The sequence below is a fragment of the Erithacus rubecula genome (genome assembly GCF_903797595.1).
Source record: "Erithacus rubecula genome assembly, chromosome: 4".
Taxonomy (NCBI): domain Eukaryota; kingdom Metazoa; phylum Chordata; class Aves; order Passeriformes; family Muscicapidae; genus Erithacus; species Erithacus rubecula.
The window spans coordinates 10,494,653-10,638,831 of record NC_136686.1 but is presented as its reverse complement, the minus strand read 5'-3'; the positions used below and the strand labels follow the sequence as shown (position 1 = coordinate 10,638,831).

The 144,179-nt window shown below is 40.2% G+C and overlaps 1 protein-coding gene and 2 long non-coding RNA genes across 6 annotated transcripts; all 3 read left to right on the top strand.

Moving 5' to 3' along the window:
* Positions 1 to 23,776: 23,776 nt before the first annotated feature.
* LOC306801394 lies at positions 23,777 to 24,644 on the top strand. Its single transcript, XR_013774080.1, has 2 exons — positions 23,777 to 23,949; positions 24,224 to 24,644. It is a non-coding gene; the product is annotated as an uncharacterized lncRNA (long non-coding RNA).
* Positions 24,645 to 26,918: 2,274 nt separating this feature from the next.
* Positions 26,919 to 29,339, top strand: LOC306801734. The gene is made up of 3 exons (XR_013774174.1): positions 26,919 to 27,474; positions 27,561 to 27,595; positions 29,194 to 29,339. It is a non-coding gene; the product is annotated as an uncharacterized lncRNA (long non-coding RNA).
* Positions 29,340 to 45,907: 16,568 nt separating this feature from the next.
* LOC306801729 (uncharacterized protein) lies at positions 45,908 to 141,644 on the top strand. Of its 4 annotated transcripts, XR_013774165.1 has the most exons (11): positions 45,908 to 46,568; positions 47,504 to 47,693; positions 62,345 to 62,523; positions 67,320 to 67,499; positions 86,416 to 86,513; positions 87,852 to 88,003; positions 93,992 to 94,166; positions 103,166 to 103,277; positions 123,135 to 123,209; positions 125,186 to 125,327; positions 139,488 to 141,644. XR_013774165.1 is itself a non-coding variant. In XM_079305060.1 (4 exons), exons 1-3 carry the CDS (start codon positions 46,551 to 46,553, stop codon positions 62,488 to 62,490), a joined length of 354 nt encoding a protein of 117 aa, XP_079161186.1. In that variant the 5' UTR covers positions 45,908 to 46,550; the 3' UTR covers positions 62,491 to 62,523; positions 63,403 to 63,430. The 4 variants fall into 4 exon arrangements, 1 of the variants encoding a protein (XP_079161186.1); XR_013774167.1 differs by lacking the exon at positions 45,908 to 46,568 and having other exon boundaries at positions 47,381 to 47,693; positions 125,215 to 125,327; XR_013774166.1 differs by lacking the exons at positions 45,908 to 46,568; positions 93,992 to 94,166 and having other exon boundaries at positions 47,381 to 47,693.
* Positions 141,645 to 144,179: the final 2,535 nt, after the last annotated feature.

Below are 144,179 nucleotides of genomic sequence, written 5' to 3'. Positions count from 1 at the left end.
TAGGACAACACACTATTGCTCAAAATCCATTAGCTTTTTCAGTATAAACCATTTTAGTATCTGCTCTCCCACAGTCATGGCATTCATGTAGGAACTGGTGACACTAGTGTAGTATGAATAGGTAAAGATATTTTGGTACCTTACTGTAATGGGTCTGGGGCTTGTGCAGCACTCACAAGTCTGCATGGCAGCACCTTTCCCAAAACTGACCTTTGGGTTGACTAATGAAGGTTACTTATGTTATATTTGGCACAGAAGAAAGTTCAGTCTGGAGGAAGATGCTTTAGATCACCTGTGACCTGATGGAAACAGTGCAGGATTTCTGTGCTGTCACCTGTGCTGTTGTGTTGGAGGTAAGAATGAGCTGTACCATTGTCCTGGGGTGATACATCAATTCATTTTTTTCCAAAGATTTGTATTGTCCCCTTTGCCTTACAAAATAAGAACAAACTGTCCAAGAGAAATGCTGTGTATAATACTATAAAGAACAAATATGTTCTTAGAAAAAATATTAGCAAATGTAACTGAGAAAATACTTTCCTGAAAATCAGTGCCCTAAATTAAGCTAAAAAATTAACCAATCTAGCTTTTCTTCAAAGAAAACACTGTCTGTGACACAGCAAAAGCCACAAAGGTTTCATCAAATGCAAAACAAAAAGAGGTCAAAGCCAAGATTTTTACTACAACATGTTAGAACTATCAAAGGTATAAATTTTGATTATCTGATCAGAAGTGCAAAAATCTTTCCCCCCCCCCCCTAATTTGAGTCAAGGGCAGGAATTGAATTAAGGTCTTAGGGCTGTTCTATTGTGTATAACCAAGACATGGTGGCAGTGTTGTAGCTGTGAGTTAGTAAAAGAGGTGTCCATAGGTATGTGGTTTTGATTTGTTGGTCTGATAACCATTTGATTTATTAGCCCAAATCAACTTTGACTTGCCTTGCCAACAGCAAATGTAATTCTCCAGAAATGTTTTTTTCAAGCCTCCGTCCTTTAGCATTTCTAGAATGAAGTGCTGCTGAGGAAAGCAGTCACTTCTGCTGGTCTTGTGATTATGGGCCCAGTTTCAGCCTTGAGAACGCTGTGGTAGGGAGTGACAGAAGGAAACCCTGGTCCATCTTCATACAGTGATGGGTGGAAAATCTGTGCTGCTTCTGGGATTCAAAAACAGCAACAACCTGCTAGAAATAGAAAACCACTAGGAATAGAAAGCCAAGAGTTTCAGGACAGTGGAGCTCAAAGGTGATTTTCTGAGTTCATTCTTGAGCTTACAGTATGTGTAAAGCTCCTCCCCATGTGAGTGTCTTTCTGCTAGTGCTGGGTTTGCATTTGTTTCATCTGTGGCATTCCTAGCTTGTTGAAGTTTTTACAGCTGTCAAAGCATTTTGATTAATATCTTTCTGTAATGCATCTAACCTCTATTTCATGATTTCCCAATCTCATATGAAGAAACTTAATCAAGAGACCCTTGGACTGAAAAGGCTGTTTAGTCTGAATTTGAAGTTCATTTTACCAAAACACCTACTCAGGTATTCTTCTTGCAGAAGAGTGAAAGGGATCACTGAAAAATTCTGCTGTTTCCAAAAAAAAAAAAAAAAAAAAAAAAAAAATGCTGTGAAGGCCATTTCCCCCCCCACTCTTTAGCTTCATGTAAGACATGACACACATGTGCAGTGCCACATAAGTTCATGCCCTTCTGGCTGGGTGTTCATTATCCCCTGTAGGCCTACAGGTTGGTCACTGGTCATCAAAGACTAAATGGCCTTGTCATGTCTGCCTTTGGCATTAGTAAGAATTTTCAGTGCTTTCCCATAAAGAACAAGGACATGAAAAATAGAATGAAGAGAACTGTGGTGTCTACCACTACTTCATTAGCTTTACTCATAATCAGTCATGGAGCTGTTCAGTGGAGCAGACCTTTGGGAAAATGTGTTCTACCCTACAGCAAACAGTCCTATGAAAGACTACATGGAGGAGGTGATGTGAACTGAGAGCCAGGAGGTGCATGGAGCAGTGCACTGACCCAGGAGAGACTGATGCAGACTTTTCTGTGTCAGATTTGATTGGTTTGAGTAAACAGAGCCTGTGCATTTCTGAAAGGCCTCTAACAAATGTGTGGTACATCCTGCAGCCCTGTACTGGAGCAGTGCCACAGCAGGGAGCTCACCTTTTAGCTGTGCTTTGCTTGCTTCCATATTTCAAAAGTTTGCAAGGATAAAATGAAATTTTTAGCTAAGTTAATTCTTTTGAAACTCATGTGACCCTTCAAGTTCTTGGAATTGTAGCAGGAAAAGACTTTTAAAAAAGAAAAAGTGTAGTTGTTTTTCACATTAAAGCAAATCCATAAAATCCATTCAGTTTAATGTACACCTCAGAGATAAACTTTTAGTCCACAGAATAAATTTGCTGCATTACATTAAATGTAAAGGAGACTTCTTACACATCTTTATGTTCTTGCAGAACTATCAGTTGTTTCTAAGCTAGAATAATGGTAATTTGGCTTCATTCTTCGTCCGTGGTTTCATCACATGGCAGAATATTGCTGACACTGCAACACTAACACCTTTAGCAAACAAGGATTGAGAAAAATCAAAGGAAGAACAGGCCTTTCATATTCTTATCTTTGTCTTTCTAAAGGCTTTAGCCCCACAATGCCTATAAATGCTGAAAATCCAGACAAATTATGATCAATACCAATGCCACTGGAAAAGTATTTAAAAACAAAATACAATTAGAGGATACAAAATTTATGCAGCAATACAAGGAAGAGATGACTATCAGTGAGTTTCAATGAAATATCTGCTTTGTTTCACCATTTTCAATTTCATCTAGTGGAAGTTAATTTGGTTTGGGCATGTGTTTTTGCTTTATAATAAAACACTATGGATTGAAAGCTTCAGCCTCTGCATGTTACATCTTGTCTTTTGAGGTAATCAGGGATATCAAGGATCCTCTTGTAATGGTTCTAGAGATGGAGAATGCCTTCTGTCCCCTCAGAAGACAACTCCTATCATCATTTCTTGTTCTTATGGCTGCACAAGCAGCTCAAAAGGCAAGTCATACTCACTTCCTAACAGAGGCAGCTGCTGCTCATGGGATACATTACAGCCTAAACACCCTGTGGGCTGCTGCAAGCCCAAATCTCCTGGATGTCCAAGAGAGTTGGGGTTATGAATCTCCTTTTGTAAGGAACATGCCAAAATGGCAGGTTTTTGAGTTCATTGCTGGAGATTCCCCACAGATGCATTACTTGTTTTGGACATCTTTTGCATCTGTCACTGTATGTAAGTCAGTGATTCTGAAGTGTTTCCACATGCAGCCAGACTTTGCTTTAAACCTCCCAGTGTGCACATACATTGACGTTTGTCAGTCCAGAAGAGACTTCCCTCTTCCTGTGCAAATTCAGTAGCCTGTTGCAAGGGTTCTGCCTTACCTTTTTTTCCCAGGTGATGGAAATGTGAGCTTCTCTTTTTGTGGTATCTTTTAAGCTATTCTGGCTGCCAGTTGCCGCTGCTTTTTTTTTTTTTTTTTTTTTTTTTTTTTTTAATGAGGCAATGGGGGAATGTTTATAAAATGGTTGTATGTCATACACGCTTTAATGGAAACTTGAGACAAATCTTCTCAGCTTTCCTTAACACTCTGTTCTTAAAAACCAGATGTTGAAAAAGTTTCAAAAATGTATCTGTCATGCTCAGAATCCAAGCATTTGCACACAATCAATTTTAGACACGCAAGTAGTTTGCTGAATGCAAAAAGACTAATGGCAGCTGCTTGTAGGACTGATGCTCTGACCTGGATTCTTTCTGTTTTAGGAAGGTGAGATCTGGGGACTAAATCTAAGTTCCAGATCAGGAATTTGCTCAACCCAGGCTTCCAGCACAGTCTGCTGGTGATCTGAGTGCTCATCATGGAGTGCCTCTTTTTCTTCACTGCTTGCATCCACAGCTTCAGGGAATTAGATGGATGAATACCTGAATTAAGAGAGGATACATTAGACAGACAAATTTATCTGATAAAGGTGCAAGTGCTCAAGCCTAATTCTAGAGCCAGACTCCATCCCTAGTGGCTCTGCCTAACAGAGCAGGAGCACTGAGGTACCACCATATTCCCCCTGCATTCCTCTGCTCTTGTTCAGCCCTTTCTATCTGCACAGGCACTTAGGCTGTGTTAACTGGCGTCTGGTGAAGGTAAACCAAGGGAAGGCTGCTTCCCATTCAGTCACTGACCTGTACTCAGTCAAATATAAGGATAGCAAGGGCATGCAAATACTTGGGGAAAAAGCCACCCACTTCCATGTTTTAGCTCCCTCATGAAGAGAAATTATTTGTTTTTCACTGAGTAAATGCCCTGCAGTGGTGCTTTTTTTCCTTCCTCTGATTGGAAAATATTTAGTTGAGTTACTGTATGGCTTGGATCTTCCTTGACTGAAGTTTTTTTTGGGCCTGTATGGAAGCTGCAGTAGTCAATACCATCAGTTATCTCCCTTCACTGAGAAAAAATACAGGAATAGTAATCATTTAAAGAGAAATATCCAGGAATGTTTGTAGTCAAGCAGACCTTTTACTCTGAATACACGTTTCCTAAAGTGTAGTGTAGTTCAGTTCTAGTATGCAATTGGTTAGCATACAACCATTTTTTAGGTTTTTAATTTACTCTAAGTTTGCTTTCAGGGGTGAAATTTGGTAGCTGAAACTGATGGGACTTCAGACAGTGCAGCCCCTGATTTTTTCAGCTGCCAATTTCCAGCCTGTTTTTAAAACTGTGTGCTCTTATTTTAATAATCAGATAATTTTACTCCATATTACTTTGTATTGTGGAAATTTAGGTGAAGTATAAAAAAAAAAAAAAAAGTATCTTTTTTTTTTTTTTTTCTGGCATAGTCTGCACTTTATGTCTCCGTCAAGTGCTTTTCTAAAGCTGTTTTTCCCAGACTGTGTGTTTTGCATGGGTGGGACAGTGGGTTATTGTTAGCCTGTTAGACACAACTCAGCTTGAATGCCCTTCAGTAGTTTGGGAGGCAAGTCAGCTCTATTTGCATTTGTTCCAGTCACAAAGGTTTATAGGTCAGCAAAGGCTGGCTGGAAAAATTCAACATGCCAATGCACTATTCTTCTATGGTTGTCAGGAATTCAAACGTGCTGGTTTTTATATTTCTTCTTGGTCATGAATATATGATCGCACAGTCTGAAGTCGCTTTGTTTCTTCGGAGCTTGGTACCAGCTGGGACTAAGATGGAGGATGTGACTTGATGCCAGCTTTCCCCCCCTCTTTTGCCCACACTAATCAGCAGCAAATCAAATGTCCGTGCGTTTGGAGGCAGTGAGAGGGCACTGCTCACCACTGCACTGGAGTGCTGCCGGGTTTTCTCTTCTGTGAAAAGGACTGCAGCTGAATAAAAGATGACATTTGTCCTTTAACAGAAAACATTGCATTAGCTTAATCTCCCTTCTGGTTTGGGTTTGGGTGCTCTTTTTTCTTTCTGTTTCTATTTAGGTATGTTTTGGTTACATCCTGAAATGTTTCCTGGTTAGATAGATGCAGAGTTGGTGTGGAGACCTTCATTCGTGTACAGACTGACAAAGAGTTGGCATCTTTTAGGATTCAGAAAATTGAAAGCCTTTTATATAGTTTTAATGTAAACTCATAAAGGTAACTCCTGAAAACTTTGGAGTATCACCAGCAGCCTGACTTTTGAGAGATTGCAATCAAAGCTTAAAAAACATACTTAAAAAGAAAGCATTTTCTTAGCTTTCTTTTTCATCCTCTAGTTTTAGAGAAGGTGTGGCCTTTTGCAGTTCTTAAGATGAAATATAGATTTATCCTCTGTAATTCGATTCCTTCCAAGCTGCATTTTGAATTTTAAATGGTGTGTCTGAACGCATTGTGCAGGATACTATTGCAGTTTTGCTGGGAGCTGACATCTCATTTCCAGGCAGGCTCACTGTAGCCCATTACCCTGAAACCCGTAAGCCCCGCTTGAGTTGGACTGATGTTAACTCAGTTACAAAAACCACTTATCTTTATAGCTGTAACTTGAGATCTGAGAATTTTCTTATGAAGGAATAAAATAATGCCAGATCTCCTTTTAATATGCTCATTGAAATTCAAACTGTGACCTTTCTTGTTCTGTTGTAGAGTCTTCCTCTCCGTTTGGGGCTGTTTGGGGGCGTCGCATGTGCAGCCTGGGGAGGCAGCAGCTCCCCCTCCTCCTGCTGCCTCCATTGGGGCAGCCAGGGAGCCCCGACCCTTTTGAATGCAGGATTCTGCCAAGTTGGCACCATCGTTCATGTTTATAGATTTAAATTCAGCACATGGCTTTAACTCTTCAGCTGCACTGGCTGCAAACAATCGCCCCAAACCAAAGGCAAAGGTATAATCAGTTCATTGTCTCTGCCTTGCCAAGTTGCATCTGACCCTTGGAAATCCAGTTGGGAACGTTATTTTAAATGCCATCTTGGGTAAGACACATGCAGAGACCAGAAGCATGCTTTACATGGAAATGTTTACAAAATATTAAGCCTTTCAGGGAAGAAGTAGCTCCTAAAAGAAACGTTTTTAAAAAATCACATAAAGTATCGAGGGGAAGATAGTCTGGAATAATTGAAAAAGACTCCACAGTTAGAATACTAGTAATCACAAAAAAAATAGTTATTTATGAACCTCCTTTTTCAGCCTACACTAATACTAATGTGGTGCAAACAGCATAAAATTGTTAGTCACTGGAAAATAGACTGAGAACAACATGTCATGATTTGGTTGGAGGGTTTTTAACTTTAAAATAAAACATTTTGGTGTGTTTTAGTAAATAAATATTTTAGTCAGTTTTGACTGTTCTATTAATCAAAATATTTTACCACTCATAAAATAATTTTTAAAATGCAACGATGATTGATTTATTAAGAATGTTTTCCACAGTTAGAGACATACTGGCCCATGGCTTTAGGATTTAGTAAAGCAGCAATGATAACCTGACTGCAAATGTAGTCATGCTCTGAAATCTAATGTGAGTCTTAGCTTCAAAATGGACAAATAAATATTTAATACAGCAATTGGGTGAGGGCCATCCACCCAGTGAAAGCGTAGGCTGAATCCCACCACCTGCAGGCACTGCTAAGGTTTGGGTATGGACAAAGATGCCAGGAAATGCAATTTCCAAGATTTTAGCTGCAGCCTTTTATCTGAATGAAATATTTTTTCTAACTTGCTCACATGCATCATACTTACAAGCATCTCATTTGTGACTCTTGGATACAAGAATAGTATGGTTTTAGCACCTGTATTCAATCATATTAGAATTACAACAGGGTTGGGGAGTGGAGGATTTACCTATTTTTTCCCAACAATTTGCAAGGCATAAAGCACTTAGCATGAGACAAAATAATTCTTTCATTCACAGATTATTTTCTTTAGTTGAGTTCTGGATGCAGGTGGGTAGTGATCTGTCTGTAAGGCATTCAGTGTTATCAAAGGGTAATTTCTTAAAGTCTCTTTCTGGGATTTTAGTATCTTCATAATCATAGATGTGATGTAGCCTATGGGAAGCTTCTTTGTAGCTAGCTCTGTAACAGATGAAAAGCAACAGAGCATCTCAGCTACATTGTAAATATGTAACTATATTCTTGTTTTGGAATAAAAACAATTTCTTTTTCTCTCAAACCCTGTGGAGTGTTTTGGTAGAGGATGCACTCAAAATAGCTTTCTTTTTGGCAATTATTTTATTCTTTAAAGTGAATAATTCTTTCATAGTGTATCAGATAAACGACATTAAGCATTTTTTGGCATTTTTCTTCTAATTGACGTGTGTGTGTGTGTGTGTGTGTGTGTGTGTGTACATTCGCATGTGCTCTTCCATTGTTTCTGGAATTTTAAGGAAGTGAGAAGCACACAAACTGAAGAGTCTCTAATGGTTTGCTTGCTGTAGAAAACAGATTTATTTTTATAAAAATACACACTGTTTTCTGACCTAGTGTGAAGATGCTGTATTTATACAAACACTAATACCAGAAATGCATCTGTTACGTTACTTTGTGCTTTTATTGGTGTGGTTTCCACCAGCTCCTAAACCCCTAGGATCACTCCTATGTGAAAGGCAAAGTTGCAGGCACAGCTTGGATGCATGCCCTTGTTAGTCCTGGACTGCACTGGATTTTTTGGTGGTTGTAGCCATGATCAATAGGTGGATTTTTGGGTTTGGTTTGGTTTTGTGAAATTGGTTTTGGATACTGAAGGAAAAATGCAGAAATTGCACATTTGATATTTCAGTGCCACAGAAGAGGAGCAAGCAGACCATTGACATATCACAGTAATTTTGGATAATGACAGAGCCTATAATTAGGTGTGTGCAGTGTGAGAAACCCCATGGATAAAGTTGTTTAGAGTTTGCAGTTTTCTAGAGAGAAAAAAGTCATAAATCAGCCTTGGAGAATTTCTTTATTTTAAGGTGAAAAAGGACATGGGATTTTCTCACCTGGTGCTTTAGTTTTCCTCTACTTGTTCTCTTTTTTTTTTTTTTCCCCAACACTGATCTTTTCCTTGTGAATCTCTCCCCTTGTATTTTTCAGCACCTGATAGCTCTGTCTCAGGGCTGGTGGCTGTGTTCAGACCCCTGCAATAACTCTGAAGAGGTAGGATACATGGCATGTTTCAGTGTCAGAACAAACGGCCCTTCTCCTCCTTGTTTCATTATGAAGCTGTAGACATCCAGAAAAGCCAGGGAACTTGACACGTATTTACATGTCCTGATACTGCCAACAGCCCACTGAGCTTCACCTTCCCAGGGAGGTTATCCCTGTGGATGGAGAGTTCCTTATCCCAAGGTAGCTTGTCCTTCCTCCTCCTCTATGTCCCAGGAGCTGACAGTGTGTCAGTGTCTGCCTCTGGGGATGTGGCAGTGGCAGCTCGCTGACATGGATGTTGGCTGATCCCAACATCGCCTTTTTGTGCTGTGTTCTTTGCCTTTCTTCCCCAGCTGAAGTCCAAAACCAAGCAGTATGCCCAAGAACTAGAGTTTGCAAAGGCTGATCACTTCCAGGAGTGTTCTGTGATGGAGGGTAGAGGAGGGAGAAAGACACTGTTGGAGTCAGTTGTTGGGAAGCCTCATCTCCGTTCAGAGTGGGAAACTGAAAAGACCAATTGACTTCACAAACAGAACTTGGATCCCCTCGAAGGACCCATGTTTTCCTCCTGTCAAATCTTTGAAAGATCAGAAAAAAAGTTTTGCTCTTATTGACTTTAATGCACCCCCTTCCATCCCCTGCTTCACAACACATATATGTAATCTTCACTCATACTGATAAAATGGTGTTGGAAAAGCCAAGCACATGCCTGATGTAATGAAGAATCCCCTTATATAATGGTGACCATTTTACATTTTGTAAAGTTCTGGTTATACTTCCTGTCCCGTGGGCCTCAGCTCAAAGATGCACGGTCCCACTAAGCATAGCTTTACTCCTCATTTTACCCCATGCTGTTATTTTATCTCAGTGTTTTTTCATTGATCCATTAAAATAGGAAATACTTCCGAACAGTTTCTCTCATTGAATTCAGATTCTCAGAAAAGTATATGCTGATTTTAGTTACTGCAATGAAAGTTTTTAAGAACATAACCAATTAAGTTTAAAATACTCTTTAGAAAGCATTTAGCAATCTAAAACCTAAACTTCTATAAAATTTTGCATAGTATTTCACTGCTTGGTGCACATCCATGTGGGCTAACTGCACAATGAAATGTCTAAGCAGATGGGTTTCTTTATACAACATTACTTGAAATTAATTTAATTATATTAAGGCCGAAGTCATGGCACTGCCTGATAATCCTTTTTTATTTCTGCTACACACAGGAGTTTAAGGATATTTCTAGTGTGAGCACAAGTAGTTCTTTGAGCAAGGGTTCTTTGGGGATTGGGGGCGAAGGACAGAACTCCTTTTTATTGCTCCATTTGTTTGTCCCTATGCTGAAGTTCAAGTCGAAGACACACACAGAACAGCTCCACCTGACAAAGGACATTTTGAATTCCTTGGCCCTTCCAGATGTAGTGGGAAGGAGTACAGGAACCCCAGGCCTGTGCCGTATGATAAATATCTCCCTTGCCAATATTGTTATGCTGTATTTCACAGCAGTAGCCCCCTGTAAGAAGGGGATGTTCTGTACACTTAATACCAAACCTAAACAGAAGTGGGTTTAATTGTGACCATGGTTCTCCTGTCCCAGTGCACTGTTCTGTGGCACTCAAGCTGGATTGTGTGCAGGAGCTGAAAGCCACTCCAGTGGAAGCTGGAAGGGTGTGATGGCATATGGGGGACTGGAGATGAACTCAGGGTAGGAAACTGGTGAGACACAGGAGAAAAATTGTTTCTTTCCTTGTATCGAGGTCGGCCTGACCCCTCCATGCCCTTCCTGCTGTCACCACATTAGCACCAGCTTTGACTCTTAGAGCTGACCTGTGAGACGGTGCAACCACAGGCTGAGAATGAGTAAATAAAAGAGTGGCATAGAAATTTATGGCAAAAGCAGTGAGGGGATTGCCAGCCATATACATTTCATATATAAATTGGTTTTCCTTAGAAGGGAAATTTGCACTTGCTGCGTTTACTGGACTTGTATTTGCCCAACGTGCAACTGAGTTAGGTGTTGTATATAGTGCCTCTGGGATTTTTTTGACATAACCAAAGGATTTTTACTTTGCAGGGAGTGTTAGCCTGGAATGTGACCAGGTCTGACCACTCTGTGTAAATTTTGGATGTCTAAAGGGGGAGATGCCATGCTTGGTTAGGCTCCTTCTGGCATGTCTTGGGAGTGTCCTCTTCCCTTGGTGAGGTCAGAGGGCTGCTGCTGGAGGGAAAGCTCTAGCTAGGCACATCTTACAGTGTGGAGGGATCACTCAAAGAATAATTGCCATGAAAGATTAATATTGCATTTCAGTTACTTTTAATGGTGATGACTCTGGTTCTGCAGTCACTCTTTCTTTCTCTGTCTGCATCTGATGCTAGAAAAATTTAAGTTGCACAAGAAATGCAAGTGAATAATTTGCTCTCAAATGCATTTTACAATGCTTCACCTAAAAATAGGTACTTGCAACAATGCAAAAATGAACCAAAACCAAGAACCAAATGTACTTGGCTTTTTTCTGATGAACGTGCTTTCTTTATACAAGCTTCCAGGTGTAAATACTGGTGTTATGTACATGCTATAGATTTATTGTTGTTTAGTCGTTTAGTGATATCAACCAGAGAAACTGCTTTTCATGCATTTTTTGCATTAATCTAGCTCTTTTATTACTTTCTCTAACTTGAAAAATTTTCTGTTTCCTCAGAAGGGCAGGAATCTAACAGAAAAGTAATTATCTACCACAAATATGTGGGGTTTTTTCTAAATAAAAAAATAACAGTAGTTGGAGTATTCAGTCCAGAATCAGTGGCACAGTTTGAGGATCAGGTAATTTGGCAGAATAGAAGAATTCTGGCAGAATAGGGAGTTCTCAGGTGGCAGTCACTTGAGTGCAGGTTACAGCTTTAAGTCTATGTAAGTGTTGAGGTACCAAACTGGAAAATTGTAGCTTTTCATTGCATAAAACATGTAAAATATTTTTAGGGAGTTTAACACTTACTAGCACTCTGATCTTTGCACAGCAAAACCTTTGGTAACCGAAGTAACTGGTGTTAAAATGTTGAGACTAAAGTGGGTTGTATCAGCATTTCTGTCAGCATTGCATAACTCAAGGTGACTCATAAATCTGGTTATGCCACCAGCACCTTGTAGTTAAATGGGTTTAAGTATCTGGAAGATCATTTCACAGGTATAATTCCCACTGGCAGTGAGTGAGGGCCAGCTGCATGCATGGTGTTCTGGTACTGGCAGTTGAAAGCTGGGGAGACTGTGTGCTCCCAATCCTGCAGGGAAGTTCTCCACCTTCCTCTACAGACAGCATGTCCATCCAAGTAGTTCCCAGCTGCAGGGGCCAGTGAAAGATGCTGTTACACTTCACTGGAGCATGACAGATGTCCAAACATTGGTCTGAGTAAGAGTGTCAAAGGTTCTATTGTTTTTGTAGTTCATTAGTTCTTAAAATAATTTTAAAACAGAAAAATTAGTTCACTTGCTAACTGCTACATTTTCTGAGCACTTCTGAATAGCTGCTGGCTGCTGTCTTTGGATATAATGATGGAGTTCAGGCAAGTTCACCAGCAAGTGTATTGGAAAACTTTATGGCTGTATAAAGAGCGTGGGCTATCCTCTGCTGATAGCCTTTGCAGCCTTATGAAAGCAGAAGATGCTTTGGTAATGTTATTTTATAGAAAATACCATAAACATCCTCTTGCACTTCAAAGTTGGTTAATCTACACCCTGAATGGAAAGCTACAAATATGCACTTTGCTTTTAGCCTCCTGCCTTAAAGCTTCTATATCTTGGCTAATTTCTGCCTTCCAGTTAGTAGTTGGCAGGGAAGACTGTGAGTGTTCTTCAGAAGCAATGCTTGATGGATCTGTCACTAGCATGCTGCTCTGCAAAAATTCCATGTGAGTTGGGCGTGCACGCCACCACCCTTCAGAACATCTGAGTTCTGCTTAGCAGAGAGCAAGTGGAAAAGGAGTTTGAAATGGCTCAGCTATAGAGATATCACCCCTGGTTGAGCCTTCCAAGAAGATAAAGAAACCAGAGGCTTAGGGAACTCCATTCTGTGGAGTTTAGGGCATCTCAGCAGGAACTCTTCAAATGTAAAATTGTGCAAATTAACTGTGAGTAAGTTGCAACCTCAGAAAGACATGATATGTGATAAGGTAATGGATTGCAGGACATAGACAGAATGACTTGCATAAAAATTGACTTTAGTTCCATAGTTTTGGGTACACCAGAGAGCAAGGAGAGTGAGCTGAGCTGACCAAAAAATGAAGTGGGAGAAAGCTTGGTTAGTAGCTAAGTAGTCACTGACAGTCTAATCCTTCTGGCTGAGGGTACTCTGGCCAAAGCCTCAAGGACGTTCATGGGCCCGAGCAGGTGGAGAAAGCTCCAAGACAGATGTTCTATGTATCATGTTTATTGGCAGAAAACAGACTTCTTTGTAGGTTCGACATCATAATTTCCTTGTCTGAAATAATGATATTTATTTACAATATCGTATTTTGGGGAGGGGATGTTTGAGGCATAATGTGTTTTTTTTCAGAGACATTCTGTCACTTGGAAAATACTGCAGTACCTTTCAAAAGCTGTTTTTGTCAATTTATAACTGGTTACATTCAGCCCTTGCTGATAAGAAAATTATCTGATATATGAAAAAAACCACATTACTGCATTTTCCTTCCTAAATAATAGATGAAAATTTATAGATGAAAGCCCCTCCCATTAGTTAAATAATAAATAAAGAGTTGCATGTTTTCTTTCAAATGAAACATTTTAATTGTTTCTGATTATCCTAAGAAAATGCAACTGATACAGTGATAACTCCAAATATCAGCCTCACACAATCAACATAAAAAGGGCATTATTTGCTCATCTGTGGTGAAAGTACCACACTTACTTAAAAAGAAGATATTAAAGCATAGAAAATAGTTTTTCAAACTGATTTTATTTCATATTGTGTTCCAGCACTAATCTTATGATTAGTTTTGACTTATATTTTAAAAATAAAATCTTCATATTTTCAGGGAGCACTCTTTGATTAGCTGCATGGTTGTTATAGCTCTGTTCTCTTTCCTCACCCATTTATATTATATTTGCCTATATTTGGATACTTTAAGGTTGAAATAACAACGGGTCCTCTCAGACCTCTTGAATTAAAGGGACTTTGGAAGTCAGAGATACTACTTTACTTCCACATTGAATTACTAAGCTTGTTTTAAAGACAGCATTTAAATTTATTTCTTAGCCTCTCCTTCTTCCCCAAAGATTCAACGCATCCCCCAAACCACTGCTCTTACTCCCAGCCTTGCCCTGTATTGTGTTTGTCCTCATTAATATCTGTACATTTTCCAAAGTGCACAGTATACCACAGCAGTGCCCTAAAATTCAGAAAAAATCTCAAGTACTCCTGTAGTACTAATGAGTGTCAGTAGTAAATTCTGGAGAGCAGGTATCAGATAACTAATGACAAATAAACCCATTTCCAAAAAAATAGTGGCTAGAAGTTGAAAATAATACACTACACTTTCATACATTTTTGCATTTCATTCAGTCTTTGATACCTTGACCACTGCCTTGGCCAGGTTTTTATTGAAGTGGAAGATGTTTACCTTAAAATTGATACACACAGCCATTTTTCCATTAAAAAGTTCCTTTCTTTTGCACAGTGTCTGTGTAAGTGTTCAAATATTCACCATGGAGCTTGGAACTAGGTATTGGCTGATGATGACTTAGAAACAAGTATGAGCTTGCAGTCCTGAGCCACATGCTCTGCTTTTCCATACCAGGTGGTTAAACTGAATGACAGCTCAAGTCTGGTCACTGTCTTCCCTCCAGCAAGATAACCAGACTGTGTCAGACTTGTCCTCAGAGGGGTATATGCCTCCAGCCTTGTCCCTGCACAGCCCAGATCCCAGGGTGATGTGAAACAGCCTGATCCTCATTGAGTTACCAGTGCTTAGACCAGCCCAGCAAAGGACCTCCTCTGAAACCTGGAAAGAGAAGGGTGGGGAAGCTTCTTCTGTAGTTTGCTTCATATGGATTCTGCTTTGTCACTTTAGTAACCTTTCCATCTGCAGTTGAAAAAGTGTTTCATTGTGTGAGAAACTCAGTCATGGTTTAACTCCAGATGGAAACTGAGTCCCATGCAGCCACTCGCTCCCTCATACCTGTAGGACACAGGAGAGAATCAGAAAAAAAAGTGAGAAAACTCATGAGATGAGATGAACACATTTAAATAGGGAAAGCAAAAGTGTGTGCACAAGCAAAGCAAAACAAAGGATTCATTCCTCATTTCCCTTGGGCAGACAGGTGCTCAGCCATCCCAGGAAAGCCAGGTTCCATCACAGGCCACAGTGACTTGGGAAAGCAGACACCATCACTCCAAATGTCACCTCCTTCCCCTTCCTCCTCCACCCAGCTTTGTATACTGGAATATGCTATATGGTCCAGTGCGTCCCTCAGGCCAGCTGGGCTCAGCTGATCTGGATGTGTACCTTCCCAACACCTTATGCCCCCAGGCCCTCACTGGTGGGGTGGGAGAGGAGCAGAAAAGTCCCTGGCTCTGTGCATGCCCTGCTTAGCAGTAACTAAAACATCCCTGTGTTATCAGCACTATTCCAGCACAAATCCAAAACACTGCCACTACCAGCTGCTGGGAGGAAATGTAATTACCAGCCAAAACCAGCACAAATCCTGAGTCTTCTCAAGTCCTGAGGAGTAAGGTCTGAGTGGGGAGATTAGACCTGTGGCCCCATGACATTCACATCCTGAAAAACGTTTTACCTGTATCCTCTTGGCAGCCCTGGGTATCCTGCTGAGCCTCAGGTGGTTGGTACAGTGTCCTCATAGTGTGGTGGACTGCTCTGGCAGGATGCTCCTGGGCAGTTGGGGCCAGCCCCTCTCTCCATCCTGCTCCTGGCATTGGAGTGGTTGGCAGAGGGGATGGAGCTGTTCCTCAGGTGCTGCTTGAGCCACTGAGGTCACTTCAGGTGAAAGAAAGCATCCTAAATGGCACACAGCCTATAGACTGGTGCAAGAGCTCAGCCAGGGGAAGGGAAAGGGAAAAGAAAGGGGAAAGAGAAGAGGAAGAGGAAGGGGAAGTCACCTGAAACTCCCAAGGGACTCTCACACTCCTCATGACATCAGGTTCTCCTGTGCCTTTTATTAGGGAGGGTGCTTGAGGGTGGAAAATATTTTAGAGACCTTTTTATTACATTTATATATGCCTGTTTACCCCCATGTATAACTTTGGGCCTTTTTGTACCAAAGCTCCCATGAAATGCTGATCAAGGGAAGAGGAGTATTATACCCTGTTGTCATGTTGAAAATACACTTATTCAGCTAAACATACTTTGAAATATTGGCAAAGCAGCAGCCTGCTCAGTTCAGGTGGAAAGCAGTTCAGGTAATGTCTGAGGCTGTATCCTCTACAGTTCAATAAATCAGCAACTCATAGTGCAATTAATATTCTTTCGCCACTAAAATACACCTCAAAAACAGAAGCTGTTGTTTCAAAGGAATGCAGACTTGCTTACCATGTAGTCTGAGGTAACTGAATAGCTGACTAATAACTGAAGTACCTTTATTAAACAAACCTTATGCACGTGGATTTTTTTAATCTACAACTTTCCTATTTACAAAACGCTGAGCTCACCATGGTGAGCTAAAGAAAATTATTTTTTTTATTATGGGGCATTACCAATGTAAGAAAAAATACTTTTAAAGAATTTTATTTTTTAAACATTTTCATTGCAGAAAAGACATACTGAGATTTTCCATTAGAAATAATCATGCAGCAACTCAGAACTTTGGGTGGAAATTCATATTGAATTGTTATATGTATGTTTTTTAAGAAAAATGTTTTATTTAATAAGGTGATGAAGTTAGTGCGGGTTTTTAAAATTAATACTTGTTAACTACTCTGCAGAGGAATAACTTTTAAATGCTATTTCTGCAGCTAAAATTTGAGATTGTATATTACAAATACATGAGATTTTTACTTAATTTGCAAACAGGGCTGTTGCTCAAAAGGCACTAGAATCAAAGTCCTTGTTTTTGCTAAGCACTCAACACAGTCAGGCCCAAGTTCAGAGTCCCTGTTCACTGCTGCCACCTCGAAGTTCAGGAATTTAGTAACTTCAAAGCACGCAGTATGCTCCAGGTTCTTTAAATGACCAAGGAAATAATTTCTAGGAGTTTTTAAGTGGGGATTTTATATGAAATGAACAGAAGGTATGGGCTATAAAAGCTTCATTGGACTTTTTTCAGTTATTTCCATGGTCTTCCCCAAATAATGGCAATTTTCTACTCATTTTCTGTTAACTGCATGTGTAGACAGATTTTTGAGCCCTCTGTGGTGGCTCCAACTCAGAGAATTTCCTGCAAAGCAGTCAAGTTCCAGAGGAATTGGTCTGTGGTTCAGGCATGTCCTGGTTTGAGCTCCCTCTCACCTTGAGATCTGGGTCTCTGTCAGCATCTCTAAAGAAGCAACAGGTTCTGTGTTCTGCATGTGGAGCAAATAATGTGTGAATGTATGAAAACTGCAAGGCTTTCTGCTGTGAGGAACATGTTGAACACAAATCAGTGTGTCTCCCATTGATTTTCCTCAGTTCAGGAAAAATACCCTTCCCATTTTATAGCTTCCCTCTTGATGCTATAAAATGTAAAGGTGGGCAAGGCATTTTTGGGTTATGCCAAGCTGTGTTTGGTGTTTGACTGTGCTGTGAAAGAGCCATAATTCTCACTAGTCTTCATTCAATGAGATTTAATCATAGAAAATTCTAAATAGGTTTAGGTAGGATGGCAGTTTTTTTATTAAAATAGTGATGCAGAAATATAAAAGCAAATCTAGAAAAGCCAATAAGGCATGAATCATTCAATAAAATAAGATCTAATGGTAGGAGTGTATAGAGTTCAAGTAATTTTTGATTATTTTTTTTTCCCATCACTTGTTAGATTTTGTGTGTAAAATTGATAACTTACAGCTCCTGGAAACATACTTTGATTTACTAGATCTCTATCTGCATGTGAGAGCTTTAGTCACAAATATATTTAGACTGGGAGAAGACCAATACAGATTTATTTTACAACACACACAGTCCTGGGAGTCCCATACAAGCTTTTGCACAAATTCCTGACAGATGTATCTGTATCAAAACAAGCAGGCAGAATGTGCTTTGCCACTTTTTCAAATGTCAGGATACCCTTAAAAGTGCAATTGAATTAACCCTGATTTCACCACTCCAGCTCATTTTTCACCCTATACTTTAAAATAATTCAAAATTTAATCTGTTGAAACTAAAAAAAAAACAAAACTAAAGGCATGGAAGGTGTCTTTGAGTGACAGCCTGCGTGGTTTATGGGGAGGAAACTAATGACATATGACAAAATGCAGAAACGTGACTTGTCCTACAGTCCTATGCTACAAGTAAATTAATCAACCAAAATCCATATTTCATTAACAATATTGGGACATAAAGAAATCAAAGCTAGGAAAGAACACTTGGCTAGGTTGGCTTGCACTTGGGTGATCAATTTTGACTTTTAAAATCCATTGAACAGAGGAATGTCTGGGGATTTATCCCACTTCTTCCATTATATTTCTACTTGGTATCAGCCTTACTTTTCTAAGAGTGTATGTCTTGTTCTGAAAGATAATAAATACTGCTGTTACAAGGTTTACATAAGAAGAGTATGACTTTTATGCAGAGGATTACCTGCAGCTGACTGTTGGAAACAACATGAAGAAGGAAGCTCCAGTAGCTCCACATCTCCTAAGCTCCTTTTTTTCCCTGTTTCATTTTCTTTCAAAATTAACAGTGTCCATTGTGAACATAGGAAGTTTAACTCTTAGTTTCCCTACATTTGCATCAATAATCACTTACCAGGTTCATTTTTCTCTTAATTATGAGGGTACATTTGGATGAGTTGTACCTTCTCCAAAGAAACAGATTTCTGTAAATTACAAATTTTATCAGAAGCAATCCATCATTCTGTAGGAAAATGAAAGAGCTGCTTTCACATTCAGCTTCTGTTTGTGGTTGTTGGTTTTTTTCATTGAAAATGCTCACACATTAGCCAACAGTTCCAGTTGATTTAGGACATTTCTTCTACCTAGGTCATTTAGGATTCCAGAATGTGATTATAGCAGTATTTTGTAAGTATATTTCTCATGAAATGGAACTCCTGAGCTGAGCCAAGAATGAAAAAATACTTTGTAAGGAGGAGCTTGAATTTTCCTTTTTCCAGATCAGAAGAATGCCTTCAAAATAATATTCGAGTCCTTTATAGATTTTGTTTGGAGTATTTAAACTGTTTTTCTCCTGAAATAATTTCTTCTGCTTTGGTCAAACTTGCCCTGAGTGAGGCTGGTTTAAGCTTATTAACAGCATGCCAAGAATATTTCACCCCAAAAGGCCACCACCATTCCATTGGGAAGATGCTGGTCTTTGTGTTTGAAATAGCAACAGACACAATTATCAGAGTTTCAGTAATTTTTGTCTAGCATATATACAGGCAACTGTTTCCTCTTCACCAAAACATAGCATGTGTCCTCCTGGAAGGTGCCATCTGACCACACTTAGTACAAGATCATTGCTGTTGGCATCATCATGATGCAATATAGAAGTTTATTGTGCCAAAGACTCGGCTGCCCTTTGGGGCTCTAAGTCTCCTGTGCAGTGCAAGAAGGAATTTATGGTAAAATCTCTTTGCAGTGAGTTCTTGCCAGACTCATTCACCTTGAAAAACTATTCTTTTTCTAAATACTCTCCCATTTAACTGTGCAAGGCGTGTTGCCTGTGATTTCTGGATTTATCCCATTCAGAGGTTTGCTTCCAGACGTGTCTGAAGGCTCCTGTAAAAGTTAGCATAAGCATTCATGTTATCACAGGTTCCTTTGAGTTATGAATTTCAGCTCTAGGCACATTCAAAACACTGAAAAATCTCAAAAAGGAAAATTCAGAAGAAAGCTCAAAAAAGTGTTACTGGAACAATAATCCAAAATAACCACAAACTCAGACAGCCAGTAAATGCACTGTGGCCTTCCCTGCTGCCCTGACCTGGATCTTCCTGCCTCAGGCAGTGTGAAAGGAATGTGCATTCCCTGCAGCCTCTCAGTATTCCTTTTGTGCCAAAGGAAAAGGAAACCTGACTTTGGTCTGTCAGGTGATTTCAGTGGTCACTTGTAGTCCTTGCCCTCAGTTCAGCATATGCAGGAGAGCCCATGTGGACCCTGAGCTGTCACTAGTTACAGGAGCTGTGGATCTCGGCTGGTGCCCGCTGTGCCTGCTTGGAAACAAACCAGCAATGCTCAGCAGCCCATTACACCCCCCAAAGCATTGCTGGATTGCCAACTGTACAAAATGTATGAGTCAAACCTTCCCCATCTTAATACTTAAAAAGAAGATATTAAAGGATAGAAAATAGTTTTTAAAACTGGTTTTATTTTATATTGTGTTCTAGCACTATAACGTTGAGAAAACCAGTTTTCTTAACCTGGGATAATGGGAAATGCTCCCTAACCTCCTAGTGCCTGGTAGTTTTTGCTGTAGAACTGTACCTTGTATGGAACAAAGGGCGTATATTTGGCAGAAACCCACAAGGGCAGGTATTTGACTTTTTGTTTTTAACACAGTGAAATTATAAGTTGATTAATGTTGGTTCCTCACGTTCCTTGGTTGTGAACTCGGACAAGGGTTTGCCCCTGCTGGTGGGATCCAGGGGAAAGGTGCTTCCAGCACACAGTGCCAGTATCTGTGGTGCTTTATCAGGAGTTTGGACTCCCAGGTTGGAGGGGATACATGTGTCAAAATATTACTCTTAAAATGAGAGTAGTGTCTCTCCTTTAGCTCATGGGATTTCCATGAATATGAATTAGAGGATCCCTGAGAAGCATCCAATGACCAGAGTTGTAAATAGTGCCACAGAAAAACCTTGTAATTCAGACTCTGATGGGTAGTTTGAGAAGCATCCAGCAAACAAGACATGGAACTGCACCTTATTAGTGAGGAGAATACAAAATAGGGTAGCTACCAATATTGGCATTGTTTTGTTTCATCCAGTTCCTGAAGCTGGGCCCCAGCAGGAAAGATGGAAGGCCCAAGTGAGAATTGTACCATACAAACAGAGGCTGTATACAATAAATTCTGCTTGCTTCACAGCAGATTTTTCCTGTTTCTCTCTCCTTGATTCCATACACTTCAATCCTCTTTGAACAAGATTAACCCTTGTTTCAGTATAGTTTTGACATGTGTATGCATGTGTCTGTGTGTCAGTGCACATGCTTGAGCAAGTTGTTTCTTGCAAGTTAGGTGGGGGGGTTAATAGCAAATGGCATGAACAGAGATTTTATCCTCTAGCAGTCTACTAAGATCCATACGAGTCATCAGGAGGAGTTGAATATTCCAAACCATCCCACAGTGGTACTTGAGCCATCTGATGGCAAAAAGAAGACAATTCTCTATTTCAAGCATCTCCATAAACAACACAGTTGGTGAATCCCTCTTTTCCTTTGACAATGCATTGCCTCGTCAGCACTCTATTCCCTACCTGCTTCCATTTGCCTCCCCAGCCAAGATAGCCAGTTTCTTTTTGCAAACAGTTTTAGCTTCCCTGTTCAGAAAGAGTCTATTCCCACCTTCTGCACACAGCTTGCCTCCCTTGCTCCACCAGTCTCTGTCACTTTACCAACGCCCTTCTCCCTTCTTTTCTTTCTATTCTGGCTTAATAGTTTTAGTTCTTCCATACTGAAATCAAGCAACTTGCACTAGGCTGTCTAGATGCCACATTAAGAGCAGAGGATGGTGGTTTTGTGGCGCCCAGGCAGACAGTTCCACCATCCCAGACAGAATGACAGAGCTCTGGTGTCCGGCAGGTGTGTCTCCATCTCCCAGGAGCATGGTTTGTGAAAGTGAGGGCTTTCAGATTTTCTCTGTCAAACCTCAGGAACCCCCTGGCCAGCATACACAGGCTGAGGCTTTCTCACCTTGGCAGCCTGGCCAGAGTGCAGCAGCAAACTCCACCTCCTTACCAAGCCATTCCCATTCTAACCCCTGCTCCAAACATGGGCAGGCAGGAGCTTCTCCAAGAAGAGGTTTCCGTTATTTGGCAGCATGTCCAAACAGTCTTCGATAGGCTCCTTCTCAGAAAGACCTGAGATGTTTGGCTGAAGATTTTCAAACAAGTCATCCCCGAGGCGCACACCTGGTTTCAGCCAAACAGTTGAAGTTAGGCAAACTCTTTAACCAACTGAAAATGTAGTCTTCCAATAGAAGGTATCTGGCAATCATTCCACCTGGCAGTTATGCCAGCCCCACCTCTCATTTCTTGGATCATTTAATAAAGCAGTGAAGAATTTTAAGGGAGTATTTTTTCCATTAGAATTTAATAATTTATAACCATGCTGCTTCCTCATACTCCTTTGAGCTACAAACCATAGAGAGAGAATTTACAAACCAGCATGTGGAGTTTGGAATCACTAGCCAATTCTCATAGGCTTCAAAATACTAGGAAGTTTGTAATTGAACATGTAGAGAAAAAATGAGAAAAAATATGCTAAAATTGTTACTTACTTTTCCATCTTGAATACCCTCAGTATACCTTTAATTATTTTAAAAGCATGTTTTTACATGTTATGAAAATTATTTTATAAACGAGAAATTAGTGTCTTACTGCTATGTTCCATCCTTGAGTTTGCATGTTTATTGTATTAGTTCTGACAATGCCTTGCTGCTTTAAACCAGAGAAAAGCAGTAAAAGACACTGAAAATTAGTAACATTTTGGTATATGCAACTTTTCTTTTTTTTTTTTTTTTTTTTTTTGTTTTTTCTCTTGTGACAACACTGAGCAAACTTTGTAAGAAAGGAGAAGGCTTTTACTCACTTACACTTGAGTATTTATTAGTATTTTTGTAGCTAAAGGATTATATCCTCCAAAGAATTCTCTAGCCTCTAAAGCCAAACATGTATCTAAAGAACTGGGGCCTGCCTTTCCAAGTCTTTATGGGCTGTGGTTTGCTTGGTCTGCACTTTGCTTTTTTGTTGGACGCCAACTCAAATGCAAAACTTTCAGGTGTAACAAGTTGCTCTTCATATTGCACAGCAGAGTATGCTTTATACTGATCTGTGAAGGGATGAAAATGTTCCTGACAGTGGTAGTCACAACATGACTTCGTTGAGTTGCCCAATGTGGTTTCACCTATTACAAGGATAAACAGATTATAGCCAGTAAAAACTTTTATAGAATGTTAGCAGTAGGAAGAAAAAACACAAAGCTTTGTCATCCCTGATCGGCCCACTGGTGTTTCAGCTCTCTCCAAATCATCAAATAGTTTAGAGGAAAGGGGAGGATTCTGATAAACACACATCTGATAATATTCAGATGGGAAAAATTCTTAATACAAGTTGTTATTATCTAGCAGGTCCTGAAAGTGGGGCTGTATAAAGGAATTTGTATCTGTTTGCAGCCTGTCATTTCTGTTGTTGTGTAGAACGTCGATGGATGTGCTGATTAGTGCCAGTGAGGTTACAGCTGCTCAGGAGGAGTTTAGTACCATGCTGCAGACTGAGCATGCTGAGGAGATGGAGCATAGCTGGCCTGATTCGTGCCTGGATAAATTCAGCTTGCTGGAGCCACCCAGCAGGTGACAGCCAGAATTCATAGTCTGCAAAAAAAGGGGGGCTTAGTAAGTCAAATGAATGTGTGCTTGGCTTCACAAATGAAGGGGCTTTAATTTAGTGCTCAGTCCATCTATTCCACACACCCCCCAGCCAAATAGAGGGCCCGTCCACAGAAAAGACTGCAAGTGATGCTAAGTAATAACCAAGGGAATTAAAGATTAAATAGGAATAAAGGGCCAAACAGTCACAGGTGAAATTTTGGAGCAAGAGGGAAGGGAAGGGAAGGGAAGGGAAGGGAAGGGAAGGGAAGGGAAGGGAAGGGAAGGGAAGGGAAGGGAAGGGAAGGGAAGGGAAGGGAAGGGAAGGGAAGGGAAGGGAAGGGAAGGGAAGGGAAGGGAAGGGAAGGAAGGGAAGGGAAGGGAAGGGAAGGGAAAGGGAAGGGAAGGGAAGGGAAGGGAAGGGAAGGGAAGGGAAGGGAAGGGAAGGGAAGGGAAGGGAAGGGAAGGGAAGGGAAGGGAAGGGAAGGGAAGGGTTTGCCGAGCAGCGGGTACCGTGCGAGCGCTTCGCAGCTTCACTTCCCAGGCAGCGCCTGCGGGAGCGCTCAGACAGCCCGGCTCTGCCCGAGACAAACCCCGGCCCTGTGACAGGAGGAGCCGGGGCACCGAGCGCTCGGGGGAGACACAACCGTCTGAAGTTGGAGCGCTCTGAAAAACGGTTGTTAAATATTCTGATTACTGTATAGAGCGTATTTATTACTCCCATTTCTGTATGAGGATCTGCGATGCCGCGTACGAGTTAATCACAGCATTGCAATGGGAAATATTTTCATGATAGGAGTACTCGGATGAGTTTAAATTGCACATTTCGTGAGATTTTAATTGTAATATCTTTTTATATAAATAACCTTGTAAATACTCTTTTAACCTCATTGCATGAGAATGCAGTAATTTACAATCACTGTAAGATTTACACACTTTTTTTTGCATAGGGTTTTTCCCCAAATGAAGAGCTGATGATGAGCGGATCGCAGGAAATTAGTCGGCGGCTCTGGAGAGCCTGTGCCAGAAGCCTCACGTGGTTGTCTAACGACACGCAAACAGCAGAATTAATTAATATTCCCAGCGAGTTCCCGGGCGCGAAGGAGTTAACGCGGCCGGGCCCGCGCGGGCCTCCGTCACTCGCCCCTTTCTTTTTTCCCTCCTTAATTAATCATGCACTGCTCCGCGATTTCAATATGGAGATGGCCAGCAATTATTAATGAGCCCGCGGGCTGTCCCGCGGCGCCTCGGGACGAGTCGCGGCCGCTGCGCCCCGGTGGGTGTGAAACCTGCGCGCACAAAGGCTCCTCCTCACCGGGAACACGCCCCAAAGCCATAAATAAATAACGAGGGAAGGGCTTTTGTTCGTCGGGCCGATGGCACATGACCTTGCCGCTGAGCCGCGCTGCGCTGTGCCCGGAGAGGGAAAAGCAGGGGGCTCGGGCAAAGCCTGCCAGCCGGCGTTCCCTGGCAGGAGTGGGGCGGGGGGGGACGGATTTAACGGGAAATAGTACAAATAACCCCCAGACCAGCTCTGCCGGGCGGGAATATGCAGGGGGCGGGGGTGGAGGATTTGAGGGCAATAACACAAGTCGCCCGGAGATGCAGCGCTCCGCCGCACAGCGCAGTGCCCCGCGCTGACCCCGCGCACAACATGGCCGTGTGCGCCCGGCCCCGCTCCCGCTCCTCCCCAGCCGCAGCGGCGGCTCTGGGACTCCCGCGGCACCATCCCGCTCTCCTTACCCATTTATTTCTTATTTATTTTTACTCCACCCATCCCCCACCCCTCTATTTTTTGGGTGGACGGGGGGATTTCTTTTTTTTTTTAAATCTTTCCTCCTCCTGCCGGTATGCCCGCTATCCACACCATGCACTGCACGACTACGTAAAAACCCCTAACAGGCAGCTGCTTCAATTAGTGGGGTTGGTTTTCTACGGAGCCTTGGTAAACGAGGAGCAGCCCAAGGTGGGAGGAAGAAGTGCGGAGCGGAAGGGAGCGGGGATGAGCGGTGAGGGATAACAAAGAGTCAGGTGCAGCGCCGTACGGCGCCCTCGCGGCCGTTCGTGGACGGCTCTGGTCTTTAAGCACTCCCCTCACAATTAAATAAAAGAACGGGAAAGCCGCGGAGGCAAAAGCCGCGTTTGTGCCGGCATCTGCAGCGCTGGGAGAGGCGAGTGCATTGTGCGGGGAGGGGGCGATGTGCGGCCGTCCCACGGGACAGCCGCGGAAGCGTTCGGGGCGCTCCTGCAGGTTCGGGCGCCGCCGCGGGACTCCCGGCGCGGATCTCACGGAGCGAAACGAGCCGGGCGCACAGACGGGGATCTCAGCGATGGCGAAGGGCAGGCGGCGGGGGGAGGGGGTAAGGAAAAAAAAATAAAAATGGGGGGGTCAGGATATGATAAACAGCACTGGAAAATGGCAGGAGGATAATGTTTACTTTTGAATCCCTGGCCCGCTGCCAGGTTGGCGCTGGTTTTTAGGTTAGCAGAGGTTGGGAGGAAGGGCCAGACTGAGGCGGGGCTTGCTGCTGTCAAGGAAAAAAAAAAAAAAAAAAAACCTGCAAATTGCTGTTCTCAGCTTTTTTTCTCTCCTCTCCTCCACTCCCGCCCTCCCCCGAAAAAAGGCAGTGCTTTCTCTTAGGCTCTTAAAAATGATGCAGAATTTTAACCATCTGCTGTACCCGGAGCTCTTCGCTGGTGCTGCACAGCTGAATTTGCAAAGGGAAGAAATTGCAAAGCTTTCAGAAGTAGAAAACTGTTTGTAAGCGTGTAAAATATTTTAGGGAATCCTTTCTTTAAAGAAAGATTCTATTTAATTACGGACTGAGAAGTGGGTATTGACAGAACTGAAATGTTATTACCCTATTGTGGATTTTTAGCCAGAAGAGACACAGGTGTACTGCTCCATCACAGCTTTGCAAACGTAGCATGAGCTGTGAGAGACTAGGGAAGTGTACAGTGATGGGAGCTGATCATTTCTATAGCGCTGATTTTTTTTTTTTTTTTTTTTTTTTTTTTTTTTTTTTTTTTTTTTTTTTTTGAGGCTTGCTCTGGAAGTGTAGATGTAGCCGAATGCAGCAAAGTCATCCTTTTACCAGCTGCGTGTGTATATATGAGAGTAGAATTATTTAATGAGCAATATGGGGACTGGCAAAGGAACCATGCAAGTGCCACGGCTCCTGAACTACCATAGTATGTCCAGTGCACAAAGGGACACTATTCCTAAATAATAAGGGATAGGTAAAAAGGCTTTTGAATTGGTGAAGCTTAGAGGAGAAAGTAGAAGGAGTCTTTAATGTGGAATCCTTACTTCCCATAAATTAGATTAACTGCTTAAATGCCATGAACAGCAAATTAAATATTTCAGATGTCCATAAATCAGAATATAATGTTTGTCCGGAGTTAGAGCTAAGAAAATTGGAGGCTATTGGCTCATAATTCATCTCCATATTTGAGATCAATTAGCAAGAAAAGGAAAAAAGAGATTGTAGTGAAATATTTGAGGCATTTAGTCCCTTCTAAAATGCAGTTTGGATTTTCTCTTTTAAGATCTGTCAATAAGATTGCTACTTTAAGTCGTTAGTTATTGTTTGTAACTCTGAGGACTGTATTTTCTTTAAATGAAGCCTCTACAAATAAATTTACTTTCTGAAGCCAATGTGGAGGCCTGGTAAAGTCTCTTCATTCAATTTAAATTTATTTTAAAAGGCTATATTACAGTGCAGATGTCTCATGGTCTACATACATTGTCCTATTTGTAAAGCTGAAGACTGGGGATGTATTTTGTCACCTGTTGCCTACTCAGGACAAAAGGGATGGGGGGAAGAAGACTGACTGATCATGCAAGTTTTTGCAGGGAACTTGTTCATCATTTCATTACGGTTAGTAAAAAACCAGCCACTTTTTTCCCTCTGCTTTTAGGTGCCCAGAAAATTGTACAATATGTGTGCTTCAGACAGTGCCAGAGAAGCATAATGAGGTGTTTAGTCACAGTTTGGATGTGGTATTTGTAGAAAACAGTGCAGGAACTGTGGGCTGGATTTTCAGCGGAATAGTCCTTATAATCCAAGGCTGCCTAAATCCCAAACTGGTATCCAGGCAATAGCGGCACTAAATTCTCTGTTTGCTTTTTGTTAGGCACTTGTCTGCTGAACATTTTCCTTTTCTTTTAAGGACTGCAGAATGGCTGGGCATTTTGATGGTGGGATTTGTTTTTTGGTTTAGGGTTTGGTTTTGTTTTGTTTCTTCTGTTAACCCTTGGATTTCTGTTCACTCCCTTTATTGCAGAGCACCTCCGTAAATAAGAATGCAGACAGTCTGGAGTAAGTGTGCTTTTCTGATGTGGAATACATGGATGGGAGGGCTTGGAAGGGTTGAAATTTGTGGGCCAGTAAAATACTAATGTGCTAGCATTTTCCCTTATTGTGTATTTGGATTTAGAAGTCAGTGGTGTAGTGGAGCACTCTGGTATAAATGGCAGTCTTACCTAATATTCTGCAGGTTACAGAACAAAGATTTCTTTGCGAATAATCATGTCTGAAAGAGTTCAGTATTGATGTACTCTGTCAGTTGTACATATTTTACTGTATATGCAAATACAACATTATGTAGGCTTTGAGAATTCAGAATTGTATATTGGAAACCTGTTAGTATGTAGGACTGTATGAAACTGCAAACACCTCAACTGGTAGTGAAGTGTATCACTTGCTTATAGCAGTGTTTTTTCTGTGGATGTACAGCTGTAGAGGAATAAATATGTAGAAGATAGTGGTCTTAAAAACTAATTTTGGATTTGGCATTATTTTATATACTACCTATAAGGAATGTTGCCATCCCCTAACACACATCTCAACATAACCTGTGTTCTTATTTTAATACTAATTTGTTCTTTCAGCAAGAATAATAGCATGAGTCTGTGGATTCAGGTTATAAATTTAGTTGTAAATTTTAATTAACAAGCAGCTTATTTTAATAGAAATTTCACAGTCCTAATGATAGTTGAACAAAAGTATCTTTGTGCAGTTATTTGCAAAAAAAAATTGAGCTTAAGTTGCTGAACCCTGAATATTGTATTTCTGCTTTGTTATTGAATGCTGGACCTGGTTATTTGAAAACAAGTAGGGTTTTTTTGAGATATGGGGGAAGTTTGCTTTCTCACTTTGAACTGACTATTTTCTGGTTAAATAGAATATTAAAAGTAGTATAACTACAGTGTTGTTTAAATAATGAATTAAAGCCAGAAGATGACATAATATGCAAAACAGTTTATAGCAACAATCAGTTTCCAGATAGTTCTGTGTGCTGCCGAATTATGGGTAAAATAAATTGTATGAAATATAGTAAGAGTAAGGACATGTTGTCTGATGCTTGCAATGCAGCATCACTACTACCTGGGAGAGTTTGAATGATATATGAGCCAGGAAATTATTACTTCTTTCTTTTTTTTTTAACTTTTTTTTTTCTTCTTTCTTTCTTTTTTAATATAAAGTCATAGATCTTCCTAAGTGTCAAATCTATAGAATTCCTGAAGAGACAAGTTCTGGGATGTCTCTTTCATTTTGCTTTGTGCTGACATCTTACTGCTACAAAGTATCTAAGTTCATCCGAAGATTCCTGAAAAGCCCCAGTTCTGTGAATTTTTCCAGTACCAATGGACATGTCATATAAAACTCTAAAAAGAGATAGCCAGAGGGCTTAGTTCTCCTGTCAGCATAGAGCATGTTTTCATTATTTTTCTCCTGTGGTTTAAATAGAGATTCAAATCAGGCCTACCAAATTTATTTGAAATGAAACAGAAAATACAAATATGGGTGTGTGTGCAAATATATTTATTTGTTTCTTATCTGCCTAATTAAATCAGCAACATGGTATTCTGATGTCTATTAAAAATGTGGGGTTTGTTTTGGGTTATTTTTTTCAGTGCCTGACTTGGAAAGTATTTAATGGTCAGTAGAAAGAAATGAGGAAGAGGAGGGTGTGGCTGCCGCTGGGAGGCTCTGGCCCTGCAAAGGGTCCCTGGCTTGTAGAGATGTGGCCCTGCCTCAGCAGAAAACAAAGACTTCTTATAGGTAAAACTGAATTCTTCTTCTTTTTGTTGTTGTTAATCAGAAACAGGCGAGCATGTAATCCTGCTATTTCTTATGCCTATTTCTGAAGGCGGTCAGTGGTCCTCACTTGAGTTTGGTAGCTTTATTCACATCTTGTTCCACTCCAGACTATTCAACTCTTTCCTTAATCAGTCATGACAACAACAAAAACTTCTTTCAGCTCTGCAGAGTAATAGGAAAAGTGGTTTGATGTTTTGTTTATTCTAAATAGCCAGTGAGGGACTGATCCTGTGCGTGCTGGAGTGGATCTGTACCCACATATGAATTCCTTTCCACTCTGCATTGTGCCTTTAGTCCCTGAGCTGGCACATATACACACAGATGCTTCTATCTATAGCTCTTTGTATTATGGCCACAATTATAGCATCATAAAGTCTTGAAATGAGATTGAGAATATTTTCAGGTTACAAATCTTGTGGGATGAAATTTTGACAATATTTTTAGCAAAACTGGATGCTGGTTTGCTTATTTTTCCGAGACATATGCCCCATTTATTAAAAGGGCAGTTTGTTAATAATGCTGATTAGTAATTTTGGATCTGACCAGTTGATGTTAAAACTATATTTTATGCAGTGGTACAGTTTAAGCATTCCTTTTTTTTTCCCTTTGCTGCTGCAAATATAGTTTGAAAACATGTGAGTTTTACTGAGAACATAAGTGAAGACAGAGCTGTTGAAACTTCAGTAGTGAAACCACTCACCGGTGTGGTTACAGAATCTGCTCCCACATCTCATGTCTTATATTTGAGCTCATCATCTCGTAATTACATATCCTTGTCTTCCTTTGAAGAGCGGCAGTGTGGGGGTTGTGGTGAGGTATTCTCACAGCTTGGGTGAATTGTTAGCCACAAGACCAAAGGCTGAGTGTAGCAAACCACCGTATGAGTGGCAATATCCCAGGATCTGACACGCAACTTGGACTCTCTTATAATTATTAAATGAGTTCTGCAAATAACGCTGCATGGATGGGAAAAAAGATAGTAAGATTAAAAAAAAAGGAAATGTATTTATATGTTACAAAGAAGAGCGCTATATGCTCTATACTATATATAGTAAAACCAAGACTTAAAATTTAGGTTCTTGCTAATTATTTGTGGTGCCAGGGGGAAGAGCAGGTGGCAAAGTAAACATGCATGTTTTTACGTGTTTTTGTAATGTTTGAATGATGCATTGACAGTGTTGTGCCAGGCACCATAGCTTGCTTAGAGAATGAGGCATTTTGCATTAGATAAAGTGAACTTATCTATTTTTTGCCATTTCTTCTGGCCACAGAAAACAAAAGTAGAAAATGCTGCACTGGAACAGGCTCACGGTGTAATTAATGCCAAGTTACCCTGGCATTTTTTACAAAGGATTGGTTGGTAAAGAGTGAGGGTGACCAGCATCAGATCCTTTTGGAGTACCCTGTCCTTGTCAGAAAGTGGGGCAGGCAGGTCTCTCAGCTTTGCACAAAGGTCCGTGTGGTCTTTCCAGCAAACAATCCCATCCAATGCTGTATTTCTGTAGACTATGGTTAGAATCATTCTTTCTGATTCCTGCTGATATCCCTTAACAATGCATTGATTTCCACATGCTCAGGCTGCACGTTGAAAAATAATATATTCCCACAGTTTGAATTTAGTGTTTATTTAATTTAGCTGAATCCTTTCCTTTTCAAGACTGGAAGTGGGTGCGAAAGTTGGACTACAGATCACAACTTTCAGACTGTGTATCTCTCTTGTGTTCCCTGTTGCTCATGTGCTCACTAACATAAATAGTTTGATCGCTTTGTGTTTTCATATATGACAGTCTCTTAAAAGTGGCATTGTTGTAGACACCTGCCCTTGCACTCCTGTTACTTCTGTAGCTTTAATGAGGAAAGGCTCACTGGCATTCCCTAGGAAGCTGTTTCCCTGGCAGCCAGATATTAGAAGGATAATGTTTTCATTATCTCTGTTTTTCCAGTTTGACTTATCTGACATTATTGCATATCCCTGAAAGTTTCTGTTGATTTGTTATCGTGGCACCCAGGTCCTCCCCTTGGAGAATGTTGCAATATGATCTCCTTACCAATTATTTAAAAAAAAAAGTATTTATTGTGTTTCAAGTTCACTCAGCTTGGTTAAACCCTTCAGTAGCCCCAGTACTCTTTTCTAGCTTGTCATTTTTGCTGCTGTTTATTTTACAGCTGATCTTTCTAAACATGAACTGAAGTTAAAAACTGATACCAGAATGGCCTCTACATTCAACTTTTAACATTTCTCTTGTCAAAGTGTCTTTTCATTTGTACATTTTATTTTTGGTTCCTTAGCTTGTTTTTAGTTATGATTCCAACTTCCAGTCATGACTATTGTGTTTTCTTCATGGGTCACATTGTCAAAGCCCTTTTGAAAGGCCAAATAAATAATAATGAATTCTGTGGATGCACTCAAAGTTTAAAAGGACATATTTTTCGTTATGTTATCAATGTTGTTTTTCTCCCCATTATGTAATCCCTGCTCAGGAATTAAAGTTATAATCTTTTAAAGTAGCCTTCCAGACGGTTTACTAAATCACAGAATTCATTGGCATGTAATCTGGATCATCACTTGTGGCTATTTTTGAGGACTGCTGTCCTTTCATTTCGGACAGAAGAGTGCAGATTTTTGTTGGAAGCCCTGCCTCCACCTAGGGCTGGTTCCGAAAGGCTGTTTGTGTCTCAGAATGACTTATCCCTCTATTTTAGCACTTTCTGTTTTGCTATCTGCTGTTCTTTTAGCCTTTACTTGCAGAAGAATTGATTAATGGGATTTACTATTTGAAAGGATGATAGAGGACAATTTCGTGACTTGAATATCATAGATTTTTCCATCTGTATGAAGCCTAAAAAACTTCTTACTAGCCTGAAAGGTACCTTTTGGTCTGTCTGGATTTCTGGGCATCAGGAGATAGAGAAGCATGTCGTAGAATATGAAGTAGGGTCAAGATTGCTCCATCCCCCCAAAATATGGACAATGCAAGGATTTTGTGTTGCAGAATCATGTTTCCTCTGTTGGCCTGCTCAAGAGAAGGGATGTCTCATTTCCTCACTGTCCTGAGTGTTATTTTTGCTTCCCATCTTGAAGGGAGAATGATGTTGGCTGGTGTGAAAGTGAAAGAGAGCTGAAAAAGAAAAGACTAGGGCTTTCCGCTGGAAGAAATAGTGGGCATTTTTTTATTAATATCTCAGGAACCCAGCTAACAAGAAATGTTAGTATGGTCATACAGGGTGAGAAAAGGCAAGGTTCCTCTTTTGCATAACTGAATAGCTCAAGGTCATAATCAGCCATTATTTTTTCTGTGGTGTTTTTTTGTCCTCTTTCTTCAGTCTCTTTGTTTCCCAGTACTATTTCAGACTTGCCAGACAATTGTTGTGCAGTCTTCCTGCCTCTAATGTATGTCAATAAATTGTCCTTATGTCCCTGGTTCAGTCCTTATGCTCCCAATCCATTTTTAAATCTTAATGTCTAAGTATATTCTTTGTTCTGGTTGTTTCAGTCCAGTGCTTTTTGGAAAAGGTACCCCTTTGCTTCAGCCTCATGCAAAGCTTTGCTCAGTACTCTTGCCCACGTGCTCCTTCTGTGTCTAGAGATTTTGTTACCCTTTTTTCCCTGATGGTCATATTATTCTTGTATAATTATTTTGTGCCAAAAAGCAGAATGTTTATTTGGAATTGGTGGGAAGATCTGATGAACAGACAACATTATTTTAAATACCTGCTGTACATTTTTGCTTTGTCCTAGACACAACCTTTTCTAAACCTGTTGTCAAGGCTTTGTGACTTGACTTTCACTCCTTGACTCCTGATATATAATAAAAAGCCCAGTACTATCATATCAGATTTCAGGGATCAGCAGTCACAGGAAAATGTGTTACTAGGTTTGGTTGTTTCAGGCACAGAACTGGACAGGTGAGAGTTACCCCAAGTGCCAGTTGTTCACCCACATGCAGTAGGAATGCCACCCATCACGGTGCAGACACACCACTTGGAAATTCTGGAAATTCCTTCTTTGCTCTTGGCTTTGTTGGAATCTGCAGTAAGTTTCTGGCTCCTGCTACTGGGGCGAGAAAAGATCAGAAACCACAGGAGCAGGAGCTGCAGTGGTGGGTGAAGAAGGGCCAGTGCAGGCTGAGTATAACAAGATCCCAGCTTGCAGGTCTTGCATTAATTCATGCTGCTAGAAACTACAAAGGTGAACATATTTTTTGGATCCAAAAATAGATGTTTTGCACAAAGTGTCTGAGAATGGAAGGATAACCTCTCAGCCCTGTATGGTTCATGTTTTGTGGGACTCTAGGACCTTGATTTTTGGAGTTTTGGGCACTCTTGGTCCTCTTCCCAAAGTTGCTGGTGATGGGTGATCTCGTGCTGATTCCACCTGATTTACCCTGCGTGGGATTTGACTGTGGTGCTGAGCTCCCTGCACCAAAGACATTGATCAAAACCTTGCTCCCTTGCCTTATTTCATATTCTAAGACATTCTTCTCTATCTCCTGATGCCCAGAAATCCAGACAGACCAAAAGGTACCTTTCAGGCTAGTAAGAAGTTTTTAGGCTTCATACAGATGGAAAAATCTATGATATTCAAGTCACGAAATTGTCCTCTATCATCCTTTCAAATAGTAAATCTTATTAATCAATTCTTTTGCAAGTAAAGGCTAAAAGAACAGCTGAAGTAATACTGCATTGGAACATACAGTCAGACAGCATCTTGGAGTGTCTCATCTCCAATCCACTGGCCTGCTGAATGATCCCAAATTTTCTTTGTACCTTGGTTTCCTCATCAGTGATGATGTGGCTCACTGGGATGCAGATGTTACCATCAGTTAGACAGCCATGATAGGAGGAAAAGAACACATAGAAGAGAGTGGTCCAGACTAAGATATTTTCCCTTCTTTACCCTCAGGCAGAGGCACATCTGATTAAGCTGAACATTATGTTAGAGCTTCCAGAAGTTGGTGAGAGAAATCTTAACAGCCAAAATAAGTGCTTATTTCGCTTGATAAAGTTTAGCAATCAGCATATGTGAAATTTTATAGGCAGCATATTTTCAATTTATTTTCCTTGTTCTCTTTTCAAGTGAGCCATCATGGAGTTAGCAATTGTCTACAGCAACAGGCAACTTCTCTGCCCATCCACAGACTACAGGATATTTTTAAATTTTTATTTATAATAGTTACTTGCACTTTTTAATTGCTACTTTAAGACCCAATAAATTCTATAAATCAACTCCGAATTTTTCAAAAGGAGATACAAAATAAAAAATCTGTAATGAGATGATAAGTTTTCACTTAGAATATTAAAAATAACTTTCAAGCAGCTGGCTAGCTCTGCAGAAATTAACCCGGTTCTGAAACATGAATTTTTAGAGACTTTTGCTCTGAAAATAATGTTCCACTGAGCCATGACAGCTTAAGGTGTCTATTTTTTGAAGGGGGAGTAGGTGGGGAAGTCCAGTGATTTAGTGACTGAAGAGAGTTGCCACTTGCGTGAGCTCCATCCCTAGGGATATGACCTTTTTAATCCTCTTTAGTTAATGTATTGGTGATCTTTACTTAGGCAGAGTAAACAGTGCTGTTCTGAACAAAGGGGAGGTCATGCTTCCTGCATTACACTCTGACCCGGGGGTCACGGCCTTTGTTCACTTCTCAATGGGAATTGCTCTCCGAGGGCCACCACAAAATGGAGAACTAATTTCGGCACGTGCTGGCGGAGAATGGCAGAGTATCAGGTTTGCTTCAGCCGAACCTCCAAGGGCGCCGCGCTCGCAGGCAGAGGAAAGTCAAACTATTTCCAAGAGGACGTATTAGCTCTTTAATTACCAGTGGCCATGGCACTTAAAACCACGTTGAACTGAATATATTGCTTGGGTCTTCCCCCTGTAATTCAATTGCTCACTTTTTAGCCTTTAAATTTTATTTTTTTTAAATCTCTGTCTGGATTCTTGCAAAGGAAAGAAAGTGAGAAAGCACATGACAATTGCAGCATTGAACTTTGGGCCTCTGAGGTCTCAGAATGAGCCTTGTTTCTCAGTCTGTCAGGAACCGTGGTGCTGTGTCCCAGAAGATTGTATTCAGCACCTTTTCCTTAACTTCTGTGTGTTACAGCAGTGCACACACACAGGGCCCTGTGAGGCCAAGCATGGCAAGCACGGGATACTGAGCCAGAGAGAACTAGAACTTCCTCAGCTTTATCACTGATTTTATGCAAAAAGGCTGGGATTTTTTTCTTTTCTTTTTTTTTTTCTTGTTTTTTTTCTTTTCCCTTGGCTTCAAAAGTAACTGATGGCAGAATGTGATGCATCTCATTTTTAGTTGCTATGACTAGGGAACGTATATAAACATGGAAGCTGAGATAAATTATTTGGAAGACTTGTATACAGAAAACCATCACCTTTTACCTAAAGTTGGTTCTTTCTCATCTGTATGCTCTTTATTTCTCAGCAGTAAAATCTGTGAAATCCAATTTTTGATCAAAAAATAATTAAAGTATAAACACATAACTTCAGTCAGCATACAGCTTTTCCACATTTCTTCCTTCTATCAAAATAAAAAAAGCCCCAAACTAAAAAAGCCCTAATTGCTGATGACAGCCAATCTGTATAAAACACAGCAGGGTTAAAGCTGAGCACAAGGGATCTGAGTGTATTGGGGTGAGCTTATAACGTTGCCATCACAAAAATAAATAACACTACAATAGTAAACTTTGAGACTTCTGTGGCTGTCACCATGAATAGCATTAAGGTAAAAATGTATCTTTGTGTTCCAGTCATTTCAAGTAAAGCATTACCTCCCTCTTTAAGTTTCCCTGCAGTTGAATTATTTAAACAAACACTTCTAATAATCTACTCTTAGACTTAAAAGTACATTCTGTAACACAGCAGAATGAGTTCTTTTAATAAAAGAAGTGGCCAACCAGCTGAGCCATCGTGCCTTTTGAGTGAAAACTGGCATTCAGAGCTGAAGCAATACTGAAACCAGCCCTTCTGTGTCTCTCATTTGTTGCAGCAAATTCACAGAGTCCACTGCCTTTCGATTTTTTTTTTTTGGAAGATAGAGTGGAAGTTTATATTTACCTGTTTTCCGCTAAAAATAATATTGTCAGATTGACATAAGTCCGTTACTCCCTCATGTTACTTAGTTATAATTAGTATGTTTACTAACAAAAATACAAAGTCCATCCTCTTTCATAAATTTTTTTCAGTACTAGAATTGCTTTTCTGTTACATGTGGGATTTTAGAGACTAAAAGTAGTCTCAAGGCAATACTATTTACATTATTTTGGGGTTTTTTTCCTTGCCTTAAAGCATTGATATGGTTGTGCTTTCTTTGGAGCTAATGAGCTGTAGTAGAATTTTAAAATGTGGATAGCAGCGTGGAGTTCCAAAGAAAAAAGTTAAGAAAATACTCAGCCAATATTCAAATTTTGAAATACTTCTTTTTCTTAAAGATACTGGAACCTTACTATAAGAAGTGCCTGATGAAAGGGAAAACTAATTTTTTTGAGAGTGTGTTAAACATTTCAGCATACAGTATGATAATTTAGGATGCCATTGTAGAAGTGCCTCTTCTTGAAAGATCCTTAGTGAAGGAAACCTTTTGCAATGCTTCTGCTTTGAATGTTCCTGACTCAAACCTCACAGGATTTCTTTTGTTTAGTTGTTTTTTTGGTGTTTTTTTTTTTTTTTTAACTGTTTAAAAAGGAGCTTTATCTGTGGCAAGGTTTAGATTGATAGAATGAGCAGAGAATAGATTCCTCAGCATTACTATTTCTGGCACTGATTTTTCTAGCTAGTGTACCTGGTAAAGTTTAATGGTGGGTAAGATTTCTCTCATTTCCTAGACAAAGATGTTGCTGAAACTAAAACATGAGCTTCTAATTTTGGTATCAAAATTGTTTCCAAATGTGACCCCTGCAATGAAAACCAAGTAAGAACTGTTCATATTTAACAGCCTTCTCTCTTTAGCAACTGGTGTACACTTGTCTGCATTTCTTTTAATATGAAACCATTTCTGTTTCCCTGTTGATTTCCTTGATTCTCTGGACTATGTAAATATATCAGTTTAAGGAGGGAAAACATGAAAAATTTAAAAAATAGTCCTGTAGAACATGGGGTTTGGTCAGGCTTTTAGGTGTACTATGGAAATTACAAAGCCTGTTCTTTACATTTTGAAGACAAGCATTTTTCTAAACACTAGGATATATATTCAGGCCTAGTGCAATTCAGCAAAATTCATTTGAAGTGAATTCCTATTTTCCTTATTTGTGTTATGTCAAAACCTATTCTTCTGCCTCTTTCCATTAAATACTTGAGAAAAAAATATGTGCAAGTGTAAAAAAGCTACCTGTATGCAGATAGCTACATATCGTATGTTCATGTGTGTGTGGTTTTTAAATTAATACTTGGGTGAGCAGAAAATACAAGACAGACGCCAGTTGCACCTGTAAAAATAAAAAGGCAGCTTCTCTGGGAAACTGCATTGCTCAGTTTTTCTGTAGTAAGAGGATCCTTGCATTTTCCACTGGCATTAACCCCTTTGGAAGGAAAAATGCATGACAGCCTCAAAATGGTGTTCTCTGTTAGGGAAAGGCAAAGATGAGCTGGAGCTGTGCAGCAGTTCAGTCACAAAAGGGCCTTTTCTAATAGATTTCCAATGATTTTCTTAGACTGCTTAGTGTTTTGGCCAGTAAAACCTGAACAATAATACAGTAAATGTGATACTCCTATAGAAATGTTTTCCTGTGAGCATGGGATCCCCATTTGCTACAAAAACGGTCATGTAAGTGCAGTTTTAAATCAAAACTGGTTTTTTGAGTCCCCACAATGAGTCTGAAGTACCTGTTTTGCTTTCCCCTCTGAGGTGAATGCTCAGGGCGCTGCCAGCTGTAGACTGGAACATTTTGGTCTGTGCATGCAGTGCTTTATTCAATGAAATCCCTGGTGTTTATGTCAGTCTCCCTCATGCTTCCAGGTGTGGGGGCAGGGTCCTGCATCCAGGCAGTCCCAGAGCAGGGAGCCTTGTTCTCTGGACATAGGGATGAGTTGTTACGGTAACACGGAGGGATAAAATTCCTGCTGGTGTAGTGCTGTTACAATTAACTTCTTTCCTGTAGTTCTTACTCTGTTTCTAAGTTGTGTTAAGGCTTTTTAAATGTTGCATTTAATTATATAACTAGAAAAACAATGGTCCTGAACTGTGCCTTCCATTGATTTTCCTGCTGTAATTCAAATGTAACCTTTCATTAGTAATCTTTAGGCTGCATTATAAAAATATTATAATTTCTGTTGTGCAGAATTACATGAACAATATTAATTTAGAGTATTATTCTGGTAGTATTCATGCTTACTGGACTGTGGTAGCATGAGACTATAACTGCATACATACACCCTGTACCAAGGTGTCCCGTACTGTACCCACGTACAGAAGGGACAGAGTATGTGATTTTGTTAAAATGATTGCTGGAGAAAGGTGGAATTGCTTAGTTTTATTACAGATAAATGACAGAAGTAATACGAGCTTCAGACATCAACTTTAATTTTGGTATTTGATTTTTAAAATTTTTTTAAAAAGCAGCTAAAAATTGAGTTGGGGAGACTTCTCCACGTCAAACCCAGTCACATTCTCCTGTTGCCAAGAGACAAAAGGTCCGGGTTTTTCTCTCTGGACAGTTTTCTTACTAAGTTACTTGTTTGCATTAGGAAAAAAAGCTGTACAGTTTTCTTGAAAATTTTGGTGGATCAAAAATATTCATTGCCTTCTATTACTGTTGGTAACTTTTTCTGGGAATATACATTTAAGAGTTGACCTTTTAATATGTCAGTGCTTTGATCAGCCATTTAAAATATTCAGTAAAATGCTTTTAGGCCCTAAAAAAAAAATGCTAAATTTGAAACTTGAAATTTCCATGGATTAGTCACAGACATCACCAGGGATAAACTGGAAAACATAGTTTGCTGAATAAGTGTGGAAGCAGGTTTTCACAATTTCACAACTCTCCCCCCCGCCTTTTCTTTTTTGCAATGCCAGTTTTAGTATTCATGATGCACTTTATTAGTGTAGACAACATAGCAAAAACTTAATTTGGTCTTTTCCTTATAAGGGCTTTTGTGTTGGCAATAATCTTCAGTAAAATCACCTTTATTAAATTCTGGCATACATTTAATCATGTAGATGTTGGTTTATCTTTGAAACAGCAAAGTGGAAAATGGAGGGGGGGGGGATATTTTTTGCACTGAATTTCTGTTTTGCTGGCAATACCTTTCTAAAACCCATTTTACACTCCAGTGTGGAGTGACAGCCCAGGAGGAGAACAGCCTCATCCCAAGCCTTGGAACTGGCCCTTTCTGTCCACAGGGAAAGAAAAGACCTTTAGTTACATCACGTTAGCATCTGTGCAGGACATTTTGTTCACTAAAACTGGGACATAGCAGAATCACTTTAAAGATGAGTTTATAACTTCAGGCATCCCTTTGAAATACATGGAATTTAATAATGCACATATGACAGCTCCAATAGGTATGACATGATACACAGGAAAATGTGACACCTTTCATGGAACACAAATTCTATAAAGTACTGTCCTTTTCTCATAACTATATATTATACCTGTAGCTAATACCAGGAGTGTACAAGTCTGTATTTATCTGGCTGGATAAATACATGAATACTTCCAGTAGGTTCATTATTCTCTTGATATTGTATTTGATTATAACAATAATGTGTTGATATCGTTCATGCTAAGAGGGGTTTTCTTTCATGGAGAAGGATTTAAATTTGCAGTGCCAATATACTGTTACTGTGTGAGATTCCAGTTATCCTTTAATAGCCAATCTAAGGTGCACCTTATGCACAATATATTTTACCTTTAATGGGCTCAAAAGAAATGGCAACTTGAACTGCAGAGCTGAAGTTGGCCACATAAATGCGTCTGATACTAACCCTCAGCTCTCAAACAGAATTCTGTATCTACAACCATTTTAGATTGTCTCTGTGTAGTAAGTAATCACAGCTATGCTATGAAAGTGATACTGTAATGGAAGTCCCTTTTATTTTTTCTTAAAGTTTATGCAAATTTTTCATCTTTGCTAACATTTCACTACCAAAAAATCCACAAAGGAATTTGTGCTGTATGTAAATTTTTTGTGCATTGCAGTTGGCTTTGTTCAGGATTGTTGCACTCTGGTGTAATTAAAACCTAGATATAAAAGAACTTCGTCACTGGACAGCTCTTGAGTAATTTAAAAACCTTTAAGTAATTTATAATGTAAAGGGATTTTAAGCCCTTTTTAGACATGAGAAATTGCAAGTTTTCAATGAAGATTTCATCATGTATATTTGCTTATTTTTGTAATTTATCATTCTCTGAAACCAAACATTTTCTTTTTTTTTTCTTTTTTTTTTTTTCCCCGGTGTGTTACTTTTCCTTTCTTTTTATTCACTCTTTTTTTTTTCCTAGATATACAGCTGTAGGTATAGATCTTTTTTTAAATCTCCAGCAGGCATCGGGTTGTGAGCAGGGGTGCCCATGGGATGGAGGGAGGGCTGGCTCTGGAGCCCCCCCGGCTGCTGAGCGCGGCGCTCCGGGCAGAGCAGGAGTGCCCGGACTCTCAGCATTCCGGGCGGGACAGCCAGGCTGTCGGGAATGCCGCCTGGGATCAGCCTCTGCTCCGTGCGGCCAAGGGCCGCCGCTCACCTGCGGTCCCGAGACGAGAGTACAGGGAAAAAAAATCGGGGGAAAAATGTTGCAAGATAAACAAAATTGTGGTCGGTAGCACCCTTAAAAACCTGCTGCTGCAACCACCCCCTTTAATGCCTCCTTTCTTGATGAAAAAGAAAAATTAAGAAATAAACCTCTTGTCCTAGTGCCCTAGTTTCACTTTTATTGATACCAGTTTAATTCCAAGTTTTCTGTGCAACACTATTGTTAAGTACAGTGTACTGGAGGAAGTGTTTTTGCAAAATGCTTCATTATGTTTTGAGGGGAAGGGTGTAGAAATACATCCTCATTCAGTTTGATTTTACAGTTCAGATAATTTCAGAATTGTCTGTTTGGTATTTCAGTGTTTTTCCCCCATAATTTAATAGGCCACTGATCCTTTGGAATTAATGCAAGTTATCCAGCACTAAATAGAACTTTCCTAAGTGACCTGCACAATGGCACTATGTGTAATTGCTGTCCTTTCTCTGAAGTGTGCACCCCTGTAATCCCCAGACTGGTCCTTTAAAGGAATGGTGCACAAGACTGCTTTGCTTTTCTAGATAGATTTTAATTATTTTTAATTCCTAGAGAGTGCCTTTAGAAACAAAAGCTGTCTAAATGTTAAGTAAAATTATTCTTGGTGATTTTTTTTAATAATCTGCACTGGAAATATTTTAATGATACAATAAAATAAAAAGGAGGAATTTCTACTTTTCTGGATAACTTAATCTTAAAAAATAAAAAAATTGGATTATTAAAAAAAAGCAAACCTAAATATGTACCTGATCATCTTGTATTAAATATTTCTGAAGGCTGTTAGATTACAAACCACCCTGTATTGCAAATGAGCTGTATTATCTGGAGAGCAAAAAAATCATGGTCTTCTTAGAGGTGACCTCAGTGTGGATGTCTCTATCATACCAAACTGAGAGGAAAGACCAAGAGATACCACTCTGAGTTAAAATACAAGCAAATTAATTAGTGTTCAGCAAGAGTATTTATAATTAATTTCCAATAGACAGAACTTGTGATAAAGGAAAATAAAGGAGATATAAAATTCTGTAATAGTATAAACTGTGGTGTGAAAATACTGGCTTACTACTATTTGCATAATTTGAATTTATTCAGACATGATGGATCTTAAAAAATTTTTCCACATCCCTTTTTGAAATTCCATTTCTGTTAAGTGAAGCTTACAAGCTGGACTTGAGGTAATTGTTTTCCTGTTTCCTGAATCCCTAATTTTTTACTGCTGCCGTAACCTAAAGTTAGACAACTTTCAATCTTACTCCACAACTGTAGTGACAGACAGAATGCATTTATGTGTCTCCTTGAAGGAGGCTAGCTTTGGGTGGATGAATACAAGTCATAATTGTGTAAAGGCAAGGCACTTTTAACCCTCAAAATGCACCAGAATTATCCCAATTAGGAGCAGGCAAAAGGCATTAACAGAAAATGAGAAAGGAAGGGGCAGGTATGGAGAGTAAAGAAGAAGAAGACCTATATTTTATATAGAAAGCATAAAAATAAATAGGGAGCTAAAAATCACATCTGAGAAAAAAGGGGTAAAGTCATTCAGAAGCTGATTAAATACAAGTAAACATTCTGAACTAAGCAATTTGTCTATGAAAGTCGGATCCTTCCCTAAAAAATAGGTCTGTCTTTCATATTTCATTGGCATTCAAAGTTGTTGACTGCACTATCATGTGTAATCTCTTTTTTTTTGTGCAGGGTTAACGTTCTCATCTGTGCATGTTCTGTTAAAATAAATATTATCAGGAATGTCATGCCATTGTTTTAAAACAAAAATGATAAGAGTTTTAGCTGGATATAATGGCTGTCTGCTCCTAAGACTGTTATCCAGAAATTTTGCTTGCTTTTACTTTTTAACCACCCAGAATTTGTGCACATCGTCTGCATCACAGTCTATATGCAATAGAGACAGTCATTAGAAGAAGTCAGAATTACTAGGTGTCATTTTACCGAAATAAATATTTGTGGGAAAGTTACTGTTTAAGTATATTGTCAACTGTGTCCTGATAATCTCTAGTATGCTTTTACTATAATTCCCCTAAAAATAAATATTAGAAACATTTTGTGGTTTTACACCATTAAAAAAAAAAAAAAAAGTTGGTAAGGGAAACCCATAAAACATCTATTTTGCTTACAGAAGAAATGTGTATTCTCCTCAGAATGCTGGTGGAAGAGCATTTTTCTGGAGATCTGAGGCTGGATCGAAATGGGTAACAGAGGTTCCCTGGATTTGCCACGGCAGGAGCTGTTGGAGCTGTGGCACAGCCAGGCAGCTCCAAGAAACCCACATGTGCCACCCTGTGCCCTCTGGACGTGGCTGGGACTGTGCTTGGAGAGCAGGACTCGCTCGGTCAGGCCTGGGGCCCGAGCTGGGCTCCGTGGCCAGGCTGCTGCTCCAGGCTGGGCAGGGCTGGCCGTGCCAGGCACAGGGTGCAGCTCCACGGCTGCCTCTCCAGCCGGGATACCTGGGGCATAGAACGGAGCCTTTGTCCATCGTTACCACAGCTGAGCACTGAAATGCTTCGCTTGTGTGGTTATGGAAGAGGGAAATACATCTTGGAAAGAACCTCCGACTCTGAGACCTTCCTCTCCATTTTGCAGGATAGTGCATTGGAGAGCAACCACTCTAGATGGGATAGAAACCTATGTCTATGGGTTTTCTTTTTACATTGCAGTTTTTTCTATCGCCTCATGATCAATATTTAGTGGAATAAACTATCAGTTAATATATTCTTTTTCCTGAAAAATATTTTACAAACTTAGACATATATGGTATTGACTTTTCCAATCAGTTGAAGCTGCCCCGCTGCTTTAAAAGTACATCAGGAAAGTAATGATAGCATAAGCAAAATCAGTAGTAAATGAGAGGGACAACTATGACTTTCTTTAAGTAACTATGTAATCCCTTTTTTCTTACGGTAACATATTTTCCACAAAGAAGACTCTTCAAGGTTGAATCTTGTACAGTCTCCTCCCCCTCTCCACCCTCCACCTCCCCCCCCTCAATGCAGGGCAAATCAAATGCTTGACAACGTGTTTTGTTAGGAAAGCACATGAAAAAAAATTTTGAATATACCAATAACAGAAAAAGTCTATATATTTTTATTGCAAGAAGGAGATTTCATTGGCTGAATGAAATGGCGAGATGTGACGCAAAAGGACACTTGGACGGTGGAAATGCTGATGTATGCCAAAGCAGGCGCACCAAGAAATGCTGTTGCTATGAGAGAAACAGAGGGAGAGGGAGGGAGGGAGGGAGAGACCGTGAGAGAGCAACTTGTGGAGGCCTTAGTTTTCCTTTTTGGCTTATAGCAGAGAGACTGCAACATCTCCCATTTCTAGCAGGGAGGGTTTGGGAGCTTTCAGTGAGTATTTTCATGAGGCTGAGCGTTTAGAGGAGAGGAGGGAGACGAGAGAGATGCAGGTCACCTTAGAGCACACAAAAGCAATTGGAAAGTAGGAGGCTGTATGTACTGAGGCAATGATCTGTGCTATGATAGATATACAAATTAGTATGGCAGATGAAGCAGCTTAGCTCATTATCCACCTGATGGTACTGAGACTTACAATTCAAAATGACAGAATTAAAATGCAGGCACACACAGACACACACAGACATATATTTATAATGACCCCACCTTTTCATCTTATGAATTATCCAGCTGGGATACCGACGTCTCTTGTGTAACATTCTTAAAGAGCGGCAATAAATTCACCTTGTGAGTCCATTAGCTAGAAAAGGGGGAAAATAATTTGCAGGATTTTTTTTTTTTGTCTCTCTTCTTCGGCAAGGGGGAAAAAGTTTGTGCTGTGAACTTAGCCTAGCAGCTTCTGGAACGTGAGCCAAAAGGGGCAGGAAGTTGTTTTACAATAGCGTTACAGTGATCTGCCACAAATGGAAAAAGCCAAATGTTGGACTCCACAAAGAGAAAAAACATCCTTCTCCCCCTTGCTTCCCTCCTCTTGCCCCTTAAGAGAGAAAGAGGGAAAGGAACGCTGAGCTAGAAGTTCTTTTTTAATTACTTCTTGTAAGTAATGGAAAGATTATCTTACTTGCATATTCCATGGCAAGCAGGAGGGAAAGAAGTATCAAAGGGACGTTTAAAAAAATGCACTTGGTAACTAGCAACGGGACTTTTGGCACAATTCCTTGAGTTTGCTTGAGGTTATGGAGGGGGGATGGGAAGAAGAAAAGCAAGTCCACGCAGCACGTTTTCTTTAAAGAAGGGGAGGTTGTAGGGAGGCAAAACTATATAATCTTTTTTTTTTTTTTTTTTTTTTTTTTTTTTAAGGAAATGTATGTTGATCTTCTGAAGCTGAATCCTCAGGCATTTGTGGCCCGTCCTTGCAGCCTGGTATGTTTTTTGTGTGTGTGTGCGAGCGCTCTCAATCAAACAGCAATCATGGCAGCTGTTTTTCTTCCAGCACAGCAGTTGAGCTGTCTCGCCCAAATGCTTATCAGCTTTTGACTCGGTGCCAAGAGAGTTATAAGGGCCAAGCAGCCTGAGCTTGGCTGTGCAGCTGGTTTGGAAGTAAGGGCATGAGAAAACAAAATCACGAAGTTTTTCTGTCACATATAGTGTTTACTTTTTCAAATAGCCATTTTCAGCTCGGTAGGTTTGGATTGGTTTTGTGTGTGTGTGTGCGCTGTAGGTCGTGGTCCTTGCGGACCGCTGTGTTACGCAGAGCAGTGTAGGTGTGTGAATGCAGAGAGGAGCCTCTTGTCTCCATTTAATCCCGGGAGATATTTCCGTAGAAACCACCCCCCACACACCCCCACCTCCCCCAATTAAAAGCTTCATTAGCCGCACTGCCCTGTCAAGCATATTGCCATAGCGTGGGTGCATTTACATTCCAGCGCAGCGCCTTTCCTCCCATCGCTGCCTCTCTGCCGGTCCCCTCCCGGCGGCGCCGTCCCCATCGCAGCCCCCGGCCCGCGGGGTACCCGCCGGGGTCGCAGCGGGGCCGGGCTCGGTGCGTGTCCGTGTGCCCGTGGCTGCGGGGGATGGAAAGGAGCCTGTCCGCGCAGGGCCGTGCCGCTTTCATCATCAGCTCCAGCTCGCTGCGTTTCGCTGGCTCACGTCCTCCTCCTCCTCCTCCTCCTTCTTCTCCTCCTCCGCCAGACTGCTCCAGTCGCTCACAAGAAGGAGGCTGGACTCTGGAAAGGCGGCTGCTGCTCGCATTCCTGCTGCAAGGGCCTCCCCTTCAGACGGCCTTTGCCAGAGCAGAACTTTTAAAAATGCTGCAAATAGGATCTTCTTTTTCTTCTGCTTGTCTGAGCCCTCCTCTCCCAGCGTTCCCGAGCGGGGCTGGTTCTCGCCTTTCCTGCGCTGTACATCCCAATGCAGAGGGCAGAGCGCCGAGGGCTCGCCCCTTCGCTCATCCCTTTCCCTCACTCCCTCTTCCCTCTGTTAAGGAAATGGATTCCTTTGCCTGAGCAATGATTCGGGCTTTGCAGGTTTGTGTGCTCTGAGGATAAGGGCTTTTGCTGGTGGTTTTCCTCCCCGGAGTCCCAGTGCACAGTGCTGCTCAGGGAACAAGCCTCTTGATTTCTCTGCCTTTCTCTTTCATAGAAATATATTTTTAATGGCTGTAGGTATCTGCGCCATGTGAAATAGGGCGTGTGATATCCCTCCAAACCCCTTGTAATTGGACCATGACTGAAAAGGAAATATGGGGGGGATGTCTGGGGAGGCAGGGGGTGCACAGGCAGTTTCGTCCTTGCAGACCTTCTCCCCCCGCCCTTTTCTCTGCTGAGGAGGGAAAAGGGGATGTGCAGTAAAATGCCGTCTCTGGGACAGGTGCCAGCTCCCAGACAAAAGAAGTAAAATAGGCGGTAAAGAGGGAGGGGGGGTGGAAATTAATAGGCAACAAAAATAGGAATCGAAAATCTCCGAGACGCAGGGCTGGCGAAAGGGTTGGTGCCCGACCGGCCTTTTTGCTGAATATTTTCTGTGCGATGGGTGGGAAGAAGAAAGTTGCGGCACACTTTTTATTCCCGTCTCCTCTGCAGACGTTTGGGAGCGCGAAGGGAGGATGCTTTTTTTTTTTTTTTTTTTTTTTTTTTTTTCCCCCCCCCCCCCCCACTACTCCCCCCCCCCACCCCCACTTCTTCTTTTCCCTCCTTTATACTGAATTATTCATATTGTCAGTGGTGAAGCCAGGACTATTAGCATGCATCAGACATGCTGTTTGTCTGTTTGCTAACATTCTTCATTCAAGACTTGTTAACTACCAGACAAGCTTAACACGCTTCTCTTTTTTCCCCTCCCCTCCTCTTTCCCTCCGTCTCTCCCCCCTCGCTCCCTCCCTCGCTCCCTCCCCTCTCTTCTCCCTTCCCTTCTGCCTGCTCTGCTCCCTTCCCTTCGCCGCCGTCCCTGCCACCCCTCGCAGCCGCCCATTGTTGCCGGCGGGGCCGGTGCGGCGCGGGGCGAGGCCGCCTCCCGGGCCTGCCCGGCCGCGCGGATGCGCCGCCTCGCCCGGAGCCTCCCGCCCGCCTTCCCGGGGACTGCGGAGCTGCGAGGGGGAACACCCAGCGCCGCATCCATCGGCGGCTCCCGGGCCGCCGTCCCGCCCTGCCAGGGTAAGCTGCTCCCGCCGGAGCGCAGGGGATGCCAAGTGGGAAAATGAAGTTTCGGGAACTACGTGGGGATCGGCACATTGGCTCGCGTCTGTCTGATAATTTGTGATTAACCAGGAGTGCGTTATCAGCCCGGCGAGGTCCTGGCTCATTCGGGAGGATCGCTTTGCTGCCTATTAAGGATGTGATAGACTAATATTTGCTATTGTTGCTGTTTTTTAGGTTCTCTTCTCCCTCTCTATCGAGTCTGCCCCTCCCTTCGCTAGCCTGTTTAAAACCAGCAAGCTTCATTTTCTTAGCAGACAAAGGTCGATCACAGCTTTTATTTCTGAATGCAAATGTTCTAGGACTTGTGCCAGTCCTGCCTTCATTGAGCACAATATAGCTGCTTTCCTGAATGGCGCTTCCCCCTTCCCTTCTAAAAAATAGAAATAGAAGGGGGCTTAAGAGAAGAAACAAAGTTGGGTGGTGCAAGTTTCTTACATTTATTTAATATTTCAGTCTGTGTGAAGCGTTATTAAGCATCCCTGTGCAGAGCAGCTGTAACGTAGCCACCAGCCAGTGCATGGGGTTTATTTGTAGGGACACATACGAGAGAAGGGACCTGGTGACATTGCTCAACTTCTGGCTTTGCAGGTAACTATCTGATGCTCTTCAGTCATTATATCTCATCACATATCCTATTAATTTTATCATGTAAATCATATCCTGATTTTCTTAGCAACGTGAATTTGAACGTAAATATTTTCAGCATTCATGTTTTAAATTTTTTCATACCTGAAATTGTTCAGGATTTGTTTCTAATTGCCATTTTTATAATATATTTTTAAAATTCTATTTTTCAAGGCCTTTAAAGGTCCATAAGCGCCAAAAGTGTGTTTTCTTTTTATCTTTTGCGTGTGCACCCTGGCACATGCTCACGCACACTCCCACTCTCTCTTCGGGTGTTAATGAAGGAATTTATTTTAAGTAGAATACTTAAATATTAGAGTAATGCCATTTATAGACCAAAGAAGCATGTGGATAGAAATGTACTGAGTTAGGCACAATTTGACAGACAGTTAAACACTTAAGATTTATTACTGCTGTGAAGTTGCCAGACTTATGATAATAGATATTTTCAATTCTTTATATAGATTAATCTGTGTGTAAATTAAAGTATCTGAAAATAAATATATTTTAGGACACTTGATGAGGAAATTAGTCCTTTCATATATATTTCTAAACCAAAATGCTTTTTCTGCACCAGGAAAAAATGGGAGACGCGCATAAAAGAATTTAATATTTTACTGTTAATTTGATTTATATCTAGGATTTAAAGTAAATAACAGACCAAATACAAATCAGTTTGGGGGTTTTCTCTAAAAAAAAAAAGCCAAAACACCCCAAACCCCCAAATCAAACAAATAAATAACACCCCCCCCCAAAAAAAAAAGCCAAACAACAAACCCAAAGTAATTTGAAAATACCTAGAGACTTATATAAAAATAGTTTTAAATTCAGGCCATTTGACAGCATTGTATCAAAGCCACCTCGGTATTGGCATTGCATTAGAAGTCTTTTATGGCAACATAAACTGAAATACAACTCATAACTGTAAGTAGTAAAGCAGTATTTATTGGCTGATCATGCTCAAAGGAACTAGAGAATGTTTTAGTGAACTGTATAGATTAAGAAAGGAATTTAGGAGCATATGGCTTGGTGATAGCTAAAATTAATTTCTTTAAAGTAGTTTTTAGAGGCCTGTAGCAGCTACACGGTACAATGCAAATAAAATATTAGTTGAGGGTTCACAAACTGCTGCTGAACACTCCTCACTGAGAAATTTCAGAGTACACGGTGATATTGCTCCTGATTATGCTATTTTTCTAAAGAAAATATATATATATATTTTTATCCTTAGGTTGTAATACTTGGGGGCTGTTTTGTTGATGAGGGCTATCTTAAAGGAATATAAAATTGTTTCTCACATATTAGTTCATTGTTTTGTGGAGGCTTGCTAGAAATTACCTCTGAAAATAAAAGAAGCAGAATTGCCTGGTTTATTTCACAGTGAGGGTTTCTGTAAGTATGCTAAAAATTAACATAGCAGTGTATAAAGACTACGTGCATGTTAATTGAAGAGGGATTAAAATCTGTTCATTAGATTGGCAATTTCCAGGGTTTAAATTTAAAATTATTTTTAGTCTGTAAATAGAAATATAACTGCTGATAGAACTATTCAGCCCCTCAGATGAATGTCTTCAGAAATTATGCATGTGAGCTGGAGCATTTACATTTTGAAAGTGTTTTGTGTTAGAGTGCCAAGATTCTCGTACAAAATGTTTGGTGCGTGGAATGAAAAATGAAAAGCATAGACAATACTTCTCTTAATTAAAAGATTTTTTATAGCTGGCTAGGATGAAGTTTGGCATATTTTCAGATAATAATTACAAAGTTTTGCATATTTTCAGGTAATAATTGAGTGAAAATAATCTAGGATAGAGCAAGTTGAGGGCAAAATGAGTGTATCTCCCTCATCTCAATCCTCAAAATGCAGTTTCATCTTCCAAAAGGAAATTTAAGGAGTTGCTGATAAATGAACTGTCTCTTCTTAACCTCCCACCTATCTTGGCTGAAAATCTGGCTTTTGCCTACTAGTGTGGAGAATGAGGGGAACACAAGGGCAAGGTCCGTGTGTTCTAGGCCTGGGAGGGGTGCAGGGTGCTGGGCAGAGTCGTGCTCTGAGCATGGCACAGCAGGGATCCTACAGGAACAGGATCTGCAGGCAGGCGGGCTGCCATGGGATCCTTACTGCCAGAGACAGCAAGTGGGCCGTCTGGCTAAACTTCTGAAAATTAATTGTGATTTCGTCCAGATGAACGTTGCCAGGTTTGGATCAGGGTAAGAAAGATTTTATTGTGGGTGAAGGAGAAGGAAAAGAGAGGAGGAGGTGGAGAGGAGAAAGGGAAAGAGAATGGAGCGGGAGTTAGGTCTTTGAGATGTGGTTGCAATCCAGGGTTCTTGTCTTTGTTGAATATGGAAGATGAGTAGGACTGTGAGGCTGGATTGTATTTTGTGTGGCTCTATGGGTACAGCACTGTCCTCTCAGAGTACGCACCAAGTATTCATACTCCTAAGGAAAAATAAAAGGAGTGGAAGAAATGCCTTATTTCATCCAGTTTTCTTCAAGGGGGGGGGGGGGGGGGGGGGGGGGAAACAAAAAGTTTTTTTTTGGGGGGGGGGGGGGGGAAATTTTATTCACATCCACTCAGTCCTTCATCAGCCCTGCGAACAGAAGGGTTCTGTGCTGCACTCAGCCTCCGTCCATGTGCCACATGTTCCATAAACCTTGGCAGGGCCTTGGTGCTCAGAGTCTGCTGTGCACATGGGTGCTCAGGGCAGGGGCAGGCCTGTGATAGTGACACCTTCCCTCAGGAAAATGGAAATGTGCTCTAATTAGGCATTTTTCCTGCTAACTGCATCAGTCCCTTGCAGCTTGAAGCAGGTGCCGGTAATCAGCCCTCCCTCCTCCCCCCGCCGTGGTGGTGCTTGTGCAGGTCTGAGATGCACAACAAAGCCACGCTGCCACAGTTCTAATGCTGATTTATGGCGCCTGTACCTGTCCGAGAAGGGGGGGGAAATAATTTAAAAATATGATTGCATGTCTTTTGTTTCTCAAATAAGACACACTGTGGAGCGTGTTCCTTTCATAGCCGCATGCGTGTTCGTGCAGCATGTGCTCGCCCAGCGCGTTTGATTGTTGCAGAGATAAGTGTTCATTTATTCAGTATGCGTGCAGCTAGCTAGACTCACGTTTGCAGCCAGAAGACAAAAAGTTGGAATCCCTGTAGCCAGCACAATAGACATTCCCCAGCAGTGATCCCAGTAGAGAGAAAATGGATGGGTATATGTTTGGAAGTGCACAAGTACTTCTTCAAGTCCTGAGTTTATCTGCTGTAAACTGTACTGGGCTGTGCAAATCTGTACTTGTTTATGTATCTGACTCCATACCTGAGCCACAATACATTGAATTCTATTGAGCTGAGTTTGATGGGCTTTGGAGCGATCCCCCACCACATTCACTAACGTAGTCTGTGTGCACATTTGTGGAGTCGCTAATAATTCTGGCCTGTAACTTCTCACCAGAGATCGAACCAGCCTGTGATTCTCTTAGGAATGGTGCAGAAATCTGTCCACAGGTATTCCTCTGCACTCACAGAGGGTATTTTAAATCTCCAATTCTATTTAAATTTGACTTATGATCTCTAAAATAGAATGTAACTCTGTTCAAGACGTGTTCAGTTGTAGAGGGATATGTAGGAATAAAATGCCTAGGATCAAGCCGTTTGCAGCTTGTCTTTTAAAAAAATATACCATCAAATATGCGATCTCATAATTTTGAATTGCCCTTTATAAAACTGTCTTTTTTTACAGATGAGTATTACCATTTATTTAGTAGTTGTATACTCGTCATTCTTGCATATTTTGAAATTTGCTGTTCTGTACCTCTGAAACAAAGGATCTGATCCAAAGGCCTCTGAAGGCGACGGGGGTTTTTCCACCGACTTCAAATGGGATTTAGATTAAGACTATATACATAATAGTTTCAAATAAAGATCTGACTGCTACAGTGGTTTTCAGGGTCTTCCACAAAACTTTACAAAACTCTCATAAAAATTGTCTAGGCATGATGCTCCAAAATACATATCTAAGCATGAATCGCATTTTGCTTTAAAAAAAAAAGGTGGGGGGGGGGACAGGATGGCACTCCAAAGAGCTTTATCTTACTAGTGCTCCAAATGAGTGTTCTATGAATAAAAAAGAGAGAGTGTTGGGTCAATATTTGGTATGTAGCTGATGCATTACCTTATGCATTCTTTATTTAAATTAGGGCAGCCTTTTTGGAAGGAGTCTATAGATTTGAGATGGCAATGCCTGTTTATTTTTACACACGTAAATTTAAATTAACCTCAACCGTCGTATCCTGTTATCTGCCAAGGAAAACATTTAGCTCCTGTCCAATCTGTGTGGAGTTTCAAAGTGATTTGCTTTTTTCAAATTTGTAAAGCACAAATAGAAAAGTAAATTGCTTTGCATACCGATTGAATATTTTGCAAAGGGGAAGGAGGAGGATCTAAGGAAAAATGAATTTATTATTATAATAACCAATATACCTTTATCAAATATTAATTAAGCCATCATTTTCTACAGCACTTGATTGATTGCATTTGAATTGCTGACTGATATTTTTGCCACACTTTAAGTCTGAGGGACACTTAGCATGTTGCCCATTTATTCAGATACCTTCACAAAGATATGTTTGCTGTGGCATTCATTCAGCTCCTGAAGTTCTTTTGTCAATGTAAGCAGACATTTCCAGAGGAGAGGGCAGCTACAATTTCAATAATAAAAGAGTTCACATGGTTTTATAACTATAGAGGCAAATATTTTTGGAGTGCCAAATTAGAAAAAAGAGTACTATATAGACTGGCCTCATTTTTTTTATTTTTCTCTGATTTTTTTTTCTCATTTTATGTAATTTCAGAAGTAGGAAAGTACCCTGCAAACAGTTGATCTCAGAAGCGAGAAAACAAGTAGCAGCAACATAAAGTCTGTTATTTTAATGCTGGGGGGACAGGCCGCTGAACTGAGTAGCTTAGAGAAATATGTGAGAGGAGAGCATTTTTGTTTTTCACAGCTCTGCTAGGCCAAGGTGTTTTACACTGGAGTTAATTCCTCAGAGAGGAGTCAGTTCGAGGGCCTGTAAAAGTGATCACCAGATGCTGGTTTTTGACACAAAGTTACATTATTATTTCTAAAGCATTGCTTGCGGTAACTGGTCTCATGGAATCACAGCAGCATAGGTGATCGAGGAGGGCTTGTTCTGTGGGAGAGTTTATTTGCATTTTCATCTGCAGGATGTAATAACCATAAAGCAGCTACAAATATTGACAATGTCTCAGATGGACAGTTTCAGTTCAGGCAGTTCTGTGTTGGTGAACACAAAGCTTTGACATGGACTTCTAAATGCATTGGCAATCTTTTCAGAGCTGCTCTTGCTTTTTATTGGAATGCAGTCTGCAGAAGGCTAGGAAAGCTGTTTTGTTGCATCCAAGAGATTTTGATTGCTGTATTTGTTTTGCTACCCAAACACAAAGAGCTCTGGTATATTTACTTCTATATTTGTATATATAGCAAGTATCATTTTTAAAAAATTTTTCTCTTTGATAAATCATTATTTATTTTCTTCTTTTTATGTATATATTTATTTTTTTCTCTGGTTGCAGATTTTTTTTCTTTTTTTTTTCTTTTTTTTTTTTTGAGGAAAGGAGAGTTCTCATGATGGCTTTGTTACCTTTGACGGACAAGATGTATTGTCTAATTTTCCTATAGGAAACAAAATAGTATATCCAGTCATGAGTCTGTGGAAAGTCTCCCACAGATATCAGAGGGTTTTGGATTGTACTCTGAAACCCAACTAACACTGATTTAAAAACCTTATGCAGGAAGCCTGAACTCAAATGACTCTTAAAGTGCATTTAAAGAATGCTACATTCTGCACAACCTTCAGATTTGGGCAGTGAGCTTTTGCACCTCCTTGCTTTATCCAGTTTAACCTGAGGAGTGTCAGTCCTGCTTTCTGGTTTTAAGGGGCATAGCACCTTCCTACTCTAGCAAGCATTTATGAATTGCGGGGTGCACTGAGGGAATTGATCACATCCCAAAATGGATGGAAACTCTGTTACAGGTCCAAAGAACATATATAATACTGCTGCAGGGGTTCATCATGAGATTTAGTTTTGGTTTAATGCAGTGTGACATATAGGAGTTTTTTTTGATTGCTTAGTTATTACGTGAATAAATAATTAACATTTAAAAATTTGTTTTTATTAGTAACCGTTTTATAAAAACAGTTTTTCAACTCGATCTTTTATGAAGATAGCTAGTTACCATTTTTTAATTGAAGGTTATATGTTACTCATTCTATAATTATTATAGAAGGAGGAATTAACATGATCACATGGAAATTTTGTTTCTTAAATGGAGATTTACATTGATGGATTGAAGGTTCAAGGTGCAGATTTACATTTAAATTACATATTACATGACATTTAAATTTTAAATTATACTAAAACAATTATTTCTACTGTCTTATTGGTACCTTTGAATGTCTCTATAAAATTATTTCATTTAAAGCATAACCTACTCTACTATGTATATGTCTTGTGTATGAGATCTGAGCATTTTTTGTATGAGTGCACTCCTGTTTGGTGTAAATGAAAGTGAAGCTGCATGTACAATATTCACATGTATACATTTAAGATGCTGTTTAGCACTTAGAGTAGTGATTACTTCTCTGTAACAAAAAATGGTTTTGGGGTGGTATTAAACAGAATAAAAATTATATCTGTCTGGTGCTTGCATTTTGTTTTTCTCAAAATGCTTTCAGGAAGCAAAACTCAGCAGTGTTGCTTAAGAGAAGATTAAAGATTTCTATTTAATTAATTAATTAAAATCTATTAAGGGATACCACATGGCTGCAGGTACAGCCAGCTGGGAGCAAGAGCTGATTTGGGACAGGAAAGACAACTGGAAGGTGGTTGTGCCTGTTGTAAGGAGCAGGCCAGAGAGGAAGTCAGGAGTCAACATAGAGTAAGTGTTATTTTCTAAGGAGACCTTCATGTTTGTGGAAGGTACCATACATGTATATATGTCCTTGCTGGTGCAGGTCTTTGGTCTGTGGCACTGTGGGCCATGTCTTGCAATCAGTTTTATCAAGTTGGAAGGAAGTTTGAGTATGAGCATAATTCTCTTCCCAAAATAGATTTCTTTACAGTGTCAGTTGGATATGATTGGTTTGTACCCATATAAGGTTCTGGGCTGGACACAGAAGCACTAAAATTCTGTCATTGTTGAAATAATTGCTGCAAGCTTTTTAACTTTTGATGCATGCAAAGCTAAATACAGCACAGAGTCCACATAGGCCTGGTGGTGGGTTGGATTTCACCTGGAAAAGGGGGGGTAAGTGCACATGTACCCAGTTGCCGAATTTTGTAACTTTCCTTGTCATTGGCATGTTCCTCCTGAGATACAATCTAACCTAAAACATTCAATGGAAGAGCAATTGAAGGCTCAGCAGAAAGTGCTAACAACTTCTCCTCAACATTAATCTGTGAAAAATTAGGCCTACACCTAAACTGTGTATATAAGTTTTAAGGTTGCAAGTAGTGGAAGAACAAGTAGAAAGGTCTTACAATTCAGTTAACACCTAGAGGTCAAGCTGAAAAACCACCTTGGCAGTGCATTTGCAGCATTTGCATTGTTTCAGCCTTGTGTGAACAGTTCTCTAGAGCGCACAGGACAAAAAAGTTTCCACAGGTGACCAGTGGCTGTTGGGTGGGTATTGCTTCTAATGCAATTTAAAAAATAAAATCACTCTTCACAAAGTGAATTTCATCTTCATGCTGATGGCCAGTTCAAGGCCTACATAAATTTTAAGGCCCACTTATATATCCCCCATCTTTTCTCTGTCTGTTGTGTACCATGAGCTACTACTGTAGAAGCCACTGGAAAAAATAACAGGTACAAAGAATAATTAACACTTCTGGGACTGGGATTATTTTGATCACACAGTTTATTTAGTCCTTCTTCTATGTTTTCTTATAATATCCTTTAATTTGTAAAATATTCATCTAGACGTGCTATTGTCCAGAAATTAGACCTTGATGAAACAGGAAGTATGGTGCCCTTGTCTGGAAAAGTGAGTGAGAAGTTGGGAGATTTTTTTTCATTCAGCCTTGAGTATAAGAGTAAGCATCTCTTCTAGTTTCCTCAGCTCTTTCCATGCCTCAGTACCTCCCCTTGTAACTGGGAGATAAATCTGGTGTTGCCCATGTTCCTGCTGAGAGAAACAGCTGATGTGTGAATAAACCATGTGCAGCAAATGCACAGCACGGAGCACTCATCTGGGAAGGGAGTGTTGCTCAGAATGCAGAGCTTGCAGAATTTGAGGGGTGCAGCACTGTCCTTGCACAAGGGGCATCTTGTAGTGTAGATCTGGGGTGTAGCTGCTGTTCTAGGCCTTGACTGCCTTTGAATGGAGTTTTTCTCATAGTGAGCCTGGGCCTTGCCTCCCAAAATTCACAAGTATTCCTTACCAAAGTGGAATGTATTGCTTCCCATGAGGTTTCTTTCATCACCACTACCTTGTAAATTGATCACTCTGTTTTATGCATTGATAAATAATAGGAGAGACTAACCCACTCAGCATCTGCATCAATATATACCCATATACCCAAAGTCAAAGTCCAGGTCGAATCAGAACAGCTTGGGAGAAAGACACTGTGAAATTGCCTGATCTCTTATCCTTCCAGTTTAGGATTCTGCTGTGCAAGTAATTAAAATCTGGTATGTTGGTAGCATTTTAAGATTATATGGGGAGGTTAGGTAGATCATTGCATTTAAAAATCTATAAAACAAAACAATCCTCCCAAACAGCATACTAGAACCATGAAAACTAGAACTTACAAATCATAACAATTTATGTACTCCCTGCAGAACAGAAAGCTGGGAGGCAAATTTTAAAAATAAAGACACAAGCATATTTTACATGTTTTGTTTGCTGGCTCTTTTTGGTTTTTTTCCCTCTGATAATTCTATTCTTTTTAGCCTACTGCTTGCCTAAATGTAATTAAGTTTAGGATTTTTTTCTCTTTGCAGCAACCTCTCCTCTGTTTGCACTAGGAGCTTGGTTTCTGGGAGCCAGGAGGCAGGTTTGTCCACACTGGCACTGTGGCACTGCAGTGGCTGGAGCAGCAGATGTCCTGGTCACTCTCTGTCCATTCCCCAAGAGCATGGCCACCCTGGAGTGCCCCAGACACACACGGGTGCTCAACAAGGAGCAGCTGAGTGCACAGAGCCACGCTGGTTCCACCATGTGGACGCCTTCAGCAGGCCAGGGTGTTTCAGAAACCCTGGAAAAGCTGTTTGGGTTTAGTTTTTCCCTGCATTTTTAATAAATGTGCCAGTGAAAACCAAATCCTGCAGGTGCTTATGCACAGGACTGACCTGTGCACCACAGATAGTCCCAGACTGGGACTCTCCGTGTTCTGTCTCCATGTCCTCTCCACTTTTCAATGGCATCCCCCCTCCCCTCACCCACAGCTTTTGGTGCTGACTGGCAAACCAGTGCTTTGAACCAAAGGTAGGAATACAGGAGTCCTGCAGCCAGACCTCTCTGAATTGTTTCCTAGTATTCCTCTGCCCAGTTTGGCAGCTTTGTAGTCTGATTATTAATGGCTCTGAAAATCTTCAAGTGAGTGCTTCTGGGCCCCTAAGTTGTGGTGTTGGTGTTTATTTTGGTGTCTCCAGCTGGCTCAGGAGTGCTTTTGATGACTGGTGGTCCTGGACTTTCATTCCCACTTCCAGGCTTAGCTGCATATGGATGTCCTGGGTACCAGGGGAGTGTAAGTTGGCCAGAGTAGGCAGCTCCCCTCCCTTGTTTGCAACATCAGTTGGAATCAAAGGGGAGAAATTAATGTGATAAACCTAAACAGGAAAAGAGAAGGTGTAGAAGTTCCAGTCTGGACTGTGGAGTTGGGCAGGGTTTGTAGTTATCTGCATAAAGTGAGTGCTCCAGGTCTTTTTCATGCTCTTTGCATGAGACTTCCAAACTTCTGTTATTTTTTGGGTTTTCCCTTTCTTTCTTTACTGTTTAGGTCAATTGACATCCAGTCTTTCCAACATCCTTGGTAGGCAAAGCTGTGTTTGCAGTCATTGTTTTGCTCATGCACCTCCTGTGTGGTCAGTGTCTGCCTTTGAGTGATACCCAGATCAGAGAAAGGCAGAAGCAGCTCCCTGTTGTCCTCAGTGAAAGGTGTCCTCAAAGGGATGAGCAGGTTTTCAGCTTCCTGAAGCAAAAGCTTGGGAGCTTCTGGTACCACAGCCAGACTGACATGGTTTCAGTGCACTTTTTGAGAAACAGATGTGTTGATTGCTGCAGGAGTTCATTGTCAGAGATGATGAGAGTTGAAAGTGAGAGATTGTAGTTAAAAAGAAAATCAGTTGTAAAACAATGTTTCAATCTATAGCCTCAGTAAGTAATTTACTTTTGAAATCTAGTTCTGCTCAGAGATGAAACCGTTTCCATTCATGTCTTGTTGAATCACATTAGAGTCATAAGTCAGTGTTGGGAAGTTTTGTTTTGTTTGTATAAGAAGCCCTTCCAATAACTTCTCAAAATCCTCACAGCTGTTTTCTTTGTGTCTGATTTTAAAAAGTGGAATTTTTTACAAATGCATTTGAATTTTACTTTGCAATTAGTAAAAGGCTCCTCTTTAGCATGGAATATGCACATTGCGGACTATTTAACTGGAAGCCAATTTTTGTTTCGAGCATATATTTTATGAATAAGTTACTAGTATCACTTATTTTAGATATACTGCTGTAAATAATGCAATGACTTGTATGACTTGTATCTCTGTAGGAGTTTTGCAAAGACCAACACCATGAGGCATTAAACCTCTTCCTAAAATATATGAAAGAAAATATATGAAACAAATATAAAAAAGAAAGTGACATAAAATTTTTTCTTTGAGAAATAGAGATAGAGAAAAAAATAAAGACAATTGGGTGAAACATGCTTCTGTTGATTTGAGAATTCATGTTTTATTTTGTCTAGCGATCAATATGCATTTTTTGCTTTTAGAAAAGAAAAATACGTAATCTGATTTCCAATTTGAATAAACAGATTACCTATGTTTCCATATTACACGTTTTCATTTTGCACTCCAATTTTAATTTTGCTCGTGTGTGTCCTGTTTCCAGTATGAACTTAAGTGTTGAAATCCACTGCTTTTGTAATTTTTTCTTTTAAAAGGAGAAAGATGCAGATTTCAGTTCAGATATGTAAAGCAATAGACGTGATTCCGTGGCTGCTGCTGGTGAAGGAAGAAGCTTCTGGAATGGCAGTGTCAGAACCCGAGTAGTTGTCTCTGCAGTAGCCCTGTGCTGGTGTTGGACCGCTAGGCAGGCTCATCTTCAACAGCACATGGTGCTCTCCTGTACCTCTGTTTAATTTGTCTCATCTGTGGCACAGTCTCCTCTAAAGAACTCAAGCTTCAGATGAAAATGCAGTTCTCAGGCAGAAAGGAATTGCAGTAAAAATAGTTGTACAACTAGTTTGTCCTATGATTAATAGCAAGACTTGCTTAGACGTTAGTCTTTGATTTCCTCTGTTTAATTGTAGCCCTAAGTGAAATGAGTTTTTTGATTTATAGAAAATGCAAAATTGGGTACAGAAAGTTTTAAATTACAGTAACAGTAAAAAAATTCCCACAATAATCATCCCATATTGTTTCAATTCAAAAGAGCTAGGGCTTGATTTGTGTGGGAAAGAACTCATAGCAGCCAAGTTCCACATTTGAAACTGGGGAGAGGGGAAGATCAATTACCCTCTTTTGAGAGTGCAAAAATATGCCTCAACTTCACTATGTAATACTTTTATCATATATTCCTTCTCTGGAAGGGTGTGTGTTAATTTAGAATAGCTGTTTTCTTGCATGGATATGATGTAAAAGCAAGTAGAAAAATTGTGTTCAAATATACAAGAACATCGGTTAAAAAAGCAAAACCTTTAGGAGCAGCTATGGCTTGTGATCATGATGGAAAACTGATCTGTTTTACAATATTTGCTTTATGCAGAAAGGTTCAATAAACTGAAAGTTCTAACAGCCGTAGTTCAATAGCAGTAGCTTTAATAAGAATAGTTTAATTCCTAAGCTACTTTTTGGAAGTTCTGCATAGCTGTTCTCACTTTTGCTGCCCCATATTTGTGTTGACTCTTTCTTTCATTAGACCTCAATGCCTATGTGTGTTTCCAGCACTAATCCTAGATGCCGAAATTCAGGATAGTAGAAGTATATTCAGTATCACTGAAGCTATTCCAGAGTAAATGACTTTGCTTTAACGGATGAGACCAAATTCTGCTCTGTTTGCAGGGGTAAATGCTGAAAAACTCTGATCTGACCTATGCAAGTTTGCATGGGAGTTTCTGAGAATAGGAGTTTTGGCTCTTTGTATTTGGTTTTTTTGACTACCGCAACGCAGTTACAAATAATTCTGAAAATAATAATGCAGTTTTTATTCTGTTGGCCACCTTGGTAGCTTTTAAAATCCTGCTTCGCAGTCTCCCCTCACATACAGTTTCATTTGGAACACACTGAATTTACAGTTTGAATGTAAAGTGCTGCTTCTATTCCATTTGATTTGGCATGACCAAGATATAAAATCTAAACATAAAGCATAGTATTGATCCATTTATAAGCATTTTCAATTTGTGCTGCACTTCTTGGATAATTTATTGTTGTAGAATTTTGAAGTCAGGTGAGATCTGAATTTGTGTTATAGCCTGACAGTTTAATCAAGATACAAATTTAGAAACAAATCAGCACTGCCTTTTATATAGTGCCTCTAAATAAAATCCATGGTAATTTGTACCAGATCTTAGTAACAGGAAAGGATCACCGTTTCATGCTACCAATACCAGTGGGTGTTGTTCCCCAGCTGCATCTTGTAAGAGAAGATGCAAGAGAAATTAAAGGATCCCCACATGCATTTTTCTGTAATGTACCTTTTGCAGAGTATGAGGTCGATGGAAAATTCCCTTGAATTCCGTGTGCAAGCCGGCTGTAAATAGTGCCATATGTTCTGCACACTTTAACTCCTGCCTTTTGAGAGCACTGGGCACTGGTTTTTAACTCAGCTTTCTTTACTTCATAGTTTTAAAACGTTTAAAAAACGTGAAAGCTTGTACTCCACAAACTCGGAACAGGGAGGGGAGAGCTCAAGTGCCGCCGGTGCCTACCCTGGCTGCCTCAGGACTCTCCCAGAGGCCTGTTTCAGGGAGCTCTGCTGTGCCAGGACATCCCTTGCAGCACGAGCTCGTCCCTGCACGCTTCGCTCCAGCGTATCCGAGCTATAGGCTGAGGCTGTGTGCGCTGGCAGCACAGATGGAGTGTGCTCTCATTAGGACTGTTTGTTGCCTGTTGGAACACACAGCATATTTCTACCGTGGCATCAACAGTTTCTAAGAACTGAGGTCAAAATAAACAGGTTGCAGTTGGATTCAGGAATAGTCTGGGAAACAACTTAAAATTCCCTGCTTAGGCATAACCATATTCCTAGATAGGTGGGTAAAAAGGCATTCTTACAGCAAGGGTTCATCTGAGTTGATGATCAAGCTAGTATGCAGACCAGTGTGGAGTTGCAGGAGCATAGCCTGTAAATTCTCTACAGATTTTCTACAGATTTACAAATTCTTCAGAATTCTGCACAGGCATGCAGAATTGATCTTATTTTAAATAAATGAGCAAATTTAAGCACAGCACTCTTGCACTGTTTCTCCCGGTCTTGGTAGTGCTGGAGCAAAGTGATGTCCTCATGCCCATTTGGAAGGTGCCTGTTTTCACCTGTGCAGGATGTTGCTGAGGGCCCCGGCATGTGCGGGCTCTGTGCAGGAGCAAATCTGGTGCGCTGGAAGACAACCTCTGGCAAGCTTCCTGGAAGCTGCTTTGAGTTGCTAGTACCCCAAACTCCCCACCCCACTCTTTCCCTGGGGATTAGTGCTTCCTCAGCAGAACCTGCACCTGAGCTGCCTCTTTGCAAACCCACAGGTCCAGCTCTAGCCCTTGGAAGGGCATCGCTCACTGCAGAGCTGCTGCAGCACCCGAGGTCTGAACCTGTGGATTCAGCGTGGAGAGCCCTCATTTCCAGCAGCCAGGTGGGACAGACTGCTGGGAAAAGGGACTTCGGTGTGTGACAGCAAGATTCAGCAGTGCCCCTTCCACCACTGGTAAGTATTTGCAGGATCAGCCGATACACACACTCACATTCCAGGTGACGACCTGGCCCCACAGGCGTGAGTGAGTTTTAGCCAGGAATATCAGTGAATGCTGGGTTTAATTTGTAATGTTTAAAAAGCCAGCAAAATTTTATGAAACAAGACTAATACTTGTAATGATTTTGGCTGGAGTAGAGATGTAAATACGTTTGCTTCCTTACAGAATCAACAACAGTCACTTGTAAGGGTTTACTTATATCTACCTGTTCACAGTTCATTTGCAGCCAAAGGAACTATCCTGTTTGTTGAGCTGCAAACACACAAAGGCGTAGCAATCTGCCAGATGTAAGAAAATGTTCTCGTGGGATTTGGGGTTTTTTGGGTAGGGAGGGTTAAATGTCACTCTGGTTTTGGTGGTTAAAATTAAAAAAAAAACAAGTGATTTTTTCCTTTTCAGAAATGAAACATTAATAAGCTGTATGGTATGCATAACAGTAAATGGCTAATACAGATAGGTGTAGGGGAGAAGTGGAAAAAGGTTTCAAAAGAATTATGAAAATTTTGAAGACTGATATGGAAAGATGTGTATAATTCTCTAAAATAAAGGATGAAAAAAAGCCTTCCCGTATATTTTGCTCTTACCAGTTTACAGCTCTTGCCATTCTTACTTCCCATGGCATGATGCATTCAGTGGTCTGTGTAACAGCCACAGGAATAATATCATCCCTTACTTTACCACACTGACAGGGAAGCAGCATTCCTAGAATACCTTGTTTATGGGATGATCTTGCTGTCTCCACGAGGTTTTCTTGGTTCTTGCTGCTGTTCTCCATATGTCTCTACACACAGTTTGTGTGTAACAATGTGCCTTTCCATCCTTGACCCTGGCAGGTCCTGTGCAGCCTCATTCATCCTGACCTCTTCCCTGCTCACAGACAGCTGCTGAGTCTCAAGCTCTTCACTGACTGTGAATGCAGTTGGGAACACTCTCCTCCCCCCCACTTTTAAGTTGGCTCTCAAAGCCCATCGCAGATGGTCTGTACCTCATACATAATAAAGATTTTTTTTCTTCTGAGGCGGGTTTCTGTGAATGTGAGAGGCAGACAGTCTGGCAAGCTTAGGCCTGTGTTTTTATATTTTTTTCTAAGTTAGCCTTGAGGGATTTGTTTGCCATAATTTGAAACCCCTTAATAGCTTATGGAGATCAGTAATATCTTGGTTCCAGAGGCTGAAACCTGATTTGTCCATTTGATATTTTCTAAGGGGAAATTATACACATTGGCAAAATGGAGCTAGGGCCCAGCTGGACAAGACAAAGAAATTAAGCAGAAGCATTCCAGGAACTAAAGCAGTTGTTTTAGGAAGGTAGGTTTCTAATAAGAGTATGGTAGATCTGTGCTATCTGTGTATGTGAGCAGTTTTGGCGTCACCTGTTACAGCTGTGTATTTCAAACCACTTGTAAGATTTGTTTCAGTGAGTTCCCTCTGTCCTATTTTCAGACTTCAGCAGTAAAGTCTGTGTACCAAAATGTCCCCAGGACCTCATGTAAGAGCCTAAGGAGCGTTTTCAAATGTCAGATAGCTTGGGTTCTAGATAGCTCAAACCACTTAGTTTCCTTGTGTATGGTTGTATTGGTGGTGTTATGCTCAGCATTCCAGTAGCCATAAAAACAGGTCCATGTGGGGAAATCTGCTTGATGGGCCAGGCTGCCAGTGGGCTCTGTGTTTCTGTTCTGCATGGAAGCTGCCACAGGGCTCTTCCTGCTCTCTGCACTATGCTTTGGGAGCTGCAAGTGTAGAATATATGCGGGAGGAAAGTAATGGAAATTTATACCAACAGTTTCAGCAGTGGTTTTTACCCCAGTGAGAAAATATATGTCAAGGTGAGATATGGAATTGTATTTTTAAAAGATAAAGAAAAAATGTCCTAAACTAAATTGGATTTTGTTATGATGAGGAAAAAATTTAACAGGTATTTCACTGCTTTGCTGTACATGTTAAATGCTGCTTTTGTGTCTGTGTGTGTGTGTGTTGTTACTCATTGTATAGGAGCAAATAAGTCTAAAACCAGCCCATGAACTGTAGTGTATTTGCTAAAATACTTTGGGGTTTAACTGTCTGAAGCTCTTTGCTCTTAGAGGGAAAAAAGTCCCAGGGGTGTCAGATAAGACACTTCTCCAGGGCCTGAAGTGTGTCAAGAGTAAGGGTCTTTGAGAAGTGAGCAAAGCAAATAAAATCTTTTGAGAAGAGATGAGCTCCAGAAAACATTCCAGTTAGGCAGCAGTGGTCAGCAGCACAGGGCAGTGATTGTTTCATCCTTCAGAGTGGAAGGACCTTGGAAGCCATCTAGTCCAACCTCCTGCTCAGAGCTGGGCCAGCTGAGACCAGGTGGCTCAAGGTTTTGTTCAGTTGGGTCATGAAAGCCTCCAAGCATGGAGACTGTATGGCATCTCTGTGCAGTCCCTTCCACTCTTGACTGACTTCATGGCAGAAAGGTTTTCTATTGTTTCTGACTTCAACCTTTTGTATTTCAAATTCAGTCTGTTGTCCCTTGTTCTCCCTCCATGCCCCACTGTGAGTAACCTAGCTCAGACTCCTCCTAGCCTCCTGTTGGGTGTGGAGAGGCTGTCAGCAGAGCCTACTCAGGTCCCTTAGCTCCTTCTCACAGGGCTGATGGTCATCCTGGGGGTCGCTCTCATTCTGCCTGCACAGCAGTGTCGCTCAGCAGGCTGAGGAGTGCCTCTGGAGACAGTGCTGGGGCTCACCCATGCTGTCCCATGGGATGCTGGCACCAGGAAAGGCAGGGTGGTTCCCTCAGAGTCACATCACTCTTGTCCAACCCCCTTAAGGGTGTAGGTATTTTTGCTGACCCTCAGCTGGAAGCAGTGCCAGAAGCTGATGCTGTTTGCTGGCCTTGGCCTTCACAGCTAATTCCTGGGTTAATAGTGTGGCATTACTAATTTCAGGTATTATTATAGAAAAATATTAGCTTGGATTTGAAAATCATGTCATAGTTTAAATTCTGGAAGATGTTAAAACACTGTAGAGTTTCTTTGCAGAGTGGTTTTTGAGCTGCTGAGATACAGGTTTTAAGCATAAAACACAACAGTTAGAGATATACTTAATCTTAAACATTGTTAGGTGTCATGTAATTGCATAACTGCAGAACCTAAGGCTTTAAGAACAATACTGAGCATCATGAATTTGTGATTTGATTTTAAAATAAAGCAACATCGATAAGATCAAGAGTCTGCTGCTTTTGTAAAGCAAATGTTCATCTAAGAGGGTTTTTTTCAAATAGTGAACCACATCAGTAAAGTTCTAAAATGATAGCTGCTCTTATGAGCTCATCTGCTTAGCACAGTAATTAAAGTACACATTAATGCTCTGAGGCACATGTTTAGTAGTATGGATTGAAATTAATCACCCTGTCCCTATAGAAATTGCTTGATGAATCCAACAGCATATGTGTTGCCATAGAAAGCTGTGAGTTTGTGTATTGTACATGGGTACAGTTACATTAAGTATTTCATATGTTTTATTAAGTATAAATACAAAAATACATTTTATTTTATTAGATAGGGAGTGGGGTTGTTGGCATCTTTATCCAGTGTGGGACAAACATTTTTACAGGTAAAACTTGCACTGTAATAACCACTAAAGATGAAATTGTCAAGCTGCTCCAATGTTGGGGAGGAAATAAATCCCCACACTCCAATACTGCTTAAGGAGTCTTTAAGGCACCTGCAAGCATCGTGTGAGCAGGGCAGAAGGAATTCCTGCTTCTGTGGGGTGTGCCTCACCCAGGGCCAGGCTGGCACATCCACAGCGGGTCCCTCGTGCAGCACCAGGTGCAGGATGGGCTTGTGCTGAGCTGAGCTGTGTGGAGGAGCCTTTGGCTGCTGAGAGAGAGTGGAAATTCTGCAACCACTGATGAATTTCATCTTAGATTTAAGCTTGCCATGTCAATTCCATCTCTGGCTTTCTGGACATGGGACACAGCTGTCCTGAGGAAGTCTCCAGGGTGAGTTTACAGCCATGCAATTGCTAAGTGAGCTGCCACCTCAGCCTATACCATGCCTGCCAGAAAAACTTGGTGATAAATATTCCACAAGATGCTTGGGAGGCTGTGATGTCACCCCTGCACCGGGCAGTTCAGTGGGCCAGGTTTGCTGTGTTGTTTTACGGTCTGCGTGACATGTGAGTCACAGAGCAGGTGCGGGTCCTTCCCGCTGCACCGAAGTGCAGGCAGTGTGCAGCTTACAGCACGGCTTCTGCCCCTTTCCCAGTGCTTCCCCAGCCTGTGCAGGGAGCAGCTGGAGAGCTGCTGCTTTTCCTGGTGGCACAGGGCAGTGTCTGACAAAGAGCACCACTCTGTGCAGTGCCATTGGAAGCACATGGACTGAGAGAGGAGCGGTGAGCGGCAGGTCGAGGACACAAAAAGAACAAAATCGTTGTCTGGGGGATTGTTTGAGAATTGCTGCCCTCGCGAACTTGAAATATACCCACAAAAAAATGTCTTGCTCTTCCCTGCTTACAACTCAGACACAGGACCCAGTTAAAAAAAAGGTTGTTTTATCAAAACTCTGACTTCTGTACTCTCACTGGTCTACATATCTCTTTGTGTGTTCAAGATCTAAATGCAGTGTTCAGGCAGCCTTTCTCTTGCAGCTAATTGATATCTTGCCCCAGAGTTACAAAAGCAGAGAAAAGAAAACCCTTACATTTACTTATAGACATTTACTGCTTAAGTTGATACATATATGCCTTCTTCTGGGTGGTGAAAGTTCTTATTATTATTTTTGCAGCATATCAGCCTGGATGTAGTCACCCTGTCAGGAGTGTAAAATTTGCAAGAGAAATTATTTTAACACTGGAAAAGCTCTTACTCATCTGAACCATCATTCAAAATGCATGATGAAAGTCGCCAAGCAGAAGTTCTCCATCCCACTGTCTTCAGGACTCCTGCAGATCTTCTGAAGCTTAAGGTATTATTAAAAATAAAGAACAACTTGGTTGCAAAGTAGAAGCTGCTGCAAAGTGTGAAGGTATAATTCTAGGGCAGAGTATCCTGTTTGTGCATTAACCCTTGTCTATGGGAGCAATGGCATTGTTAGAAAATTTCAATGCAATATTTGTTTAAATAGTCATAGTTTAAAATGTTCAAAGAAAGAACAATAAGCTCAAGTTTACTACCAGAATTAAATATATATAAATATACACATATAAAGAAATTGCTTAGTATTAAAAAAAGAAAGAATGTATTATGTTTTCTTTATTCTTTTGAAATATGTCAAAGTACAGTAGTGTTTAACTATGAAAAATAAGTGTTAGGGAAAGTAGGAACCACTGAGTAGGACAATATATTTTGTCTTGCTTAGCTCCTGAGAAATAGCTGCAATATTTGCACTGTGTGCAGTTTACGCCATTGCTTGTCCTTAGTGCTTTTGGTTTGTGTTCTGTAGTGATGACCATTATCTTACATTCTGTGAATTAAACTCCTGCTGTGTATTTCCTTATTTCTCTGTCAATGTAGAACAGGCAGCTGGGGTGTCATCATGATCCCTTCTCTATGACTGTCATAGGATTTTATATAAAGAGCATTTTCCAAAGGCTGTCAGTATGTTCTCTTATACAAGATTTTTTTTCTCTGGCTTGTTTTAGGTCAAATATTTAACTAAAACACATTCCAGAAACTTTGTTTTCTTAACAAAGTTTGTGTTGTGCACAGTTGTTACTGTTGCAGGTGTTCTCATCCAGGGCAGTATAAAATGCTGCTTTTGACAAATGACAAATAATGAAATGCTCACTTTATAGACTCAGGAGTTTGTCCTGGACCTACAAACAGACATTATTTTTCATTTGTTTATAGACAGACAAGTTTATAAACAAGACAGTAATGGGCATAAGCATTCTTGCAGCCTTTGGAGCTCATCTTTCTTGTAAGCATCAAAGAGAATATTTGTGGTAGAATGCGCAGTAATAAGTGTGGGGGAATCAGCAGCATGCAGATTCATTTGTTTATTTATTTATTGAATCTGGTTATGCCCTGTCCTCCCATCATCTGTGCCTCTGCAATAAAGGCAAAGCATGCCTATTTTCTCTCTTTGCTATCACTCCAAATGCTGTAGATAAAAATGATAGCTGGACACAAGTACCACACTGTGCACCCCAGAACACCAGAGGTATTAATGAACACAGGCAAAGACTTGTGTAACCATTACATCAGTGTCCTATTTCTGGAAATGACTACTGTAAATTACCATTTGACTGAGGAATCCATCGTGCTGATCTGGAGCCTGCATGGCCCAACTGGGGATTACATCAAGCACATGAAAAAGCTGCCCAGGAATCCTGGCACAGAATGATATTATTTTGTTTTGCATAGGAAACCTGTGTGTTCATGCATACATGTATATAAATATGTAAAGTGGTTTGGATTTCCTGTGTCTGAGGGCAGAGCCCTGTATGTGCCAGACCTTTTAACAGGGGTTGTACATTTTTTATGTCAGCTCTGAGGCAATTGAGATGAACTGAAATGTCAGTCTTGGGGGCTCACTGGTGTGAGAGTTGCCACAACAGAGTTTCTCTAAGGCCCCTTAGAGAATTCATGATTTCATTCCTCTCACAGCTTGGTTAAAACCAGCTTGTGTTAATTGGCTGTGTAGCCCATTTATCTCTGCAATTCCTGAGATCACGAGTTTGGGGCTGTGTATCTGATGAAAAGGTACTTGGGGCTCAGGAGTTTTGAGGCCTTTAATAATTATTTAGAGGTATGACCTCTGTTGAGAAATGTTACCGGTTTGATGATTTTTGTCTTGGTTTATGTCTTTAGTTAGTGACAGCACTGTTTATATCCTGAGATCTGTATGTCCATATATATTTTACATTGAATTTAAAACACAAATATCATAAGAATCTTCTTTTTAAAAATGGAGAGAAAGAAAAAAATATCAGTCTGGTTAAGACGTGGTTGTTCTTATAAAGAAAACAGTGAATTATCACTGCTACCTCTGATACATCTAAGTCTAGTAATACATGTACCTCTTTAGGACTAGACCTCAGAATAAATGATCAGAAATGAAATTAAAATCTTCTAAAAATCGATCCTCATGTATTTTTAAGGAAGTGGTCTATTCCAAGAACTCTAATGTATGAAGTCTTATTAAGAGTAAAGTCTCTGGAGGGTGAAGTTCTTTTTTGGGGAAGAAACCCAGTTAACAATAAAATCAGGTAATACGCAATGATATTGTCACAAATAATTATAATAAATTTGTAGTCAGAACATCATCAGTGTGTGCAATAAATAATAGCTGAGAGGAAAGGCTGACTTCCATGCTTGTTAAATTGCTTGGAAGTTAATTTGGATGTGTTCAGGTGAAGAAAGAGGTTTGGTTATGTGGGATTATTTTTTTCTCAGCTGCAGTTTTCTTTGTAATTCCACAAGGAATGGAATAATTTGGGCTTGTCAGACCCACCTGTGAAAAGCAGATGCCCTTGTGCACAAACGATCTTCACTCAGCTGGTGAGCAGTGAATACAGAGAATGGGCAGTGCACTTGCTCCAATATTAAATTGCTCTTGTGAATCTTTCAAGCTGGATTTCTTTCCAGCCCACAGGATATGATTGATAATCCTTTTTCCTTTTGTTTTATCCCAGAGAAGGAATGTGCTGGGGTAGTAATCCAGTATGTAACATAAAGACTAATACATATCCTAAAGTTAGATAATTGTAAAGGTATTGACTTTCTCAAACTAAAATGAGAGTAGTAAAAGAAGGGAAGTTAATAGTGAGAGAGCCTGATTGCCTCTTACTGTTGTTGTTTTCTGTTCCTTAGAATATTGCCAAACTTTAATTATTTGGGGTGAACTTTGAGTGCTGGGTATATTATTCAGATTTGCTGCCATAGGCAATTTCAGTCATAACAGTTCGCTTTTCCTGAGCAGAGGACAGCCTTTCCTTTGGCATCTTTCAAATTCTGAGAACTTTGTGCTTTAACTATAACCGCTTTCTTCTCTAAAGAAAATCTTCATTTGAACAGTCAGCTGGCTGGTTCAATCTCCAGCTGAAAAATGATCACGAGATGAGTGTATGTTCTTTAGAATTCAGTCCTGTTTCTGATGGGCTTTAAAAAGCGCCAACAGCTTTAGTTAAACGCAGCAGTGGTTTTCAGTATGTGGCTCTTTGTCTCTGTACAGGATTCCTGTGAGAAAAAGCTCTATCAAACATTGGGAAAAAAAAAAGAAATATTATTTTAAGATTTTAAGGAACAAAAAGAACTGGCAAGAAATAGCATAAGAGAATGCTTAAACTCTCTGGGTAACCAGGAGAGAGGTAGAGCAGGAGTAATGTTAATTCAGAGTATTTTGGGCAAGCCATGATCTTTCTTGAAGATTTTGGTATTGGTCACGTTCTTAATTTTTCTTAAATATTGTATTTTTTTTTAATTACTACACAGGTTACCAAGTACTTTTGTAGTCTCATAATATTATTTTGCTATTTCAAATAGCTTGCTTATATTATAATCACTTAAACCAAATTTTTAAATAGACAATGATTAGCATTTGTGAATTCTTATCCCTGGAAGCTCCATACCCAACTAAAGCAAAACTGAGATAGATGGATAGATAGATAGATAGATAGATAGATAGATAGATAGATAGATAGATAGATAGATAGATAGATAGATAGACAGACATCAAGTAAGTTGATACTCCTGTATTTAAAGCACCTAGAGGCATAATTTCTCTGTAGGTGATGAAATGAGATGGGTAGGTTTCCCCACCTACTTTACAAATCTGCTCTGGGTGGAAGGGGAGTTTCTGGAAATGCCTGTATCCTCATCAGGTGTGGTATGTGCCCACTCCTGGACATCCTGTGGCTAGCAGGTTGAAGAAGTCCCAGGAGATGAACTACACATCCACATTGTTTGGAACTGGAACCAGTACCTGTTAAACTGGCTGGGAAAAGGTGTGCTGTTTTTAACAGGACAATTTCAGGACACCTCTGGTCAGTCTTTAAATTTTTCTTTAGATTGAACCACAGGATCCCAGAACCATGGAGTGGGTTGTGTTGGAAAGGATCTTAAAGACAATCCAGTTTCAGTCCCATGCCATGGGCAGGGACACTTTCCACTGTCCCAGGTTCCTTCAAGCCTCATCCAGTCTGGCCTTGGATTTTTGCAGGAATGGGGCAGCCACAGCTTCTCTGGGCAGCATGTGCCAGGGCCTCACCACACTTACAGGGAAGAATTTCTTCCCAATATCCCATCTAACCCTGCCCTCTGTCAGTGTGAAGTCATTCCCCCTTTTCCTGTCCCTTCTCTGTCTTCAGGTGGCCTGAGATGGGGGGCACTGGCTTTTAAGAAACCCAGTTCAGATGCTGAGTAAAACCTGACCAGTTCTGAGGTCTCTGTCTCCCTTGTCTCACATTTTCAAAGACTTCAGGCACTTCTAGCCCAATGTGTCTGTCAGGGAATTGTATCAATTCTTGATACAGGTAGCAGAATAGGAAAAGCTGGAATGCTAAAGGAAGGTGGTGGAGCCCTTTTGCAGTAATAATATCTGGTATTCTTTGATTAAACCTAGGCATGCAATACTCAGGATATGATTCTTATATTTGGTTGAAGATTATAACTTTTTGGGGGTTTTATTTATTTGTGTTTTTATGGGAGGGAACTGCTTGTGCTCTGTGAATGCACACTGTTGTTGAAAAGTAGGTTTTAAGGATGTGGTGTTTTCAGTGTACATGTGGAGCTGCTGGTCACAGCCACACAGACTGCCCTAAATTCATAAGTTCATGCAGCATTACTACAAGTGCTGCTTATAGGATAGCAGTTTAAAGAAAGTGCAGTGTATCTTTCTCCCATTTCTAGATATGGTGTAGCAGTTTGACATGATCAGTCAATACCATGTCACCACTCAGGTGTCTTCAAAGAGCTTCACAAATCACAGGCAAGTTCAGGGCTCCTGAGCTGCTTGATGTAATCAGGATATGCATCTATCAAGCTGTTTTCATACAGCCTGGATTCAAGCAATGACCTGTCTCTTTCTTTTATTTTCTTTTTTTTTTAATTTCAGGAATAATTTTTTAATAAGGAACTAGTACGTCCACAAAATTCAGATATAGTAAACTGGCTACAATAATCATTTTAAAAAAAGCATGAAGGTCTAAATAATTTTAAGTGTATGTAGATTTAATTGTAATGGCTGTGCCATGTATTATTCTCAGACTCTGGAATGAGGCATAGCAATTGACATAACTTGTTCAGAGTATTCCCTGGATTAAAAAATCTTGCTGTTTGGATTCTGTCATGAAATGGTTGGCATCCCAACAGTCGTGACAAGTGTATATGTTGGCAAGGAATTAAAAATGGTGGTGCCTCTGAAGTTTAGCAGGAGGTTTCCCGCCTGGGGATGGCAGGCAGTTGTAGCTGTTACAAATGCCATTCCCTTGTCTGCATTGCAGCTCATTTCTGAAACAAAGCAAGCTTGGGCACATGTTCCACTTTGTAATAGGACCTGCTACATTTGGTTTTCTTTGAGTCTTCTCTGACACTGGAGTCTTCATGTGCCACTTCTGTTTTTTTTCTTGTTGTTTTGTTAATAAATCAAATCTGACTACAAGATCTCTCTGCCTCTAAACCACAGTAAGGACTGCTTGAAAAAGCGTGAGCCTCCCAAATTTTTTACCCTCAAGAGGAAATAACTGATTTTTTTGTTTGTCTTTGATCCAGTCTCATCAATGCAATTTTCCTTCTTCAAACAATTGAGCCTGCAGTTCATTATAGTGCAAGACCGGAACCCTTCTATTACCTTATTTTTAGCAACAATTAAATCGAGCCTTAAAATTGCATTTGCAAAAAGAAAGGCCTGCACAAGTCCCAAATCTTAGAACTCAGCTCTTAAAATTTGCTCTCTCTGAGGCTTCAAGAGGGACAGCAGCAGATTGAATCCCAGCACTTTGCTCTCCTGGATGTGAGTGTCATTAGGTGGTGTGGCTTGGTGGTATTTGTGGCCAAATAAAGCATTTGTGGCAGTCTCCTGGACCTGCCTGGACGTGCCACTTGTGCTGGGAATCCTTTTTGGCCTCCTCCAGCCCTGAGTTGAGGGTGCAGGGTCAGAGAGCGCCAGGATGCCTGAGCCAGGTGCAGCTGTACTGGAGGCTCTCAGCCTGGGACAATGAGGAGCTCCCACCTCCCAAGCCCCCTCCCAGCATCAAGGACATGGGGGTGCTCTGCTCCTGTGGGGTTGAGCATCTTCCCAGAGCACAGCCTCTGACTATTTGTCAGAGCTTATGTACATGATTAAAACGTAACTTCCCTTCAGCTTATGGAGCTTAGAAGCTCTTAGAGGCATGAATTAATGCAGAGACAGGTTGTGTCTGCTGTAGAGTCAGGGAGCTGTGCTGCAGAAAAGAGAAGTTGTTTTGTCAGATAATTTGTTGGGATCAAGCATTGCCTCCAGAATTTTTCAAGCAAGAATGTTTATCTGCAGTTGGGACTGAAGGACAACATTACTTCTTTGTAGGACATCTGCCATTAGAGAATATTGTAGTTTTCTTAAACATGGCTGTTAAAAGACTAGGAAAAAAATTCACTACTTAGGCAGGACAGAGGTGAAGAGATTTGGAAGTGTGTGCCAAACTTGTGAGAGAAAACTCCTGACACAGTGACTGTGGGAGCCCAACTGGAACTTAGAAAGAGGAGCATAGTTTGACATATTTTACTGTTTTTGTACCCAGCTGAGATTTCCATATGTTACAGGTAGTAAAGCTCTCTGAATACCCATATTAAAATTCAATGCAAAAATATGGAGCCCTCTTGTTATTTACCTAGCATGGCGTGCATGGAAGTGCGGTTACCATCAGGCAGGCTGAGAGATCCACAGAGAGAAAAAAATCTAATTAAGGACACCTAGAAGTAGGCAGAGTAACCTCCTGCAAGGAACCAGACCCCTCAGAATGCAAAACTCCCAGACCAAGATTTCAGGCCCATGTGGAAGAGCTGTGTCTGTGTATGAGCCTGACAAAGAGGATAAAAATGACACGATGAAGGTAAGGCTTTTTTATGCTTTCACCAGACAAAATGAAAGAGTGAAATAAAATTGCCAGGAATGAATACACAAACCCTGTAACAGCTGGGAAAAATATTTGAGGAAAATGTACAGGAGGTAGCAGAGGGATACTTTTCTCTAAATCCCAAAAGCAAGAAGCAGAGAAGAGGATAGATACTTGCATTGTGTGGTGGAAAATTCTGGCGTGCACATGTACGTTAGAGACATAAAAGATCTCCTAATTAGAGACAGGATCATTTGTGGGACATGTGATTGCAGTTTACAGGAGGAATTGCTGAGAAAAAACATCTAACCCTAAAGGAATGAATCAAAGAATAAGAGCAGCTGAACTGTCCAGGGAAAGGAGAAAAACAACAGCCACTTTTGCAGGATGCTGCGGAGTCCAGGAGAGGGGGAAGAGAGGAATGAACCTGTGAGCAATGCACAAAAGTGAAGTAAGATTTGGGACTGGTGGGAAGGGCGCCACGAGGGTTCCATTCAGCAGTGGGCAGTGGTGCTGTGTCTGTCTGAGCAGGCTCTCCCTTCCTTGGTAGGGATGCAGGAGGCAGAAGAAAACCACAGGGCAGTGATGGGGCATCAGTGCAGTGGACAAAGCAACAGGCCATTCTGGAGCTCAGCATGTCTGAAGGAAAATGGAATCAAAGAGCCAGCCTGTATGGATTTCTGGGTTAGCAATCTTGAGTTCGTCACTAAATGTTTGCATGGAAAGCACAGCTGTCAAAAGGAAAGTTGGGGTGATCCATTTGCATTTCCGAGAGAGGAGGAAGATAAGGTTTGAAAGGGGCACCAGGAAGTCAATCTGTCTGAGCGTGACCTGAATGTTACCCCGTTTTTTTGTGTTTCTCTGCGCTGTTCTCTAAAGAAAAGCCAATTATATTTCAGAAGAATAGGGGCCTCTCATGTTGTTATTCATCATGTGGCACATGAAACACCAACACTAACTCCGAAACTGTGAGTTAACCTTGTCCTTTCATCATGTATGGTCATCTCATCACTAGACTGGTGACTGCTCAAAGCTGCCTGAAAGTGGTTGAGCCCCAGACAACTAAACTTTTATACATCAGTACAAAAGCTGCAAAGAAGATGAGAAGGAAAACTGATTGTCCCTGGAGACTCAGCATAGTAGTTTGGGTAGTCCTGTTTAGAAAGTCACTTGTGGCTTTTATAATGAGGAACTTAAGGTTTGAATTTTCAGAATTATTAGCTGTACATTTGTTTGTTTTTTATTAACTTAATATACTACGTGCCACATTTTCCTTGGGGTATTGAGTCAAGTGATGGATTCATCCAGTTTAGCTCTAGATGCATAAGCTCTCTTTTTCATAAAACTTTGAAAAGATTTGGGTCTCAAATTTCCTGAAGGATTTTATTTTATGCCTGTATATTTTGATACAGCAGCTAATGTTTTCTGTCCTGTTTTCTTTTTGACAGTATGTGCTTCTGGCTAATGTAGAGAGGGAATGTAGTTTTTGTTTGTTGTCTTTCTTGACCCGTGAGAATTAGAGTTGTCTTCTTATATGAGCAGAGTTAAACCACTTTAGCCTACAAAAGAATCACTGGAAGTTTCCAATCTTCTCGCTCTCTGCTTCAGTGGAAAGAAAAACAGGTTTTAGAAAGTCTGAGAAAGATACGGCTATTAAGCTAATCCAGTATACTTCATCTAGCTGCTAAAAATCTTGATTCTTAACAGTGATTAAATATAATTTCATCAGTAAAGGTGGTTTAAAAACCCCCTGGCTTTCATTAGAAGCTATCTTTAGGAAACCATGATTCCTTGACATGAAAAGTTATGTCTAACATGACTGTTGAATTTTGGGAATGCTTTGAAGGTTTCTTAAACACAGGGTTGTGTAGAAAGAATAAATAAACCCCAGCAGAGCAAATACACAATTCTGAGGTATTCTTATATATTTCAATATGTATCTGCAGTGCATGCTATTTATTAAAAAAGAAAATTGGGCATAAAGCTGAAAAATTAGTGGATAAATATTCAGCTATCTTGAAGATCTGATCAAATAGTAAAGATACTTGGAAGAAAAAACAAACATGGATAAAATTGTCATAGGATGGAATGGAAGGACTCCTGGTAATTTAAATTAAATCAAATCCTTTCTTTTGGTGCAGGTTTTTTTTTGTTGTGGGTTTTTTGTTTGTTTGGGGTTTTTTTTGCTTTTGGGGTTTTTTGTTTTGCTTTTGTTGTTTCTGGGGTTTTTTTGTTACTCTTCAGTTTGGAAGGTAATCTGTTCACTATTTTAAGAGCTGAAAAACAATGCTGCTAAACTTTCTCTGATTTTCACAAAATTAAAATCTGAACTGTGTCAGAGCCTTAACACTTTCATTCTCTTTATAGAGAATTTAAAATTTCTCTAAGTTATATGATCTGAAAAAACTCTTCCTAGACAGTCAGATGTTAAAATATTCAGCAGTTTTGTTATAATGCAGAACACCACATGCTGCTCTGTATCCTTGGGTTGAACTGGATATTTACACTTTTATGTTTGTTTTGTAGATTATGAAAAATTGTGTAAACTGAAAGAGGACTGTAAAACCTCCTGCACTGAAATGCTGAAAAATATAAAATAATCTAGTTCTTACATTGCTTTGTCACTGCCAGTGTTAAATGTTACTGCAAGTATTTTTTGCAAGAACCTGAGTTAGTGCAAAGACAAAAGTACAACAGTGAGCCTTGTTTGCTTAGAGAAATCATATACTCCCAACGAGTTCCAGGGGAATAATTGTCCATTTTTTGTGGGTATTCAGGTGAAGTGATAATTCTGAAGCAGAGAATGCTATTGATAATGTTTCCACTGGGATACTCAGTAAAAATATATTTAGCTGTTTCCATAAACTGAGTTTAAGCAAAATTTAAGTCCAGATCGTGACTGGATGGTGAGATGCTGAACTAAATGCTGATATGTCTTCTCCACATACTTTCTGCTTTTCAGTTATTAGAGGTATTAAAACCATAAAAAATATGTTAATATTTTAATATTAGGGCATTTAATGAAACACTCTAAATATAGGCATATATAGGTAGATGTGCACTATACAGTGTGGATGATGAAAAATTAGTCTGTTGTGAATTCATTATTTCTATTCTGTTTAACTATTTGCTTCTTATTTTGAGAATCCCAATGTGGAAAAATATTTTAATAATTTGTGTTTGGCATTTTGGCCCTTGTGTGGTTTTGATTCACAAGTTAAAATCCCGTTTCCATGGAAATCAGCTGAATTTTTGATAAGCTTTGAATTTCTCCCACAAATTAAGGCAAGTGGGGAACATAATCTGGGCTGATTCTGTCCCCTAATGTCATCCATAGTATTTTCCCTTTTATTCCATATGAAAGGGTGCTGCATTTTGATGATTATTTACATGAAGATTCCCAAATGTTACTGCAACAAGTTCTCTTTTCTCAAGAGAAACCAGGGTATTTGTTAGCATTGAGTCGCTTTTTGTGTGACAGCCATCCACAACTTCCTCAGCAGGAGCAGCAGACCCACCTCTGCCCCACACCATAAACACCAGCAATCAGTGTTGTTTTTTCTCTGATTATTTTCAGAACAACTCAACATTTCAATGAAAATGAACACTATTTTTTAGGAAGTAGGAAAAAAAAAAAAAAAAAGCCTATAATATGAGCTTGATATATAGCTTGAGAGGAGGTTTTTAGGCTAAACTTATTTTATTAGAATAGTCAGGAGAAGTGAAAGTCCAAGCACCAGCTCTGCGTTTTCCTAGCTCTAACTCGTAACTGGAAGAGGTGGATGAGGTAGGAATTGGCTTCTATAGGCAGGGTGGGACAAGAATGTCCCAGGCCCTTGAAGCAGACCCTTCCCTGCACTGGAAATGCCAGGCGATGGACTCGAGCAATATTCACATTCTGAGTGTATTTCTGGCTTTCCTAATCTTTGATCCTGCCATTGAATCCGCAGGGGTGCAAAAATCCACCCACACAGATCCGATGTCAAAAGCCTGGCCTTAATTATTTGTGCTTTGGTTTGGACAAATTACTGTTCTCTGTGCAGTAACCACAGTTATTACCAGAAGTACAGGACAATCTAAAACATACATATATACATTATGTAGTGTAGATATGAACTTTTTTTTTTTTTTTTAAATAAAAGTCATACTTTTTTAAATGTATTTTGACTCTTAGCTGAAGTTCTTATTTCTGAGTCTTGCCCTGTGCTGCTTCCCACCTGAGCAGATTGGCCTGGAGCTATAGCAATTTATTCTCAGAAAAAAATGAGTTCATAATGTTTCTAATCTGAAAGCCAGCCTAGAACAAAAAGAATATCCAGCTTTATACACCATTCACTAAGATCCTACTGATTTGTTAAACTGCAGATGGACTGTACCAGTTTTCTGCACTAAAGATGCAGCCCCTTTTTTAACTGTCCCTGGGCTCTATTCATGATTCCAACCATCTCAAGTTATATCATTTTCGTCTGCATATAAACAGAAGATTAATCTCTTAGGAATAATACCCCTTTAAACAGGAATAGTAAATTTAGGAAAAAAAAAATCAGAATTTTACAGCAAATTCACATGCCAGAGCCACTGCAGAGGTTGGCAATGCCAGCCAGCACAGTTCTTTAATCAAGTAAAGAAAACTTTGTGAGTTTTATGCGTTTCCCAAACTCTTTCTTTCCATCTTTTCCTCTTACTTTTCCTGAGTTCTTGATCATAAGTTAATGCTGATATAATTGCTGACATAATGCTTACAAATAGATTCCCAGCAATTGAGTATTACTTTAAATTTGGATTTTTGTCTTTTATTTTTTCCTTACTAGAACTGTATATAAAAATATGCTCTCTTCAAAAGTTCATGGGTAGGACATGGCAGGCCTGGTCATTTCACTCCTTGCATGTTCTCAGTGGGAAGCCAACTGAAAATCAGCAGAAGCTCCCAGCTAATTCCTGTGCCCACTTAGAATTTTTAAAACTGAGTTTTGTTTGAAATTAAAAATCTGTACCCCATTTTTCAATGGGGTGCCAGCCAGGTGCTCTAAAACATGTTCCTAATTATTTTCTTTGTATCTGATGAGAGCGTAGCTCTAGCTTTGATTTTCAAGTTCATTTATGATTTTGGATCTGAGATATCAATGGGGAGTGTATTATGGATATGGATTATGGTCCAGTCTCAGTGTCTGAAGCAGTTCCTAGAGTCACAGGAAATATTTGTTTTGCAGATGTTATTATTGAAGAAAACCCAATGGCAATAAAAGTATTCCAGAATGGAAAAAAACTTTCTAGTAAAAGTCACGTTTGTGTGAGTGGCCTATCTGAAAATGCTAGAACCTCACAAAGCGTGGCATACCTGTCTCATCACAGGTAGTATACTTGCTTTTCACTGAGGAGTGTTTGCAGTTTTCAGAAATTAAATACAGAATTAGCAATTTTCCAGGTTATTAAATAATGCAAAAGACCTTTTCCAGTTGGGTACAATTCTTATTTCCAAGTCATGGTTGTGTCTGGTCCTTCTTCAAAAAAAATGTTCTCAAGCTTTCAGAATTACACGTTCCAGAGCTTTGATTCTCCCCTGAACTAAATCTCTTGAGGGGTTCCTCTGTCTCCTCCTGATTCAGAGGAGTTGTAAGTTAAGGCTGAGGGTCCACTTAAGGCTTTTAGTGATAAGCCAGTTTCACAACAGGGAAGAATTTTACGTTTAATATATTTGTACAGTTTTGTTCGTTTTGGATTTTTTTTTTTCCTGCAGAAATATTAGATTCTATTGTGGCTTGTATGGATATTACGAATTTTTTTTCTAAGACCGTGAGGTAAAGTTTAAAAATCAGTGGTCATTGTGGAAATAGTGTTGAAGAGCTAATCTAGAAAACTTGCTGATTGCCCTTTCAAAAGTTTCGAAGCATTCAGCTTTGTGCAGGAGATCCACCTATTAAACTGTCTCTGGCTGGGATACAAAAGCCCAAACTTGCCACCTTTCAGTCTTTGACCTACATCAATTTTTATAGGAAATTGCTATAAATATCTACTTCCCAATTAATACAAAATGATATCTGATAGTTTCCCACAGTAAAAAAGTTGTCTGCACATATATATCCATATGGGAAGCATGGGGATGTGATACAAACAAGAACTGTGTTTCATCTTTCAAGCTACAATTAGATTGTGGCTTTTCAAAATCTGCAGATTTTCTCTGTAAATTAATCTTCCAGTGTCTTTTGTTGCTGTCTTTCAAGTTCTATCGGCTTCCAGCTAGAAAGTTAATGATAAAGCATCAGAATTGCACCCTTTTAAAAGAAGAAAAGCAGGGTAGGCATCTGTAATAGTAGTGTAATGGCACCAAATTTACATGCACAGTTTAGAATTATTTGCCTAGATGCTCATTCATTGGCACACAGACGTTTTCTTCAGTGCTTTATCTGCATATGATGTTCTGCAGCACTAGTCTGGCATCATTAGACATCTACCCGCCAGGATTTTAAAGATTTTTCCATAGTGCCATGAAATTGCACCTTCCTTGTTGAATCTGAAATCCAGCCCACCTGTAATAACAGAGCAGTGGAACAGTGTGGATCTCTCCTGGACGTCTGCAATAACAGAGCAGTGGAACAGTGTGAATCTCTCCTGGATGTCTGCAGTGCAGTGAGCTGGGGTGGCTTGCCTTCACTCTGAAATGAAGGACATGTCCTAATGGTATACCTTCCTGTTTAAAATGAATGGCTTGTAAATGTTTATCTCAGCTAGAAGTGAGAGCCTGGTCTGTGCTCTCCAGTTCCCTTTTGGAGAAACCATGCAGCAAAACAGCTGCATATCCCTTCATGTCCTTCTCTTGCTGTTAAACATGTACATCTCTGGCTTCAGCTCTTTGCCAGGTTTCCCCCTGCTCGTCTTTGGATTCCAGGTAGAAGTTTGAAGTAATGCTGTCTGGATTTATAGTGGGTTACATTGTTTTCTCCAGGAAAGAGCCAGTGAAAGGGATCACCTTCGTGCAGGACTGACAGTACATGCACAGCATCATGCAGTGTAGAGTTTCTTTGGTTCTGCCAATAGGTATTGCAGTGTAAAATGTCTGGAGGCTAGCTGGGGCTACTTCTCTAGAGGCAGGACCAAAGTACACAGTATACTGGCTTTCATTTTGCTGGTTTTGGACTGTCAGGGCTGCTTTCCATTTCCTACAATGTTCCAATATAACCAAGTCACATGTGGTTGGTAATGGAGGCTTCTGAGACCTGGGGCTTCTGTAAAGAGGAAGAGAGCAGAGTAGTATTTATACAGTATAATATTTTGATTTGCTAATGGGCTGTGAGGTGGATGTTATCATGAACTACTGTGCAGCAAGAAAGGTTCCTAAAACACATATCATCTTACTCCATCTCCAAATCATTGCAGATAACAGTGTTTAGTTTCTAATTAGACTTGTGTTGTACTAATTCTCGTGAGCACTGTGATTGATGTTCGGCATTTCAGTGACAAGTAACAGAGCAGCTGAGTGGAGCTCAGTGATGAAGCCAGCATGCAGCTGCTGAGGAAAGCACACTGCTCCCAGAGACTGATCTGCAGGATGAACACACGCTGATTGGTGTGGCCTTGCTCCGAGGGGAAAAGGGAAAAAAAGGCACATAGTCTTCAATTTGACTAATGATATTGTAGTCCTCAAAGGATTAGGAAAGAAACATCAAACTGAAAATGGAAGTCCGATGGGTAATAGTTCACAAATCATGTATTTGCTTTGCATAGTTTTTTACACTGTTTCTTAGGAGAGGATGGACATGATACTTTTTCCATTCCTCAGTCCCCTGTATTTAAAATACAGATGGTTCTTCCTGAGTACTGGTTTCTGTACATGTAAGTAATAAGAGTAAACTTCAAGGCAGAGCCTTGTGAATGGTTTCTTGATGTAACATGCCAGAGCAGCATAGGCATTTTATGTAATTAAAAGTATTTCAGAATCGTTTTTGCCAGCACTTTCATTTATGGCCAGCTCAAGTCAATATGTTTGGTAGTGCAGTTCCACTGTGGAAATAAAAATAGCAATATAGATTTGATATAGACAGTCTCATTGAGCTAGATTGGGTTACTGTAAGGAACATCTCCTAGCTTAAACCCTCTAATCAGGTCCAAATCCCTTCAGTCAGATTCTTAGTGTAAAGTTTGGCTTTTTCAAATCATCATCATTGTTGCATTCAGCACAAACAAAGGCTGTGCCTGTCACTCTTGGATGTCATTCATGTAGCATTTGATTTTTTCCACAGTCTTTAAAGCCCCTGTGAGGCCAAGCAGGGCTGTTCCTCTGCTTTAGGGGCTTTTTGGGCCCTCCATACGAGTTAAAGAAGAGGGGCTGGCTAAGGAGTGGCATTTTCTCAGGATGATCAAGCTGTGGCTTGCTGCAAATCCCATCTGCCCTCTCCACATGCAGCATTAGAGGCCCTTCCTGGAACAAGCTCCTTGGGGATTTACCTGCATAAGGTTGCCGGTACGGGGTCACTGGGAAGGCAGATGGGACACATGATGACAGACTTGGACCAGTTGCATTTGGCATAGAACAGACCTATGGAGTAGGATAGTGACTTTATGGGTGAGAATTTTTTTTTAAGTGGTGTTCTTTGTGGAGCTCATCCCCCAGTCAAATAGCAAATATTGTAGTAAAAATAGCAGTGGTACCATGCAGGACTTGGATTTTCAGAATTGCCAAGTGGGTGCTGCAGGCTGCAAAGAGTGTGTTTGTGCAAATCATGGAACAGATAAAGGCATTTGTTCCTGTCTGTGTGCTTCAGCCTACCAAGAATACTTTTTTGCAGGCTGTGTAAAGAAAGGTCAGATTTTGCTTTGTCAGTTGACATTGGGGTGAATTAAATTAGACTTGGAAGCCACAATAATATCCCAGGTAATAAAAGTTAATCTTGAAGTAAGAATGATACTTTTGTCTTTTGCTTGAGAAAGGAAGGTGTGGGCAACCCAGACTTCTCATACTGTTTTTTCTCTCTCAGAAAATGCTAAAAGAAGGCTCTGGACTTTGTGAGAGCATTAGGAAACTTGGGGGGAAAATCTAGTGGTATAAACATTCACTTGACCCAATTATGGGCAACATGTTTTAAGTATATGAACTTGTAAAGTGCTCATGCTTTTTAATACTGAGTAAAAATGTTCTACTACTTGCTGTGAAGATGAAACTTGTCTTGGACTTCACTGGCAGTGAAACCAGGATTACTACAGATCTATGTTGCAGATTAGGTCGTTTACTTATATTTCAGTTATGTTTTTTCAGCTTCCTGGAGGGCCATAGGAATTGAAAAAGCTTGAAGCACTAAAAAGAGAAATATTGGGTCCTTTTTCTTAGTCATAGAGTTTTTTATCTACCAAGTACAGTATATTATGCTGTCCAAGGAAATAGATATCATTTGCTGTACTTTAAAATAACACAAAAGCCATTCCAGCTCTCCTTGAAGCCAGTGAGAACATTCCACTTGTTCTCACTGGGAATTGGCAAGCAAGCCATGATGCAGTTTCTGTCAGAGCAGGAGAAAGCTGAGAGTCCATAGGACCATGGAAATGTAAAATAAAAGAACTTGGTTCCATATAATTTGCACATTTCAGAGAGAAAATGTCTTGGTTTTGGAGGAGGAGTCCTATAAGCTTGTTACTCAGGCACTCACACATCCATAAAAATCCAGAGAAAAAGTCCAGTAAGAGAAGTATGCAACTGCCCTCCAGCTTGGTAGTGTTTTGTTTGTTTGTGTGTTAGAGCATGGGGAAGGAGTGATAACCTTCTTGTCCTGGGTGTTCCCTTCAATCTGCAATGTGAAGTATCAGCTGCTGTTTGAATGTGTAATAATCACCAGTAAGTCATGAAGTCTAGAATACTTCCTTGTGAAAAGCAGAGAAATGGAAGAACTCCAAGGAAGACATTTCTTTTTTTAAAGAGGGCTTTCCCCTGGGCTTTCCCTGCCACAAGCCAGGAGAAGTTTGGCTGTCCTGTTCCCTGTGTACCTTCTGCTCACTGTGCCTGAGTAGCCCTGAAAAGGGGAACTCAGCACTGGGCAATGTGTGAAGGGGAATGTGTGGGTAAATATGCCTTCCAGACACCTGCATCAGCAGCATGACAGCAAAAAGAAATGTTCCCTCCACGTGAGATCAGCCTTAAAATTCCCAGAACAATGAGGTGCCTCTGCAGCTGTGGAGAGCCTGGGGCCTTCTCAGGCATTCTTGCTCTTCTCAGCTTGTTCTTGTTGCACCTTGATAGAGGTAAGATTAATTATTAGATCCTCAGCTTTAGACTTCCTGCAGTTACTCAGTGCAGTTACTCAGAGTTCACTTTATCTATAATTTTCCACTCTACACTTATAGTTTACTATAGGGAGATTATGTACTTGCAGCTACTGGCACAATTTGCCTACCAGGAAACGACATGGTTTTGAACTCCAAGGGATGTTACTGATGTGTAAATCATTTGATCTCGTCCAAATAGTATATTTTTCACAATATATCTTACCTTAATATTGGAAAATAATGAGTGATTTGGGGTGATCAGGTTCAGCAATCTTCAGAGGGAACCAAAATCTTTAGAAATTGCAGTTAGGGAAGATTTTATCTTCTAAAATCACATTGCCTCAAGTTTTGAAAATCTCTTCCATCAATATTCATAAGAGTGCCAAGCTCAGCGATATTTAATGAAAGAATACCTTTATGGAAAGTACTTTACATGCACAGTAGATGCATTTTGGAACCTGTTTGAAATGGATGTGTAGAGCCTTATGTTCACAGAAAGGCAAAATCTTAGGAGAAAGAGGCATTTGAAATTGGAAACAAGCATGTGGGTCTTTTGCTACTGGATCTGTATTTTAATTTCACCTCTGTGCTGCTGTCTGACCTGTGATGAGGTGACACATCAATCTGCCATGGACAAAATGGTGAGGAGAGGCAGAGAGACCTGGAGAACCAGGGGTTAGAGGAGAGTTGGACTCATGCCTGATATGACCCATGGCAGTGACTGGTTGGTGGGGCTGCCTGGAGTTTTGAAAGATGAGCAGAATCAAGGAAAACACCAAAGAAGGTGTTATGAAGTATGCTCTGGGCATTCTGTAACATTTCTGTTCTCATCCAGCTCTATGTGAAGTTGCAATATAGGTGTACTTATGTTGATTTATCTTCATGCTAATGTCAAGTAATCTTGCACAAATGAAGAACATATATTATCTTACTGACCTTGAGAGAAAATAATTCTCTGGTGTTTATTCTGATGAATTTAGAGGAATTTCACGTGGCATTTTCCCAAATTTTATGCTTGTATGAACTGGTGCAGTTCACTTTACTCAATGCAAGCTTATGCCAGTTTTTGTGGCAGGTGATATGGCCTTGATGAGAAATCATTTGTCCCCTATTCCTGAGTAACCAAGAGATGGAAAGTTTTCCTTAGGTTTGGATTTGTAGCCTTCCTATAATGTGCACACTCCAGGTGAGTTGGTCTAAGCCAGTGAAATGTCTGTGTATGCAGATGTTGTACCCCAGCTAAAACACGTTTCTGGTTCAACTAAAGAAGGGAAGCAGGAGAAGAGTTTGAAAGTAGCCACTAAGTCCAGCAAAGCTTCAAGCACTGCCAGTAGTCTTGAGGATGGATCAGTTCAGGAGCTTCAAAACAATTGCTAAAAGAACTGTGCAAATATTTTGCATTCTTTCCTATGAAATGACATGGTTTGTTTGCTGTTGCTTGTTTACCTGTTCTGCAGGGTATGTTGCATTTATCAGTCAAATAGACTGAAGGGGGGTAACAGTACTTTAATGATGATGTTTTGACTTTTGTTGTGTTTATTCTGTGTTTTCTGACTAAATTCAAACTCAGATGGTTTTTTTGTTCTGCTCTTCCAGCATGTCTGTCTCAGGCTGTCCCTAAAAAGAAGAAGCAATAATCTGTGGAAATGAACTCAGAACACACCAAGAGGAGCCACTGGAGACTAAACTGCAAGGTATTCAGGTATTTTATATCATACACCAGTAATTGGTGCATACACATAGTGTGCTCTGCAGTTCTTGTTCTTGTTAACTCACACAAAGTGGGTGAGAAAATTACATAAATAAACAAAAAGTTATGTGAAAGATGAAAGTTGTTTAGTCAGAATGCCCCCATGCGACTTGAAGATGGAGCCAGGTTTGAAAAGAACTTGGAGTTGCAGCTCCAAGTTCAACACATGTTGATGCTGCTGTCCAACAAATCTGTTAGCCAGGTCAGATTTTACCATCTGTTACTGCCCAGAGCACTGATGGCCATCTGAGAAGTGGTGGAGAAAGAGGATCCTTCTCTGACATCCACTGGAGCAGCATGAACAGCCCCTCTACTGATGGGCTAAGGCATTATGACACTCCCAGTGACCTCAGGAATTAGGTCCTGGTCTTGGCCTGCAGTAAGGAAGAAATTCATTTCCCAGAGATGCCAGAGGTCCTGTGTCTCTTGCTAGGCCTCAAGGATTTTTATGAGCTTTAGGTTGTGTATTTGTCCTGTATACAGCTGAAAGAAAACAAAGAACTTTTACAGTTCTTCTCAGTGCAGAAATGAGACTTCCAAGTTGGAAAGCAAGAATAATCTAGAGAAATGTAATTTTCTAGATCATAGGAAGATAGATTTTTGATTTATCAATGTGTTTAGGAGAAAGTAGCATGGCTCTGATGAGTCTATGTTCCATGTTTCTGAGGCAGGGCGAACACTTGTGTGATTCCTTTTCCATGCTCAGTGTGAGCAGGTGATGATAGACATGCTATGGATGTGCAAAGTGACATCTTAATGGCAGCAAGTAATTACATACATGTTTGTATGGTGATGTAAGTGCAGAGGTTGGCTGTACGCTGCTTCATAGCTGATTAATTGGGGGAAGCAAATGAGCTGCTAATAGGAGTAAAGGTAAGAGTTGTGCTTGCAGAGCGCACAAATACCAAAGTGCATTCAGAGAAAACATTTTATTTCCACAGTCATTGCAGTCTTATGTTAACTCATTGCAATAATTAAGCTGTTATAATTAACTGTTGTTCATAATTAAATATTTTAAACCCACAAAAGCAGAGGTACCTCCTAAGGGTATATATTTAATGGTTATATCACTGATATGTGAAAAATCACTCTTGTTGAATGTTGTATCATATGTGACTGAAAAGCAGATGCAAGTAAAAAGCAAAGTCACGGTGGGTATTATTTTATTTCCTGAGTTACACACTCATCGGCTTCCAGATATTTATTCACATTGGTTTTTTTATGTGTGCATTCCTGTGGTTTTGGCAGTGTGTTCATAGACACTGTTGATGTACTCTTTCAGATTCTGCTACCCAACTGCTTCTGGGACTTAATGCAGTTTGCCTCATCTGAGAGAACTTCAGATAAATTATATGGAAAACTGATAGTAAATCCCAGAGTACCAGATTTTGCTGCACATAATTCAGATGTAGCACATGGGACCAGTGAATGGTGGTATAGTATTTAGTATTATTAGTATTTTTCCTTACTTTTTCTTTCAGTATTTTGTCTTTTTTTTTTATTTTTTCTTTCTTTTTTTAAACTTTTTTTTTCAGCATTAGACTTCCAATGCAAGTAGTTGCTTGTCATGGCATCCCAAAAAAGCAAGGTCAATGGTGAAAATCCTTGGTTTTCTACCAAGTGTTTTAGAACCTTGAGCCAGCTCATTAGCCTTCACAATTGTCCTCAGTCTCACTTTAGAACTATAGTTTTCTCTGTAAGAGCAGGAAACTGCTGTCAGAATCTCCTGATCTAGACTTAAGAAAGGTTTCTATTCAACTTTGAAGAGTGATACTGTTTTCTTGTAAGAAGATTCATTTAAATATTATCTAAATAATTTACACTTTTAACTCTTTTAAAAATAAGTGCACTTGACATTAAAAAATGTATTACCACTCAGTTATGCTGTTCCTTCAAAAGAGTTATCACTTAAAGACAGGAGAAACAAGCCTTACACCAATTGTATTGACAGTAGATGGGAAGAATAGTAACTGAGAACATTCTGTAAGCTGAAATTATGGAGGTGTTCTGTACCCATAGGTGGTGGTCAAATCAAACATTCAGCATTTTAGATAAGAATTACTGACCTTCCTAAAGTTCTGGAAACTCATCATTATGGGGAAAATATACTTTGAATTTCAGTCAGTGATTGTTTGTCAAAATAAGAAAACTTTAAAAGTCGGATTTTCCTCTTAGAAATTTCAGTCTGTATTTGGGTAACAATGAGTAACAAGCTATTTTAGAAAGTATTTTTTTCCCTTCTTTGGGGAAAAATGTACTTAAAGCTTTTTGCATTGAGTTTTGCAAATATTTCATGTTTCTACACTACCCTGATACACTATTTTCTAAACAAATTACAGGTATAACAAAGCTACTTAAGGTCTTGCTGTGTTTGAGAGATACAACTTTTAATTTGGTTCTGTTATCACAGAAGGAGTGCTTCCATTTCCCAAATTTTGTGTAAATTTGAGACCTGAGAAACTTGCAATCAGTATTTTGTCACAGTCAGTATTTCTAGAAGATGGTGACACTTCAAAAGGAACTTTTCCTGATTATAAAATTCTGCAAAACTTTCAAAACCCTGGTTCTTCTCATTCCAAAACACCCTGCATTGAGCACAGGAAGAATTATTATCAAGTAACTAATAGAGAATGTAATGTTTTTTGGGTCTGGTAACCAAGGCAATGGTTCCAGACAGTGCAAGGAGAGTGTGTTCCATGTTTTGAGCTTTGGTTCTGCACTGAGTGGTGACCATGATGTTAACATGGTGCTGATGTTAGCAGGGTGCTGTTAAGTTGGTGGGTAAGTTTGAATGCCTTTGTTTCACAACTATGGCATTGCACCTATTACACAGCCCAGACATGAGCTGTTCCTGATACAAAATGAAGAGTGGGGAGGAGTGGTTAGTTAAATGTCAGCTATAAAATCTAAATGAAGTGATGACAATGAGGAGGGAAAAAAAATTAAGGACAGCCTTAATTTTTATCGTTCCTGAACTTGTGGTCTGTAATTTTGGTTTTCCTGATAATTTCAAAAACATGACTTGTTTATTTGGGGGTTTTTCTTCTTCTTCTTTTTCCTTTTTTTTTTTTTTTTTTTTTTTTTCTGAAGACATTCATTGGACCTAAGTAGCATTTATTGAACAGTAATGTGGGGAGGGAAGAAAGTTTCAGATATGAATTAAGTCTGAGTTATAGTGACTCGTAACTGACAACAAAACACCCAAGAAGAGACATGAGACAGGATGAGATTAAATGAGACAAGCCATGAAAAAGGGACAGATTTATGACTAGATGAGATAGGATATAGGATGAGAAGATATGAGTGGAGAATGAGATCATCTGGCAGAAATCTTCTAGGGGAAAAAGGAGGGGTTCACAGGACACATCCCAGTAGCCTCCTGTGTATAGCGGAAGGAATGATTTAAGCCATGAGAAAATCGGTGTTAAAAATGATACAAAGATGGGTTAGATCCCAAACCTCAGAGGGTCTAGACTTTTCTCTCCCTACACTTAGAAAAACAAAGAAACAACAGTTAGGATGACCCTGAGCCTGCAACAGTACATGCAGACCACACACTCCAAGGGTAGTCTCACCTGCTTAAATCCTATCAGCCTGCTTTCAATGTTGGTAGTACAGGGCTCTTTTCAACAGTTTAAGAAAACTGTTGCATTTCTTAGAATAAAGACAGGAGGCAAAAATTTCACTGTCATTCTAAACAATTCAACAGTTTTCTTAAAACATCAAGATTTGCTTTTCATGCATGTTTCTAAGTAACTACATCCTTTGTGCTAGCTGCAGCCAAGGCAGCTGTATGGATTATAATTGGTGGAATTGATTGCCAAGTGGTGAAATTTCAGTTGGCAAAATTATAATCCATTGCAAGATTCAGTATCTTAAATTTCTCACCTAAAAGATGAAAAAGAGACCTTGGCTGCTCACACAGGCCTGTACAAATCTGTGAAGTTGCTGTGTTACTGTAGCCATTGGCCCCTGCTCCTTTTCTAATTTTATTCTTATATCCTCTGCAGAGAGATGAGGAGAATCTGTTTGGAGAAATGCACTGAATTCTGCACTTCAGCTGAATTTGTAGAATCAGTTGGCAGCCTCTTGAAAAAAATTTTTCTGATGGAATTTCATCTTACATCTGATTCTGATAGGAGTGGAGAAGATGCAAAAGTGTGTTTCTCACAGATTCAATAATTTTTGCTCCATGATTTAGCTAAGAATACTAAGGACTTATCTGTACAGGTGGACAGGTTGAATTAAAACTTGCTAATGGATCGATAGAACTTGAGGTGATCAGTAGAGCAGTTTTGACTTGGCTGGATGTATGAAATTTAATTTGGAATAAAAAAGTGAACTGCATTAAAAGATCATAAAACTTCTATTATTCTTTAACTGTAGCTAGAACTATTTAGTGTTGGATGGAACTGAAAAAAGGGCTAGCTTTTTCCTTAGAATGGTAAAGATTAAAAATTGTGAAACTTTTTTGCTCAATTTGAGCCAGTGGACTGAAACAGGATTTGGTTAAGCCTCAGTGTGTAACACTGTGCATTTTATTTAATTATTGCTGATCATTTGCTCCACAGCATGGAGTGAGAGTTCCCTTCAGGAAGAGCTGGAACATCTGAGCTTTGTGCTGGGACTTATCCTGCAGCAGGAGGACTGTCCAGCTGCTCAGACTGGCACCTGTCCTCAGCCCTGTCCAAATCCAAATGCCTAAGGAAGTGTGTAAGGACAAGGAAATTGTAGATAATTTTTCAGCTAAGTGATCTCTTGGTGCTCCCCCACCCCAGAGAAACATGCAGCCAGGCATAGTTTATTTCTCATTAGCAACTGAAGTGAATTTCTGTTCTGTAAACTTGCCCGACCTCCCTGTGAGCCTTGCAGCCTCCCTCGCAAGGAGTCCTACAGGGTAACACACCTGTTGTGAAGAGCCACTTTGTTTCTGTTTGTTTTGAAACTACCTCATGCTAGTTGGAGGTGAAAGGATGCCTTATGGAATCTGACAGTGAAACTAGAAAACGTTTCTTCAGTTTGTATTTTTGTAATTTAATTTGTGTTTAGGCATTAGGTTAGTGTGGTGGATATAGCACAGTTAAGTAATCCAGGACCAGGTTGCCAGTTGAGTGAAATAATTATAACCCAGAGGATCTGTGCTTCAAGAGAACTTAAGTCTTAGCAGCCTTATCAGTTTTAAGCATGGGCATTTTTGGTAATAGAAAAACTCCCGATGGGTTCCAGTTAATGAATCATTTGAGCATGCATTTAACTCCTCTGGGTATTTCAGACTGAGTTGCCCTGGGGTACTGAGTCTGAGTACTCTGGAGGTACCTCTCTGTAAAATTTAATCCTGTTACAACACTTATGGTTGGGTTTGTTTGCTGGATAAACACCATATGCTTTTCTCTTTGCTATCCTGTGCTAGGTAGTATTCATTTTATGTAGAGCTCTGATTCTAATTGGGAGCTTGTTGAGATCAATGTGTTCTGGGATGTTTCTGCTTGCCAGGGATAAGAGGGATGAACGGTAGAGAGAAATAATGGGAAGAGGGAGTTAAAGGTGCATGAGGAACACTGAAATCTAAAGAAGGTAGGAAGAACATGGATCACCAGCCTGTTACACATTGAGACACAAGATCTCCTTGGGAAGGGCTAATAAATAAATACATCAGTAATTTCAGCTGCCTGAGCCACTGTGTCATCCCTTCGTAGCACCCTCTATGAAATAAGAACACACCAAGAACTTCAAATGGGAAACGATAGAGAAAAGTGTCAAAATTACATTTTGCTCACCAGGTTTTGTAGACTAATAAGATTATTCCTGCAAAACCAAATGACTAGCCAAACAAACATACAGAATCATATTAATTGAGAGACTGGTTTTAAATGAATTGCAGTAGGGTCTTGCTGTCTGTGGGAATTTTTCCTTACTAGATTTCATTTTGAGAAGGTTTCTTAATGCAACTGGACTTGCAAATCTTAGTCTCCACTGAAACTGAGCTGTCTTAAAAGTCGTCTTCTCTTGGCAAAATATAATAAATACAGTGCATGACATTACATGACATTACATAATATAGTGGTATTTCTACATGAGAAGACTTCCAGGTTAAAATTCAAGTGTCCTGGTTTGAAAGGACAGGTGTCTGCCAGTAGGGGCAGAAGTTTCCCTTTTTGGAATAGAGACTTTGGTTCCACTCCCCTCCCCCAGGTATTACGATTGTTTGAATCAAGGACTCTGAGGCAGAGATAAGGGGGGGTGGGAATAACAGCTAATATATCTAATATATCTAACTATACAAACAGAAAACAATAACAGTTAAAATTGCTAACAGAACGAAATAGATAACTCGGTGTCAGTCCCTTTAGATGCAAGCATGCTGTCTCTGTGCTTAGTTCAGAGCCCTGATTTGCCAGGGGGCAGACGGGAACGAGGGAGGGGGGAGGGGCAGCAGCGGCCACGCCGGTCTCGGGCGGGAACGGGCTCACCCTCACCGAGGGTGGCGGCTCCTCGCTCACCGTGTGTGTCCGGGGGATCAGCTGTGTCCGCAGAGACAGGAGGCTGGAACGGGGCAGATGCAGGGCAGGTGATCGCAGAGGGTCTGGCTCTGCTGTGCTCGACCGCGTGGCTGAACGATCCCAGGCGTCCTCCTCCCAGCTCGCCGGAAACGCGAGTGCCCTCCCGGAAGCCTCAGAGGCCCCTCCAGGGCCGTCCCCACCCACCCCTTTTGTCTGGACCCATCAGGGACCCTGGGTGTAACCCAGCCAGCTCCATTGGCATGATAATGGGAAAAAATTCTTTCAATTGACACAGTAACAGAAAAGCACTCAACCCCCAACATCAAGGTAACCTGTGTATAATAAAATATTTGATCCATTTACATCCTGAATTCTTTAGGAAAATACGAAGCTTGGGAGAAGACAAAACACCTTCTTTTTTATATGGCATAATGGGGCACTGAAAGATTAGGGTCACAATGTCAAAAATTCTGAAGTCCTATTTAGACTGCAGGACAGAAGACTGGACTTTAAAAAATGTTTAACTAAGCTATTCCAAATATCTGATCATAAGAATTGGAGCAGAAACAGGTTCATGCTGTGCTCACTTGAAAACCTAGCAATGGAAAATAGAGAAGCTGTTTTGAAAATCTCTTTTACTGCAGGAGATAAATGTAGATGCTGACATTTAACCCAGGGTCTAAGCAAAACATCTTTCTGAGTTTTTGTAGGTATTTTTGATAGACAGAGGGTAAAGGGGAAAGAAAATGACTTAAAAGTCATCATTAGGATGGAGAGGAATAAGGGCAGCAGGATAGTAGGTGTATGAAGAAAATGCCATGGACAGTACATTGATGGCAGTGAAGATGCAGCCCATCAAAAGTAGTCAAAAGTAACTTGAGATGTTGGAAGCAGTAAACAAAGGGAATTCTTTTTCCCACAGGTGTTGCTGTTGAGCAAAAATTGGAAGGAAACTGTGAGGGTCAATAGATTGAGAAAATGATCCTGCACTTCATCACAGAAAACCATAACCCTCACCACTGTGGGACAGGAGTGAGCAGCAGTGACCAGCTTTGCTGCCTTAGGAACAGCCCCATTAGCCGTATTTTTCAGATAAGGTAAGAAATCAGTTAATATCTGAATTGAATTGGGAAAATACTGTTTTTAATCAAATGCAGCCTAAGCAAAAAGCCTGAATATAAACTTCTAAAATCAGTAACTTTATACATCTTCCAGAGGCCATCTATGTCAAATGTGCACCTGTTTTTGGGACTGATACAGCAGAAGTGTCTTAACACAGAATAATGAAGTAATTCTGTCTGTTCATTTTCTTTCTTGAAGTTGTTTGCTGCATTTCAGACAGGTTAAAATGAAGTGTTTTTCTGACTCTTGCAACTGACATTCAGCTTTCCTATTATGTCTTATTAAAGGCTCTGTCAGGTTTGAAAATCAGAAATGTTCAAATAAAAACAGTGTCTGGAGAAAGAGGCACAATATGCTTTCTTTTTCTAGCCTGTTAATAAGTGAGTAGTAGGCGGTAAAGCAGGGTTCACTACAGGACTGGGGGCTACTTTAGTCCTTTCTTTAACTGAAAAGAGAAAAAAAATGTTTATTTGTTAGAGAACAGCCTGTGTTAGTATGCACTCAAAATACTGACTGATTTGCTGATGTTGATGACAGATACTGCATGCATTTAATGTCCTTGGATGAGAATTTGCAGTAATTCTGTTTCTCTTTGTGGAGGTAATTAAGGCACAGAACAGCTGTCTGGCAAACATTAGCACTCTACTACCTGGTCCCAGGGGAGCAGAGGCAAACCAGGAGTGATTTGACCCAAGTGATTGGCAGAACTGAGGTGAGAATCAACCCTTAACCAAGCCCTGCAGCCGAAGGTGAACACATAGCCTTGTACTTACAATATCTACAGTTGCTACACAAACCATGGAATGGTTTAAGTTGAAAAAGACCTCTAGTGTTATCAAGTTCAACCATCAAATGCAGAGGAGAAAGTAGTTTTGTGTGTAGAGACAAAAGATACAGCTGTGCCAAGTGCTCTATAAATACATAGTGAGAGGAATCCTCATCATGACACTGCTCAGTCTGTCTAAAGGAGGAGAAATCTCTCATAAATTTATTTTTAGTAGTAAGTCAAGGTAAGCTCTTCCCCAACTGAGCAAGATTTAGACATGTGTCTTTTCTTCTCTAATCAAAACTGTATATTAGTTAAATTTTAACTTTTAATTGATTTCTCAAAATGTGATGTATATTGCATTATTTCACAGAATTATTTAGCTTAGAAGCACAAGGTTTCCTGAGCCTCATGGTTTGTGCAGTATCCTCCTTATCTATAAATAAACAATATATGACCTTTGTATTCTAGAAGCCTAGTAAAGACCGTGGCAGGACATCACAGAACCTCTTAATATAACTTTCAGCTATTTGTGGGAGTCTGCCTCCGTGTCACTGAGAAACAGAGTTGGAGGTGACAGTTCAGATTTTGCCTCCTCCTTCCGGAAGCCATTTCAATCATGCAACCAGTTATGTATCTTACTGCGCATTTATAGCTTAAGGAGTCATTTCCACTTGGAAATAGTCCTGGGCACAGCGAAGATGGACATAGAGTGCAGGCAAAGCTACAGCTCTGTTACTGCTTTAAGGTACTGAGATTAAATGTATGTTTACCAGGTTTCTGTTTCAGTGGAAATTGCAATAATAAATGTGATTATGTACAGTTCAGTAAAGATGCAATTTAGAATGTTAAAATATTTATGTGAACTCTCAAATGCCACCCTAAGTAGGTGTTATATTAAAATTGCATATTAAAAAAATTACAGATTTCTCTTCCCTACTTAATGTCAGTTACTTCATTTCAATTACCGAAAATATTTTGCAGTTGTTTTTAGTTTCCTGTTTTTCTCTGCTTACATAAACTTACACATTCGCTGAATTTATGCTTAGATTCTTCAATATTTAAAATAAAAGTGTGGAATGCAGGCATAGTGTTTTCACATGGACAGAATGTTTTCAGATGTTCATAAATGTCACACTGTTCTGGTGCATCATATTAATATTTGAAGTAAATATGTGTTCAACTATAGGAAGTCTTTCTTACATCTTTTTTTGGGTGTCAAACCTCCAGTAAGCTGTTTAATGAGGACTTCTCCAGTGACACTTGCTGAAATAGTATTTGTTGGAGTGCGTGTGGCAAAGCAGCTGTTTGATTCTAGGCGTCTAAAAGATGCTGCAATATTTCAGGTGAAAGCAGTGTATTCCACTAGCAAAGGTGGTGATCTTTTTGTAAAATTGAAACTCTGTGTATTTTAGACAGAAGTTGTGATTTTTAAGGTTATACCTGCATTAGTGCTATGTATTAGTTCATACATTGTTTAATTCATGTATTTCATCCTTGTAGTCAGTTGCAGAGCTGTTTGTGTCAAGTGTCTACTCTGAGGATATTTTTATCAACAGTTACACAGAGGAAACTGAAATTAAAGACTTCCCCATAGACTTTGTGGATCATGCACACTTTTGTTGTTGAATTTATGAATGTTCAGTGCAAAACTACAAATGGAAAATGAGCTGCCATTGAAAGGGAAATTCAGATGTGTTTTATGGATTCTTTGTTTTTCTTGCTTCCCTGTGATTGCACAAACACTGTATTTTAGGGAGAACGAGAGAAAATCCTAAAGGCAACTGTCAGAACCAGAACTGATATTTGGTTTAGTTGCTGGTCTCCATGCAAAGGGACTTCTCTTTCCATTCTTCTCTGCTGCTGGATCTAAAAATGGATTTTGGAGTACCAGAGCTTGTGGCCTCAGTTATGTGGGTATATGTTGTGAGAATTAGTGGTGCCAGTGGAACTCAGGGTTGATAAATGCTATTATTATTTTACAATTAGGTATGAAATGTTACCTGTATTACCCTCTCAGGACAACACACTGCACTTCAGGGAAGAAGCATGACTTGAAGAAAATGAGAATATGTTTAAACAGAATGCCTCCAGGATAGTCAAGGGAGAGATTAAACTAGAATTCAGATGAAATATTTTGTAGGTACATACACTAGTGAGGAATTATCAAAATGGAGAACCAAAGCAGGGGGTGCTTAGCTTGCCCTTTTTTCCCCCAGTAAAATATGGGAAGTAAAATTTCAAATGTCATGTGAATATTGAACCCCATTTTGGTTTGCTTTTAGTTTATTGAAAAATAATAAATTATGAAAGAATAATAAAAATAATTCCAAGGCTTCTTTTTTTATCCTGCTGTTGTTGGACAAGGGTTCTTTCAGCAATGCCAAACTGGTTGACTTATGGTAGGAAAAAGTGCTGTGAAATAGTGATAAATAAACAAAACCAGAAAGATTTTTTATGTGGTTGTTCCCCACTAACTTTTTTGCTGTGCTGATACTCTCAGTGATTATTTATAATTGTATGAACACTGTGTCTGCCTGCACAAATATGAGAAGACACGCTTGGTTTAGTCGTGTATATGAAGAAAAGGAACTGCGTAAAATATTTTTCATTCCTCTTGTTAATTCTTGATTGAAATCCATTGAGCACTGTTATTTTTTTGCTGGTAATGCACAGACAAAAGAGCAGACTGTCACCAAAGGCAATTCCTTAATTCATATTTCAGAGGGTAAAAACTAAGAACATGTTATTTGTTTTATGGATATGTATGTGCATAGTTAAATGTATATCAGTTATAATGGGTCAAGGAAAGTGGCAAGAAATCCTTAGTGTACAGATGGAATGGGAAGGAGAGAGCCAGAATAGAGCTGGCTTTGAGATTTGAGGCAAAGGCAGGCATTTCATGTGCAAAGGATCAGGTTCCTATTGGATTCCCAGTACTGGGGGCATAAAACTTTAATTTTCTTATAGAAGCAGAGCAGCTTGAAATTATAGGTTTGACAGTGGAAGCTGAATATTGTTTTTCTTTTTAATTTATTATTTATCATTTAAGAGGTTGTTATAATTCATTGTATTTTATTTTACCTTGTCTTTAAAACTACTAGCTATTATTTAAAATAATAGAAGAAGGTTTAGAATACGGATTTACACAAATACGTATATATCCATTGTAGAAGAAAAATCTATGAAGCAAAGAAAATAGATTTAGATCAGTTCAATTTGACATTGTGTGTAAGAAGACTTGGGAGCCTAATTTGTATTGATGACAATAAAAATAGTTTTGGTGAGGGAAGTGTTATGACCCACCTCTGAAGGTGGGGTAACTGAGGTTCTTATTAATAGATCCTTTGGGGTGGATTAGAGTGAAATGACATTGTGTTTCTAGAGAGACAGAAAGCAAGTTTATTTTAGAACCATTTGGTTGCAATGGAAAGAAGGTATGTAGCTGTTTTGGTTAGTATCTACAGAAAAACAGCAATATAAAAGTATAAAGATAGCACTTAAGAAAACATGTCAGGGAAAGAAAGAAAGAAAGAAGAAGAAAGAAGAGTAGATAGTGGAGAGGAAAGATATCACCACCCATAGATCCAGTGACAAGAGTTGATTGTTGCGATTTTAGTGTCTGTTAGTTGAGGTGATGGTCTCAGTCTTGATCCATGAAACACAAAGTACAATGGGTTCAATGCTCAGGTGGGAATGCCCAGGTATCTCCCCTGGGAGTGTGGGAAGTGTTACACTGTCTGATACAGCCCTGTGGGTCACAGACAGTTCTCTGGTGAAGAAAATATAAGTCTGGGGGCATTTCAGGGCTCTTTGACACCCTCTAAGATATGAGCCTGCCTCTCAGGTCTGTGCAGCTGAGCTGGTTATGCCCCCCCCTCCATGAGAAGGATGAAAACTCTGAGGCTCTGTGTGAATGTCTTCCTCGGGGTCAGGTGGAGTTCTACACCTGAGCCACTCACTCATGTAAGGGAGGACACTGCCATGATCAAAAGCGTTATTCCACCTCACAGGATCTGCTTCTTACCAACCTCTTCCCTTATCTCCTCAAAACCAGCTTGTTGCTAAACAAAGGTGCTCACCCCCTCTGCCCTTGGGCAGTGCTTCTGCAGACCAGAGGTTTCCCCACCACACCACCAAAAGCTTTCCTCTCCTCTGGCTGGGGGGCTCAGCAAAGCACCTTCTGCTTTGGCAAATGGCCCATCGTTTGAGTCATTAACCCTTAACATTTCAGTCTCTCACATGAAGGAATGTCTCTGAAGCAGTTCCTAGAAAATGTCATTACCAAGATTAAATACTACTTCTCCCTTAAAGATTAAATCACAATAAAGCACAATGTGGAGAGTTTTACTCTTCATAGCCAGACTGTGAGTGTTGTCACAACTGTCACAGCCCATGCAAGGATTCTCCTCATCTCCCTGTGTGTGTGGCAAGCCTGTTTAGGCACACAGACATCCTGGGGTGTGATTCTTCCATTCATCTGTGCATTCTCTGTGCAGCGCTTTGAGGAGTAACAAGGATTGTGCCTGTTCAGTGTCTGTGTCACAGGTGCTCACTGAAAGGTGCACCATGAATGATACCTGAGAACCTTTCCTGCTGGTTTGCTCCCTTTGACTTGGAGGATAGAATCAGGTGAATTTCAAATGGCTTTAATATATTTTAAGCTGTGTCAGAACATACTTTTTCTGGTGTTTTGGTGACTACTTGCCCTAGCTTGCCCTAAGGCTACTTTATTAATGCCACTTTATGTCATTAGAAATTCAGGAATATGATTTCTCATTAGCCACACAGGTGTAGGGCAGGGTTTTCCTTCAGTGAGCAGCAGGGTGATTAAAAGAGGGCTCTAGGGAGCACGGCAAACAGGAGCAGACAAACAGGCTTATCCTCAACTGTCCTCCTGGGTTGGTAGATGGTGTCAGGGAGCAGAATGGTCCCCCTGTCATTCAGGAAGAGGTAGTCAGAGAGCTGCTGAGCAGCTTAGGTGTTCATAAATCTGTGGGACTAGATGAGATCCACCCCAGGGTGATGAGGGAGCTGGAAAATGAGCTTGTGAAGCCACTCTTCATCATGTACCAACAGTCCTGGGTCACTGGTGAGGTTCCAGATGACCTGAAGCTGGCCAATGTGACACCCCTTCATAAAAAGTGGGAAGGAGGATCCTGGTAATTACAGGCCAGTTAGCCTGACCTCAGTACCTGGTAAGGTCATGGAACAGTTTATACTGAGAGTCATGACACAGAATTTACAGGGTGTTCAGGGTATCAGACCCAGCCAGTGTGGGTGTAGGAGGGGTAGGTCGTGTTTGACTGACCTGGTGACCCACCTAGTAGATGTAGGAAGGGTGGATGTTGTCTATTTGGACTTCAGCAAGGCCTTTGACACTGTCTCCCACAGCATTTCCTGGAAAAGCTGGCCGCCCATGGCTTGGACAGGAGTACTCTGTTCTGGGTTAAGAACTGGCTGGAGGGATGGCCCAGAGAGTGGTGAATGGAGCTGCATCCAACTAGCAGCCTGTCACTGCTGGTGTCCCTCAGGGCTCTGTGCTGGGCAGTCCTGCTAAATATTTTTATTGATGACATGGATGAGGATATTGAGGTTTTTGTTAGTAAATTTGAAGATGACACTAAGCTGGGTGCCTGTGTCAATCTATTGGAAGGGAGGAGGGCTCTGCAGAGAGACCTGGACTGATTGGATGGATGGGGGAGTCCAGTAAGATGAAGTTTAATAAATCCAAGTGTTGAGTCCTGCATTTTGGCCACAATAACCCCTGTAGTTTTATAGGCTGGGGATGGTGTGGCTGGACAGTGCCCAGGCAGAAAGGGACCTGTGGGTTCTGATTGACAGATGACTGAACACGAGCCAGCAGTGTGCTTATGTGGCCAAGAAGGCCAATGGCATCCTGGCCTGTATCTGGAACAGTGTGGCCAGCAGGAGCAGGAAGGTCATTCTTCCCCTGTACCCAGCACTGGTGAGGTCACACCTTGAGTGCTGTGTCCAGTTCTGGCCCATCATTTTAGGAAGGATGTTGAGATGTCCAGTTCTGGCCCATCAGTTTAGGAAGGATGTTGAGACATTTGAGTGCATCCAGAGGAGGCAACGAGGTTGGTGAGGGGCATGGAACACAAACACTGTGAGGAACAACTGAGGGATCTGGGGTTGTTCAGCGTGGAGAAAAGGAGACTCAGAGGTGACCTTATCACTTTCTACAACTCCCTGAATGGTAGCTGTAGCCAGGTGGGGTTTGGTCTTTTCTCCATGCAGTAATTGACAGAACAAGAGGACACAGTCTCATGCTGCACCAAGGGAAATACAGGTTGGATATTAGGAAAAAGTTTTTTTACTGAAAGAGTGATCAAGTACTGGAATTGTCTGCCCGGGCAGACCACCATCCCTGGATATATTTAAAAAACTGGATGTGGCTCTCAGTGCCGTGGTTTAGTTGAGGGCATGGTTTGGACTCCATGATCTTGAAGGTCTCTTCTAACCTAGTGATTCTATGGTTCTGTGATTCTGTGGTAAGAAAAATTACATTTTGTTGCCGTATTGTTACAGAATCAGAGTCCTTTAGGTTGGAAAAGACCTCTCATATCAAGTCCAACTACTAACCAAACACTGCCAATGCAACCACTAAAACATGTTCACATCTATACACCTTCTAAATCCCTCCAGGGATGGTAACTCCATCACTACCCCAAGCAGCATGCTCCAATGCTTGACAGTCCATGGGGAAATTTTTCCTGTTATCCAACCTAAACCTCTGCTGGTGCAACTCGATCCTGTTCTTGTCCTGTTGCTTGTTACTTGAGAGAAGAGACTGGCCCCTACCTGGCTACTAGCAAGCCCTATAAAATCTCCTTTAATCCTTAAAGAATAATGAGTTTCACCGTGGGCAAGGTAAAAGAACATGTGAATAATGCAGCAGCTGCTGCAGGCTGGCAATAAGTGTAAAAGCTGTTACTTGCTGACCAAAATGGAGGCCCATCTCTTCTTGGAATCAGTGCATTGGGAAGTTTTAGAAGCAGTAAAGCACAGTTCAGATTCCATTAAGGGTGTGCTTTCCTTCTGGATTAACAGATATTTTGCCGGTGACAATTTTCAGGTTGGATGCTTGTGGTACAAGACCTGAGGATGACAGAAAAGACCATGATTATAATATGTCCTGCTTAATAAGAGTGGTCATGGTTTCTTGTAGGTAAAACTACCTTCTTAGCAACTTTCTAGCAGAGGCAGATGGTGTCTTCTTTTGTTTCTAGGATGCTTGCAGTAATTCCAGATATAGCAAACATTGCATTCAAAATGGGGTTTTACAGCTAAATGATGTAATCTTGAATGCTCTGAAAAACTCTGGTACAACCTTTGACAGTCCTGAGGGGCAGTTTGGATTGTTCCCAGATAACAAAGCATAATGCAACAGGTAGACTATTTTCTTCTTCTCTCACATTCAATGCAAAAGGATTTTCTTGCATCATGTAATTTTTTTGACCTTATGGCATCTGAGAATACAGTGTTGAAAGCTCCAAGGTGTTAGTTGCAACTGTTGCAGAGCCCACCAGAATACTGTGTTCTCTATCTCTGACATTGCCATGCAGTGACAGAGATTTGTTATTCCAATATCAGCTCATATGGGCTCAGTTTCAATTTTGGTAAAAATAGTGATCAGATTAATGTATAAAATCAAGGCCATGGAGCTAAATGAGATGGGTTCTTTGGGTTGCTGCATTGCATTCTGACAAGGTTCAGCTACAATAAGCTGAAGACTTTTTCTTTTAATAGCATATTGCAGTCAGTATGAGGGTGCATGAGTTTGTTTGTAAATACAAGTCTGGCATTCTTTAATAAGTTTTTTTAATAGTCACAGTGAAAATCCTGAGAATCATAAATAGAAAATTTTCCAGTTTTTTAAGCAATGATGATATTTTGAACAGCACACTACTGAAAAACAGGCTCCAAACTTACTCTTGGACATCAGCTGAACAGTAAGTGATTAGAAGTTAGAAGATTTCATAGATGAAACCTTATTTTAAAATTGCCTTCACTTAGGTCCATTGTGCATGGAATAATTTGGTATTGGCTTCTGATGAGCAGGATGTCTTTAACAGCTCACTGGAATTTTCTAATGCAACAGTACTGAAGTGTGACAAGTGACTGTGTTCCTTGAGGCATGGAGAATAAATGTAATCCTGAACAAAATTCTGTTCTTTATTTCAGTGTCACTGATAACATGCAAATCAGAATCTGTTGACCATGGCTGTTCCAGATATGACCTCAAAGCCAACAAGGGAGACTTGATGTAGTATGACTCAAAACCAGAGGTATTTTGGTAAGTCACATAACATGCATTAAGAAGTTGAGAAAGTGTTCATTTGTGGTAACAGATTTTTTCTGCTCTTTGTACCTGAAGTGTATTTTCAAGAAACATTGCTAAAAAGAACAGTAGACTGTTCACATTTTGGAAGGTGTTTCTTCCTTCGGAGACCTAGAAGACCAAACCCCCATACAAGGAAGGCTTAGAACAGTCTAAGCTTGTGGAAAACTCCACAGTGCCTTATTGTGGCATACTGGTTTTGGTTGAGTATGATACAGTGCTCTTCCTATCTGTGCAACTTCCACCTTCTTTCAGAGTTATTAATTCACCTGTTTCAGTTATAACATCTTTATTGGTAAGTGTGCATTACCTTAACCCATCAAGAGGAATATTCTCATGTTCAAACAACACTGAAGAATATCATCTGCTTGAGGAGTTTTGCATTGCTTTCCAAAATACATATTCACTGCAGCAGAATTTAAATAAAACAAATCCCAAAAAATATATATAACTCTTCTGAATTCACTATGTAAATGTTATTTACAGTTAAATATTATTTTCTTGAACTCTTGAAAGCTTGGTTTTTAAGATGGTAACCTTATGGCTGTAATACTATTGGTTCTTAGATGTACTGATGGTATCATTCTGCATGGATGGTTCTTTTATACCTAGAGGACTCTTTAGTAGTGCTAATACAGCTAACAATATTGCTTGACTTTGTTAAAGCCTACTAATGTGTTTACTTGGGGTTGAGAAGTCACACATTTCCCTTCCCACCAGTAGCAGTCAACTCTGATGAGTATTTTTGTGTTCTTACATTAACACACGTGTGTTACAGAGTACATGTGCAGGTGATTTAAAAAAAAAAAGGCTGCACAGGTCTTTGGTATCACTGGAAAATAAATATGGGTGTGTACCCCACTCAAGTGAGGCTCCATATGAATGTGTAGATATCACCTAAAGGTAAATTGCATATGTGTCTAAAAGACAATTTCTGAAGAGAAAATTATCTTATATTGTCAGGGGCTCCTGTCCCATTTTTATTAATATCCCAGATTTGAGAAACAACTGAAACAGAAGGTATATCCTTACTGTGATACCTGGGTGTAAGACAGAGAATGCCCCTTTCCACTCATAAAACTCTTGTATGTACCTCCCCATCCCCATTTTTCTCCCCAGAGTTTATCATATTCTATTCAAGAACTGCTGTTATGTATCCCAATTTGGCCCAAGTAATAAGTAGATACTAATGACAGTCCTTTAACCATTGTATCTTGCTGCTGACATCTGCATAAGGAACAGATGATATCCTGTGTTGCACCACTGTCAAGGCATGGAAGGGTCTTCTTTCACTTACTGGCTTTCCTGATGTTGTTCCAATGAAACTTTGCCGATTCTAGTTGACATTATATGTCAAAGACTGTCCAGTTGACAGTCGTCTGGACTGGTATGGACCTGCTGTTCCCTGCATGTATGTGTTTGAACTGTTTAATTAGAGCTGTGGGAGACATCTTCTGCACCACAAAATAATAATTATTGGCACTACAGCTGAGGAAACAGGCATCCACCACAATCTGGGATATGACAAGAACAGCAGAGGTCAGCTGAAGGAGGGATTTCCAAAATTTTGTTTTATTTCTTATGGTACTTGCATGAGAAAAAAACATCTGCAAAATGGCTCCAAATGCATTTGTCTTCTGCAAGTGCAGAGCCTGGGACGGAATTGGAAACAGCTGTAACCCCTGTCTCAAGAGGTACAGTGCAGATCCCTTTCTATAGCGATGCTATCTCAGCAAAGTTAAATGGGCAAATCCTGATCTAAGGTATTATTGGTGTTTTGTTATCGTGATTTTCTTCTGACAACCACACATGAGCATTTACATTAGAAGGGCACCAAAAAAGGTCATAGATACTTAAATAAATAACATTGGTATTTTGCAAATGAGCAATTAAGTTATGAAAGAAGCCTCTTTTCATATAGCTGCTGGCTTTGATCCTTCTCTGCATTATTTAAGATCTAAGGCTCCAGAGTTAATTCCTGGTGTCAGATACAGAGTGTAGCTCTGTTGTAGTAAAGTGTTGTGTGACCTTCCTGACCAGGGAGAGGGCAGGCTGCAATCTGATAACAGTAGGTCCTGCTCTTCCCTAGGGTGGATTCCTTGTCTTTTTAGCCTCTCTGTCAACTCACTCCCATCCTTTCCTGCACCATCCCTTTGGCACTGGTTTCCTCTGGTTCCTGCTACAAAAGTTTGTGGTCATAGCACAATATGTGCCCTCTGCAGCATCTGATCTTGGTCTTGATTGGCTTTTCCAAGGCTCTCAAAACATTTGTTGTCCCCCTTCCACTTCATCATCTGTATCTCTAGGTCTGAAAACTTCCTGCACAAAACACTTGACTGGATATAGGTCCCACCATATGTCACCACAGACAGGGGAGTGATCAGCATGTGCTCTGACACTGTAAAAGCCAAGTGGAAATCTGCAAGTGGGAATGTCCCTTTGTATTGCAATTTATCAGAAAGGTATTCCAGGAGTTAATAAAGAATTCCTGTAAATTCAGAATTACATTCATTTAAAAAAAAAACCCATGAGTTAGTGCTTACTGTAAAGTTCTTTTTTCACTACAGACTGAACAAGGATGGAAACAAAATATTTGAGTTCTCTCTGTAAGGCAGCTACTTTCTCTGTGCCTTTTTCTTTCCTCTGTTTAATTCCCAATACCTCAGAGACACAGTTTCCTCCTTTAGCAGGGACTGTGACCTTAAAACTAGCTGGCTCCAAAGTAAACACAGAAAAAAACCACTTCAGTTGTTTCCAATATGTGGTGAGTAACCAAAATCATGTCCATGCTAAAGCTGAAATTCACAGTCTTTTAGAGCTGCACCAAGGCTTTTGTTTCCCTGAGCCTTCATGTGTTCACACTGCACACTGGCCTCTGTCTCCACAGACACTGGTAAATCCTGCAGTGCCATTTGTAAGTAATTTGTCACCACCTTTGCCACTCTTGCAAAAGTGTTTAGAGGAGACATTTTCTGTTTGGATGAGGGCCAAGTGTGGCACCCAACATCCATGGAAGTGGTGATCCCAGGCTGCTTCTCTGGTGTTCTGGTGGGCAGGACATCACAGCTGGCTAGGCCAGCTGGAAGAGTTAGTGATTTATCAAACAGAGCTTGTTTTGTTCTTTTTTTCTTCTAGTTGTAGGCCTCCATTCTCTGGTCCAGTTGCAGAAGGAAGGGATGCAGGACCCTTCTGCACTGGGGCTGTAGTGCAGCCACATCTATAGGGGCCCTCACTGCCACCCCTGCCTCTGCTGCCCTCACATCTGCCCACAGCTGGACCAGAGCTTGCATTTCCTACGGAAGCAGTTTCCAGGAACAGGACTTACCATCAGACAGATTTAGTGGGGCAGTGAACCAATTCCCAACCTGTTCCAGTAACAAGGCTGGTGTCCATGTGCTAAAGCAGCTGTGAACAGCTGTGCTCTACATTTCACTGAGGAGCCCTTGGTATTGTGTAACCAGTAAGGACAGAAGGACAGGAGAAAGGACATTGAAGTCTGCAAATAAAATCCCTTATGACAAGTAAATATTGCAAAGGAGTATTTTCAGAATCTGCTCAATGCATGGGAATGTTGGTCAGGTCTTACAAACACCTCTCCCTGGGCAGAACTGTCTCCTGACCTTGCTTAGGAGAATTTAAAACTGATCCAGATGCCAGAGTAACAGTCCATTGGGTCTCTCACAAACAGGCACCAAGTAGTGCTTGTGCAGACTCACAAAACACAGGTATTCCCTTTGCTTTTCATCTTGCAGGGGGGATCATTCTATCTCTAAATATACCAGTGTGGTGTAGCAAATACATAGTCACTTGAATATTTTCCTCAGAATACAGTCTAAAAGCCTTCATTTATTTAGGAAAAAAAAATCTGTATTACAGTGTTTTGAAGCCTTAGAATAGGACTAAGAAATGTTTAATTAGCATTGAGAGCTTGGTCCTTTGGTGTAGGGGAAAGAGGAGCTGTTGAACAAGGAGCAGGTGGTAACATTTTTTGTACTTTTCCATCTAAGATGTAGCATGGTTTGGAAAGGTTTTATTAATCTGTTGTGTTAGCATGATCCACAGGAAACTCACTTTGAAATTAAATATACCAAAGCATTTATGATTTACAGGGGGGCTGGGGGGAAGCCTCAAAAAATGTCTTGTTTGATCTATTTGTCGCTATGAAAATATTGACAAAAAGCAAAAGAATGGCCTTCATTTAGCTTATTATTGTTGGCTTGTTTTAATGCTTTCTTATTAAGGGCAAACTCCCATTAAGATATTAAATTAACTCTTTCACAGTTGCAAAGGAATAAAAGATGGAAATTTGAGCATCAAACTGTAATCTATTCTAAAGTAGGTAATTCCTACTCAAAAATACATAGTTTGGCCTGAGAGGGATTCGTTTAAAAGTAAAAAACATATATGGAGTAAGTTGTGTGGAATTTATGCTGCAAAGTATCTTCAAAAATCAGCTTCTGTGTAAAATTAGAAATACAGTATTAACGACACAGTTCTTAAAGGATTTCAGAAAATAAATACTTTAGAGGGGGAGAAAAAAGAGAGCATGAAGTGTTAACTAGAGACCCAATGCAAAGGTTCCTGGGACCTTAGCTTCATCCTCTCACAGAAAGCTCTCCATCTGTGGAGCATGCTTTCCCTGGGAGTCAGCAAGCCCTCTGGGAGCCTTTTTTGAAGAAGTGCTCCCAGTGCTGAAATGGGTAAAGCTGTGAAGACACTGGAGTTGGTGCAGCACAGCAGCTGCTGATCCAGCCAGGTTGTGCCACTGTCAATACCCTGGAAGCCCAGGGCTGGGTTTGGGGGCAGTCACTGTCACACAGTAAGAACTAGGTTGAGGTCCATGCCAGAATTGCACCTTAGAATGCACCCAGAGTGGGCCCCAGGGCACTGCCTGGATGTGGCAGCACAAGGGATCAGGTCTGGGGCCCAGCCTCCTGCTCTGCCACTCGTGCTACCTGTGCCCATTTGTTTGAAGGACTCTTAGGTAGCTAGAAACTCCTTAATGCTGGCAGGAGAATGGTTACCTAGCTCTGGGTTAGTAATGCAATGCCTCATGTTGCAGAGCAGCCAGACCTGAATCTTAAGCTCTCTGTTGTCACTTCAGAGAGACAGATGTTACTACTGCGAGTCCAGAATTCCTAAAAGAAAATGCTAATTTAAACTACTTACCCCATTAAATTCCCGTTGAATTTGCATTAGTAATGAAAGTAGTTGCATTGTTATCACTGTAGTATCTGAGGAGGCTGCTGGCCAGAATGTCATATGAACAGGAATGTCTGTTGGGATATTTAATTTCGTCTCCTGTGACAATGTGCGATTGTTCTCTTTTGTACATTTTCTGTTAACTCTTAGTTGTCTGGGTGATGTTTTGGTATAGGCAGAAGTCCTTCCAGCCCAGCACAAGTAGTGAAGTCCCATCTGAAGAATGGCAGTGTGCAGGGAAAACAGTTAGTATTCCACTGCACTGAAAGAGGATGTTCACATTTTCCTTCCCAGAATTTCCCACTGGGCTCTGGTTATATCTGCAGCCAATACATCTCCATGTCTCTGTAACTAAGAGAAAACTTTAGGATTGTTACTCACCTGTTCCTGCAGAGACATCCCTCCTCAGAGGCTGTTTTCTCAGGTGTGCAAAGGGTCCCTTGTGAGCCTCTCTCACAGCACATTTCACCTGCTCTCAGGTATCTCAGTGGGTGCAGAGCTCTCAGCACTAAATGCTGTATCCTTGCAATACTTATATTATGCATCATTGTGCTTTTATTGGAGCCCAGTCAGAAGACACAGGCTTGGTTTGATTTGCTATGGGGACATAGAATGAAGTTAGAGGTGTAGGAGGTATTGGTAATAAAGCTTATAAAAGGCAGCAAGCTTGTGCTTGGCGTTGTGAGCCAGAAATACCACCTTCCCCACAAAATTCTTTTGGTTTGCAGGATTGTTTTCTTCTGCCTTTGGCTTCTTCTGTGTTATATTATTTTGTGTCTTTGCAATTGTGGTGTGGATTTCTTTGTCTGAGGAGCCAGCAGTATTTAACATATAGGGGGACATTCCTTTAGTAAAGCAATTATTTCAAATGTCACGGCAATTGGTCTTACATGAAGGATGGACAAAGTAGGAATGTATGTAAAGAGACATATTAAGTCATAATGGTGAATCCAGTATTTGTTAAACTAACAAGGAAGCATTTTGGGGTTTGTTGCTGTAGTTCATTTTATCCAGGTGATTTTTTGCTATAGCATTCTGGTCCAGGTTTGCATTTAAAAACTGCAGCCATTGTATGTTCACAGCTGTATCAATCTCAGTTTCTTGTCTGAGGAACTGTTAAGTTCTTCCATTAGGATATATATTAGTCAAAACCAGACAAAGAACTATATTATTAAAAAACAGATGTGATACTTTGTGATTCTTACCAAATATTTTTCTGCTCCTTCTTTCCCAAACTTCTCTCTGTCAAATAGGCAGAAATGGCAGCATACTGGGAGTGCTGCTGTGCCCCTGAGGTGATGTGCTCAATCATTTTATACAAATGGCCACTTTTCTTACAGCTTTGTTCAGTTAAAGGATAATTGGAGACTTGGTGAGGCAGAGGATATTATTCTAGAATCAGCATATGTGATTTCCAGCATTTCAAAGTGGCTAAGGAGTAATTCACCAAAGAAGTGGAACCCCAGAGAACAAAAGTGTGCTGACAAAAATTAGGATTTTTTATCTCTTTCTCTAGGAATTTAACAGTGGAATCAAAATTCTTTGCTGCTCAAAAAGTTTTCTACACTGAAGAAAAAAAGCATGTCAAAGTGACATGCATAGTTTTTTTATTCCCATTCCCTGGTTTTTAGTATGATTCCTTAACCTTTTTCCCAATATTTGTCAGTTGGTTTTTAATCCTTATTCTCATCTCTCTGTAATCATCTCACTTTACCTTTCTCTTTTTCTGCTTACAGTCCTTTACTTTTCTTTTGTTTCCTTCATGCCACCTCTCTTAGGTAAATCAAAAATGTAACAAATGTTACATTTGCCACCCCTCCCTACTATCTTTATTTAAATTGAAGTGGAACTGGAGGGTGTGTAGACTTCTGCTTTTCCAATGTCAGCAGGTGAAATGTAGTATATTCTTCCCAGGAGCTCATGCAAACATTTTTTTCTTAATCTTTGTCTTGCTGTGTTTAAGTTTGCAGCTGCTGGATTCCACTCTGAGTTTCAAGTTCAAAGGCATCCAGACAGTTTTTGTGAAATATCAGAAACCACTGAACTTTACCTGGATTTGCAAGGAAATTTTGTCAAACCACAAGATTCCCACACAGGCAATATTAAGCCTTGTGTTAATTCAGAGCTCTTTTCTCGCAGTACAGATGAGAGTTATCTTAACTCTGAAGGATCACAACCTATGGGGAGTTCTTCCTAAACTTTGACCTGCTTTCAAGTTTGTAACAAAACTCAGAACTCTTTCTACAATTTTGGGGGTTTGTAACAAAAGCAAAAGACAACTGTAATCCAGGTTGGTTTTAAATCCATGGCTTTAGAGATGGGTTATTGGGAAACATGTGGTATGTCAACTATAGGCTGAATTCTTCCCTTTTCTGAGAACATTTTACCTTGCCGTCCCTGGGGACTCAGTGGGTTTTTTTTTAACATGGTCAGTCTTTCTACCATTTCTTCCAAGAGACAGAGTTTCAAAATATGCTTCTTCCAACTGCTTATTCAGGTAGCTGGTTCACTCTGCCACCTGCACTCTGGGAAGGGTCTCCTATCCTTGGCTTTTGAGGGCCAGCCCTTCCCTTTTGGTTGCTTTTTTGTGTTCCTTTGGATATCAAGTAGCAGCATCACACTGCAGCACGAATGGAGTAGAGGGAACAGAAATTCTTTGGCCTAAACTCTTCTAGCCTCAGTGTACCTGTGTAATCCTGCATATTCAGCATGTCTTTGTATAGGAATGTCTCTCTCTTGCCTGTTTTGTTTCATTTCTACATTACAAATCCCTCAAAATCAGAGCTGCATGAAAATTAATAATAATGGGGTTTTTTGCATTATATAATCCCAGGGTGTTGGGTTTTTTAACATCTGTCAGCCTTTCCAAATACACCAGTAGCTCGTCTGCTTTGCTTATTTTGTGTCTCTAAAAAAAAAGTAAGTAAAATCCCCTCAGCCATTTTTTATTTATACCATAGTTTTTCTGTGTTAGAAAGTTGTAGGTTTTGGGTTTTATTTTTTAGGTTTGTGTTTTCTTCTCCTCTCAGGAAACAATGTGAAATATCTAAATCTCTAAAGCAGAAATTTGGCAGGTACCTAAATCTTTAATGAGTAGCATGTGCTTTGCAGTTTTCCCTGAAGATTTGCATATTTGTTTCTTAGGATCTATCAGGTACTAATACTTTTACAAGGAGACTGATGGACACACATTTGAAGAAAAAATGTACTTATTAATTCTTGGTGCTTTTTGCTTTTATCGGCTCTGGTGTTACTTTGTTCAGCTTTAGCTGTCCCTGGCTTATTACACACAGGACAGTGAAATATGAATCAAAAGTCATTTGCAGAGATGGAGGTGCAGACTCTGTTCTTTAAGTGTTCATTTGCTGGTTATGTTGCAAGTGCTTTCAGAGCTGTGCAGAAGACTCTGAAGTTCCTGGGGCTGTAATAGAAAACACTGGTGTCTGGACTTTCAAGGGAAGAATGTGGTTAAGATTACAGTGACTGAGTCAGTGTCAATGGGTGGTCCTAAGTCCATGTGGCTCCCAGAAGAGAGTCTCAGCTCAGATGGGTGATGAGCTGCCCTTGCTGCAGTGAAACAGCTGGGAAAGGGCTGCCCTGAACTCTGTTTTTGCTTGCTCAGTGGCCAAATGCTGTCAGGTGGCTCCTCAGCACTGCTTGGCTTTAACTTTGCTATAAATTAAGATAAAGGGCTTAAAAGCTGGGCCATCATAGACTGCATGCTCCTTTCGTCCCCTTGGGTCCCTGCCTTTCCCTTGGCACATTCCCACTGTCCTGTTCAATGAAACGGTTACAAAATGTCTGCCTCACTCCCACTGCCGTTTTATGGCCTGATTGTTAGATAATTAAGACTGTGAGAAGTAGAAAATAAATGGCGTGGCATGGGGGAGATTTCAAAAGGAGGACCAAATCTGCATGTTTTGTTCAGGCATTTAATTGTTGCCGACTGGCTGTGTTTAAACAAGTGACTTTACAGTGTCTGGAAGAAAGCAAGCTCCCAAATTTGAGGAGCTGGCCTTGGGTAGATGCCATCAACTGTACTTTTCTATTGGCATGAATGTGCTGCTGGCAGGGTCTCCCTGTAGCTGCAGTCACTCACCCAGCTCTGAGTCAGAACCTGCTTTCATTGTCCTGGGCCACCACATCACAGCATGGTCGTGCTTTGACGCCAGGTGCAGCTCAGCCCTGCTCTCTCCCTGCCATGGCTCTGGGCAGAGAATCAGAAGGGTAAAAGTGAGAAAAATCATGGGATGAGAATAAGACTAAAAGATAAAGCAAAGGAGTGTGCACAAGCAAAGCAAAACAAAGGATTCGTTCCCCACTTGGGCAGGCAGGTGCTCAGCCATCTCAGGAAAGCCAGGCTCCATCACAGGCCACAGTGACTTGGGAAAGCAAACACCATCACTCCAAATGTCTCTGCCTTCCTCCTCCTCCCAGCTTTGTATAATGGAATGGCACCTTATGGTCCAGAGTGTCCCTGTGGTCAGCTGGGCTCAGCTGACCTGGATGTATACCCTCCCAACACCTTATGCCCCCAGGCCCTCACTGGTGGGGTGGGAGAGGAGCAGAAAAGTCCCTGGCTCTTTGCATGCCCTGCTCAGTAGTAACTAAAACATCCCTGTGTTATCAGCACTGTTCCAGCACAAATGCAAAACACTGCTACTACCAGCTGCTGGGAGGAAATTTAACTCTACCCCAGCCAAATCCAGCACAGCCATTAATTCCAAATATTATTTGCTATAACCTTCAATAACCAAGATTTTATCAAGAAAATATAGGATATTTAAAAATAAGAACCTTCAAAATAGATATAATTAAGCTTCTCCCATAGAGCAACGCATAACATGGTTCAGGAAAAACAAAAGTAAAGGGGAGACTACAAATATGCTGAAAGCAACCTAAAAATGTGTGACAGGAATTGAAGGGATGCTGTGGTGTTGTTCCTGTGGTCTTAGGGATGCAGTACTACCCATATAAGGAACAAGATTAGTGGAATTTACTCTGTTTCCCTGTGAAATCCTCTGGTTTGTGTGTGTAACATGGGCAAGGGGGATGGAGAAGGGCACTTTACATTCACAGGAGGGTGTAAATTCAAAGCTTTTTAAAATTCTGCCATATCTTAATAATAATAGTTAATCCCAGTGTCAGAACAGTACTTCTATTTTTAAAATGCAATCAATCAATCATTTTAATACATTGCACCCTTAGTGCCAAACACCTCAGAAAACCATGTGTACACCAGTAAAAATAAAGCATCTGAAACTTCTGTAGAGTCATTCTTCCTTTCTTTCTTAAGCATCTAAGTACAGTAAAAGCTCAATGCTGCAAGAAATATCTGAAATTACATAACAAGTAAATCCTCCAAACAAGACTGATTAGCATTCAGGGATTGCTGTCATGAACTAAACAAGGCGAAACAGAGAAACTGCCCCTCCTGACTAAAGTTCTCCCTGAAAATACAGCATGCGCTGTTTTGTTCTGGGGATTTGGTTTTGGCTTTTGAAGTGAGAGTTGTGTACTGCCTTTTAAGGGGATTACAAGGAAAATTGCTCCTTTCTATTTACTTCTCTGGAAGGTGTCCCATGTCTGCTATGCTTTTTCAGAAAGCTGTTCATGTAGAGGTGATTGAGGTTGTAGGTAATTCAAGTTCAGTTTCTGCCTCTGCTGCAGTGGTTCTCACTTGTACATCTGTTCCTCATCTGCAAAATTAGGATTAATGCTTCCTTATCATTAGTGCTTGTAATTGACTTTGAAGTTCTTCCAGTGTGCTGCAAATATGCCTGTTACTGTGGTTGGTGATAAAAATGTGAAATATATAACTGAGACATGTTAACAGCATATTAATTGACAGGATTTTTAACACAACATGAATATAAAAGTATCAGCACCATATTCCGACAAATAACCAGCCACAGTGAGAGCATAACCTTTACATCATCTCTGTTTTCACTTCCACGTGGGTTTTCTCATGAGTGAATTTTTTTGTGTGTTGCTTATTTTCTGAGAGTGACCTTCAGTCTTGTATTGATCAAAGGATTTACTTTGTTAATATAGGACCAGCAAGAAACAGTGTTTTCAATCATGTAACTGGTAGGAGCACTACATTGGACCAAGAAGTTATGAATTAATTTTAACCATTCTTGTTGCCCCAAGATAAATAAAAGGGAAAGTTTTGAAAGAGATTTTTGGTTTCACTTGAATAGTAGCCTCCACAAATAGGTATTTATATGACAAAAAGTAGGTCAATGAAAGCAAGTTTAGTTGAGGTAAAATTGGAGCCAAAAAGCACAGATGATCTGGACACAGATCATAGGTTACAGAGTTAAGGCATCTGGATTTCTATTCAATTCTCTGAAGGTGTAACTAGGAGTTAATAAGGTTTGCTTTCCTCTTCCAGAAGAGCTTTTTATATGTGGTGTCTGAAATCTGGCTTCCTTAGGGGATTGATAAGCATTTTTCCAATAATTCAAAATAACTGCCTTGAAAGTACGAGGCAGCTTATTACAGTCCTTCCTAACCTTATGCATTCCTAGCAGCAATACTGTAATTTGTGATTTGCAGATGTGAGTGCATCCTTCCTAGGGACAGCTGTGCCAGCAAGCAGGATATTTGAGCCAAGACTTCTTTAAATCATTTGGCTTGGTATCTTAGTATCTGAAAGGACTTTTTTTTTTAAGTAGCAGTAAAGAGGGTTTGTATTTTGTGTTTGTCTGGTCCTTGAGATCTCCTCTCATTCCGTGTTTCATTCTGATGTTGATATTTTGTATTGCTCATTTTTATGTCAGATATATTTATAAGTATATATGGGTTTCATTCCCTATAATTAATGGCACAAATGAAAGATTCTCTTATAGGGTTTGTGGTTAGTGTATGTTGAATTTATCCTGCTGTTTCACGCATTGTTTGCTTGAGTAGTCGAGGACAGAGTGCCACAGCAGGGAATTATCAAATATCTGATTCTTTACTGACTCTTTTCTAGAAAGGAGATGTTGGATATAGGAAGGGCATGGCACTGAAAAAATTTCAGTTGTATTTCAATATTTGAAGCACCATTTGTGCAAAATTTACCATATTTATATACACAATTGTTTCAAGCTCCAAAAGACATCAAGAATCTCCATGAAAAATCTCGTAATCTTTCATAAAGTTCTTGAGATTATTTTTTCTAAATTTTTTTTTTATTATTTTGAATTAAGGCCTTTCTCTTCTGAACATATATTGCAAGTTTTTGCAAGTAGTTATTTTGTCCAGTTTGGATACCCCTAAGGCAGTAAGAATACAAGCTATTGCCAGAAGGATGACAGCTTTCATTCCTTTATCATAGTTAACAGCAAAGGTTCAGAAGTTGTCATACCAGCTTTTTAAACAAAATAGTAAAACCCATAGTGCTCATGTTTCAAGAATAAAAAGGTGTGCTAACATTCAGCATCAGCTGTGTTAGGCTTCTTGTAGTGCTGACTTGCGTTTGTGTCTGATTACTGCTTCTTGACATTACTTTACCAGAGTCATTCATTTAATGGATCTCAGGGAGAAAACCTCAAAGAAATGACAGTATTTTAAGGTCCTTACCATTGTTTCCATTTTATATTAGACACCTGCTTTCATGTGGCAAGAAGGATTCTTTTGCTTCTAACTTACTAGGTCACAGTTGTGAAAACATGAATAGATTACTTAATTTTTAGTCTGGTATCCTGCTACAACTATAGACCTTTAAAAATTATGTTACACACCATACTTATTTTCATATCTAGATTGATCATTTTGAGGGAACAGCCTTCCCTGAAAGCATGTGGTATTACAGAAGATAGGAATGAATTATTTGTGTATTCCCACATGCCTTATTAAAACAACCCTATGTGTTATGTTCCCATCTTACTCTAGATGTTGCAAAATACTTAGTCTGCTTACTGCATTGGTTACTATGCAGTGTGGATAGCTGAAGTCATGACAATCCTGTTCATCCTTTCAATTGTAATACTTGGTACTAGGTTATGTTTATGTTAGATCATAGTTTTTCTTACATGAATTACCAAGTACATGAATGTTGTAATTGTTATTCAGAGCCTATGATTCATTATTGATAGAAAGTGGTGTTCCTTTCTTAAAGGAATGGGCTGTTCATTTGGAATGTTCAGTGTTACAGCTGTCTTTCCAATGACAGTGATTTGGGGTTTGTTTCCCTTTTCAGCAACTAAGGATCATTCTAGCAAAAAATATTGGTGATCCACAACAGGGCACTATTCATGTCCAATATCTAGACTACAAAAAATTTTCCGGAATTGTCATACCCCTCCCAAATATTCTTAGAGGAAAAATTACCTGTAGACTTGGCATGTTCCACGTTATCATCCACATTTCATTTAAGACTGTGCAGCTTTTTTTTGTTTGCTTTTGTAGAGGTGCTTTCTATGGACTGTTGATGCTGCAAGATTTAGAAATTAGGAGATTTGTATATTAGCACTTCCAAAGCACGATAAAAGATGGGGAAATGTGTTTACCAGCAGAACTGATATCCAAAATTTATGCATATATAATATATGGAAATAAAAGGAAAATATTTAAAATACAAGGGGATAGTTAAGTGGTGGGGGAGAAGTTAAGCTTTTAGATATCTTAAATGTTGTATCTCTAAATATTTGACTTGCTGTGTAAATTGGGGGGGAATATTTATTTGGGGTTTTTTTGGGATTTGGGGGGAGTTTTGTGTGTTTCAAGTTTTGGGGATTTTTTGTGTGTTTTTTGGTTTTGGGTTTGGTTTGATTTGGTTTGGTTATCTGGGTGGGTGGGGGTTTTTTCTTCTGGTACTTGTGTGTGTATTTTACAGGCTCTGACTTTCTGGCCACAATAGAGCAGACAGAATTACTTGATGCTGAGAACCTTGTTAATTTTATGGCCCATTTTCACATGGAGATCAGCTTTTATTTCCCCTCTCAGTCTTTATTCTTGATTCAGTTGTTAGTAAGGTTTACTGAGCAAAAACACTGGGGGTATTATGGGAAGAAATCTAATCAATGCAGCACCAAGGGACAGTCCTTCAGAGTCCTCCCTGTGGCTGTGAGCCAGACTAGAGGTTACTACGAGGTTACTCTGTCTGACTTTAACCAAAATACCCATCTACTGAAAAGGCTGCTGGCCACCTCAACATGTGTAACAGAAACCTCATTAATATGAGCTCCCAATATATATATATACACCTGTTGTACTAGCCCCCAGCACAGAGCCTGTGTTTCCTATTTTAAACACTTTGCATGTCTGTCTGCATTCCCTGCTGTCTGCAGTTGCTGTGCTGTGCTACTGCAGGGCAGCTCGCAGGCGGTACCTTCAGGGAATGCAGGAGCCTAAAGAAACTGGTGGCAGATGTCAGTGGACCTTGCCAAATGCTATTTTTCAGCTTAGATTGTCTGAAAGATTCACTGGCTAATCCAGACTTTGTGATACAGAAGTATCCTCATTAGTCATGGCTTTGAGTGTGCGTTTCTTTAACACCTGCTCCTTTTTCAGGTATTGATGCAGAGAATTGCATTGACATATGTGTAGGAAATCTTTATTTGTTTTGCAAGACTCTGCTTCCTAGCAAACCCCAGCCCTCCTGTATGCAGAGTTTAACTCTTCTTAGAGTTGAATTATTAGAAAGATCCAGCACTTTCTTAGGGCTTTTACCTGTTTTGGCTCTAAGTTCTAGTAAGTCATTCAGCAACAAAATGATTCTAAGATAAACTTTTCCCCTTTGATGAAATATTTGTTCAGTACATTCTACAATATAGTTTATGTCAAGAGTTATATATCTTCCTTGTTAAAGACAAAAAAGGATCAAAATAATTGTCATACACCACTGCTGATTCAGCAGAGGCACAAAAATTTAGCATATCCAATAAGCTGTGTATTTTCTGGCCACCTCGGTTTTCCTGACAAACATACTAGGAACTGCCTGCCACTGCTTCTAGCCCATGCCATATTTTGTGTAAAGGAACAGTAAGCTCTTAAGGAAAGTATACTGCTCCCCCAAGCAGGTCTTGAGGAGCCTTAGGTACTCTTACCTGCACACAGGTGGTTTCCAGGGAACACCCTCCCTGTAGTTGTGTGGCTCCTGTTACACTATGAGTGCCCTGAAATACCTGCAAGCAGGCACATCTGCTGTTGCATTAAGAGTTTTCATAATTGTTCTCACAAAGCCTCGTTGATAATGTTTGCATTTTGGTTTTGTTTTTAAAAGTTTTCCATGGAAATTTTGGGTAAGGTATGAATCCTAGCACCAGGTATTGATGGCTAAGAGGAGGCTGCCTTTCCAGTGGCAATGAGCTGCAGTGAATCAGAAACTCTGAAGGAACTCCATGAGCTCTAGTTCAGTTTCAGCACTTCTCTGTTTGCCATGATGTTCTTCCTGCCCATACCATGTTACAGCATTTGATTGTGAATTGTAGCCTGAGAAGCATGGGGCAGTTTTGATATGCATGTATGTTAAACAAAACTTTGAGAGAAACAGTCTCCTCCATTAAAAGTCATAAGAATTTAAGAATTCTAAGCCAGAGAATGGTCTGGCATACTGTGTTGTTTCCAGCAGTAATTAGTAGTCTGTACTTATGGAAAAAAATACAAGTGCTAAGTATATGAGATAAATAGGCAGAACTGTTGTGGTTGATTAACTCATTCACTGCATGTGGAAAATCCTCCTGGACTGTAGGTACAGCAGGTCAGAGCAATATTAGGCAAAAGCCTGCATTTGTATGGTTGGATCTACCATCATGTATTTGGCATAGGGACTGGCACAGCAAAAACACCAGACAAGTCTGAGACTAAGCCCATGGGTTCCAGCCATTTGCAAATAATCTATTTGTAAGGACATTTGTCTTAAGTGACAGTAAGTACAAGAGTGTTTAAATGCAATTAATGACTAACTTACTCTTAATAACTTTAGTAACCTGCTTCTTTCAATAATGGATTTGATTTGACTGGGTTGTTTTATTTCAACATAAATCCCATTTTTCTAGTCTTTGTAGGCATTGGACTCAATTATCCTTGTGTGTCCCTTCCAACTCAGCATGTAATTCCAGTGTTTTGAGGACTTGGATTGTAGAAGTTACTTTCTGTTGTTAGTTGAAGTGGCATCATGTCACAAAAATTTGCATTTTGCACAAAAATGTTTTCGTAAAGTTGCAGTGAGGCTGTAGAGCTTATGGCAAAGGAAATAACTGTAGTTATTACACCTATGATGTCTTTTGCAAATATGAAGTATTCCAGAAAAGGTTAATAATTCCTGAAATGGAATCAGTGGTGCTATTTCGTGGAGATCCCACTTCAGTGGGGTTCCAGTCAGTCACATTGTTGGGATGGGGGATGTTAATGGATCAGGAGGATAATTTCTCCTTTCTTCCCACAATGGAAACATTTGCATTGCTGTACAGTAAACTGGGGCTTTTCCATGTTAGCAGACCCCAAGTGTCTGATCTACAGCATTTGGTGTCAATACTGCACTACTGTAATGACTGGAAGAGTACAGTTTCAACAATCATAAGTTAAAATAGCAATTGTGTTGGATTGCAACCTGCCATGGTAAAGGGTGGCTCATGACATTAGCTTTCAAAAGTACATACCCAGGTTAAGTTAAACCAAGTACACTGATTTCCAGTGTCAGCTAAGATTATCATTAGCACCCTCTTTTGGTTCACTGCACAAGTGAGGAACAACAGCTCTGATGGTTCTGGTTCAAAACTAGATGTAGACTGTCTTGGTGTGTAGATATTGAGTGCAAAAGAAATTCCACACTCTTTTCTAGACCAGGATTATCGTTAGTTCTCTGACTCTCAGACAGGGTCACTTGGCTGTCTCAAAGACAGTAGTTAACATGCTCCTGCTATTCACCTCTTTCTGCTTTTACCCACAACGTTAAAATACAGTTCTTGCTTAAGAAGATAATGTTTGTCATTTGGGAGCAATATCCCTGATGTTCAGTAATGTCCCCATTCACACTAATACATAAACATATCTGTTCAAGGCCCTGAAGCACAGGCATTGTGCGTGTCAGGATGGAAGTTTAGTATGATGTTTCTTGTTGTGCATTGTCATGTTTCAACAGAAATATATCCAGCAACTGTTGCTCTCCTATAGCCAGTCTGACAGAGAGAGGGCTTTCTTATGAACTCTCTGGAGAAGAAATTTAATAAGACCCAGTCATGAAAACACTGACATGACTGAATAAAGTCCTTTATGTCTAAACATCTGCAGGATTGCAGCCTACTGTAAGAATGGAATCGTCTGAAAACCATGTCCATAAAATCTCAATGTGGCACTGTATCAACACATACTCTTTATACAGCCTTAAGGCTGTCAAGTTTGAAGAGTTTCTTTATCTGTACCATTTCTGTCCCATCTTGTGTCTGGCCTGTACGTTCCCATTGGCCATATGTCTGACTGAGGTTAAAGATTATTTTCGTGTACATTTTTGTATGGTACCTATATTCTGCTTTAAGGAAAAATATACACATGCATTTTTCTTTTTTTATTAATAAACTGAATGACAATTTAAAATAAATCTATTTCAGCTGTTCAGAATGGTACACAGATGTACTGGCACATTTCAGAGTGAGTTAAATAGAGAGGAAAGCATTACATCACCTACAGAGCTGAGGAAGAGGGGATGGTCTCTGACCACTAAAGCAAAACGAAGTAGTGCCAAGGTGGTTTATCTTTAAAAAAGATAAACCAGACTGTTACCTTTCCTTATAGATTGTGTGGGGAACTCTGATTCCTTACTACCTTTAATTCCAAGGTCAGGTATCATCTCACAGTGGGTAACCTAATCCTAATATTTACGATGCTTAAGTCTTTATAGGACTTTGCTCTCAGACTTGACAGTAAGAGAATATTCACTTGCATTTAGATCTAATTTAGGTGCATGTGTAGGTAATTGTTATTCCTAAGCTGCTGCTATGGAGAGAGAAAAGAGAGGTTCCTAAGGGTATGTATGTTGAGATGTACTGCAGATTTCTTTCTGAAGGACCCTGTCTGTATCTGGACACTCTGTATGATCCTATCATTTTAACTGAGGTAGTAAAAGTGAGCTGTATCCTCTCTAATTTTCTGTTCTGTAAACAAAGGCAGTATTTTTTCTCCTGTGAGGCTGGGGGGTAACATTCTAAGGGAGTTGTGAAGCACGTGGATATTATGGTGGTTAAAGACTGAGAAATGCCAAAATGAGAGGTGTCTTTGTTGGAGGAAAGTAATATTCCAAGAGGATTGACTTGGAATGGACTGTTATATGTATAAAAATTTTGAGGATGTTGTGGTGAAAAGTAAACTTTCTTCATAAAACATCAGCAGAATTAGATTTTTAAAAAGTAGAAGCAGTAAGAAGTGAATAAATACAGTATGTGATGTGATGAGAGGGAGAACAATCACAGCATAATTTCTTTGGAATGACCCAGAGTAATGTATATGGAGTGTGCAAGGGATGAGGTCCAGGTAATTGCACTTGAATTCAGTCAGCACCCTAAGGGAGAGTTCCAGGGATGGAACCCACAACCTTGGTGTTATCAGTACCATGCCCTTGAGCCCATTTCAGGGTCAGTCTTACTTGTGAGAGGGTTAACATTTACTGAATATTTATTCCATTACAGGTGGCATTCCTGCACTGTTTAAATACATATAATTGTTGAGAGGGCTAATGTTAACTGAATGCTTGTTCCACTAAATTTGGTGTTTCTGCATAGCTTATGTGGATATAGTTGTGACAGGGTCACCATTTTTATAATATTGGTGCCATTAGAGTTGCTTATTATGGACTTAGAGTGTTATTATGGACTTCGAGTATTATCTCACCTTAATCCACACTGAGGGGATCTGTGAATCTCAGCTCCTCTCCCCTTCTCATAGTGGGGACATGACAGAGTTGTTTTTTATGTTCCCCATAGTTCTGTCAGCATCACAATGCAAGAAACTAGGAATTGTTATTTCACCATACTTAATGTATTTTTATATGAGATGGTGGTTTCTGTAAATGGTTATGATTACAAAGCATATATAAAGATATTACTAATACAATTGCTTTATGAAAAATGTCATTGTCCCTAGCTACTGAGACTAAACTGCTGAATACTTCCTTTTAGGAGTGATTTATACCTGATGTATTGATGTCCATGATTGGTCAATTAATCTGACTACAATTAATCTTTCTACTGGTGATGGGTATAGTAATTTTAAAGGTCTGAAAACAAGGAGGATGTTATGGGGTAAATGATATTACAGAGTAAAGGTTGAAATATTTTTATCTGGTAATTTTCTTTAAACTCACTTGGCTGTAAAAGTAGAGGATACTTTTTTTTACTCAAAGCTTTCAAGGTTTGCAGCTATTAAATCGACTGGTCTCAGGGATCTTGTCATAGTGCTTCCCTGAGGGTAAAGTCATCCCTCTACAAAGTGCCATTCATGCCCTACTTACCCTCAGTTAAGGCTTCCAAAATAAGTTTGCAGTGGGACACTGGCCTTCTTCTGAAACACATTCCTCACCTGCAGAAAAGACTTTGGAAGGCTGTATTTAGTATCTGTATGTCTGTTCCTTACATTTTCCATCATAAAGATAACACATAAAACTTTTTTTTCTTTCTCTCTCTTCAGAAACAGAAAGAACGACTTACTGAGGAACGAAGTTAAAAATGAAAGATTGGTCATCTGTGCAGAGGAAATTACAAGGTATGCATAGTAATCACACTGGAGATTCATTTCTTGCTGGTGCTTAGGTCTTCATGGTACATTACCTGTGGCAATAAAGTTTAAAAATAGTCCTCAGAAACCTTGAGAAAGATGTTTGGAAAAGAACTTTTTTCTTCTGTGTGATTGCCACGGTAAGCAAAGCAAATATTTATATGGTTATAAATATCTTTGAGATGCACCTTTAAACTCATTGCTGTGCTGAATTGTAGCTGTGTTTCTGCAGGTAAATGGCAATCACATTCAATGAATTGTTTTTTCGGCTGAGGCCCGTAAAAACAACCCTTCTCCCAACACTAAGCTGAAATCCCTCCAGATACTGTCAACAGTCATTCTTGAGACTTAAAGTGCTTGTTTCATGGACACATTTAAATCACTGTATGCCTGATTCAGCAGTGTTAGCATTTTCTCTTCCTCATTTGTTACCATCACATGGTAACACCTGTTTTGCACTGCATTTGAAAAATGTGTCCTTCTACATTTGTCATCCTGAAAATTTGTAACTTAAGGGATGCAAAATCAGCACTACTAACAAATCCTACCTCTCAAATATTTTCAGTAAAGTGAATGCTTAATATTTATCCAGTGACTGCTCAGAGACCAGCACAAGGCTATGTGTCACTTAAGTCCTGAGGTTAAATGTTACTTCAGTGATGCATAAAATTTGTATTGACCATCTGCACAGCATGGAGTTGAACCCATTACTGAATAAGCCTCACAGTATCACTGTGAGATAGGGAATTATGATCTCCATTTAACAAGTGGTAAGACTGAGCCTCAAAGGGCTTATGTAACCACTTCAAGTTCTACAGGAAGTGTATAATAGAACCAGTGAGGAAACCCAGCTCACCTGAACTGTATGCACACTCCTGCACCTGGTATCCTTGTCACCATGTTCTGTTATCAACAGCTATACATTCTATATGCACAGTCCCAGCCATCGAATTCTCTTGCAAAAAAACTTAAAACAGCTGATGTGACCTGTGAATCCTTCTCGTCCATAAAGAACAACGTGAGACACAAGGCACAAAGGCAGCACAAACAGCACCAGATGGCCTTCGTAACTGGAGCAAGTCAGCACAAAGTGACAACAGGGAGAGCTGTTGTTGTGACCTCCCTTTCTATTTTTTTTGCATAATGTTGAGAGGAAGACTATGCAGATCTTTCTGTAGTACAGAGAGGAGCTGCTAGTAGAGGGCAATCAGTGCTTTGCCTTTTGTAATTTTGCTCAACATCTCTTTGATTTCTTTAGTAAATGTCAGGTCACATGCCTGCATTCTAAAGCTGAAGTATAAATCATCTTCTCAAGTGACAGAAACTGTCATTTTTCCTTGCAAAGTATTTTTCTAACTATGTCTTATGTAACGGTTACAGTTGTTGACATTTTTCTTAAAAGCCCTGTTGGTTTGACACTCAGGATTCAGTATAAAGCTACAGACTTGGATAGAAAATTCTTCTGCCTTTGCTTGTACCTCTTTCCTTTCCCATGAACTGAAGAAAGAAATATTATGCAACTCTGAGTCATGCTGTAGAAAGGTGTTGTATTTTTAATATCATTAGAATTTTAAAAGAAGGAGAATTTTGATGGGATGCTATGACTGATACTTCAAATACAATGTTGATATGGCGAAGTGGGGAAGTGTCGATAATGAGTTGAATACTAGAGAAAGGCTGTTGATTTTTATGGAAAATATATATATAAAAAATACATGATCCTCAACCAAAGACATTCTTGTGGAGGTATCCATAGGAAAAAATCAGCATATATACTTCTTAAGTCCATCCTGGCTTGTGTCTACAGGAATGCAGTGTCTTGGCATAGTTATAGGCTGAAAGTACTTGCCCACATGAGATGTTTTACTGTGCCCAGCTTAGGTATGATATTGATTCCTGCCCATCTTAAGGGTGATACTCTAGCATTACTAAACTGCATTCCCTCTGCTCTTTCATGCCTGCAGAAAAAACCATTGATAAGTCTTCCTGACAGGTCTCTCTGAGGAGAAACAGATACAGAATGTGGAATCAGTTGTGTGAAATTCCTGATGGCGAGGCCTTTGACCTTCAACTTCTGCTGAGTGATCAAAGAGAGAACTTTTGCAGGTATTTCATGTCTTCACCTGTACTAATCTCACTTTAATGAGAAGCAAATTATTCTGGAATAATAACTTCAAGAAATACTTACTTTCCTTCTGAAAGAATGCTACAAGGGTGATCTGGAATACCAGGAGTGTGGTCTTGAGTGGGCCTGTTAATCCTACTGCATCCAAGTCCAATGTTTTAGTTAAATTTTAAGTAAGCTGGAGACCTTTATGGTAAATGCAAGGTATTTTAAAATATATTTAGGACTCTGAAGATACACTTGATGTCTGTATTGACATAGTTTTCATCTCTCAAAAACAACATCTGAATTGTTTGGTTGAGTATCCTGTGGCTGTCAAAGAACCTGGAAAGGATTGCTGAATCTAGAAAGGAAAGTCAGGTCTTGATCTAAACATCTCTGCTTTATAATGGGATACTTCACAGCAAACAGTTAAATTCAATACAGACACATGCTAGGAGGGACACTTGTCCTTGTTAAGAGCAGGAGTGAAAAGTGCCCTCCTCATTCCCATAACTAAAGGCCAGACTCCTCACTGAGTTTAGAACAACCTACCCTGGCATCTGTGGCATCTTGTGATCATGACTTTGTGATTCGTAGAATCACAATTCCCTTCTTGTCAAAACCAGAAGTAGGAGATGGTCCCTGTGAAACAGGTACCCTGTGTCAGTCCAAGTACTTAAATGATCATAGCACTGAAGATTCCCAAAGCTGGTTCATTGACATTACAAGCTTGTTCTCCTCAGCACATAGAGGAGGAAGACAATAATTTACAGGGGTGGAAGTGAAGCACAGCTCTGAATACTTTTAGATGTATAACCTCAACTGATAGGGGTAGATCTTTAAAAGCCTTCACTGTGGGTCAGCTTGTAATGTTTTTAGGGAGACTGACAGCTGAGTTGCAGTTTGCCTTTGAAAAGTCTGATGAGTTACTTCAGCATCCAAAGAAGCCAGAAAAACTGAGCTTATTTTTCTGAAAACCTGACCCAAGTATTTGCTCAAGATTATGACAGAAATGCGTGGTCCATACCTACCAGTACAGCTGGTAAATTAATCCAGCTCACTCAAATTCCTTCATACCCAAAGGACCTTCTTCTCTCCTACCTTTCCTGTTCCAACAATTCTTTGCTGAGTACTTGGAAGGCAATGCAGCTCTTCTGTGCTAATTAAATCTTTCTCTTACTGCCAGCTGTAACAGAGGGAAAATCCCAGTAGGACTGTCAGAGAGCCCTGTTGTGCTCATTAGACCATACTGGTTCTGGAGCCCTAAAGTCTCTAAAGACTTACTGGATAATCTCTTTTTAAGACCTCTATTGGTACCAGTTATCTCAAATATCAAACAACTGTCAAGTCTCAGGAATCTGCAACAGTAGGTCTCCCCAGTCATTAGATAAAACAACTTGAAGAGAAGGATCTGGGAAGACCTTAGAGCCCCTTCCAGTGCCAAGGGGTTTCCAAGAGAGCTGGAGAGGGGCATTGGATAATGGGGAATGGCTTCCCACTGCCAGAGAGTAGATTTAGATTGGACATTAGGAAGAAATTCTTCCTTCCGAGGGTGGTGAGGCCCTAGCACAGATTGTCCAGAGAAGCTGTGGTTGCCCCTGGATCCCTGGAAGTGTCCAAGGCCAGGTTGGACAGGGGCTTGGAGCAACCTGGGATAGTGGAAGGTGTTCCTGCCTGTGGGAGGGGCTGGAAGTGGATGAGCTTTGAGGTCACTTCCAAGCCAAACCATTCTGTGCTTCCATGATTCAATACCCCAGGAGATCTGCAAAGAAAAGGAGCATGACTGAAATGTATGGCTGGAGCAAGAAGTTAGATGGACCATTCTCCGTTGTTTGTTTTAAGAAGTTTTTTAAAGGAAAAATATGTTTCAATGACAGGTTTTTTGAATGGCTGAATACACTGAGAGCTCAGTATTTGCAAGGCCTAGAAGAGAACATTTTGATTTTCTGCTGGAAGACTGTAGTCTTTGGCCCTCTCAATATTAAGAATTTCTCAGCATTTCTTCTGATATTTTTTGCCACTTGTTCGGAATCTGTATTTTAAGAAAACCTTAGTTTAGGGAGTGCCTTTTCCCATCAATTTTTCTGTTCTTAAGTGGAGTATTTTTACATCATTCACATATATTTTTCCTCATTTTGAAGCAAATTATTTTTTTAAGATACTCCTGGAGTCCAAAATCTAAAAATGGAAATTTTAATCCCTCTCCAAGTATGACACAGCGTTTGTCAGTTGCACCAGATGGGGAAGATGAGCCAAGAAAGCAGCATAGATAGTCAACCAATTTTGTATTTTAATGTTGATGTTTTTCTGTGAAGAGGCAAATGTGCTTTTTGACTCAGTATAGCAGTTTAAGTGCTGGTTTGTCTGTTCAGAAGAACTTAGAGTTTGTTTTAATAAAATGGACTGGAAAGATTAGAGAATTCTGAGCCTTTCTGAGAGAAAAACAAATACCTGAAAGGGGCTGCCTTCATTTTTGGCCAAGAAATCTGATAGGGAGTGCTAGAAAACACCCCATAGCTGAAAACAGGATTTTCCTTTAGTGCTCTGTGTTAATTTATTTGCTGCAGAAAAGGTTCTGTACAGTGCTGATTCTCCAAAGCAGATGGCAAACAATGATTAACCAGTTCCTTCCAACTGCTCACTCATGAGCAGACACCAAGTTGAACCAGTTATTCATATTGAATTTATCTTTAAAAACTCATGTCGTTATGAGCATAAATGTTCTCATCTAAATGGAAACTTTCCCAGAATAGTGCACTTGGGGCTGGATGGATATCTTCAAGTGTATTTCTAGTGGCAGAGGGTATGAAAAAGTAAATGATAGTCAAATATGATTATAGTTCTTAATGTAATTTAAAATTATTCCATTGTAACTGAAATAGTGATGCAGAAGGGCAGGACCTCTGATCCACATAGCAAGCCTGTCCTATGCAGCAGTAAGTGTCTTGTGTGGCTTCTGAGTCTTACTATCCTGTCTAAAGCTTATTTTAAGATTTGAGTGAAAGCACTGCTCTAACAGTAATATCAAGGATTTTAGATTTATGGCATTAAGAGCTAATGGGAAGCACATTTGCTGTACATTCACATTCCTAAGCTGTTCTACTCATGGCACTTCAAGGCTAAGTGAGGCCTAGGATAGGTGAAATTAAAAAAATATATATAAAACCTTTTGATACTGATAATTTGAGAAATGGTGTGAATACTGTCATCAGCAAGATTATAATGAAACAGACTGGGGGCAGCTATGTAGCTCTGCAGAAAAGGATCTGGGGGTCCTGATGCACAGGTTGACACTCCCCAGCCATGTGCCAACTGCATCCAGGACTGCACAAGCAAAACACAGCTCAGAGCAGTGATCTTCCCTCTTCAGAGCACTGGAGAGACTGCCTTAGAGTCAGAGAAGGGTTTGAGTTGGGAGGGACCTTAAAAGCTCATCTCATTCTGGGCAGGAACACCTTCCACTATCCCAGGTTGCTCAAAGCCCCATCCAGCCTGAGCTTGGGCATTTCTAGGATGGGGCAGCCACAGCTTCTCTGGGCAACCTGGCCTCACCACCCTCAGAGGGAAGAATTTTTTCCCAATATCCCATCTAACCCTGCCCTCGGTCTGTGAAGCCATTCCCCTTTTCAGGCCATTATAAGTAATCTTCCCCTGACTTTCCTGCAGGCTCCCTTCAGGTACAATGAGGTCACCCCAAAACTTCTCCAGGCTGAGCAATCCCAATTCCCTCAGCCTTCCCTCCCAGCAGAGCTGCTCCATCCCTCTGATCAATGATGTGTCCAGTTTGGGAGCCAAGAGAGACACCAGCAAGAGATCTCACGAGCACTGACCCTGGCAGTGCCAGCAGGCTCCTCGGAGCTGGGCCTCGTGGTGAGCACACATTCTGTCATTCTTTGATTCTTTCACAACAAAGACTAAAAAAAATACTGCAAACTTGAACCACTGAAAGACAAAAAAGGAGCAACTTAAGTTCTTTAAGTGCAATTAATACTACTGTACATCTGCTCATTCACCTTCTGGCATCAAAGAGTTGGGGGTTTATGTAATGAATAGTTACCTCAGCATTTTTCTGTATGGCTCTGCCTAAAGGGAAATCACAGTTTTGCTGCATGATATCAGAATTCTTACTGGCCTCAGGAGGCTCTGAATTCTGCCAGCTTGAATGGGCATCACTGAAGGGTTCTTTGAAGTCAGATCATGGTTTTAATGTGGGGCGAGCTTGAGAGAAAAGCTCTGAGTTTTTCTGAAAGTGTATTTCACAACATCAGACTGCTTTAGCATATACACATTAAGTTATACTAGTTTTGGAAACAAACAACAAAAAAAAGGTATTTCACTCAGCTTTGTACCTGTGTTCCTGGAACCACAAGTATTTAACTGAGTTGCTGAAAAAAAAGAGGGAAAATTGAAGAAAAGCTTCCTTACAATCAAGTAAGTGAGAAAGTATTTCCAAGCTTTGGAAAATGTTGACCAACTCTGACTTTTAGACAGCTCATCTTACAGAGAAAGATTGTAAAAAATCTGAACTTTATCATAGTAGCTTGCTTATACCCTGAAAAAGCCTGTTTTTGACAGCCAGGATAAAACATATGAACTGCAGTATAAACATACAGTGTCCTGGCAGGTCATGTGTTACTTTACTGCTTTTCTCCCAAGGGGGAAGGGGTTCTGACATTGCTTAGGCTGGCTTTATGCAATGGCAGTTGGCAGCAAAGCATATAGAGCCCTGGCACTGTTATGTTTGGATGACAAAAATTGTCTAGGATACATTTCCTCTTCTTATCTAACCAGCCTGTTCTACTTCATACTGTTGTATATGCTAGTGATTACAGCATTTTTAATTGTCTGGATTATGTGAGTACAGATAATGATAAATTCATGCTGGAGTGTACTCAGCCCATAAAAATTTTATGCAACGCTGAGGAAAAGTTACTGTTGTTAAAGGAACATTTTTGGAAACCAAGGTTCCTGTTCCAACAGCCCAGCCTTAATCCTTTCATGGACTCAGTGTTTTGGATGAGTGCAGGTGTATGTGTAATTACAAGTTTTAAATGGTCTGCGAATATTTAAGAACAAAAATGCTGCCTATGCAGTAGAGGTTAATTTCTGGAAAATAATGGCTACAAAACCATTGGATAATTTTCTACCCTACCCTTCCAAAAGAACAGTCTGGATCTAAGGAGTGTCTGTCTCATGTTATTGCCAATTCCAGTGTTTGGCATTTGTGGTGATTTTATACTAATATTAATAAAATATTTATGTTTTTCTTCCTCATATGTTTTAGCCTTCAGAACTTGTTTTCTTGGCATTTTTTCCCTATAGTCATGAGGGAATTTTGCATGTTTGTAGAGAATCTGATATAATACATTTTTCCAGTAACTGGAGCATTTAAAAGCAAGAAACATAAATCTTGCAGTTCTGAGGACTGATAATACTGCTTTTAGGATTTTGGAAGACTTTTTATGTTTTTTAATGGAACACTTACATGCTTGTATGTAAATCCATTACATGACATACACCATGGTTAGCAACGGCTTTTGTGTGTCATGGCTCAGGTTCCCATACACTCCTGACAGTTTATGCATATTCATGAGATCCATGACATTTTCCCGCATCTGCTCTTATCACAGATTTCGTTTCAAAGCAGCACTTCATTGATGTAGTACACTGACACATTTTACATATAATTGCTTTTTGTCTGGTTGCATGATTATTTTGTGACACCTAGTGGATAAATTGATAGTGGTGCTGATTTAAATTGCCTCTGGTTTTTTATTCTCCTGATAAAAGTTCTGGCCTGGAAACTCAATTCACATCACAAACACATAGACTCTCTTGTTTTCTAACTTCCTTCTCTTTTTTTTCCCCCCTCTTTAACTTTGCTCATGGAATAACTTGCTCATAGGCAGTGAACAAATATCTAACACCAGTCTTGAGGAAATTCTAAGAGTCCCAAAATAATACAAGGTAGTAAGCACTGAAAAATGTCACGGTATTGTTTAGTCAGGCTCCCTACCTGTGCATTCTGGGATCTTCACACCATAACTTTTTCTACTACATCAACTTTTTTGAGGTGTGCTTCAAGCATGCAGTTCCACTAAGAACAAAATGTGCACTACATAAAGTTGTGAAAGGCTGCAAAGTACTTACTACCCTATGAGGACTCCTCAAAATATCTGTTCTTTTAGTGTTCTTAGAGAATGAAGTCTGATAAATAATTAAAATATTATTCTATACATGCAAAAATATTTTCAGAATATTTACATCAAGAGTCTAGAAATGCCTTAAATGCATGACCTACTTTCAGACTAAGATACATGTTGTGAAATATATCTTAATTTACATGTCATGGATTCTGTGCCTAAAGCTTATTTCTGCAACAGGAGAATATTGAAATACTGTCCAGTGTGTTTGCTACAAATGCTGTGAGATAGAAAAACAGGTACTTTTATATGGCTCTTATCTTTTGTGTTGATAAGGGGAAGGAAATCAATTATTTCAGTTGCACCAAGTCTGCTTGCTGCATTTCTCAGTAGATACTAGTAATGTGCATGTTTCTGTCTTTCAAGGAGTATAATCTGGCTCCTGGCACAACAGATCCTAAATTTTGAAGTCTGTCATCCCTGAGCAGTCACAGAACAATAGCTTACATGATAGCCAGAATATAATTTAGTAGATTTTAAATAAGAGCTAAAAGGAATTGTAAGGCTGATGAATTTGGAGCTAAGAGGTTATTTATTTTTCATATGTAGGGAATTGGAATTGAGTTGTTTACAGGACATGAAGAAATTGATTGTAAAGACCCTCTACAAAATTTTAGGTTTCAGCTTCTTACTCTTCAGAGGAAATGTGTTGCATATTTTGACTCCCAAGAGGCTTCACAATCAGAAAATGTAATACTAAACTGTGTTTTTAATACCAACTGACAAGGCACTCTTAACCTGTGCTTTTCCTGGTTGCTCCTTGTAACAGTTCTCTTGTGACTTCCATTTATGTAAAATTAGTGCCTGTAGCAACAGCATCATGAATAATGGACATGGAGAATCAAGCACACCGTGGAGCTCTGGCAAAGATCTGCTGGCTCTCTACCACTTCAGCCCACTCATGAATGTTTAACCAGTGAAAGCTTTAGTCTCAGGTACAAAAACTTGCACTGGTGTCCATCTGTGGAGAGCCTCAGTCACCTGGGAAAAGAGAAGGGTGTGTGGAGCTGAGCACAGGCAGTGCTGTGTGTCTGAGCCCCAAGCCCCAAGCCTGGAATCCATGAGGAATCCTCCCGTGCCAGCGAGTGCCGTGTTGGCAGCACTGCCCACTCATCCCAACACACCAAAAGCCTTTGCCCCCTCAGCATGCAGCACAGGTGTGCCCTCGTGTGTAAATGGCAATTTTCAGTGGTTCTCCTTTGCTTTTTAAGGACTTGTGTAAAACTGGGCTGGGCGAGTGTGTGCGTAAACCTCTTGGCAGCGTCGTTGGAATGCTCCGGATGGAAAATAACTGGTCAGAGCAGAGGTAAAGTCATGGTGACAAAGCACAAGTGTGTGCTTCTGAAATCATAACACAACTTGAGACAGCATCCCATCCTGGGGTGATAACAAAGCTGTTGCAGTGCACAGGGATCTGTGCTGGTGACCAAAGGAAAACAGTCACTTAAATGAGAGCAGGGAGCTTGGCAGTGTCACTAGTGGCAAAGTCCTGGAGGTGCCCTGATAGGGACACAAAACTGCCTAGTAGGATCAGAGACAAGACTTACTCTTGCAAATGGGCTTGTCTGATCAGATCCATACCCTCACACCCTCCCCAAAAGTAACCGGAAACGAACTGCAGCTTCGGCATGCAGTGCCTGTAACATGCTTTCTCTGTGTTAATACACATGGACTTCCAGGCCTTTGCTGGCTTACTGTCAGGTTGAACCAAGCCCTCTGGCTCAACCCCAAATGCAGTCCAGACTCCAGAATGTTGTTCTGCAATAGAAATGAACTTTAGGCTTTTAACAGTATTTTAAAACAAACATACTACACAGAACAGTGATTTCATGGCAGCTTTCCATACAATGTTATCCACAATTTCAAATGATGCAGGCTCTAAAGTGATCATCACAAATGGAACAGCTTGTAAAGGATCAATTTTGCTTGTCAACCATCATATAAAGCTCCTTCTTCATGAGCACTCAAGTAACTTTATCCTGCTTGTGGTGATGGCAAATGTAAGGGTGCATTGATGTAAATACAGAATTTTAGGCTAAATCCATGTAACACTAGCTTATTCGGAGCTTTGACCTGCTCCTGGCTCCCAGACCCCTAATTCATTCACTCCTACTTGTCAGCTGCTTGATCTCACTAAGGGCTAAAATTTAAAATGAATGCCTTATGGCAGAAAGGCCAAAAACCATTTTTTCTACCAACTATAATAATTGGCATGGCTGCAATCTGAAAAATGAATTTTATTTTCTTGTTGAAGCTTACACTGACAGACATTCCTCTTGGTGCTTAATTAAGTTAGGATTTTCACATACTAGTTTATTGCATGTCTTTTTAAATAAAAACAATTTTAAAGGACCTGAATCCATTTCAGAGTGAAAATTCAGTTTTCCCAAAAAGGAATTAGTGTATTGAGATTGGGAATAACATTTTTTAAGAAGATGTGACTCTATTCAATTTTTCCTAGCTTCTATAAGGAACTGAAAAAAATAGTACTTTCTCAGTGGAGTCACATAGGTTAGGTGTGACACTGTATGAATTGCACATACTAAAAAGCCAGATCCAAGTGACTTAAAATTCAGATGGCTTATTTAAGATTCCCTGTGTAGTAAAGGCATTTTCCATCCAAAAATAATTAAAAATACCACTCAAATAATTGCTTGTGAGATGGCTGAGTATTTAGTTGGAGAGAGTGGAAGACTGTGATTCTGATTGTTCTCTGCATCATTGAATGTGGCCAGGTTTTTTTCCACAGGGCTTTAGGGGGAGTGGGAAAGGTGCAGTTTTGGAGAGCTGGACATCACATACCCAGTCAAAGATGAGGGTGATCAGTTTCAGTGTCCAGTTTTGTGTTCAGAGATGGTTAGACAAGTCCAGGTGATATCAGCTGAGTTAGGTGAGCTCAGCTCTTTCAAACAAAAGGTCCATTGCTCAACATACTAAATTAATATTTGTGGGGGTTGTCATTAACATTTCATTTTTGTGTGATCTGCATGCATACAATCCTCCCAGGAACATGGAGATAACTGAGGAATATTTAGGAAATACTGTAAGAGAGCTGTTCTCTGCCCCTTTTAATCTTGTTATCTTGTCCTGCCAAGGGAAAATAAACCTGACACATTCTCTTTGCTCTTCTAATAAAAAACAACCTCTAATTTGTCACAGCTTCATCTCCTCTTGCTGAGTTCATTTCCCAGATAATCCAGCCCTTGCACTTTTGCTTTTACACATGGTAAGATAGGAAGTGTATCTGTTACATTTGTTTTTCATAAGGTGTACCTCACTTACCTGATGGATTTGCCATTTCCACACGGGTTGCACCTCCCCTCAACTCTGATTTTTGGACATTAGGATCTGCTGGTCCTCATCTCTGCCTTGGAGAGCTCAGGGATACAGGGATACAGGATTGGTGGCAAGCATAGTAGCTCAGATGGAAAGATTATGCCAGGAAAACTGAAGATTGATTTTTTAAGTCCTACAAAACTAAGAGCTTGTAATATACTGAACAGTTCTGTGGCGTTTTTCACAGATTGCTTTTTAAAATATATATCTGCATAAATGTTCATTTGCTTAAGATCGTAAGTGCAACATACAGAGCTGCCAGTGCTTAGCCATGATTTAATTTCTGTATTTGTGAATGCTTTGAGATATCAAGTGTTTCATCATTCTCTAGAATAACAGCTTTTGTGGCTTTTTAGTATTCAGAGTAGCACATAAGCAAAAGGCAGAGATAGATGCAAGAGAAAAATAACTATTTTGTCAATGTAGGTACTGCAGTTTTCCTAAGCAGGAGACATGATCCCACCTCCAAGAAAAATGAGGTGTATTTTTGATGGAAAACAGTATTTTCCCTAATGCAGTCCATTTTGAAGCATGTTTAACATTCCAGGCCTTTCACAGAACAGAAGGTGTGTGAAATGCTAACATAACATGTAGAACACATCCGTGGTGATGCAGAACACCTTTGGAGCACACCCAGCCCCAGCTCCATGGATCTCCTGCTTGTCAGACCTCCCTACACCCAGTCAAGGAGTTAGAGCAGCTGACATTAAGCACATCCCATTTTCTGATAACCATTGTAAAACTTTTCTGGAAGATTGTTTCTGTGGAGGAATTTCCTTGACTTTAGTACAGTTACACACAAGAGTGAGGCAGTTCCTGTGCAGGTCTGGCTGGTAGTCAGGCTATAGTATGGGAGATGGACTTACTTAAACTGATATATTTAAATGTTTTACATTGTGTTGCTCTTTTTTTTCCTCCCATACATGAAATGTTCAGACTTCAGAAACATACAAAAATTACTGCAGAGCTCAGAGACGTTTAGCCAGAGAGTTCTGACTCATTTCACAGCTGCTCCTTTTTCCTACATACTTGCAAACAGTTTGATAAGGACAGTGGCTTCACTGAATACGTAAAACTGTTTATTACAAAGAGCCATGTTGCACTGCCTGAGATGTTCTATGTAATAAAGAAAGGGTGAACAAAATTTATATAACTGATTTTAACAGATAATGAAAATAGTCATTGGCCCCTAAATACTTTTTGATGTGTAAGCTTATTACACATCCAGTAATGTCATTTGAACTTCTGTGTCTCATAATTTGTGCTATATTGGATCATCAGGGCCTCCTTCAAAGCCACAGAGGCCAAGTGAGGATGTACTGTTGATCTCAGTAGTGTGTGAATTGCTCCCCTTCTTAAAAGAAGTCTCCCTGACGAATCTGAGGAAAATGCTTCCCTGCAAAACTGTGCCTGTGGTTTGTACAAGGCAGGACAGCACACCTAACTGCTCCAGCACTGAGGAATGCCATGGATGAGCAGATGTCATGGCCAAAGTTCACCCCCCTTTTGTGCTTTATCACAATGGACAGAGAGATAAATTTGCTCCCCTAGTTACAACCTGGCCTCAGTAATGCCCAGGTGAAGATGTGAGGAGGCTGCTGGACACAGCTAATGCTCTGCAGCCAAGACGGACACTTGTGCAGATGAGGAGCCCTCCTAGGTTGAGCCTTGGAAAGTCCTGTGCATCTCCTCTGAATGGAGGAGGTTGTGGAGGTCTGGTCCTGTGAGTTTTTCCCATTGTGCCTGCCTGAAGTTCTGGCAGAATCTGTCCTGTATTATGAAATTACAGGAGAGTTTCACAACTGGGGAAAGAGCTGTAGTTTGCCATTTTAAAAGCAACTGTATTTAAGTAATGAGTGAGATTGCATACATTGCATTTCACAGGAGCCACAACATTTGTGTTTGTAGAGTGTTTTTCTTCCTGAAGTTTGCATGCTATATGAAGGCAGTGTGTCCTTTTCATTGCACTTAGTTAAAAATATATTTTAAAATACACTGTGTGGAGTTTATCATGCATCCAACGAAACAGTCCTTCCCTCCTGTAAGTAATCTCTACCTGAAATATCTCTAGGAAATTTGCCTCCCACGATACTGCTTTGCCACAATCCTGCCCCAGAAGGGTGTGGCAGTTCTCTTGCCTGATCCAAGCCCTGCTGAATTTTGTCAGGAGGTTTCCCTTGGCTGCATTGTCCACCCTGGACATTTCCCCCACAATGCTCTTCACAAAAATGTTAGTGACATTTCTAATCATGAATAAATATACTGTAGGAGCAAAGTGGGGACTGTGAATCACTTGGGTAGCCAGAAGACAATCACTGTGTACAGAGAGTTTGGAAACTGCAGGTCTGGTCTGCATCCAGACCCCAAACCTTGCTGGGGAATGTCCCTGCCTTGGGAGGTCTCCAAGCCCTCTTCTTCCCTGGTAATCCCAGTGCACTCCAAGAGCACACAGCCAGGGCATTTCCTTCTTCCTAGGAGTCAGACAGGCTGAACCTTTGCAAATCCTCACAAGGTCTTGGGGAAGGTACCTTGAAATTGCAAAATGCTTGTTCTGTGCTGTCCCAGTCTGTGGATTAGTAAGGCTTTTAGTTATATAGCAACTCTGCTTTAAAACTGTCTGCTTTCCTGTAACATCACAGAAACAGCAGACTTGGCCCCCTGCCTTTTGAAAAGTAACTGCTGAGGTACTTATTAACATCAGTTCCAAGACATTTTTCAGTGAGAGCTGGAATATGGAAATGTCATATTTTTCCTAGTATTAAACAGTTGTTAAACTAGAAACATAACTCTTGCCAGATAGCAATTTCTTGTGCCTGTCATCTTCATAGAAGGAAAATGAACATGCATTTTTCTTTCATTAAGTATTTTAAAGTTCATCCTTGTTTGGTGATCTAGTCAATTAAAATAAGTTAATGAGAGCTTGTGAGAGCAGAAAACTAATTAATTTTAGGTGTTGGATAAAGCACATTCTTTTCCATTTTTGTCTGCTAATGAGTATTACTAATAGCCATAATAACAGATCTTATAGAAAATAGTGTTACACAGAGTTTATGGTACTTCAATAATTACTAAGTAATTATCTCAATATAATTTTGAATTAACAAACTATTACTTTTGTGGGGAAATATACATTAAGGCAACATTATATCACATTATAGTATATTATATTATTGTATACATTATATCACCACAGCACCTAGAGAAAAGAATCTCTAACATCATTATCACAGAAAATAAGAGCATCCTTTAGAAATGAATAATTAAAGTAAACCATTTTTTCAACAGGGTTGAACATTTTCCAGTATCCCACCTAGTATTGCGCTCAAAAGTGTAAGTGAAGTCCATATATATTAAAGACAGGCAGTGTGAATCCCTAGAATATACTCCACAATGTTGCTTTTCTTTCAATCTATATTTCTGTCTCTTAGAGTCACTGAGTAAGTGTAGGTTCTTCATCCAAAACTCCCATTGGAGTTGGATAGGTCTGTGGGGTAGTTTGGGCTTTTCACTACTGTGAATGCATCCTTTTAGAGCCAGACTGGTTCTTTAAACTGGTTCCACTGGACCATGCAGCATAAAGAGTTGCTATTCTGAAAGGTTACGTTGTTTTTATCCTTCCACTATGAAGTAGGTGCTTACAAAAAGTCACACTTTGAAGTCACACAATACTCAGCTTTCCTCCAATTATATTATGTAACGCTGTTCTATTGATATAACCATAGAGTTTATTTTACACAGAAAACACTTTCTGAGAGGTGGCTGTGCAACATATCCAGCCTTGCTGAAACTGCACAGAAGTTTAGCTCCACCCCACATTGTTGGCTCTTAGAAAACATACTGAGATCTCTGATTGTGTGCATGAAGAACTTGTTTATTTTTAAATATTTTGGCTAAGTAACAGAGGTACAGGGTAGGGTTTTTTCCAGAGAGTTATTGGGAGAGTGGCTGACCATTCCAAAAAGCTGGTACTTGGAAAATTCTGAGATTTAAAACTCTTAAGTACATAGAGAAGACTATTGGGCTTTCTGCTGGAGAGCTCTCTAGAGAGGTTCTTTGTAGAGAACTTTGTAGAGGGTTTCTGGTACCAGTTTTGGGGGGATTTTGCACTGATGAAATTTTGAACTCTCTTAAGGTATTCCTTCAGTATGGTATTGAAAGAAGATCACCCTTTTTGGCCTGCTAGGGCTTTGAGGTTCCAAGAGGTGAAATACAGGGCTGGACATGTTTCCTTCCTTGCAGTGATCTCAGGATGGTCAGAGTTGTGCCTGTCCTGTTTTGTCCAACAAATGGCACCATGTGCAGCTAACAGCAACCAGTGACCTCTTTCTACGTGGTCTCAGCCTAATACAATGAAATTATCTTTGACATTGATGGTATAACATTGTCCTTTGTAAATTAACACACTGATACCAAATTTGGCCAGATATCTGAAATTTTCTTTCTCTGCTTTCTTTAAAAGTGTTTGTTCTTGAAGTACCTGACATCTCTATCTGCCTGTCTCTGCAATGCTCCTAACATTCAAATCACTAATAAAACGCTCTCACCCACCTTACAATTCTTTCAGTGTGAAATGAATTGCAATTGAGGTATGTGTGTTTTGTCTTGCTCCTCTCTTTTCAGATCCCCACATTAGTGATGCTGAAAACCAGGGCAGAGGGCTTCCATGCCCTTGTCCCCCTGCAGTGTGACCAACTGCCCTCAGGGTGGGATTTGCTGAGGGAAAACAACTCTCCTTGATCCATGGGGGGCTGATGGATGCAGCATTTATTGTGTTCTTCAATTAACTAGCAAAAGGTTAGTTCGCTGATTAAGGTAGGGTGTTTGTTTTAAAAATTTGCTCATTTATTAAAGCAGTGTTTATATTAGAATACAGAACTGATATCTCAGTTATTCCCCCTTCTTTAGACCTGTCCTGAATGGGAAGTGTTGTCTATCAAATCAGGTGGCAGCCAATAACACCCCTCTCAAACTCAAGTACAAGTTTGAGGCTGTGGAAGCTGATGGTGTAGTGGCAGTTCTGCTAATCTCCCCGACTAAGGTCTGTGTGGTACTGTGAGATGTGTTTAGTGTGGTCATCAATTCAGAGCTGGGTTACTGCTCAGTTAGGAGTATTGCTGAGTAGGCCACAATTCCTCACAATCATTGATCAGTCTTTGGGGTTTACTTACGCAGAACCTGGGAAATTCACTTAGAGAACCTCAGCTCTTCCCTGTTAGGATAATGGAGGAGTATCTGGAAGCATGTTAAACAATCCCTCTAAGTCAGCATCCATTCTAAGTCATAGTGGTGCCTTTCCTGAAGTGACAAACTGGTTTGATAAAGTACAGTCATGTAGGAGCTGGAAGTACACAAGTGCAGTTATTAAAAATGAATGCTGTATCCTGATTCCTTTGTGTATCTTGTCACTGACATGACTTCACACGTTGCAAATCTATTAAACATTTCAAGCAGAGAACTGGAGCTCATTAAGCAGAATGTTGACTGGTATATAGCAAACTGTTTCAAATTCAAGACTGTCAACATTTGTCTCCAGAGTTTTTTGTCTTTTAGGTTGTCGCCAAGCAATCCAACTGTCTGGGAATACAGCTTGTGCTTCCTGTGATCAGAGTGTGACTGTCCTTTGGGGTGAGGTAGTAGGTTGTATAGTTTTAGGGCTATGCCCTGCCTGTCAGATAACTATACAATCTACTGTCTTTCCTGAAGTGGCTGTGATGTCAGCGCTGGATGTCTCCAAAAAACAATGCAAATATTTTTCAACTGTACTATTCCCTGTCTCTGTCTATATGTTTGGTTCTTGTACACAGATGTCCTTAGAGTGTTTCAATTCCTGTATTTCCCAGTCAGGCTCAAAAGCCACTTCCTTCTGGCATTTTTGGAGAGCACATGGGGTGTGAGTGCCAGGACACAGAGGTACCAGCCAGTCCACAGTTGATTTGCTCACACACAACTGTCAGGGACTGCCATGGGAGTGGCTTGGAAACAGCTGATCCTTTCCCCCTTTGTTTTCTGGCATTTGTGTTTATATTAAATATTAAATGGTACTTTTGATTCAGCAGCTGTTTAAATCCACTAGGTATAGGCTGTTTGAGAAACCACAAAGGGATGAGCTGGACAAAACCCTAAGAAGATGGCTTCCAGTCATTCAAGTTCTGCCCTGGAACTGGTAAATTCTTGAATTCTAAGTAAGATGTCTCTTCAGTTAGTTTGGGCGCTGATTTAACTCACTTTTATTACATATTGCTGGTCTGGAGGGACAGTGTTTGCTACTGCCGTTCTCCTGTCTCTGGGGTCCTTCCACCAGTTCTGTCTGACTCCCAGGTACAGCTGTGGGAAAGGGCTGAGAGGTCACACAGGGCCTTTCTAAGGCTGGGAAATGTGTGGGCTGGAGGCTGATAAGGTAATTTACTTACAAGTGGTGAAATGTTTCCTTCAGAAGATGCACGTGATGCTCTAACAGGATGAGGTAGTAGGTTGTGTGGTTTCAGGGTAGTGATTTTGCCCCAATCAGGAGATAACTATACAACCTACTGCCTTCCCTGATAGGCAGCATAACAACATCAGTGTTTTAATTCACAGAGAAACAAGAGCTAAAGTACTCTCCTGAAATATGCTTCTGAGACCAGCAAAGTAAGTCTAGATACAGTTATTGCTATCCTGTCCCTGATAGCTCTAAATTTAGATTTTAAGTGTAGATTTTTGGTAACTGCCTTCAAAGTAATTATGCTTTTTAAGTCTTTATCATGAAAATTGAATTAAAGAAGTTTTATTTATTTCAAAGTTTGCCTGCTCTTGATCTGTTTCATTTTTGGTTCATTTCAGTGGGGTGAAGTTAGTGGGGGGAAAAGATTGTAAAAATGCTGCAAGTAAGGTTTACATTGCAAGTACAAATCTGTAACAATGAAAATCAAGAATGAGAATTAAAAAATCAAAACCAGACATCTATTTAGTCCCTTAGTTTCTCATAACAAGCACATTTAATGATGTTAAGAGCCCCCAAAAGAACTCTCTGCTATCTAAAAAGCACAAATTGCATCTGAAAAACTATGGACAAAAAATGTTTGGTCATTAAAGGTATTTTGAGAATATGAGCTTTAGCATCTTACAAGAAAAATCTGTGGAAGGTGGGAAATATAACAACAGTTTGGTTTGGTTGTAGACATAGAAATTTTTCTTCCGCATGCAAAATACACCCAAAAATAGGAGTCCTGTAAACCTTAAGGTTACCTTGAGACCAGAGGTATCAGACTGGTTTTGTATATCCATTTGTATATATTTTGATTATACAGCAGCCTGTTACTGTGGAGTGGAGTCAAAATTGAAGGTAGTTGTAATCCTGTGCTTCTGTCTGCCACGCTGTACAAAGGCAGCCCACCTTCCCTGAGAAGCTTTCCCCTCATCTCTGTAGCTGGGAGAGCTGTGACATGCACAGTGAAAGCAAATGGAATAACTCATGGTGCAGTCAGCAGCAAAAGTGGGTATTTTATTGCGTCTCTGGTCCAAAAATAGCACATGTTATCTGGAGTCAGGTGGGGTTTGAGGTCATTCAACACTTTGAAACGGGGCCTTTTGTTCATACCTGTACCAAAGATTTGGAAGGATTTTTGACTTGGGTTCACAGAGATGGATAAAGGCTGTTGGTACAGGGGAAAAAGTTGGTACATGTCTGAAACACCCACAGGAGAACAGGCTATACTGTGGTTGGTTGGTTCTAATCTTCTCAATTCCTCTGGCTGTACATCTCTTAATGCAGCACTGCAGGTCCTGAGCTCTTTCTTGCAACCTCAAGGCTGCAGTGTGAACGTGAGACAAGCTGGGGTAGTGATTGCATTGTGTGTAACCTAAAGCATCCTGCTGCTCTCCAGGGTGCAGAACAAGCTGGATTGCAATCTTGCATTCTGTACATACAGAAAGAATATTCTCTCTGGGACAGTGGGGTTAGCAGAGGGAAAATGCACATTCTACAGCAGCCTGTTAGATCTCAACTCTGAAGTAGTTTTTCAAATCTTCTGGCTCTGCCTGTGTCAGCATTTTGCTCTTGGTAATGAGCTGTGAGTTTTCAGATTCTAGTCATTCTGGCAATCCCATTAAAATAAAGGGCCAAAATGTCCATGATCCTCTCTAGGATCAACTGTAAATGCAAAACCATGTGCCTGTACTTGGCAGTGTGTGAGCCTGCAGATCATCAGGCCTGTCCTTTGCAGTGGCTGTCATTACAGCTAATGACACTCCACCAGAAACTTGAAAGCACAACTCAGGGGCACTGAATATTTCCCAGAACTGCATACTGAAAATGTTTGTATCCAAATGTAAGCAGCAGCTTGGCCTGATGGAATCACAAGGGATGAACAGCTGGGTTTTTTTTAAAACTCCAGTCAGCATTTCCACTTCTTGAGGTGTAATGCACACATCAGGTGTGAGGAAAGAACTTAAATCATGATTACACATAACATCACATGAGGAATGTATATCATGACATGCACTTTCACATAGTGTGTGTCTGCTTAAACATTTCTCTTTGGTTTAGTGTGCCAGTAAGTATTCACTGGAGAGCAGAAGCTTAATACATCTTGCTGGAATGAAGCCTGTACATTTGCTTATTACCAGCCAGGTAAAAATTGGTGGGTGTGGGATTCTCTGTGAGACCAGGACTTCAGTTATTATCCTCTGTGCCCTGGAGAAAGTGCATGGTGTTTTGAGAGAGGGCACAGAGAAGACAAGCAGCTCACTGACATTGAAGCCACCACTGAACTTCAGATCTCCACTGTGTGAATGTCTGAAGTATTCTGCCTCTTCTTTTCAAGGCTCTTAGAGTTTTGTTGCATTTTCAAACATGAGCAAACCTTATTCTCTGAAACCAGTTACCCAGTGTAAAAATTTTTACTTCATTTGGCAAAACACTAAAGCAAAGGTAGACATTTACAGACAACCCCAATTACTACCCTATGACATGAGCTGCCAGCCCCACCTGTGAACATCCAGCCTTGCCCCATGTGTGAGTGCCCTGGAGAACACAGGAGTGGTTCCTGGGTTCTCTGCTGAAAGGGTGAGTTGAAAGAGGTTTTTACACTGGGGGAGGATCCAAAATTCCAGTAAGACTGTAACTGGTGTGCCAGTCCGTGCTGGTACAAGTGTGACATGGCACATCCCATCTTGTTAAACAGGAGGGGCAGTTGTGGTTACAGGGAGAGAGCTGGTGCTCGTTGGGAAATTCAGAAAGCCCAGCCTTGGGCCCAGAAAGGGCTCCCACACAGGTCCTGGTCCCAGCACTGTCCTCTTACTGGGAGGTAAATAATAGACTAATGGAATCATAGA

Excerpts from the sequence above, each read along its gene's own strand:
- LOC306801729 (XM_079305060.1), top strand. Across the intron at positions 47,694-62,344 it reads CGCCGTCCCGCCCTGCCAGG|GTCCAGCTCTAGCCCTTGGA; the intron begins GTAAGCTGCTCC and ends GCAAACCCACAG.